Consider the following 144,179-nt stretch of genomic DNA (forward strand, 5'->3'; position numbering starts at 1 on the left):
TCCCTGCCAGGCGCGGGGGGCTGTGCGGCACCGCGCGGCCTTTCCGCGCAGCCTCTAGAGGACCCTCCCAACCGCCTCCTCCCGCTCCCTCCCGCGGGGTTGTCCCTCGCGGCCTGAGGCTAGACGCTCCCTGCCAGGCCCGCGGCGGCTGTGCGGCACCGCGTGGCCTTTGCGGGCAGCCTCTAGAGGACCCCTGGTATTGGTCAGGAGGGGAGCTGGGGTCCAGCCGCACCGCTCGCCGCGGGCCGCGGTGGGGGAGGGGCGGCCCGTAACGGTCCGGCCGGGTCGCGTTCCGAACCGGCCCCGCGCAGCCTAGGCAGAGGATGTACCTAGGGCGCGGGAGCCACGTTATTGCACACTCATCCTCCATCCGGCTCCGGTAGGGATCGGAACCCGGAGATCCAGGCCGGGCTCTTGGGCGCGGGGTTAGCTGGGGAAATCTGTACCCTAGCGACCTGACCACACGCACACACCCCTCGCTTTGCATCTGGGACCTTTTATGAGGAGAGCTGTCGGGGGAGTAGACAGATGTTCAAACGCAGGCTATTGCTTATCAATCCCTAAAAAACAAATACCAAATGTCTTCTTTGATATAATGAGAGCAATTATGACTAACTTTTTCATACTGAATATTTCATTGTATATACTACGTTTTGTTTATCTATTGAACTATTGGACATTTTGGTTGTTTCTACCTTTTGGCTATTATAAATAATGCTATTGTGAGCTTCAAAGTTTATGCTTCTTTTTCTTCTTTTAAGTACATATCTATAACAGGAATTGCTGGATATTATAGTGATTGTTTTAATTTTTTGAGGAACTACTATACTCTTTCCATAGTAGCCACACTTTTATATTCCATTGGCAATTCACACGAGTTCAAATTTCTCCACATCTTCATCAATACTTAGTTTTTGTTTTTTGCTCATGACCATCTTAATGGCTACGAAGTAGTAGGTATCTCATAGTGGTTTTGATTTTATTTCTAATGATTAGTGATATTGAGTGCCTTTTCATGTGCTTATTGACTATATTTATAAATGTTCTTTGGAGAAAGGTCTACTACAGTCCTTTGTTTTGTTTTGTTTTAGTTAGGTTGTTTGATTTTTGTTGTTGAATTGTAGGAGTTTTGTATGTATTGTGGATATTTATTAAATCCTCCTCCCTCAGCCTTCCTACCCTCTGGGATTACAGGCTTGGGCCCCCTCACCTGGCCACTGTTAACTTTCAGTGTTAATGTAGTAAACATATAGCTTCGAGTTTTGCAGTTGATTTGTAATCAGTGCATCTTAGTATAGTGTCTACTACAGATACTGATCCTTTTAATTTATCTTATTTATTTTATTGTTATACAAGATAGCAGAAATGGTCTATTTTTCTTATTTAATGGAAATGCTAATGATATAATGCAGTATTTGGTGTCAGGTAGATATCAAAAAATTTAATTGCAGTTTGGCACTTAATTGCAATTTGTTGTTGTTGTTGCCATTATCAGGAATAGAATTTTGATTTGAAGGTATCATGGAAGGACTGGTCAGGACAGGTTTGGGATTCATATATATGAGTGTGCCAGAGAACCTTAACTAATTGACCTTTTCTGGTTTTCTTTAGAATGGCCAAAGTTTTCTGGTCTTGGATGAACAAAGATTTGCAAAAGAAATTCTTCCAAAATACTTCAAGCACAATAACATGGCAAGCTTTGTAAGGCAACTAAATATGTGTAAGTATGGACAGCAGTTTATTTGTTCTGCTAACCAATTACTGATTAAACCATTTTTTTTCTCATTAAGATAGATGATAAAGGAAAATTCCACACAAGTATTGTGACTTTTTGACTGTTGTCTAATTCCAGTGTGATTAAATTTTCAATTTTTTTCAGATGGTTTCCGTAAAGTAGTACATATTGACTCTGGAATAGTAAAGCAGGAAAGAGATGGTCCTGTTGAATTTCAGCATCCTTACTTCAAACAAGGCCAGGATGACTTGTTGGAGAACATTAAAAGGAAGGTGAGTTGTTGTTAACATTATTTAGCTAAGATTTTGACATGTATGATTGACCAATGAGCAATTTTAGCTATTGTAATGCAGAATGTACAGAAATTACACAGGTGTTCTTTGTTAGAATGAATCAAACCAATAAAAATTTAATTAAATATTCTATCCTCCACCTTTCCCTGTGTTCATCTGTAGTGAGAGCTCATTCTTTATTTTCTTGATGAAAGGAAAATGCTTACAACATTCTGATTGAGGATGAAGAGTCATTATTATATTAGGAAGGTTCATTCCTGTGTTGACTGAAAAAAAGTCCTCACTGTAGGACTTTTTTTGTTGTTTACTGATATATATCCGTTGTACAGAATAAGTACTTTGTACATGGTAGGCATTAATTATTACATTTTTGAATGAATGTCTTTTGCTGAAATAAGATATTTTTACTAAATCCATAAAAGGGCTGTAAACCATGAAAGAAAATGACCTGCCATGTAGCCATTACTGTATAAATTTAATTAAAAGTGGAATTTGGTAATAAAAAGGCTTGAGAAAATTACAGGGGATTTGGCAGAAGGAAAAGAAAAAAAACCCTAAGATGTTACTGCTCATGGAAACTTAAAGAAATTTTTTTTTGTTTTGTTTTCTGATTATTTCTTGCTTTCTCTCTGGATGAGCTGTGAAGTGTATTCTTTTCCTAGAATTCCACCCTGGGCTTTTAGAACAAAATCTCCCTTTGAGTAGATCACAAAAAATTCTTATAATAGGGAAGCTTTGAATTATAATCATGGGTGTGCAGTGTATTTTTGATTTTCTAAATTTGCTTTTTGAAAGGTTTCATCTTCAAAACCAGAAGAAAATAAAATTCGCCAGGAAGATTTAACAAAAATTATAAGTAGTGCTCAGAAGGTTCAAATAAAACAGGAAACAATTGAGTCCAGACTTTCAGAATTAAAAAGGTAAACCATTCTTCCAAATATAGTACTAATGTGTTGGGTGTTGGAGTTGTCTGGTGCATTGGTTCTTACTACTTTTGATTGTAGTCATAGACTTAACTTTAATAACACATTTTAATTGTGATGGTCAGGATCACGTATGAACCTAAGAACATCAAAACAATTTGATAAACAAATATTACTGAAGAAACAATAAATCTTTAGTGTAGGAATCACGTATGAACCTAAGAACATCAAAACAATTTGATAAACAAATATTACTGAAGAAACAATAAATCTTTAGTGTAGGAAATACATTTCTACTTAGGTGTTCACAAACAAAGGAGGGCACACACAAAAAATCTTATGTACTACTCATCCTCCCCCCCCCCCCTTCCTTTAAAATTCTTCCTTGAGTTCTATTAGGAAAAAGTAGGACACAAAAAGTAGGGAATAAAAGAACCCAAGAGATTTGCCCTACTTGATATTTGTTCTGCATAGGTGTGGGAGAATGTTATTTAAACCTTTTCTTCAAAAAGATGCTTTGTTTTGTTTTATGACATTACTTGATAGGTTTTCCTAACTTACAAAAGTAATAAGTTTATATATATATATATAGAGAGAGAGGTATTTTACTACTCTTAGTAAGCAGCTGAGATTTTTCCCTTTAATAGTTTCCAAGGGCTTGAGAGTAGTTCCTTGAAGTATTCTTCACCCATTTCAGTTATATTCCTAACTGTATTTTAATAGTAACCTTGGGCTTTGGTTCTTTTTTTGAATAAATATAAATTTCTCCATTTTGCATATTTTATTTAATCATTGAGGATGTGTCTGTTCTCTATACTTTGACCTAATTCTTTGAATCTCAGTATAGCTCTTAAGGAAATAGATCCCCAGATCATCCTTTAAGTGTTAGAGGCAATGATCTCCTCCTTTAGTAGGCAGATAATAGCATCTTTAAAGGTGCGTCTGAAAAAATATAGCAGTTATTCAGTAAGTAAGTATTAAAGAAAATCTCCTTTTCATATACCTCTGTATTTAAATCCACATTTCTTTTTGTAATAATTCAGACTGAGAAAAATAGCTTTTGTGGAGATTAACAAAAGTTGAAAATTATTTAATTGGTAGATTATCTTTTATATCTTCTCACCATTTTCACAGTGCAATTTCAATTAAGAAACGGCAAAGGAAAAGAATCTTAGTATTGGGCAAGTTATTGGTTTGACATTGTTGAATATTCCATCTTTTAAAAAAATAAAACAGTGGTTTGTATATGCTTGTTTGAGACAGTTATCAAGGTAGTTTGAGAGTCTCACTTTAGTTTGGCTTTAACAGTTATAGAATTATCTTTGTGACACTGGGCAGGTTCCCACAAATTCTCTGTACCTCAGTGTCCTAATCTTTCAAGACAATTATTCCTTACTTGGCTGATTTTAGAGAAATTTAAATGCTTAATTGAAACGTTTAGCATAGTGCCTGAAGCACATCAAGTGTTCAGTAAATGTCACTTTTGTTTCCTAAGATGATTCACAAAGTCTAACCTCACTTAAGTGATGAACATTAAAAAAAGTAATGAACCACATTATCAAAAGGAGTAAATTGCTTGCTACCATATGGATATAGAAGTGTGTTTTAAGTGGGTTTTTTTTTTTTTTTTTTGTATATTTTGCCATGAATAGCAGATAATACATTTAAGAAGGAATGATTCTGGAGTTGTGTTGAGATAGTTGTCATTCCTGTATTATTGAACCAGCTTTCTGGTCTCATAAAAATACATGTCATAGTGAAAACAAACATAGTTAAGTTCTCTAGGTTTGTGTTTTTTAATTCTCTAGTATTCTTAATTAAGATACTGGGGTTTGGTTTTCTGACTAAATCTTTTTTTTTATTTACTTACTTTTTAATTATAATAGTGAGAATGAGTCCCTTTGGAAGGAGGTGTCTGAATTAAGAGCAAAGCATGCACAGCAGCAACAAGTTATTCGAAAGGTAAGAAGCTCTTTTTCTTGTGACTATCATTTGCATTTGTTTAATGAGTTATGTGTGTAACACAAAAAAAACTCTGTTGAGTAGTTAGTAATTGATCTTAGTTTTTTATGTATTAAATACACAAAAGTAAAATTTTGAAGACAAACAAATTAAGCCAAGTGTTATATATCCTTTTTAACAACAGCAGAAACATTTCTCATAGCTAATGATGATTGTTGTATACTCTCATATAATATTTTAGTAGCTTTTACCTGGCATAACAATTTTGAGATACTTTATTCTTGGGAGCTTAATTAATACATTAGCCAATTTCTTAGCACTTTTTATTATTATTATTATTATTATTATTATTATTATAAAACAGTCATACTGTGTTTTGTGGGAGATTTTCCCTTACTTTTTACTATAATAGGCATAGTTAATTTTTAAATAATTTGATCCAATTAGGAATTCAAAAGGATTTTTCAGTGGATGCCATTATTAGTTTCTGCATAAAGTCATAATATAATAATTACCATAATAAAATAAAATCGTTAATCCTGTAAAATGAATCTTGGATTTTATATTGAACCTAAAATGTGTTCTTCTGATTTAATGTTTGCATATCAACTTTCATTTGTTAATAAGAGATGAAATATAAAAATAATTAAGGCAGCTATTTTTTACTTATGAGTAAATGGACTCTAAGCTGCAGGTTTTTAAATGGGAAGATGGGGGAGAGCTTCAGCTTATTCCTACTTGGAAGGCCCTTGAACTAAAAATAGGTCTGTGACTGACAGGATCTGGGTCTAGTGGAGCAAACTTAGAGCAGAAATAAATAGTAATTGCAGCCTTTGGCCTGTAGTCAAAATAGATTCTTTTTTTTTTTTTTTTTTTTTAATCAGTGTGCAAATTAAGGTTGAGTATAGGAGAATTCAAATCTAAGTGTTTAGTTTAAATATGTGTTTTAAACATTTTTATCGGGGTCTCTGATTTAAAAGAAGACATGTATTTTAATATGTACTTAAATATTTTTCAGAAAACACAATTTTGATTAAATGTTAACTAAAAATACACCTTCATCTGTAGGGTTTTTTTTTAAACAAGAATTATTAGTATAATAGTTACATTGCATTTCAGTTTTTCATGAACACTAATATTTTTTCATCAAATTTATATTTAAATATATGTGTATTGGTGAGTGGATTTGCATAATTCATGATGGCAAACACTGATTTTTAATGTGCCCCTGGAATTGGCTCCTAAGTTTGCTATTTAATGTTGGCTTTTGATTAACTTAATATATATGAGTATATACTAAATATATAAGTATATTGAGGTACCAGTTATAGGAGTTGTCAAGTACAGAAGTTAAATGATAAAAATGTTAAATGTTGCTGGGCAAAGTGGTGGATGCCTGTAATTCAGCTACTCAGGAGGTTGAGGCAAAAAAGTTTGCAGCCAACCTGGGCAACTTAGGGAGACCTGTCTCAAAATTTAAAATAAAGGGCTGAGAACATAACTCAATCCATAGTACTGTTTTTTTTTTTTTTTTTTTTAAAGTCTGGTGCCTATCTGCTTCAGAGAAAAAGCACTATACAACATGATGCCAGTGTCAAGAGAACTGAGGAACTGAGATGTAGAAAGAATTTTGGGCAGTGATTTTTATTTATTTATTTATTTATTTATTTTTTGATACCAGAGATTGAACCCAAGAGGTGCTCAACCACTGAGCCATATCACCAGCCCTTCTTATTTTTAATTTTGAGAGAGGGTCGCTTTAAGTTGCTGAGACTAGCTTTGAACTTGGGATCCTTCTGCCTCAGCCTCCTGAGACACTAGGTTATAGGCATGCCACCACCATGCCTGGCTAGTGATTTGTTTTTTCTGAAATTCAGTCACTGATGTTTTTAGAAACCTGTGATAATATTTATTTTATGAATTCAAAAAATTGAAGTTGAATTGTTCCATAGATATCTTTAACCTTCAATGTTGCATTTTCACTGGCTGTTAGCATTTTCTTTTAAATAAACAATTTAGTGTCTTTGTCATAGACTCTAATGCTGTTTAACTCTTCAGTTAAAATGTTTTAATATTTGTTCATTGAAAAGTTGATATTGATTGTAAAGCATACTACTTTGTAGCCATTTTTTTGGAGGGTGATGTGCAGTTTTAAAGCTATAGCTTAGGTATTTTTAATTTATAATATTCTATTTTAATTATGTACTTATTTCATAAAGCTTGTAAGTGAGTCTTCTGCAGAATTAAATAGTTTTTCAAACATTTTTGGCCTTTATTCCTAGCCTCTCTTTGATACACTGCTTTTTACAGTTGAGTTTATGATCCTTAATTTTTTACCACCTTTAGGTAGAAAGTTGATAATGTAATTTCAAGGCATACCCTGAGTCACTCTTTCTCATGAAGCAGTATCACTTGGAAAGCTTACTAAACACAAGTATTACTGGGCTCCTTCCTCAGAATTTCAGATTCATCAGTTCTGTAATGGGGCTGATCATTTACATGTCTAACCTGTTCCCATGCCAATGCTGCTGGGCTGTGGATCACACTTTAAGAAACAGTGCTAAAAAATTTGAAAGCTTCTTCATGTTTTGATGTGTTTTACGTTTTTCCTATAAATTTAATCACATGTCAAAGATTAAATCAGCATATCTTGATTATGAGCAGGGAGGTTTCACAGATGGGTGTCAACAATAATCTTCATAGAACCAGCTTTTTCTGACTTCATAATTTTGTGATCTGTTCTGAGAACTGGCAATTCCTTTTGCCTCTAATTATATTACGTAGTATGAGGAAAATGTTTCCTGTCAAACACCAGTTTTCTATTTTGCATAATGTGATCTTGAAATCATTTTAAGTAAAAGATAGGAACTAAAAAAAAAAAAATCTGCCTGAAAGCTGGTGTGTTTTATTTTTTTCCCCTTTTCTATTAGTGTATTATACTTAACAGTGGATTTATTATAATGTATTCATGTGTGCACACAATAAAACAGTATAATTTAATCAATTTCATTTTCTACTGTCTCCCTCCCCCATCCCCTTCTTCTAGTCTACTGGTCTCCCTTTTATTTTTTAAAATTTGTTCTAATTAGTTATGCATGACAGTAGAATGCATTTTGACACATTGTACACAAAAGGAGCACAACTTCTCATTCCTCTGACTACACGGTGCAGTCACACCATTAGTGTGATTATACATGTACACAGGGTAATAATGTCTGTCTCATTCTACCCTCCATCCCATCCTCACTGCCCCACCTCTCCCCTCATTCCCCTCTGCCCCACCTCTCCCCTCATTCCCCTCTGCACAATCCAACATTCCTTAATTCTTTCTTACCTGTCTGTGCCCACTATGGATCAGCATCTGCTTATCGGAGAAAACATTTTCTTTTTTTTTTTTTTTTTGGGATTGGCTTATGTTGCTTAGCATGATGTTCTCTAGTTCCATCCATTTGCCTGGTTCCATAGTTGAGCTGTTGTGAATTGAGCTGCTGTAAAACATGATGTGGCTGTGTCAATATAGTATGCTGATTTTAAGTCCTTTGGGTATAGACTGAAGAGTGGGATAGCTGGGTCAAGTGGTGGTTCCATTCCAGGTTTTCTGAGGAATTTCTATAATCCTTTCCACACTGATTGCACCAGTTTACTTTGCCACCAGCACTTTTCCTTGCCAACGCTTTATTATTGCTTATATTCTTGATAATTACCATTCTGACTAGTATTAGAGTGGTTTTGATTTGTGTTTCCCTAATTGCCAGAGATGTGGAATAGTTTTTCCTATATTTGTTGATTGGGATTGTATTTCTTCTTTGAAGTGTCTGTTTAGTTCCTTGGCCCATTTATTGATTGGGTTGTTTTGTTGGTGTTAAGTTTTTTGAGTTTTTAATATATTCTGGATATTAATGCCGTATCTGAGGTGTACGTGGTAAAGATTTTCTTCTATTCTGTAGGCTGTCTCTTCACATTCTTGGTTGTTTCCTTTGTTGTGAAGAAGCTTTATAGTTTGAATCCATCCCATTTATCGATTCTTGATTTTATTTCTTGCCTTTTAGAAGTCTTGTTAAGGAAGTCAGTTCCTAAGCTAACATGGTGAAGATTTGGGCCTACTTTTCTTCTTTTAGGCACAAGGTCTCTTTTCTAATGCCTAAGTCTTTGACCCACTTTGAGTTTTATGCAGGGTGAGAGATAGGGGTTTAAATTCATTTTGTTACATGTGAATTTCCAGTTTTCCCAGCACCATTTGTTGAAGAGGCTCTCTTTTCTCCAATGAATATTTTTGACTCCTTTGTCTAGTATGAGATATCTATTTATGTGGGTTTGTCTCTGTGTCTTTTTTTCTCTACCATTGGTCTACGCATCTGTTTTGGTGCTAGTGCCCTGCCGTTTTTGTTACTATAGCTACTGGAAATATTTTCTTGATTTTTTTCTTATGTGCCAGGTGCTGTACACTGTGTGTGTGTGTGTGTGTGTGTGTATACCTATATACCTATCACTTAAATACTTAAATATATATTATATAATATATGTAACTATATATTTAACCTTAATACAACCACTATTCCTATTCTGTTTCTCACTCCTAGAGAAACAAAAAGTTAGAAAATTCCTTTGCTGAGCATTACACAAAGACATTTTCTTCAGCACGGCCTGCTAGACTATACTTTGTATATGGAACATACAGAACGTAAAACTTTTTCTTTTTCTCCTTCTCCCCCCCCCCCCACTTCCTTTTCCATTTATTTTTTACTTTTTGGAGATGAGGTCACATGGCATTACATGTTGCCCTGCTTGGGCTCTAACACCTGGACTCAAGTTATCCTCTACCTCAGCCTCCCGCGTAGGTGGAACTGCAAGTGCCAGGCTGGTATGTAGAACTTCCAGCATTCTTGATAAATTGTCCTTTTAATTGAGTTGCCCTAACCTGCTCCAACATTATTTCTAGCCTTTATTATTTAGTATCTAGGATGGAGATATATATATTTCTATATTACCAATTAGTAACTATATTTACACACATGGTATTTGTTACTCATCTGGGAAAGATGCCGATTCTTCTAACTCCACCAATGCAAATTTCCAGGATGATTTCACCCCATTGCACCATTCAACAAAAATTATAGGGTAAGAATGAAGCCCAAACATGCCACTTCAGAATGCACCCTCTATATTTTATATATATATACACACATATATATACATAATATATGATGTGTGTGTATAAAATATATAAAATTTTACCATTTATTGATGGGTTTATATGTTGGTCATGAAATGCGTATATTGACAGCATCTTTATCTATTGACAAATTAAATATTTTCCTTGCTATAATTCTTCTTGGAGTGCTTAACACTTATCGAGGGAGGTGGGATAGAGGGAAGTTAAATTTAAAACGTTCCTTTATTTTTTAATAATTTTATATTGCTGGTAATAGTATATGATAATTCATGCATTTTCTCTATTAGTTTTAAAATAATATTGTAACAAAAATTTTACTTATCTACCCAACTTTGTAAAGATATGGATAATATATACGGTTGCATATGGGATCCACTTTAAAAAACTAATAATTGGGATAGCTTATGTTTTTTATTACTTTTTAAAAAATAAATAACAGAATAAGTAGAGTTATTGCAAATTCTTGAATATTTTGGTAAATTTTTATCTTCTGCTTTCTCACTTCGATTGCTTTGTTTCATTTTAATTTTACATGATTACCAAATATAACAATGGACTAATAACTTTTTTAATGATAGCAATTTAACAAACTTCAGAATTACTTCCCTGTTTCTATGACTAACAAGTTCTCTGTCTAGGATAATTTTGTCTGGCTCATTCTTCAGTTTCCAAACTGAAATAATTTCGTTTTTTCAAGTTAATTGTGGGAATGAAGATAGGATTGATGTTGGTCTTTCTGAGAATCAATGATCCCCCAAAAAAAGCAGTTGGGGGAGATAAGTGTGTATATAGAGAAAGTGTTTACTATGTTAATTAACATTAAGGCAATCTCATTAGTTTGCATAAAGGGAAGTTTTTATGAGGTAGGTGCTTAGTCTTGTGATAGAGACTGGGTGTATTCAAGTGTGGTCTTGTCTCCACAATCTGGAAATTTCACCTCCTTGATTCTTTTCTTTCTTTTCTTTCTTTTTTTTTTTTTTTTTGGTACTGGGGATTGAAACCAGGGGCACTCAACCACTGAGCCACATCTCCAGCCCCATTTTGTATTTTATTTACAGACAGGGTCTCAATGAGTTTCTTAGGGCCTTGCTTTTGCTGAGACTGGCTTTGAACTCACGATCCTCCTGACTCAGCTTCCCGAGCCACTGGGATTACTGGCATGTACCACCTCGCCAGGCTCACTTCCCTGCTTTTTAAAACCCACCCTTTGATAATTTGAATCAACTAGACCACTGCTGGTAATAGTTCTTCAGTGACATTCTTTCACTTTGAAATTTGTCTACACAGTACTTCTGTCTCCTTCCTAGAGCTGCTGAAGTTTAGAGGATAAAAGCCAGCCTTTCTTTTCTTTTTTTAAATATCTTTTTAGTTGTAGGTGGACACATACTTTTATTTATTTATTTTTATGTGGTGCTGAGGGCCGAACCCAGTGCCTCACATATGCTAGGCAAGCACTTTAACACTGAGCCATGACTCCAGCCCCAAAGAAGCCTTTCTTTTTCTTTAGTTTACATCTTTAAGAACTCAGGTGGGATAGGTTTGCCTGTAATTTCAGGGACATAAGAGGCTGAGGCAGGAGGATCTTAAATTTGAGGCTAGCCCCAGCAATTTATCAAGCCTGGCTCAAAATTTAAAAATAAAAAGAACTGAGGATGTAGCTCAATGGTAAAGTGCCTATGGGTTCAATGTCCAGTACCAAAAAAATAAAAATACACGATGCAGCAGCAGCACACACCTGTAATCCCAGGGACTTGGGAGGTTGAGGCAGGAGAATTGCCAGTTGGAGGCCAGACTCAGCAGTTTAGCAAGGTTCTAAGATACTTATCAATACCCTGTCTCAAAATAAAAAATAGAAAGAGCTGGGGATGTAACCCAGTGGTAAAGCACCCTGGGTTTAATCCTAGTACCAAAATAAAATTAGAATAAAAAGTCCAATTGCTCTGAGTAAACAAAAGGGATGTTTTAGACCAGTAGTTGTGTAAACCTTTTTCTTCTTCTTTTTTTTTTTTCAGTAGATAGCAGTGGGAAAAAGTGAAGGCTTTTTGCTTGTAAAAACATTTACTGTCTCCTAGCAATCTGCAGTGATGCTATGCAAGTCTGACAATAGATAAATGTTTTCCAATGTCATAAAACTTTACAGTAATACAGGAAAGTTACTTAACTGTTTACCTCAGGAGTTGATGTTCTGATTCTCAAGTTTGAGAAGATCTTGATTATGAGCTAACTTCATAGTATCATCCATTGTTAACAGCAATAGAGACTGAGAGTCAAGCTGTTTTGTCCAAACTCTATTTTTCATACAGGAAAACTGAGATGCTGAGAGATTAAATGGCTTTCCAAAGTCATGCAGTTATCTTAGTTATAGAGCAGGGACTAAAATATTCATCCTTGTCAGTTAAAATCCACTATGCTTTTTCCACTATGGCATGTTCTCTAACCTGATAGGCTGGGGGCTGAAGCTAAATCAGATAGTGGGCTGGAAGAGTAACTCATTGGTAGAGTGCTTACCTGGTGAGCGTGGCCCTAGGTTGGATCCCTAGCACCGAAACATTAATTAATTAATCAGTTAAATAAAGTATGTGGGAAGCTGTGCAAATACTATGCCATTGAAAACAAAGCAAAATAAAAAGTCCCCAAGAATCATAGGATGTTTGAGAAGTAAGTTGTATTTTTAAGGCATATATAATGGGGTCTGATAACGTATAGTCAGTGCAAATGTATTATTCTAATGAAGTTACCTACTTTTCAACTGGAATGTGGGCATAGTTAAGGTGAGACTGCTACAGTTGGTGGGTGTATGTGATCACGCAGTGTGTAAATAGAGTTTGGATTAGGCCAGGGAGGAACACTCAGGCCTATAGGACCCAGGAATCAAGAGGACAGGTAGTAGATAAACTGAAGAACAAATGGTGGTTTTAAAAAGGGGCACGAGACAAGACAAAATGGCCTTGCTACAGGACAGTAGCTCCCACACAGTAGTTCTGTGGACGTTCCAGTGTTTGGTCCGAAATGAAAACGGCTGCGGCTTTGCCAACCTCAGTGTCTTTTGTAAAAATCATTTTCAGTTTTCCTGAATTAACTTTTTAATATTTAGTAGGTGTTCCTCTTCGTGTGTAAAAATGCTGTCTTAAACTGTATAAAGAAAAAAACCTTTTGGTTGGGAATTGGAATTAAGATTTAGGTCTTAAATTCAGGTTTCTTACACAGGGTTACAATTTGTTGTATCATAGGTGAGGTCTGGATACAAGACAGAAATAGCACAGTCTACACAGTGGCATTTAAAAAGGGCACTCCCCCCTCGGGATTGAACCCAGGGACACTTGACCACTGAGCCACATCCCACATCCCCAGCCCTTTTTTTGTATTTTATTTAGAGACAGGGTCTCACTGAGTTGCTCAGGACCTTGCTAAGTTGCTGACACTGGCTTTGAACTTTCAATCCTCCTGCCTCAGCCTCCTAAACTGCTGGGATTACAGGTGTGCGCCACTGAGCGCCACAGCATTTTTTTTCTTAAAACAAATCAGAACATGGGTATTACCCTCATAATGATGATCTGTTTTTCTCTGAAGTCTTATTTTTTTGTTCTATTTATTGCTATAAATACTCAAATTGAAATAAAAAGTCTTTGCCCTAAAATAAATAAAAAATAAAGAAGGGCCATACACACTAAGCTCCAGCTGATAGAATGCAAGAATGTGAGCTCAATGTTGTCAGACATTTTTATTTTTCAAAAATTTGATAGATGGATTCTTCTTTAGTTGTATGTGTTCTAAATTAAATCAGTCTGTAAGCAGGCCTAGAAAATAAAAATATAAGACAAATTTGTTTTCCTCTATTTTATTTGGCAAAGCTAACTACAAATCGACCACCTCTTTGCAAACTCTAAGGAAATAGTTGGTATGTTGACTGTTGTGGACTGTTCCCACCTCCAAGGCTTCACATAGGGTACCACATATTGTTTAAAGATTTTAGTCCAGAAATGGTTGCCTCTTTTCACAAAGCAGTAGATTATTTGAATGTTATATTTAGAGGTAGCAAATTCACATTAGTATGTAAGAACAAAATAACTGAGTTTCCTTTAATTCCCTAAAGAATATAGCAGGAATTGAATAGAGATAATTTTATGGTTAGCTTCTAGTGAAGATTAATGTTTTTAATGTAATAAACGTATATGAGAAGATTTTCTGGGAAGAAAAAATGCCTATGTATTGTTCCAGGCAAACATAATAATAGAGGCAGAATGCTCAGCCTCCTTGAAGCTTTGCTCTGTCTGTTCACAAAATCAGATAGGCTGAGAACAAGCTGCAAGGCATGCACCAGAGTTATAATTAACATGAACTGGAGAAAGAGTCAGTAGCTCTGCTTCATGTTGAATTCCATTTGATCTTAATTGAAAGGAGGCTCAGAGTTTCAGGAAACAGATCCTTGCATTGAAAAGGCCATGGTAATGTGTTTAGAATTTCCCAAGAAACAGAAAGGGATCTTGAGAGTACAGACATTTGAAGGGGAAGCTAAGCTCTTAACACCTCCCAGAAGCAAAATGCTCTGCCCTGCTTTGAAGGCCTTGGCTCTGAGGTTGATTTTCTCCTCCTCTAATTTTATTTTGAAGTGAGTTGTTCTCTACAACACTGTGTCAATTTGTTTTCCATTAATTTTCTTCTAGTGCTTAGTTACCTGTCACAGCCTACCCATTTCTTTGAACTTATTTTTTTTTAATAGTTAAACTGTTTCAAATAAAGTATTGAAGTAGGAACAGGTGGAATGAAGCAATGAAAAGTAAAAGTCGACTCATGGAATCTTTACTTTTAGCTTCCCAAGCACTGCTTTCAAAGAATACAAAATTTGAAGGGAGCAAGGGAAAAAACCAAAGCAAACCAAAACAAAACAAAAAAACAAAACAAAATAAATAATAAAAAAAAAAAACCAAAACAGAAACCATAGCACCATAAACACATAAGTGTGAGCACATTCTCTTGAGAGAGACAGGTAATACCTGTTGCTGAAAGCTCAGTAGTTGTCCCCATGCCAATCCAATGAGGAGGATAGGGTTTTGAGAAAAAGGAGAAAGAAGGTTTATTGCTTTGCTAGCAAGGGAGAAACACAGGGGAGTCCTGTCCCAAGGGCTGTGATTCTGCCCATCATTAGGAAAAGAGGGTTTTTAAAGAGGTGACTCAGAGAAAATGAGATTAGGATGGAAAGATCAGGAAGGAGAATATCAGGGAATAGAAGATCAGAAAGAAGTTTAGAGAAAAGAAGATTAGGGAGGAGAAGGTTGGGAAAAAGAAAAAAAAAACCATGTAAGTTCCAAAGTATCAAGTGAACCCTGTTACATACCCATGGAAGTGGATTTTTCTTGTGGCTTTGAATGCTGACTAATATTTTGCTAGATTAATAAGGGAAGGAAAGTCATCGTGTGCAGAAGGGACAACTTGTGCAGGGGAATATCATTATATGGTGTGTCTGGGGAACAGCAAGCAGTTTTGAGCCATGCATAGAGAATATTGTAGAAAGCAGAGGGGAAGAGAGGAGGCCTGCTGTCCAGAGACAGGCTGTGGAGGTCATTTGATTTACATGAAGAGGTCATTAGGTAGATTGTATTTTAGAAAAAGATGTGGCCACAAAGCATGGATGGGTAGAAAGAGGTAGGACACAGGGAGTGGAGGGTGGGGCATGTAGCTGGGTGTTATGATTATAGTGCAAGTCAGATCTGATCATGGTGTAACTGGGGTTGGGAAGCAGTGATTAGAAAGCTAGAAGCAGACAGCAAGAAACAGAGACGTTTCAGCATGAAGATAGACCCAGGAATTAAGCGAGAAGGTGGTATACACCAGACTTCTCCATTTCAGTGCCTTTTCCTTTTGTATTTCATGTGTAATCTGTGCAATGATACTCTGTTATGTCTGTATTGCTCCCTAATGACCTGTGGCTCAGTGATGTATTTAATATATATCGGTCATCTTTGGCCACCCAATGTTTTAAACGTTAAGAAATTGCTCACAAATATTAGTATACTCAGGCTCTTGTTAACAAAATTGGAAAATGAGATAACATTGCTTTCCGGGGTTACAATAACTGCTAGGAATTGATCAGAGACAGTCCCCTCAAAACAGTTGTGGGGAGGCTATGATTTTCAGTTTGCCTCTGTTTTCCTGTGGTTGAATGCTGCCCTGATTCACTTACTTGTTTCTTCACTTACTTGTTTCTTACTTGATTCTGTTTCTCCCTTTTGTTAAATAAAAATTCAAGAAGGTGTTTTGTTTTGCTTTTTCAGTGTTTATGATCAAACAAGGGCCTCACCTGTGCTAGTAAATGTTCTACCCCTCAGCTGCTCTCCCAGCTCTTTTTATTTTTTATTTTGACACAGGGTCTCACTAAGTTGCTTAGGGACTCACTAAGCTGCTGAGGCTGTCCTTGAACTTGGGATCCTCAGCCTTTGGAGTTACTGGGATTACAGGTGTAAGCCACCATGTTCAGCAAGGACATTGTTTTGGACTAAGTTTATGCACTAGTCTCCAACAGAATGAGCTAAAAATAAAAATGGAGTTACTTGTACTAAAGTTCCCTGTCATTAAACTGAATAAGCTGTTTATCTGACCTTCCAAGAAATCGGGATTAAAGAAATCGGGATTAAAGAGATAACAGCCCAATTTTCCAAACAGCTCAGTATTCAATTGGCATAATGAAGTTCCCTCAGCTGTAATCCTTATACAAAAAAGGTAGTCTGAAGTTAATAATCAACTATTTTTTTATTGTTCTGTCTCCTTGTCCTCATTTTACAAAGAAAGTAACTTTGCTAGGTGTGGTGGAGCACATTTATAATCCCAGTGGCTCCGGATGCTGAGTCGGGAGGATCCTGAGTTCAAAGCCAGCCTCAGCAATGTTGAGGCACTGAGCAACTCAGTGAGACCCTATCTCTAAATAAAATACAAAATGGGGCTGGGGATTTGACTCAGTAGTCAAGCGTCTCTGAGTTCTATCCCCTGTATCCTTCCCCCCCCCCTTGCAAAAAAAGAAAGTAAATGAAATGTCTGATCTGCTTTTAAAAAATGTATTTCACTTTTCTTCAGTATCCCCTCTTTTTTTTTTTTTTTTTTTTTTGGTGGGGGTACTGAGGATTGAACCTGGAATTCTTTATCACTGAACTACAGCCCAGTTCTTTTTTCTTTTCTTTTTGTTATAGTTAGTTATACATGACAGTAGAATGCACTTCCATTCATTGTACACAAATGGAGCACAACTTTTCATTTCTCTGGTTGTATATCATATATAGTCACAACACTTGTGCAATCATACATGTACCTGGGGTAATGATGACCTTTTCAGTCCCAGGTCTTTTTACTTTATTTATTTTTATTTTAAGACTGTGTCTCCCTAAATTATTTAAGCTGGCCTTGAACTTGAGATGTTCCTGCCTCAAGTATATCACCTCAGGTCTACCATCTCAGATTACAGGTATACACCACTGTGCCCAGCTTCTTTAGTCCTTCCTGTCAAGAAAATCAATCTCTTTCATTCATCAGAACATTTATTCTATTTTATGGAATAAACTATTTCCTGATTCTAGAATAAAAAATAAACCACATTAAAATTATTAAACTGAGGTGCACCGGGAGTACACACCTGTAGACAGACTCAGCTACTCAGAAAACTGAGATTGTATATTTAAGGCCAGTCCAGGCAAATTAGTGGGATCCCCCCATCCCAACTTCAAAACAAAGTAAAGAGTGTTTGCCTAACATGTTCAAGGACAGGAGTTCATTCCCTAGTACCAAAAAATTAAAAACAACAACAAAAAAGTGATCATTAAGTAAATTGTTGTGATTCTGTCCTTGGACATCTATAAAAATCTGAGTTTTCTATTCTTTTTTTTTTTTTTTTTTTTTTTTTTTAAAGAGAGTGAGAGAGGGGAGAGAGAGAGAGAGAATTTTTAATATTTATTTTTTAGTTCTCGGCGGACACAACATCTTTGTTGGTATGTGGTGCTGAGGATCGAACCCGGGTCGCAGGCACGCCAGGCGAGCGCGCTACCGCTTGAGCCACATCCCCAGCCCCAGAGTTTTCTATTCTTGTTCCATAATTTTCTGGGGACCTCATGGCTGATGATGATGAGGGATATGGAGGATGGGAGAAGCAGTATGGGGGAAACATTAACCTTTGGTTTTAGATGGTGGTTTTTGTTGTTGTTGTTGTTTGATACCAGGGGTTGAACCAGGGGTACTTAACCACTGCACCACATTTCCCAGCCCTTTTTATATTTTATTTTGAGACAAGTTGCTTAGGGCTTCACTAAGTTGCTGAGGCTGGCTTTGAACTTGCCATCCTCCTACCTCAGCCTCCTCAGTTTCTGGAATTACAAGTGTGCATCACCACGCTCAGTTTATGCTAATATTTATAGTACAACATGGTCATTTGCTTACAATTTGTCTCCCTTCCTAGTATATCATTTATCTGTTATTCCCTTCATGTAGCACATATTAATTATTCAAATTTTATTGAATGAATAAATAAATGCATAATTCATGTGAAAGAAGACATTCAGCTGAGTGTGGTGGCACATGCTTGTCATCCCAGCAATTTAAGAGGCTAAGGCAGGAGAATGGAAGTTCAAGGCCAGACTGGCCATTTAGGGAGACCCTGTCCCAAAATAAAAAATGAAAAGGCTAGGATTGTAGCTCAGTGGTCGATTGCCTGTGGATTCAATTCTTAGTACCTAACCCGTGACCCTATCCACCCCTCCAAAGAAGGCATTCACTTGTCAAGACGTATTTGAGGAGGAAAATATTAACAAGCCATAGTACTCCAAGGATTGAGAAAGGGAAGGTTGATATGATCTGTAGACTGCAGAATGTGGTGTAATAGGATGAGTTGCCTCCGCTCCAGCTTGTCTGTGGTGAAATAGGTTACTAAGGGAGAAACATGGCAGGGAAGGTGGGAAGGTGGCCGGAAGAATCTGTCAGTGAGGGATCAGTGGAATGGGCCATGCAGTGAGGTTAATGGGCAGGAATTGGTATCATGAGGTCAGTTTTTGATGATTCACAGTCACAGGCAGAAGCAGAGTGTTGGAGCCCAGCAACTTCAATTTGGGGCAGACAGGACTGAGAATCTTGGTAGTCTCAGGAGCCCAACAGGGTAGGATTTATTTCAGGTCCCAGAAACAGTGTTGGTGGATGGTGATCATAGGTGTTTCACTCAGTTGTCTGGGGTTGGGATTAACTTGTTCCCTGGATTCAAACATTCCAATGGTAATAACAGCAACCTACAGTAATTTGAAAGCCTCCACTTAGATTGTAATTTAAAACTACACTTTTAGGTTGTTAACATTGAGTCAGTCTGCAGCAAGTTGGAGAGGCAGACCCCAGAAAATATAGGAGCTAGTAGGAGAAGGGGATTTGGTCAGCCTGGACTACAATACGTTTGGAATTATCTTGCATATCAGAATGACTGAAGGAACTTGTCAGATATTTGAGCTCAATCCCCTGATTCACAGGGCTGTGGAGAAACCAAGCTGTCTATCTAACAAGCAAATCAACTAATTGAAGGACTACACTAAGAGAGTCCTTGCTTAAATTTGGGGACACAGTTCTCTGGCTGGAGAATTGCTTCTTGTGAAGGGGCTTCTTTCTGACTTCTACAATCAAAAGTGGCAAAATTGATCTCTGATTAATAGCCATTTTCCCTCAGGGTATTTATGTTTGGAAGCAACATCTTGTTAGACACGATGTACAACTTTATACTCTTGGCTATATAACTACATATCTATCAAAATATTATATTATGCCCCAAATAGCCTTAAATTGTACCTTTTAAGAAAAACAATGCTACGAAATTAGCAACCAACAAAGAACATTCCATTATTGTCCAAAGGAAAAGATTCCTTTCAGGGTGTGTGTGAGGGTGTGTATGTGTATACATTCTTCATCTGTCCTTTCTTCATTATTTTGTTGTTTTTGAAAAGCTAATCATTTGCTCAATGTTAAAATCTAAACTCTGGAAGCTCCATGAAATTATTTAGAAAAAACATTATCTGAGTTCACATTTATTTATTTATTTATTTATTTATACTGGGGATTTGACCCAGGGGTATTTTACCACTGGGCTAAATCCCTGGCCCTTTTTCTTTTTTATTTGGAGACAGGATCTCACTAAGTTGCAAGGGCTGGCCTGAACTTGCAATCCTCCTGCCTAAGCCTGCAGAGTCATTGAGATTACAGGTACAGGCATGTACCTATACATGTACAATGGTACAGGCATGTACCACTGTTCCTGGCTATTTAAAATAATAATAATTAATTATTTAATTTTGCTGTAGTGGAGATTGAGCCCAGTATGCTCTGAGCTACACCCTCAGTCCTTTTTCTTACTTTTTATTTTGAGACAGGGTTTTGTTAAATTGCTGAGGCCAGCCTTGAATTTGTGATACTCCTGTTGAGTAGTTGGGATCGCTGGCGTGCACCACCACACCCGGTTTGGGTTCACTTTTAAATTTAGCAATCCTTTTAGGACCTTAGGTCAGCAGATTCTTTCAGTTATCACAGAGTACTGCTTCAAAAGGATGAAGTCTGTAAATTGCATCGGGGCAGTGGCACACTACTCTAATCCCAGCCACTCTGGAGGCTGAGAAAGAAGGATGCCAAGTTCTAATTGTTCCACCCTGAACAACTTGGTTAGACATCCACTTCAAAAAAAAAAAAAGGTAAATAAATAAGACTACTCAAATTTTAGATGAGATTTAAAGGGACTACTTATGAAAACTAGTTCTAAAAGGTACAATAATCAAATTGTGTTTAAGGTCTATTGGTAGCCTAGTAATTAACCTCGTACCCCCTAGAAGATAAGAACATAGTGGTTTTAGACAGCAATAGGTTCAAATCTTATAGATCACATCTTACTGGCTTTGTGATTGAGTGCCTCAATCTCAGTTTCTTGATTTGTAAAGTGGGAATGGTTTCCGTGTAGCTGGTATCATGTATAATAAAATAATATTCATGGCTAGCTGAAGTGGCACAGGTCTGTAATCCCAGAGACTCAGGAGGCTGAGGCAGGAGGATCACAAGTTCAAGGCCAGTCTCAGCCACTTAGATCCTATCTCGATATAAAAAAATAAAAAGGCTTAGGAATACAGCTCAGTGGTAAAGCAGCCCTGATTCAATCCTTAGTACAGAAAACAATAATGACAACAATAACAACAATAATGTTGTCAGTAGCACATTGGTGCTTGACATTCATTGAGGATCAGATACTGTGTCTTCCTGTTCACATTCTACAGCAGAATTGTAGGAGCAGGCTGCACCATTGTTTGATACTTTCTATGTCTTATTTTACTTTTAAAATATTATGTAACTTTATGGTGCATTAGCACAAAGAAATAATTTCTTTGTTATTCTAAATTTTGAGTGCTTGTTCTTTTGTTAACTCAGCTATTTTAATGAGAAAATTGATAATTTATGTAAGAGAGTTTACCTTTTTGGATATAAAAAGCATTTTTTTTTTTTTTTTTTTACCTACCAGGAATAGAGTCTCCTGAGCGTTTGCTTGTTGTGGTATGAGGACATTAACCAGCAGTGTTTATTTAAAATACCTGGCAAATTTCCTTGAACTTCCCATTTTGATTAGACAGGAGACATAACACAAATGGTTTGTTTTGATACCCTGGATGTCTACATCTTTAAAATACAGGTTCTGAACGGAAAAATTCCCTGGTTCTCTTTTATGACTGCCATATGAGTGTTGTGTTTTAAAATTATTCCTCTCTAGTGTTCCATAACATCATTTTCTTAGACTTCCATCTAAAGACTGATTTATGTATGTAAAGATCGCATTGATTTCCATCTACCTTAATTATAAATATAATATTCATAAATTTCTAAGCATAATAAAGGCTCAGGAAAAATGCGATATTGACAATAGAAGTTTCATGAAATGTCCTTGAAGTTTCCTTTCTACAAACAATGTAACCTCAAATCATAGATATGAGATATTTCGTTAGTCCAAAATGACCAAGTCACTCCCTAGTTGGACATTCTGTGCTTCACAAAATGCATTCTCTCTTTCAGAACTTTAGAAATAATGCAACATTTTGGAAGGACAATCTTACCTTTTACAGTACCTGATGGAAGGACTAAGTAGGCAGAAGAGAACCCCATGAAAAGCTGATGGTGATTGATGAGTGACTCATGTATGTGAAAGTTTGAAAAATATAAAGCTACTATGAGCACTAGAGGAAAAAGCTAAAACCTAGAAGCTGATTCCATTATTTTTTCCATGCCTCATTAAATAAGTTACACATTTTTTTCAAATAAGCAAATAAGCACTTTGATGTCACTGATGTGTTAAATATTTGTTAAGTGCCCAGAAAACAGTTAGGTAATGTGAGAATTTAATAGCTATAATTAAAACAAATGTACCGTGAATACTGACTTAAATCCTTTTTAAACATATGGGGATGGAAATAAATTAAAGAAAAGGGCTGGGGATGTAGCTAAGTGGTAGAGTGTTTGTCAAGAAATGCAACGTCCTGGGTTGGGACTGTAGCTGAGTGGTAGAGTGCTTGCCTAGCATACATGAGGCACTAGGTTTGATCCCCAGCACCACATAAATATAAACAAATAAAATAAAAAAAAAAGAAAATGCAAGGTCTTGGGTTTGATCTTAAGTACTGCCACAAATGAGTGTGTATGTGTAAGTGTGTGTGTGTCTGTGTCTGTTTACCTATATAAAACAAAGGACTCCCACCCATAGAAACCTATATTGTCTTCCCAAAAGATATGGTCATGAAAGATTTCTATGTTGAGTTACTAGCACTAAACTAAAACTAAACATTCATCTACCCATTTCTTTTTATTGTCCCCAGTACTGTGGAACTCTACCAGGGTTGCTCTACCACTGAGCTACAACCTCAGGCCTATTTATTTATGGTACTGGGGATTGAACTCAGGGGCACTTGACCACTGAGCCACATCCCCAGCATTATTTTGTATTTTATTTAGAGACAAGGTCTCACTGAGTTGCTTAGCACCTTGTGGTTGCTGAGGCTGGCTTTGAACTTAGGAACCTCCTGTCTCAGCCTCCAGAGCCACTGGGATTACAGGTGTGAACCACTGTGCCTGACCCCCTTTTATTTTTTATTTTAAATATTTGTACATTCTTGATAAATTGCAACCTTCCTGCCTCAGGGTGTACTACTGTGCCTGGCCCATTCTTCAAAGTAGATTGTCAGTCAGTTATCAAAATTTTACGAAATTATTGATATTTTTTTATGATAACTTATGTTTTTTCCTCAAATGGAAGTTAGGTAAGAGAAAATAATTGTAAACCACAGCAGAGAAGAATTTTAAGTTAGAATTTAGGTTCTTCAATGAGATGATATTTCATTTCTGGATTTGTTCATTGAATATATACATATTCATATTTATATATACACATTCATATTTACATGTGTATTCATACACACAATTTTTTTTCCCTCAGTACTGAGGATTGAACCTAGAGGCACTCTACCACTGAGCTACATCCCCAACCCTGCTAAATTGATAAGGCTGACCTTGAATTTGCTATCTTCCTGCCTCAGACTCCTGAGTATCTGGAATTACAGGTGTGCACCACCTCAAACTAATATGTAAGGAATACTTACTTTATGTTCAGTGCTCTGAAAGGTATAGGGGGCTAAGATGATGGGCAAAGTAAACAAGAACTGTATTCTCATGGAGCATCCACTGTAGTATTAGAGAAGCAGAATAAATAAGTAGATGTATAGGCGAGCAACAATATTTCAGAAACTTAAACTGTACAGATTGAAGTAACATGGAGACTCTTTCTTCTTTGTTTATTGCTTTTTGCCCCTGGAATGCTTTCAATTTAAATTTATTGGCTAAATGCATCTATTCCTAAAACTGTAGGTAAGAGAAAAAAGAGAAAAAAGAGATAACGTAAAAATTAAAATGTCATCAATCTGGCTTTAAGAGCAAAAGGAAATAGATACTTGGCTGAAGATTAAGTAAGAAAACAGTGGAGAAATTTTCAACAGTTACAGATTTAGCCAGCAGTTATGCCTGGACTAAGACTGTAAACAATTTGTACTTTTAAGTTCTCCAAATTCTGTCATTAACTAATCATATTTTACAATTAAAGCATTGCCAAATCCATGCCCTTGAAGGTTTTTCTAAGCTTTCCCCCCTTTTTTTCTCGGTCCTTATCATTATTTAAATTTTATTTTTGTACTTTTTGAAGTTTTTATTTTATATTTATTTTTCCCTATTAGTCCAATTTGACCTCCTGTTCCCCCTGTTGGAGTTAATAGAAGCATGTTTTGGCAGATTATTTGGCCTATTTTCAGTCCAAAGCCCTCTCCACACCCCCACCCCATCTGGGGAATTGAGGATCATATCCATTGCCTTGAGCATGCTGGGCAAGTACTCTATCAGTGAACATAGGCTCTCAGCCCTATTTTTGCAATTTTACATTAAGATAGCATCTCAAGGGGCTGGGTGAGCTAGTGTATGCCTGTAATCCCAGTGGCTTGGGAGGGTGAGGCGGGAGGATTGGAAGTTCAAAGCCAGCTTCAGCAATTTAGGGAGGCCCTTTCTGAAAAAAAAAAAAAAAAAAAAAAAAATTTTTTTTTTTTTTTTTTTTTAATGGTTGGGGAAGTTGCTCAGTGTTTAAGAGATCCTCTATTCAATTCCTGGAAGATAACAACAACAACAAAAGAGAGAAAAAGATAGGTTCTCATTGAGTTTCTGTGGGGGGCTCAAACTTTGAATTCTCCTGCCTCAGCCTTCAGAATTGTTGGGATTAGAAATGTCCATCATCGGGCCTGGTTAGAATTCTTATCAACATTTTCAAGCACATTTTTCGTTATGTTCTTACAGATATATAATACAATAGAGGTCTAGAGAATATATCAGCTAGGACCAAATAAAACACAAAAGATGGTTAAATTTAGTAGATTATGATTTATAGGCTGTTTCCATTAGAGTGATTTATTTTGTTAACATCATGTCTAATAACTTACTGAACACACATGGAAATGTTTTGGAAATAAGTTCAGTAAGCATTAGGAGTAAATATGGAATGCTTTATTTTGTCCATTATTGACTCTAGGGTCCATTGTGTTTTTTGTTTGGTTTTGGTATTGGGTATTGAACCCAGAAGTGGTTATTCTTCTGAGCTGTATTCCAAGTTCTTTTTAAACTTTTATTTTGAGACAGGGTCTCACTAAGTTGTCTCGGCTGGCTTGATTTGCAGTTATTTCACCTTAGCCTCTGGAGTAGCTGGAATTTCAAGTGTGCATCCTTGCACTCAGCTTCTTTCAGTTTTCTTAAGAGAAAAAGCCAGAGACAGAACAGTTTTGATAAGGTATACCTTTGTTCCAATAGGAGGAAGGAAACAATATATGAATTGATTTGCGTTAAAGACCAGGAGACGGTAGGTAGGACTGTGACAGCACTGGTTGATGCTGAGAATTAGGTGGATGGGTATAAGTTGTGGGGAAGATCTCACTTTTATCTTCTTTGTTGAATTTTGAATCATGGGAATGTTTTAACTTTTGAAAAACAAGCATGCAAAACATTAGAAATAAAGTCACCTTTATTAGCCATAAATTAAACCATTAGTGTGTACTTAAAACTTAAGACTCAAATTATCTTCTAAAGTGCAGACCTTAAAACTTAATTTTATAGCATGAGATAGAACCGTTAATACATAAATCTTGACTGACATTTCCTAAGGCTCTTGAAGAGAACTTCTCATCCTGTATGTTTGACTTTAGAGTGTCTCACCTGATTTTCCTTTAGGAGTTAATAATTCAAAACGATGAAATTTGTGTAACTGTAAAGGTAGAAAACACCCCTTTATATTTCGAATCATTTCCAGATTTTGGGTCTTGCCAAGATTGTACCCATCTCAAGGGGATAACATGCGATTCTCAATCAGCAGGCTCCATCATTAGGAGCTCATGATGGTTCCCAAGTGCATTCATTTCTACCCAGGACACTGTTACCTGAGGACACACAGAAGGTGTCTGGATATGTGTAGCAGGAGTCAGACATTTTACTTGCTCCTATCATGACCCTATACTTACGTAGGAGACCAACGTTCCACATTCCCACAATACTACGTGCCCCACCTCCACATAGCAGGGCTACATGCAGGATTTGGAGAGAAACTGAGGAGATAATATCATGGAGCGATTCTGGTAGTGGGAGAGAAGCAGGCAGCAGAGAAAAGGAATGAATGGGTGGTGCACCGTTTTCCTTAAAGCTGGAGGATCTGAATGAATGAAAAGTATGTTCTTCCACTTACTCCACATTTTTTTGTGTGTCAGCTCTGTTTAAATCTGATGTCCCAGGGACAAGCAAAAGAGTCATAGTTTATCTAAGAGAGACAAAAATCTGACGACAGGATATCATTCTCACTTGATGCTGGATTTGTTGACATTTGAGACAAAGCCCTGGAACTTATATCTAAATAGAAGTGTCACCATATTTTAATTTAACTGATAAAGTTATGGTCAGGGTGGAAATGCCGTCTGTGTGGTTGAAACTACAGGCTGTTTCCCAGGAAGTTTGTCTTCTAAACTTTGATGATCTTGTTTGGAAGAAATAAAACAGGCCCTGAGAGGAGAGTGAAGATTCACACACCAAGTGAGGTGGGGAAGGAACGCAGGCTCTGGACACTCCAAAAACCACAATTTTTTTTTTTTTTTTTTTTTTTTTTTTTTTTTTTTTTTTTTTTTTTTGTGAAACAATGTGCTTTGAGGAAAAAACAATGATATTAGGCAAATCCAGTGACTCATATTGCCTCAACAATCTTATTATGTATAGATCTACTTATATAATGTTGCCTTTAAAAATGAGAGAGAAGCCACCAGGGGTGGTAGCACACACCTGTAATCCCAGCAACTCTGGAGGCTGAGGCAGGAGGATGGCACGTTCAAAGCCAGCCTCAACAACTCAGCTAGGCACTGAGCAACTTAGCAAAATTCTGTCTCAAAATGAAAAATAAAAAGGGCTGAGGCTGTGGTTGTGGCTCAGTGGTTAAGTGCCCCTGAGTTCAATACCTGATACAAAAGTTGGGAGGAGGGAAAAACAGCCCCCCCAAAAAAAAAAAATTAAAAAGAAAAAACTCTCAACATATCTTTAATTTTTGCTCAGAAGTATATAAGTGATATTTCATTTTATTTCCACTGAAATAACATGTGCTTCATTTACTTACATACTTCAGATTTTATGAAGGCTATTAGGACAAAAGTCTTCACCTTTTGGGATCTTCTCTCTGGTGAAAATTCTACCTCTGGAGACAATGGAGTAGTTACTTATCAAACACAGAGTTGGCTTAATCCCACACTAATCATGCTTCCCAGTGTGGTAACCAGATGAGGAAGTGATGTCAGTGTGGTGTGAGAGGACATGCAAATCTGTGGTTAGGTCTGCAGATAGCCTTGTGGAGTTCAGGTGCCCAATTTCCAGTATTTGTTTTCCGTACCCTTCTGACATCTTCTTGTCTAGAATATGAGGCATTTACTGATTCTACTTCTGGGAATACATTTGGAGATCCCACCCGGAAATGACAAAAGTTCACAAAGATAATTAGGGGACTGAAGTTGACTGCTAGACACTTTGTCAATGGATTCTGTTTGGAAGCAAATCTTGTACTAGAATTAAGGCTGCTATGTTCTGTATATAATAAGATAAAGACTCATTGAGCTGAAAGGAACTTTTAAACCTAGTTTAAAACATTTTGTAGATGAAGAAAAGAAAACTTGGTCTAAGTAATTATGTCACTGTGAAATTTAAGCCTTTAGTTTAAATCCTACATTTTGTATCTACTTACGCAATGGCTTGCCATGTTTGCTTTTTTGTTTGCTTTTTTGGTGGTATGGGGGATTAAACATGGGCACTGTGCCATTGATTTATAACCCCAGTTCCCTGCCCTGTTCTTGGTACGAGGGATAAAACCCAGGGGTGCTTAACCACTGAGCCACATCCCCAGCCCTTTTTATATTTTACTTTGAGAAAGGTTTCATTAAGTAGCTTAGGACCTTGCTAAATTGCTGAGGCTGACTTTGAACTTACCATCCTCCTGCCTCAGGCTCTGGAGCCCCTGCGATTACAGGCATGCACCAACGCACCGGGCTCCTTTTTATTTTTTATTTTGAGTTGCCATCACAATCATAATCAGTTAAGTTCCTCTAAAAAGGGAGGAAAAGAGAAGTTGAATAATGAGAACATCATCCTGTACATGGGGTACCGGTGCTGCTCCAGCACCCCAGGAGGCAAAGGGTTTTGAGATTTCCAGTGCTCCCTTCCTTGTTTATTCCTACAGCAAACATTCATAGCCTATGTCAAGTTGAGACTCTCTCTTTTTTCTTAACAACTTGAAAAGACTGAACATGCCATCACAAATCTGACTGCTTAAAGTGCTGAATGTAGATAGGCTTAGAATTTCCCCTGAGCTATGGCAGGATAAGGTATTTTTTGACTTCACATGACAAGGGCTAATGATAGTTTTCTTTCTTGACTCATCTTTTGAACATTACCAACATTTTAACCCCAGATTACAACTTTATTTTACCACAAGTTCAAGCACTATGAATAAGAACTGCAGAGGCAAGGGCAGAAAAAGCCACAGATATGGTTCTGGCTTGTGATGTCCTAGATTTCCCTTAAGCATATTAACTATTGCAAGATAAAGGTCAGCAAAATTGAAGAGAGGAACCACAAAATTGCTGGATTTCAACTCTCATCATGACTTTGAAGGAATGGGGGGAAAATAATATATGTCCATTATTATTTTAGTGGTAGATTTTATTTCACTTCGTTTCTGAACAGCACAAAAGTTCTGCTGAATGCTATCAATAGTTACTCCATACTTTCCTTATCATACTGTTTATAACATTTTATTGATTAATCATATGATTAATATTTTATTCTTTTTTCTCTCTATAAATCATCTGAGGGAGGGAACTATGATGCTATTGTTCAGTTGTATATTCCCAATAAAATTAAAATATGGTACCCTTCCTCAAAAATAACTAAGAATTTCAAGACAACAGGGTACATGCCTGTGACTCTGGTGCTGCTGGTGTGTAATAAGCACTCAATAAGAATCTATTCACTGAGTGACTTAGTATTCTGAATGAATGCATCTTTTGTTCTGAAGACTAAAAATTGTATACTACTGATGATATTAGAGCTATACTACCAGATGCTTTTTCAATAACCACTGTCAAATCTTCCTACCTTTAGTAATAATATTTAATAATAGAGCTGATGGTTTGCAACTGGCTTGGCTACTGTTTCCAGTTACTTTGGCTGCATTGAATTTAAACCTTGAAAGACCCAGATTAATATATATCCTCCTTCTCCTCCTCCTCCTCCTTCTTCCTCTAATTCAGGGGTAATTTACAACTGAGCTACATCCCCAGTCGTTTTAGTTTTTATTTTGAGACAGGGTCTTGCTAAATTGCTGAGGGTGGCCTTGCTCTTTCCTCAGCCTCTGGAGTATCTGAAATTACAGGAGTGCACTATTGCAAGTGGCGTGACTACTGTCTTCCAATTACTTTGGCTGCATTGAATTTAAACCCTGAAAGACCCAAATTAATATACAAAGAAATATAAATCTACATCTTTTAAAAATTATTGTTATAGATACAGTGCCTTAGTTATATTAAAATAATACAGAATAAGAAAGCACAGTTGCAAAACTACTCTGCTTTGTATCTGGGAAGTTTCAAACCACTGATGTAGACCAGACTACCTTAGAAAGAATAATAGCTTGAAGCTGAAATTTACTCAGTACTTCACAAATCAATGACAAATAAGTTTCTCCACTCAGTCCCCTACAAAGTATTTTTCCTTAATTGGAGGGATACACTTGAACTTTTCCAGAAATGACCTGATTCTGGAGCTGTCAGAGGAAACTTCTTTGGAAATTACCACATCCATCTGTAGTAATAGGCTAGCCTGGTTCATGTAGGAAAATGAATTTTTAAAAATAAGCTTCATCTTCATTCTTTTGCTGGAAACACCAAGTAATTTAATAACAGAGCCGATGGTTTGCCTGAGTTAAATCCTATAGGACTTTGTTTTCTCCAGTCAAGTTTCTCATCACATGTCAGTCCCAAGAACCTTTAGATGTGTTCCATGCTATTTTTTTCATCCTTCATATGACTAATTATTATTTTCCTTCCTCATTTTTCTTTAAAATGTGTCATGGGAGTGGAAACTATGTGGATATTCTAAAACTCAGCCTGCCCTCAGAAGCCTGATAGAAAGAGAACAATCTTTGGAGAAGGAAATTTGTATTTGAATCTCACTTTTACCACTTTTTTTTCCCTGTGTTCTTTTGAAAATTTATTTAATCTCTCAGGATCTCAGTTTATTTTCTATAAAGTGGAGAGGATGCTTCCCTGGCAATGTTTGTTTTAAGGTGCATGGTGGGGTTGGTGCAATAGCTTAGCGGTAGAACAACTGCCTAGCATGTGTGAGGCCCTGGATTCCACCCCCAGCACTGCAAACAAATAAATGGATATAAATAGAAAGATTCCTGATGATAGAGGCAAGTCGAATGATACCTGATAACTATTTAATACTTGGTAGATGTTATGATGGTGGTGAAGAAGTCTCATTTTTATGTATAAGTTTTATAAAGTATTTTTTTCTCATTTTCAAAGTAATACACACTCATCATAGAAGAATGCTTTTAAAAACACACACACAGCACACGCTATCTAGATGTCACATAGTCATTAGCATGTTAAAAAATAAAAAAGGCAAAGGAGATTTATAGAGAGATTCTTAAACATTCAGCCTTTGACTTTTTATTTTCCATATTTTTGTGGTATTGGAGATTGAACCCAGAACCTTGCATGCCAGGCTACTGCTTTACCACTGAGCTACCCCAAGCCCTTTTTCAAAAATTTTATGTTAAGACAGGATCTTGCACAATTGCTCAGGCTGACCTTGAACTTGCCATCCTCCTGCCTCAGCTTCCAGAGTAACTGGAATTATAAGAGTGTGCCACTGCACCTGGTGTCTTTTGACTTCTTGAGGCAAAAGAGTTTTGGAATTCAAAACAATTGCTAAAGAGAGAAAAGATGTGGCTATAGCAACTCTGGCTGCTTTATTGAAATGAGTAGAGAATAACTTCTATTTGTTCAGGTCCAGACAGAGGCTTTGGGTCATAGAAACACAGATGAGCTGTTGGACCAGGTAAGAAATGTAGTTACTCACCCTTTAATAGTTTGCAAATTGAGTACAATGAACATTGTTACACTCACATGTATTATTTTATATCATGAGTTAACTCCTTATAGTTTAATGTTTGACAGTGAAAAGCACAAGAATGAGAAGTTTGCTGGGCATACTGTTCATCCGAACTGCTCTTTAATGTAAACTTTCATTCCTAGCAAAATAACAGAAGTCATAAGAGAGAAGCATCGATGACTTGAAGAGGAAACAGACCTTACCAGTAAGTCTGAAAGGACAAGGAATAGCTGGGACCCCAGCTGTGCACCCTCATCCCCTGCAGTAGTGGATTCTAATTTGACTGTAAGAGCCTCTAAGCTACATGCTTTCCAGGAAGGAAAGCACTGCCACAGCTAACTGTGGAGAACAGAGGACACTTTCCTAAAGAGATCTGGAAAGCTCTGAGTCACAAGAATTAGTCAGAGCCTCAGCATTGATGCAAGCATTGATTTGGGCACATTGGTAACCTGTTCTGTAGGTCTTTATGGAAAGTGACTTAATGATATGTTGCCACCTGCTATTTGGGGGATCTATCCAGTGTTGAACAATTTATATGCAACATATTGACCAGGTTAATTTTATTCTTTCTCCATACTAGAGATTGAATCCAGCAGCACCTTGTCCTTGAACTACACTCCCAGCCCTTTTATTATTGTTATTATTATTTATGATGAGGCAGGGTCTTACGAAATGGCAGATACTTGTGATCCTCCTGGCTCAGCCTCCTGGGTTGCTGGCAGGTTAAACTTAAGTTTGTTTTTTTGTTTGTGTGATGATTAGTAGTGACAGTAATTTTATTTTAGTCACCATCACCCACATTATGTTGTATTAACAGTGACAGCAACTATTACTAGCCTTAATCTGAAGCAGGGCTTAACAATATGGAAACCGTATACATATTGGAAAGGAACTAATAACGTAATGATAATCTAACAGATAATTTAACAGTGTTAATTGATAAAACTCTGTCCTACTGACTGATTACCTAGCTGAAAGGAGAACAATACAACAATAAAGAACCAAACTGGACAGCTCAACTCAAGTTACTGAATAATTTTTTTGCTTTCTAAATCCAAAATTTGAGTGAAAATATTATGACTGCTTCCACACTGTATTTGAAAAATGAAATCTGATTTGGTAAAGCAGCAATTTTTTCCATATATCCAGCTTCAAATCAAAGAATTGCATGTGATCAAATCAGCATTATATCAAAAGAATGACCAGAACATGATCACATATTCCAACTCTCTGGTCTTTTTGTTTGTTTGTTTCATTTTGTTTTTATTTTTAAAACAATCTAGGGTTTGGGGTGAGAGGTAGAGACTAGATAGTTGGTGTGTTTCATGTGCTTCATTGAAGGGATTTATTAACCAGCCCAGAGGCCCTGAGAGCAGGAAATTACTGGTGGATATTAAAGTTGTAACACTGGATGGGACCACCAAAAGAGTAGAGGTTGGAGAGAAGAGCAACCAGTGAAGGAGACCAACAAGTGAAGAATGAGTGTGGGTGGTGGAAACCAGGTGAAAAAAATAAAACAAAAAACAGTGTTTGCCAGGAGGAAATTGCTCACTGGGTGAAATACTGTGGACAGGGCAAGAAAGATTAGGAGGGGGGATTGGCCGCTGATGCTTACTCCTCTTCTTTATGTGTGTGTGTGTGTGTGTATGTACACACACATATATATAAAGAAGAATACACACACATACACACACATTCTTCTTAGTTGTAAATATTTGCTACTTTGTTATGTGGTGCTGAACGTTGAACCCAGTGCCTCACACATGCTAGGCAAGCGCTCTACCACTGAGCTGCAATCCTAGCCCCCTGATTCTTATTCTTGAAATGCTCATTTAACCCATTTTCAGGTGAGGAAAGAAAATCCTAGAGAAGAGAAACAACTCCCCTGAGGCTCTCTGTTCTTATAGTTGTCAAAATTTAGAACTATTTCAAGCCAGATGCAGTGGTGCATGCCCGTAATCCCAGCAGCTTGGGAAGCTGAGGCAGGAGGACTGCAAATCCAAATCCAGCTTCAGCAAAAGCGAGGCCCTAAGCATCTCAATGACACCCGGTCTCTAAATAAAATACAAAACAGGGCTGAGGAGGTGGATCAGTGGTCATGTGCCCTGAGTTTAATCCCTGGTACATGCCCCCCACCCCCCAAAAAATTTAGAGTTATCTTATACCTTGAAAATGACTCAACCTACTGTCAAGTACTATATACTTTAACTTTTAAGAATATATTTCACATTTTTGCTTTGCCACATGTTGTACTGCACTTTTTTTCACTCTCCTTAGTATTCCCTTTTATTATATTCCAGAGGACTTTGAAACCTGATAAAGATGATGGGCAACAGCATAATTAAATGAACAATGTGGGAGCCCTCTGAGGGTTGAGCCATAAAAAGGAACTGTAGTGATTTATTGCTCCACAGAGTTTGTTCTCATAGATTCATTGTGTATCTTACCATGTAGTGTTCAGAAATCACTACCAGTAAAAGTTAGGATATAATCTGTGGTTGACCTTTCATAAAGATAATGACAGATAAAACAATGTGGTCTTGAATTCTTTGCTAGTTAAAATAGTCATAATTTGTAAACATAAACCAACTAAACTTGACTTTATTGTTTTAGGCAAAAAAAAAAAAGTCTTATTTATTTTATTTTGGAGTGTTCCCTGTATTTTTTTCTGAAATAGAACTGCTAGTTAAATGAGAGCTCAGGGAGAGTTGGCTTTCCAAGGGAGAATTAGAAAGCCTTTTAAAGAGTTCAAGAAAGCATTTGCTACTTTGGATCAAGCAGTGTTTGTTGTCTGTTAGAAGTACATTTATTCTCTCGTTTGTTGTTGAATGTTTTCCTTTTTTATTGAATTGTGAGGATGTGACCACAGAGGATTTTTGCTGGGCAGGGAGGAGAGCTTCCAAATATAATTCAACAGATTTTTTTTTCAGCCTTTATAAGAGAATATGAGTCTGTTTTATTTATTATTTATTTTATCACAGTAGTTGAAAATTCTTCAACAGATTAATTGTCTCCACCTCGAACTAGAATCAGTTGCCTACTGATTTGCCTGGATGATGTTCTCAATTCTGGTTTATTTTTCATTCCACTGGGCAAACATCTGCAGGGCATTCTTGATGGCATCATAGTGATTACTGAGCTCTACCCTCTTAGAAATACAACCAGTTTTCAACTCATGAAAGTCTATAAAAGCCACTTTTTTAGAAGTCTCTAAACTTTGGAACTATTCAATGATACTCTATTTTTGCCAGCAATAAACAATATATATTTTTTTAATGTAAAGGGCAAGGTATTGAACAGGCACTTCACAGAAGAAGAAATACAATCAATCAATAAATATATGAAAAAAATGTTCAACTTCACTAGTAATGAGAGAAATGCAAATCAAAACTACTCTAAGATTTCAACTCCCTTCAATCAGAATGGCAATCATCAAGAATATAAGCAACAATAAATGTTGGCGAGGATATGGGGGAAAAAGGTACACTTATACATTGCTGGTGGCACTGCAAATTGGTGCAGCCAGTCTGAAAAGCAGTATGAAAATTCCTTGGAAAACTGGGATTGGAAGCACCATTTGACACAGCTATCCCACTCATTGGTTTATATCTAAAGGACTTAAAATTTTTCAGTATACTAAAAATTCATTAAATTTCATTTAAATTAATACAGTTTAACAAAGTCAATTTAAATAACATTTAATATAGATTAAATCATTTAATATTAACGATATAATATAATAAAAATATTAATAAAATTAATTTTAATAAAAATCCTCTTAGTGGTTTTAGAAACTACAGGTGTCAGAAATATTAGCTATATATTCTACTTTTGTCTGCTCTCTCATTTTGCCTATCTTAAGCTAGAAACTTTTGTTTATCTTTTAATTTACCAAGATAAAAATGGGAAGACAAAACACCCAGTAGCTACACACATCAGCATTTCCTTTGTTTTTTCTAAATTTTGCCTTAACATTTACATTGTTTTATCCAGTATCCAGGTATTTTCTTATGTTTTTATGTTAAAAGCATATGCCATTTGATTTCAATCTCTTTTCAAATACATATATCTAAATCCCTGTTGCTTCTGCCATACTCACCAGATGACTATTATAGTATTTTAATTTAATTCCATCTTGATTTTTGCTTTAATCTAACAATTATTTGGAATTGTTTCTATGGCCCTAATTTCATTGTATATGGAATTTTTTTTTTTTTTTTTTGAGGAGTCAAAATTCTTCTAATTTTAGATGCACAAGGAATTGCAGCCTGTGTGATAACACCTTTACGGAATTGGCTGGCGTTTTCATTGTGGTGTAGGGCATGGTAAATTTTGGTGGCTGTAGCCTGTGTGTTTGAACATGATATGTAGTTTTGTGTGCATGGTACAACTTCTTGGTATAGCTACTCAGTCAAGCTTCTTAAGTGCATTACACAGCTCTTCTCTATCCATCCCTGCTTGTTGGTGGTTCCTTGTTTGGGTTCTGAGAGAGGGATGTTCAGTTTATGCCTTTTATTCTGCATGGTTTCCCGTGTTTTTGCTCTATATACCCCACTGTGTGGTACCCTAGATAACTATCTTATTGTTGTCCTGTGCTCTTTGATCCCTGGTATGTAATACTGAAAGCATGAAGCAGCCTGTTACCTCTCAGCTTCTGCAAGTGAACTGTTTTCTTGCACGTTCTATATTTGCTTTTGTCTTTTCAACTTGATCTACTCTTTCATAATCTATTTTTGTGTTCAGTCCTTGAAATTCTCATTCTTATTTTGGATCACTGAGCATTTCAAATGTTCTTTTCTAATTTCTATGAGGATTTGGTGGTAGAAGGAGAAAGAGAGGTGAAACATGCTCATTTTCAGCCTTTAAGATTGAACTTCAAATCTTAGTGTAGTTTTGATTTTCACTTCTCTAAGTGCTAGTGATAATGAGCATATTTGCATATATTTGTTGATTAATTTTATATCATCTTGGGAGAAGTGTCTGTTCATGTCCGTGGCCCGTTTATTGAATGGGTTATTTTATTTTATTTATTTATTTATTTGTTTGTGTGTGTGTGTGTGTGTGTGTGTGTGTGTGTGTGTTATTCAGATTTGTGAGTTCTTTCTATGCCCTAGAGATTAGTGCTCTATCTGATGTGTGATGGGGCAAAAATTTTCTCCCAAGATGTAGGATCTCTATTCACCTCCCAGATTGTTTGTTTTGTGGAGAAGAAACTTTTTTAGTTTGAATCTATCTCATTTATTGATACTTGATTTTAATTCTTGTGCTATAGGAGTCTTATTAAGGAATTTTGGGACTAATCCCATATGATTGGAATTAGGGCCTACTTTTTCTTCTGTTACATGAAGCTCTCTGGTTTTATTCCTAGGTCCTTGATTCATTTGAGTGGAGTTTTGTGCATGGTGAGAGAGAGGGGTTTAATTGCACCTCACTCCAGTTAGAATGTCAGCGATTGTTGAAAATGGCAGCTATGATGAAGACAACAACGATAAGTGTTGGTGAGGATTTCAGGAAAAATGTACACTCCTACACTGTCGGTGGGACTGTAGATTGGTGGAGCCAATATGGAGAGCAGTTTGGAGATTCCTTGGAAATTTGGGAATAGAACCACCATTTGACCTAGCTATCCCTCTTTTTGGTCTATACCCAAAGGACTTAAAAACTGCATAGTACAGGGACACAGCCACGTCAATGTTTATAGCAGCAAAATTCACATTAGCTAAATTGTGGAAACAACTTAGTAGATGAATGCATAAAAAATGTGGCATTTATACACAATTAATATTACTCAGATACTTACCCTCTCGCTCAGTCCAGGAGACAGACGCTAGTGCCCTTCACTACCTCTGTCAGAGCCTGGTTCCGACAGCTGGTGCCTCGGAGAGGACAGGCTGATCCTGCCTGCCTCCCATGTACCCTTTGTCACAGGGGGCGACATTAATGTGAGACCAAATAAAATCCAGTCATAGACATTAATAGAATATCTCAAAAAAGTATTCAATAAAAAGGCTAGCAAATACAGGGTCTTTAATGAAACTTTAATAAAATTTATGAGACAAGGAAACTGAAAGCACAATATTTTCTTGGGAACTTTTCTGTTTGGTGTTATTCTTTACAATATAGAAGCTTTTCCTAAGAATGCAGGGAGTATGAAATTTCTAAGGCTATCTTGCTGTTTTCTCCATTAAACCCCTTGTCTTAAAAAAAATCTTGAATCTATATTAATCTTTGTCATTTTCTGAGTACCCGTATAACATATTTTTCTCAAGAATGCAGTGAGGTTGCTGTTTCCAAGAGCTCTTCAATTCTGAAATATAAGAAGTGTGTTTCCAGGCATTGAAACCCAAAGGCTCACCTAGACACAATGGAGTGAGCCGAATATATAAAAATCTCTCATGACAAATCTGAACTCTGCTTTTCCCAACCATGTGAAGTCTACTGGAATAAGATTCCAAGTAATTTGGCAGGTCGAAGCAAAATATATACTTTGATATTCTTCTCAGGAGTAACAACCGATGGCATCTTAATTTTGGTAAAATAATGTAAATGTTAAGGTGAAATTTAGAAATAAGAAAGGAAAAGCTGATATGTGTGTAGCTACTAGGTGTTTTTCTTCCTTTTTTTAATTTTTGTAAAGTAAAACAAAAGATGAACCAAAAGGTTCTAGCTTAAGTTAGGTACAATCAAAGAGGAGGAAAAAGAAGATAATATAGCTAATACTTCACTGCCACCTGTAATTTCCAAAACAACTAAGAGCATTTTTATTAAAATTAACTTTATTGACATTTATATTAAATTATATAGTCAATATTAAATAATTCAATCTATATTATGTTAAATTTACTTTGTTAAATTGTATTAATTTAAATAAAATTTAATGAGTTTTTAAATATAAATCATACTATAATTTAATATAAGTTAATAAACAATATCAATTAATAAAATAAATTTAAATCAAACCATAGTATTAATAAAAGAAGTTTAAATAATACTACTAGTAAAATTAATTTAAATTAGGTTAATTTATATTAAATGATGATATAATTTATATTTAAAAATATATTAAATTTTGTTTAAATTAATTTTAACAAAAATGTTCTGAATGGTTTTAGAAACTGCAGGTGTCAGAGAAGTATGTGCTATGCAATCTGCTTTTTCTCTTCTCTGATTTCACCTACTTAAGCTGGAAACTTTTGATTCATCTTTTACCTTAATTTATCAAAAGGTTATAACTACTCCTATTTTAAAGCTTTTCATCTTTCAAAAACTGTTGTTAGCTTATTTCTCTCCCCAACTTGTTTTGATCAAATGTTTTATAAAATGTGTTTATAAGAATTATTGTAGGGCCCCCAATAGTATGTAGATAAGCAGTCCAGATATTTAATGATACATTCTTACTAATTAACTTTTCCATTGGCAATGGATCCTGTGATCCCACTTCGGGGTTGACTCATAAAAATACTCTTCCTTCTGGACATATTTATCATCTGGAAAACTGAATTAATGTGAAGTGACTTTCGTATAGAAATGGAAATAAGCAAAATGGATAGGGGTCATAGAATTTGGATTCAAAGCATCTTAGAATTTATCCACTAAGCTTCATGTTTAGGTCCTCCCCATTGGAATTTTCGCGTGGTCGTTGTACAATGTTATCTTGGATAAACTAAATATTCTCAACTTTTTGCAACATTATGTTTGGTTTTCATGTACTCTAAATCTGAGACATCCTTCTTATGGGTTGGATTTTTCTTGTTTCCTGTAATTACATGTATCGTTTTTATCTTAATGCCATTAAATTTAAGAAATATTATTATTGTTTTAAAAAAAAGAGGTTGGAACTAGTGGTTCAAGAAGGCTGCTCTGTACAGTTGCTCACAAAAGTACATCAGAATTGATAACGGGTGATGATTATCTGCTACATTGGAACAAAATTCTAGAAACAAAAAGTGCTACAAAAAACAAAACAAATTTTTTAAAAAGTACTATAGCAAAAAATCACAACAACAACAACAACAACTAAAAAAAATAAAATAAAATACCTAGTAGCTATACACTTACATATACCAGCTTTTTTGCTTTCTCTTTTTGTCTACAAACACATGAGTACTTTTTCAAAAGGCCATGCTGTAAAACGTAAAAAAGGGTTATGGCTTCTTTCAAATGCTAAATATTTAGAAGATCCTGGAGTACAACTCTGGCACTATTGTCCGGGGACACTGGCAGTGGTGTAAAGGTGGGCATGAAATCTGCAATGGGTTTAACAAGAGGATGCCCAGGTCCACCAAGTCCAACTCCAGCTAGGTTACCAAGAGGCACAGCTGCAGAACGTGGAACCAAAACAACTCATCCACTTACTGACACCACCATGATCGTTATTCAGCAACTGCTCCATTTCGTCCTTCGGAATGTCCAGGATGCTCCCCATCACCTGCAATACTTCAGGACGTTTGTCCTTTGGTGTCTGGAAATGACCGATAAAAAGGTTTCGCATGAGGACTTTGTCCACTTTTCCTTCTGCGCTGTTGACCAAAGTCGACAATTTCTGTTGTGCATGGTCCAACATTTCTTTTCGGAGCTCGTTTTGTTTTCTCAGTTCTTCCATCTGTTCTTCCTTGAGATCTAAGTCTTCTCTCAGTCTGGAAGCAGAATCCAACAGAGCATTTGCTTCATCCAAACGTTCCTGCAATGATGATACTTCTCCTTCTAGCTTTTCGGCCTTGTTCTTCCATTCAGCTATTGACTGTTTTTCTTTGTCTTCTGCAGCCAAAATTTCCTGGGTGTAAGACTCTTCTGATTCCAAGAGATGGCTGCGTAGCCTTTCTAGCTCCCGGTTTAGGCGTAATTCTTGGTCCCGTAAGTGTTGAACCTCTTTTTCTCTTAGGATTTTTACTTTGGTCTCTTGAAAAATATCAGAATTCAATGTTTGAGCATCTCCTTTCTCTCCAGGCAACTGGGCTTTTAGTTCTTCAATAGTTTTCTGCAAGTTCTTAATTTCCTCCTCTTTTTCTAAAATTAACTGGCTATGCGCAGCATTCATCTGCTCATATTTGTACTTAAATTCATCCATTTCCTCCTTCTGCTCCTGTAAAGACTGAAGTAGTTGCATTTTACGCTGGTTTTGGTTTTCAATGATATTCAGGTGGTCTTGAATTTCATCTTCCAGATGATTTTTGACTATATTCAGTTGAGATACCTCCAATTCTAGTTCTGTGACAGCATCAAGAGCTGTAGGCTCAGCCACTGGTACAGCTTGATTGTGCTGTTCCCTAAGTATTTCCAATTCTACTCGCAGATAGTTGTTTTCTGCTCTCATGTAGGTAAGACTTTTGTCCTTTCTTTCGATAGATTGCCTTAAAGTTTCATTTTCTCCTAAGGCCTGAGAACACTTATCTAAATCCTTTTGTAGTTGTGAACTTTTTTCTTCGAGTTTTTCAATAAAAACTTCTTTCTCATTTATGACTTGTATCAATCGCTCCTCTTCTTCTACATAAGATGCCAAAATTTCATCAGTTTCTTTTTCATCAGCAGTCATTTGCTCAATATTCTTTTTGAGTCCTGCTATTTCAAAGTCCTTCTCTTGGATGAGTCGAACTGCACATTCGTGTTTCAGCTTTAAGGCAGAGGTATTCAAATTATGTGCATTGGAGAGTTCCTGAATAGTCTGCCTGTGATTATTTGCTTCTTCCAACAGTCTTTTTTCTGCCTGGTGCAGTTTGGCTTCAATCTCTTCTTTGTCTCTTTTGAGAGTCTCCGTGATAGTGTCTTTTTCTTGAGAGATTTGATTGTAAGCAGCAATAGATTCTTCCAACTTACGCCTTACATCGTCACGTGCTAAAATCAACATTTCATTTTCCGTTTTGAGTTCAACAGCAACTTTCTTTAAATTTTCATTGCGCTGTTCCTCTTCAGAAAGATTTTGCCTTAAGTTGCTAACTTCAGCTTCTCGTTCTTTAAGCATGTCATCCTTACAATGACTGTTAGAGTCTTCATTCAGAGAAGTTCGATACTTGCTCTTAAATCCAGACAGCTCATCTTCAAGTTGTCTAATGTGATCCTTAAGCCCAAGGTTTTCCTGCTGGATGTTTAAACTATTTTTTTGTGACTGATTTAGCTGATCTACTAAATCTTCTACTTTACCTTCAAGCTTCTGCTTAGTTAAATGCAAATCACTGAGGCTCTGTGCGTTCTCAGTTAACTTCTCCTTCTGCACATGCAACTCTTGGGATATGTTCATTTGATCATCCTCAAGTTGATGGACTCTCTTTTTTTCATCATCTAGACCTTGTTCCAACAACTTGATGACAAGGTCTCCTTCATTTCGTTGTTTGGATAGCTCCTCTTGTATCAAAATCATGTGCTTTGTAGCTTCCTGATTCTGATGATCCAGTTCTTCTAACTCGGCTATCAGCATTTTCTTTTCATTGATAGTCTGATTCAGTTCTTCCTCCTTTGCCTTCAAGTGAAGTTTTAAGTCTAGTAATTGTACATTCAAATTCATGTCTGTTGAAGCTCTGTTTTTCATGACTTGGTAGTCACAGCTCCATTTTGACAGTGACATCTGAAGTTCCTCTTTTTCTTGACTCAATGATGCCTTCTCTTTTTCTAAAGCTTCAACATGCATTTTAAGTTTCAGATGGTCTTCAGCAAGACGGTTATCCTGGTTTAAACCATTTAGTCTCACGATTTCCTTCTCCGCATCAGCCAGGGCTTGTTGAAGCCTGAACACTTCTTCCACTGCTGAGCTCTGAGGAAGGATTTTTCCCTTTTCTGCCACAGTAGAACTCTGCTCCCAAACCGAAATTTCATGCTGATGATCATATATGTCTGGACTTTGGTTTGGTTGAAGAGTCTTGACAGTATTTTGTACTTTGCAGATTTCACTTGAGTCAGAATGGTGTGTTCCCTGAGCCTCAGCAATCTGCCTCGAGTGGCCAGCTTCAGATTCATGTTTTGCAGCTTCAGTTGATAATCTGTTTGTTTCTTGTTGTGATAAGATTATGTCACTAGAGTCCATGTCGTCATCACGAAAGGCTGAAAAATGACTACTGATCAGGGAACCGAACGGAGCCGGTGCAGTTGTTGTTGGCACACCACAAGCTCCCGAGTGTACTGATTGAGCGGCTGCCTGTAGTTGGAACATTTGATCTTGCAGTACAATCTGTCCTGCTTTAAGATGGCTGATCTCTACCTCTTTCTGTTGCAGTTGGTTTTGGTAACTTACAGACTGATGGTTTATTTGTAGCTCTGATGCTTCATGCTTTTCTTCCAGGTCAGTACAATACTCTTTCAGTCTTTCATTCTCACATCTTAGTGTGGAATCAGTAGTTTCCATTTCCTTTCTCCAAGAATGATGTAAAGCTGCTTCTGGGTCTCCTAAGTCATCCAGAAGCATTTCCCCGGCGAAGCTGGAGCTATGGCCGGTGAGGAAAGCCAAGCTGCTCCCCACCTGACCCAAGAAGTGGCCCAAGCCTGAGCCCAGGCCTCCAAACCAGGACCACATCGTGGCCACTTCAGTGATCCATCGGACCAGCTCTGAAAAGCGCGTCCATCACCATATCCACTTCTCTGCCCCGAACGTCCTCTGGCGTTGCCGGGGTCAATTATGACCCAAGCGCTCAGAATTCCTCAGAGCGCGGGGTTCCTGGGGCTCCACCAACACTAATCATCCCTTCCTGCCTGTAAACTCAGAAGCCTGTCCTGCGCTTTGACCAGGGACTGGCATCCAGTAGCACACACTCACCCCCTGCAGGGCCTCTGCTTCTTCCCTGCACTTGCCTGTCAGCTATTGGCTCACAGGATTGGGCAGGGTTGGCTGGGAGGAGCTAGAGATCCAGGAAAGTGTTCTAGTTTGAGTCCCAAGGCAGTGTGCTGTGGAGCCAGGAAGAATCAATGTTGTAGATGAAATCCAAAGGTAGTTCACTGGACAGTTCCCTCTTGTCTGGGAGAGGTGGGCTTTTTGTCCCATTCAGTTGCACTCGGTTGACGAGGTGAGGTCTCTCTCCATTACAGAATGGAATCGATTTAACTAAAAGTCCCCGATTCAAAAGTAAATCTCGCCCCATAACACCAGCACAGACACACCCAGAATAAAAGTTGGCCAAGTGTCTGGGCATCGTAGCCCAGACGAGTTAACATGTAAAATTAACCATCACAAAGTCTTAATCATTCTCAGAATTCAAATTATAATATGGATTAAATGTCACTAAAGAACCATCTTTACCCTTTCCAAAAATAAATTTTTGCTGTTAATCTATAAATTTTCGAGTTCACTTTAATATTATTTGGTCCTTGTTAATTGTGATTGAGTTTATTTAAGTGCTCAAAAATTCCACTTAAATTTCACTTAAGAAAATTTCTTTTAGAGCCGATAGGTTGATGTTCACTTAACCGATTGTTGTTTATCAATGCCAAATATAATCCAGGTTTAAACAGTACAGAGTGAAATAAAAAGTTGAGAAATTTTCTACGATGGAGTAACAATCCTAAATTTAATTCCCATACCTCTAAGGATCAGAAGGAGTTAAGATAAGGCCCTGGTTTCCAAGGTGTTTAAATTCCAACAAGTTAATGAGGAGGCAGTTTTGTAGAGTTGGGGACAAAGCAAAGAGATGAAGCACGTGGGCTGTAACAGACATACCAGTTGGGACCAAAGCAATTTTGGAGCTAAACTGACAGAATGCATTTAGAAAACCTCTCTCCCAAGCATGAGTTGAACAGTAAATGAGAACATAGTGTGTAGTTCTCACCTGATGGCTGGTGCAGAGAAAGTGGCCAACAAATAGAGCCTGCTGCCACTTTGTTCATATTTGCTTTTTGTTTTGTTTAGGATCGTTTTCCTCATTACCCTTTAGAAGGGGTTTGGGTTTGCTCCCATTACTCTCTTCCCAGAGCCCATATTCAGGAGACTCTTTTCCTTGAGCTGTTCTTTCTATATGTCTGTTCAGGGAACAAAACCTCAAGGTGGCAGAAATAAAATTTAAAAAAAGGCAGAATTTTTGGAAAATTAATGGTTAAATAGATTCTAAGGATCATATTAATCACCTCATAGTGTCTCTTGCCTTCAAGATAGAGCAAGTAGACATAATTACTCAGATTGGTATCAGAAACTAGTGACTGCATTTGTGTCCTGTGCTAGAAAAGGAAATCTTCTTGGTCCTTCTTATTCATCTCCAAATCTGAGAGAGAAATCAGGCCTGTGTTAGTCAATCTCTCCTCATAAAAGACTAATATAAAAATTGAAGCCCCTTTTAGCATCTGCTGAAGTGCGAATCCACGCTGTACCCCAGCTGTGTCTACTGTTGAAGAAGGCATCAACAATACCAAGTGTCCTTTTCTCCCTTTAGACCATTCCTCCTGTGTGTGTGTGTGTGTGTGTTTGTGTGTGTGTGTGTGTGTGTGTGTGTGTGTGTGTGTGTGTTAGAAGACTTTTTCATCACTTTGACAACATACCTGAGAAAATTAAATGAGTAAATATTTATTTTGGTTCAATTTCAGGCTCCATTGCTGTGGCCTGAAGTGAGGCAGATTACCATGGCAGAGAGCCTGGCTTCAAAACAGAGCTGCTCAACTCATGGAGATCAGGGGATCAACTCATGGAGATCATGGAGATCAGGTGAGGGGAAGAAAGGACTGAGGAATATGATGTACCCTTCCAGGGAATCAACTCCAATGACCTACCCTCCAACTAGGCCCTACCGCCCACAGTTTTTACCAACTCCCAATAGTCCTGTCCAATCGTGAACCCATCAGTGGATTGATCCACAGATGAGGTTAGAGCCCAGGATTCAATTCACCTTTCTGTAGAGTCCGTTCTGAATGCTGTTACATTGGGGTCCAAGCTTTCAACACATGACCTTTGGGCAACATTCCAGATCCAAATTATAGCAGGGTGCCTCCTTCTCTTTAGGTGTTCTGTGTTTGTTTATTGTTTTAAATCACAAATAATGATCCTTTTTCAGTGTAAGACCTATCACATTTGGCTTGAATCTGGTTCCAGTGGTTGTTGCTCCTACTGCTGAAAGGCATTTCTGATCACTCAGATTCAGTCTTCTAGCATGGTTCACTCTGACCACAGCTGTTTGTCATTTTATATTTCAATCTGAGAGAGATACCTACCTACTGTATTCAAAACTGACCATCCAAATAAAAGCATTTCTCTTCTTGTAAATATGTTTGGAATATTCCTGGAAACTATGGGGGATATGGAGGGAAAACCCTGGCTCATTCGCGAACACATGTGACAAAAAGCATCCAATAATCATAAGTATATCCTTATACATGTATTCAGTGCCCCCAAAGTACAAGGTATTGTGGTAGATATTGTGAACAACATAAAGCTGTGTTATATACATTTCCTGCTATGAAGTGCAATTGAATACAGTCAATCAATGGGGAAGATGTTACATAGAGTGATCCTTGAATTATAATGCAAGGTCAGCCATTGATGACTGCGGTGGTGAGGATCTCATATGGGGGAAAAGACTAAGTAAGAAAGAATAAGCCAGAAGTAGAGAGCCCTTAATAATGTGGCTTTGTTAAAACACAGTTGAAGGTTAAAATAATGAAAGCTTTTTGAGTCTATAAACATAGGGTGATAAATTCTATGCAGGATATTAAGTTTGTACTTTTTTTTTTTAATACCTCATAATTCATTCAAACATTTTCTTATAGATTTCAGTAGGATTTTTAAATCTCTTTAATATGGGCCTTGTCTCTTCTTGTTTCTTTTTTTAAATTTTTATTGGTTGCTCAAAACATTACAATGATCTTGACATATCATATTTCATACATTTGATTCAAGTGGGGTATGAATTCTTATTTTGACCACGTGTACAGTTTGCAGGATCACATTGGTTATACATCCGAGTTTATACATACTGCCATACTAGTGTCTGTTATATTCTGCTGCCTTTCCTACTCCCTCCCTTTCTCCCCTTCTGTCCCCTCCCCTCCCCTCCCATAATCTCTCTCTACCCCATCTACTGTAATTCATTTCTCTCCTTTTTCCCCCTTTCCCCTCACATCCTCTTATATGTAATTTTGTATAACAATGAGGGTATCCTTCCATTTCCATGAAATTCCCCTTCTCTCTCCCATTCCCTCCCACCTCTTGTCCCTTCTAAATGGTAATCTTCTTTTCACGCTCTTCCAGCCTGCTCTGTTTTGAGTCCCCCCTCCTTATATGAAAGAAGACATTCAGCATTTCTTTTCTAGGGATTGGCTAACTTCACTTAGCATAATCTGCTCTCATGCCATCCATTTCCCTGCAAATGCCATGATTTTGTTATTTTTTAGTGCTGAGTAATATTCCATTGGGTACAAATGCCACATTTTTTTATCCATTCATCTATTGACTGGCATCTAGGTTGGTTCCACGTTCTAGCTATTGTGAATTGTGCTGCTATGAACATTGATGTAGCCTTATCCCTATAGTGTGCTCTTTTTAGGTCTCTGGGAATAGTCCGAGAAGGGGAATAGCTGGGTCGGATGGTGGTTCCATTCCCAGCTTTCCAAGGAATCTCCATAATGCTTTCCAAATTGGCTGCACCAATTTGCAGTCCCACCGGCAATGTACAAGTGTACCTTTTCCCCCACATCCTTGCCAGCACTTGTTGTTGTTTGACTTCCTGATGGCTGCCATTCTTACTGGACTGATATGGTATCTTAGAGTGGTTTTAATTTGCATTTCTCTGATTGCTAGAGATGGTGAGCATTTTTTCCGTGTATTTTTTGATTAATTATATATCCTTCTCTGAGAAGTGTCTGTTCAGGTCCTTGGCCCATTTGTTGATTGGGTTATTTGTTTTCTTAATGTTTAATTTTTGAGTTCTTTGCATACTCTGGATATTAGGGCTGGGCACATTTGTATTTTTAAGAATTGGCATAATCAATGAAATGTCCCGCACACATTTGTAGGAAGATTAACATAACACTCCAGTGACAATACAATAGTAGAAGGATTGATTTGGACTGAGAAGTTGTTCAGTGAATGATATATTACCCATAAATTTGAATTCTCATTATCATAAAGAAGCAAGGTGAAAATAAGAATTTAAGAGAGTGTTGGGGATATGGCTCAAGTAGCAGCTCGTTCACCTAGCATGCGTGAGGCATGGGGTTTGATCCTCAGCACTACATAAAAAAAATAAATAAAATAAAGATGTTGTGTCCACTAAAGGCTAAATAATAAATATTTTTTAAAACGAATTTAAGATAGTCCATAAATGTTATATACAAACTGTGAAAGTAGATGCTTTCGCATCTAGTGACTTTTATAAGTAGGACAAAGAATTAAATGTAGTTCTGCTGTGTATAAAATGATCACAATAAATCACCAATGTCATTTTTTTGAAATGGGAAGATGTTTTTTTATTGGTTATTCAAAACATTACAAAGCTCTTGACATATCATCTTTCATACATTTGATTCAAGTGGGTTATAAACTCCCATTTTTACCCCAAATACAGATTGCAGAATCACATCGGTTACACATCCACGTTTCTACATAATGCCATATTAGTGACTGTTGTATTCTGGTACCTTTCCTATCGCCTACTATCTCCTCTCCCTCCCCTCCCATCTTCTCTCTCTACCCCATCTGCTGTAATTCAATTCTCTCCCTTGTTTTTTTTCCCCCCTTTTCCCTCACATCCTCTTATATTTAATTTTGTGTAACAATGAGGGTCTCCTTCCATTTCCATGCGATTTCCCTTCTCTCTCCCTTTCCCTCCCACCACTTGTCTCTGTTTAATGTTAATCTTTTCCTCATGCTCTTCCTCCCTGCTCTGTTCTTAGTTGCTCTCCTTATATCAAAGAAGACATTTAGCATTTGTTTTTTAGGGATTGGCTAGATTCACTTAGCATAATCTGCTCTAATGCCATCCATTTCCCTGCAAATTCCATGATTTTGTCATTTCTTGGTGCTGCCTAATACTCCATTGTGTGTAAATGCCACATTTTTTTTTTTTTTTATCCATTCGTCTACTGAAGGGCATCTAGGTGGGTTCCACAGTCTAGCTATTGTGAATTGTGCTGCTGTGCACGCTGATGTGGCAGTATCCCTATAGTATGCTCTTTTAGGGTCTTCAGGGAATATTCCGAGAAGGGCTATAGCTGGGTCAAATGGTGGTTCCATTCCCAGCTTTCCCAGGAATCTCCATATTGCTTTCCAAATTGACCGCACCAATTTGCAGTCCCACCAGCAATGTACAAGTGTACCCTTTTCCCCACATCCTCGCCAGTTCTTATTGTTTTTTGACTTCATAATGGATGCCAATCTTACTGGAGTGAGGTGATATCTTAGGGTGGTTTTGATTTGCATTTCTCTGACTGCTAGAGATGGTGAGCATTTATTCATGTACTTGTTGATTGATTGTATGTCCTCCTCTGAGAAGTGTCTGTTCAGGTCCTTGGCCCATTTGTTGATTGGGTTATTTGTTATCTTATGGTTTAATTTTTTGAGTTCTTTGTATACTCTGGATATTAGGGCTCTATCTGAAGTGTGAGGAGTAAAAATTTGTTCCCAGGATGTAGGCTCCCTATTTACCTCTCTTATTGTTTCTCTTGCTGAGAAGAAAAAAAAAAAAAAAAAAAAAAAAGAAAAAAAAACCTTTTTAGTTTAAGTCAGTCCCATTTGTTGATTCTTGTTATTAACTCTTGTGCTATGGATGTCCTATTAAGGAATTTGGAGCCCGGCACCACAATATGTGGATCGGAGCCAACTTTTTCTTCTATGAGATGCAGAGTCTCTGATTTGATATCAAGCTCTTTGATCCATTTTGTGTTAACTTTTGTGCATGGCGAGAGAAAGGGATTCAGTTTCATTTTGTTGTATATGGATTTCCCGTTTTCCCAGCACCATTTGTTGAAGACGCTATCCTTCCTCCATTGCATGCTTTTAGCCCCTTTATCAAATATAAGAAAGTTGTAATTTTGTGGATTGGTCTCTGTGTCCTCTATTCTGTACCATTGGTTCACCCGCCTGTTTTGGTACCAGTACCATGCTGTTTTGGTTACTCTTGCTCTGTAGTACAGTTTGAAATCTGGTATCGCTATACCGCCAGATTCACACTTCCTGCTTAGAATTGCTTTTGCTAATATTTCTCAGACACCTGTAGTTTCTAAAACCACTAAGAGGATTCTTATTAAAATTAATTTTATTAATTTTTTTATTATATTATATAGTTAATATTAAATGATTTAATCTATATTAAATGTTATTTAAATTGACTTTGTTAAATTGTATTAATTTAAATGAAATTTAATGAGCTTTTAAATATGAATCAATCTAAAATTTAGTCAAAATTAATTTAAAAAATCAATTAAGAAAATAAATGTAAATCAAACAATAGTATTAATAAAATAAATTTAAACAATATTAATTAATAAAATAAATTTAAATTAGATCAATTTATATTAAATGATAATATAATTTATATTTAAAAATTTATTAAATTTTATTTGAATTAATTTTAATAAAAATATTCTGAATGGTTTTAGAAACTACAGGTGTTAGAGAAGTATGTGCTATGCAATCTGCTTTTTCTCTTCTCTGATTTCACCTACTTAAGCTAGAAACTTTTGATTATCTTTTACCTTAATTTACGAAAAGGTTGAAACTACTCCTTTTTTAAAGCCTTTCCTCTTTCAAAAACCGATGTTAGCTTCTTTCTCTCCCCCAATTTTTTTGATCAAATGTTTTAAAAAATGTGTTGATAGCCATTATTGTAGAGCCCCCAAAGTATGTAGATAAACAGCCCAGATATTTAATGAAATATTCTTACTAAGTAACTTTTCCATTGGCAGTGGATCATGTGATTCCACTTTGGGGTTGACTCATAAAAATACTCTTACTTCTGGACATATTTAACATCTGGAAAACTGAATTAATGTGAGGTGACTTTTCTGTAGAAATGGAAATAAGTAAAATGGATAGGGGTCATAGTATTTGGATTAAAAGTATCTTAGAATTTATCCACTAAGCTTCATGATAAGGCCCTCTGCGCTGGAATTTTCTTTCAGTACTTGTACCAGGTTATTTGGGATAAACTAAATATTCTCAACATTTTGCAACATCATATTTGGTTTTCTTCTTCTCTAAATCTGAGATCTCCCTCAGGTGGTTTGGATTTTTCATCTTTCCTGTTATTTAAATGTATCATTTTTATCTTAATGCCATTAAATTTAACAAATATAATCATTTAAAAAAAAAAGAGTTTGGAGCTAATGGTTCACTAATGCTGCTCTGTACAGTTGCTTACAAAAGTACATCAGAATTGAAGACTGGTGATGATTACCTGCTACACTGGAGCAAAATTTTATAAACAAAAAGTGCTACAGCAAACAAAACAAAATTTTTAAAAAGAGCTATAGCAAAAAAAAAAAAAAAAAAACTACAACAAGATGCAAAAAAAAAAAAAAAACCTAGTATCTATATACATATATATATCAGCCTTTTTTCTTTCTCTTTTTGTCTACAAATACAGAGTTCTTTTGCAAAAGGCCATGCTGTAAAACATCAAAAAGGGTTATGGCTTCTTTAAAGTGCTAAATATTTAGAAGATCCTAGAGTACAAGTCTGGCACTGTTGTCCGGGGACACTGGCAGTGGTGTGAAGGTGGGCATGAAATCTGCGATGGGTTTAAAAAGAGGATGCCCAAGTTATTTTATTTTATTTATTTATTTATTTGTTTGTGTGTGTGTGTGTGTGTGTGTGTGTGTGTGTGTTATTCAGATTTGTGAGTTCTTTCTATGCCCTAGAGATTAGTGCTCTATCTGATGTGTGATGGGGCAAAAATTTTCTCCCAAGATGTAGGATCTCTATTCACCTCCCAGATTGTTTGTTTTGTGGAGAAGAAACTTTTTTAGTTTGAATCTATCTCATTTATTGATACTTGATTTTAATTCTTGTGCTATAGGAGTCTTATTAAGGAATTTTGGGACTAATCCCATATGATTGGAATTAGGGCCTACTTTTTCTTCTGTTACATGAAGCTCTCTGGTTTTATTCCTAGGTCCTTGATTCATTTGAGTGGAGTTTTGTGCATGGTGAGAGAGAGGGGTTTAATTGCACCTCACTCCAGTTAGAATGTCAGCGATTGTTGAAAATGGCAGCTATGATGAAGACAACAACGATAAGTGTTGGTGAGGATTTCAGGAAAAATGTACACTCCTACACTGTCGGTGGGACTGTAGATTGGTGGAGCCAATATGGAGAGCAGTTTGGAGATTCCTTGGAAATTTGGGAATAGAACCACCATTTGACCTAGCTATCCCTCTTTTTGGTCTATACCCAAAGGACTTAAAAACTGCATAGTACAGGGACACAGCCACGTCAATGTTTATAGCAGCAAAATTCACATTAGCTAAATTGTGGAAACAACTTAGTAGATGAATGCATAAAAAATGTGGCATTTATACACAATTAATATTACTCAGATACTTACCCTCTCGCTCAGTCCAGGAGACAGACGCTAGTGCCCTTCACTACCTCTGTCAGAGCCTGGTTCCGACAGCTGGTGCCTCGGAGAGGACAGGCTGATCCTGCCTGCCTCCCATGTACCCTTTGTCACAGGGGGCGACATTAATGTGAGACCAAATAAAATCCAGTCATAGACATTAATAGAATATCTCAAAAAAGTATTCAATAAAAAGGCTAGCAAATACAGGGTCTTTAATGAAACTTTAATAAAATTTATGAGACAAGGAAACTGAAAGCACAATATTTTCTTGGGAACTTTTCTGTTTGGTGTTATTCTTTACAATATAGAAGCTTTTCCTAAGAATGCAGGGAGTATGAAATTTCTAAGGCTATCTTGCTGTTTTCTCCATTAAACCCCTTGTCTTAAAAAAAATCTTGAATCTATATTAATCTTTGTCATTTTCTGAGTACCCGTATAACATATTTTTCTCAAGAATGCAGTGAGGTTGCTGTTTCCAAGAGCTCTTCAATTCTGAAATATAAGAAGTGTGTTTCCAGGCATTGAAACCCAAAGGCTCACCTAGACACAATGGAGTGAGCCGAATATATAAAAATCTCTCATGACAAATCTGAACTCTGCTTTTCCCAACCATGTGAAGTCTACTGGAATAAGATTCCAAGTAATTTGGCAGGTCGAAGCAAAATATATACTTTGATATTCTTCTCAGGAGTAACAACCGATGGCATCTTAATTTTGGTAAAATAATGTAAATGTTAAGGTGAAATTTAGAAATAAGAAAGGAAAAGCTGATATGTGTGTAGCTACTAGGTGTTTTTCTTCCTTTTTTTAATTTTTGTAAAGTAAAACAAAAGATGAACCAAAAGGTTCTAGCTTAAGTTAGGTACAATCAAAGAGGAGGAAAAAGAAGATAATATAGCTAATACTTCACTGCCACCTGTAATTTCCAAAACAACTAAGAGCATTTTTATTAAAATTAACTTTATTGACATTTATATTAAATTATATAGTCAATATTAAATAATTCAATCTATATTATGTTAAATTTACTTTGTTAAATTGTATTAATTTAAATAAAATTTAATGAGTTTTTAAATATAAATCATACTATAATTTAATATAAGTTAATAAACAATATCAATTAATAAAATAAATTTAAATCAAACCATAGTATTAATAAAAGAAGTTTAAATAATACTACTAGTAAAATTAATTTAAATTAGGTTAATTTATATTAAATGATGATATAATTTATATTTAAAAATATATTAAATTTTGTTTAAATTAATTTTAACAAAAATGTTCTGAATGGTTTTAGAAACTACAGGTGTCAGAGAAGTATGTGCTATGCAATCTGCTTTTTCTCTTCTCTGATTTCACCTACTTAAGCTGGAAACTTTTGATTCATCTTTTACCTTAATTTATCAAAAGGTTATAACTACTCCTATTTTAAAGCTTTTCATCTTTCAAAAACTGTTGTTAGCTTATTTCTCTCCCCAACTTGTTTTGATCAAATGTTTTATAAAATGTGTTTATAAGAATTATTGTAGGGCCCCCAATAGTATGTAGATAAGCAGTCCAGATATTTAATGATACATTCTTACTAATTAACTTTTCCATTGGCAATGGATCCTGTGATCCCACTTCGGGGTTGACTCATAAAAATACTCTTCCTTCTGGACATATTTATCATCTGGAAAACTGAATTAATGTGAAGTGACTTTCGTATAGAAATGGAAATAAGCAAAATGGATAGGGGTCATAGAATTTGGATTCAAAGCATCTTAGAATTTATCCACTAAGCTTCATGTTTAGGTCCTCCCCATTGGAATTTTCGCGTGGTCGTTGTACAATGTTATCTTGGATAAACTAAATATTCTCAACTTTTTGCAACATTATGTTTGGTTTTCATGTACTCTAAATCTGAGACATCCTTCTTATGGGTTGGATTTTTCTTGTTTCCTGTAATTACATGTATCGTTTTTATCTTAATGCCATTAAATTTAAGAAATATTATTATTGTTTTAAAAAAAAGAGGTTGGAACTAGTGGTTCAAGAAGGCTGCTCTGTACAGTTGCTCACAAAAGTACATCAGAATTGATAACGGGTGATGATTATCTGCTACATTGGAACAAAATTCTAGAAACAAAAAGTGCTACAAAAAACAAAACAAATTTTTTAAAAAGTACTATAGCAAAAAATCACAACAACAACAACAACAACTAAAAAAAATAAAATAAAATACCTAGTAGCTATACACTTACATATACCAGCTTTTTTGCTTTCTCTTTTTGTCTACAAACACATGAGTACTTTTTCAAAAGGCCATGCTGTAAAACGTAAAAAAGGGTTATGGCTTCTTTCAAATGCTAAATATTTAGAAGATCCTGGAGTACAACTCTGGCACTATTGTCCGGGGACACTGGCAGTGGTGTAAAGGTGGGCATGAAATCTGCAATGGGTTTAACAAGAGGATGCCCAGGTCCACCAAGTCCAACTCCAGCTAGGTTACCAAGAGGCACAGCTGCAGAACGTGGAACCAAAACAACTCATCCACTTACTGACACCACCATGATCGTTATTCAGCAACTGCTCCATTTCGTCCTTCGGAATGTCCAGGATGCTCCCCATCACCTGCAATACTTCAGGACGTTTGTCCTTTGGTGTCTGGAAATGACCGATAAAAAGGTTTCGCATGAGGACTTTGTCCACTTTTCCTTCTGCGCTGTTGACCAAAGTCGACAATTTCTGTTGTGCATGGTCCAACATTTCTTTTCGGAGCTCGTTTTGTTTTTTCAGTTCTTCCATCTGTTCTTCCTTGAGATCTAAGTCTTCTCTCAGTCTGGAAGCAGAATCCAACAGAGCATTTGCTTCATCCAAACGTTCCTGCAATGATGATACTTCTCCTTCTAGCTTTTCGGCCTTGTTCTTCCATTCAGCTATTGACTGTTTTTCTTTGTCTTCTGCAGCCAAAATTTCCTGGGTGTAAGACTCTTCTGATTCCAAGAGATGGCTGCGTAGCCTTTCTAGCTCCCGGTTTAGGCGTAATTCTTGGTCCCGTAAGTGTTGAACCTCTTTTTCTCTTAGGATTTTTACTTTGGTCTCTTGAAAAATATCAGAATTCAATGTTTGAGCATCTCCTTTCTCTCCAGGCAACTGGGCTTTTAGTTCTTCAATAGTTTTCTGCAAGTTCTTAATTTCCTCCTCTTTTTCTAAAATTAACTGGCTATGCGCAGCATTCATCTGCTCATATTTGTACTTAAATTCATCCATTTCCTCCTTCTGCTCCTGTAAAGACTGAAGTAGTTGCATTTTACGCTGGTTTTGGTTTTCAATGATATTCAGGTGGTCTTGAATTTCATCTTCCAGATGATTTTTGACTATATTCAGTTGAGATACCTCCAATTCTAGTTCTGTGACAGCATCAAGAGCTGTAGGCTCAGCCACTGGTACAGCTTGATTGTGCTGTTCCCTAAGTATTTCCAATTCTACTCGCAGATAGTTGTTTTCTGCTCTCATGTAGGTAAGACTTTTGTCCTTTCTTTCGATGGATTGCCTTAAAGTTTCATTTTCTCCTAAGGCCTGAGAACACTTATCTAAATCCTTTTGTAGTTGTGAACTTTTTTCTTCGAGTTTTTCAATAAAAACTTCTTTCTCATTTATGACTTGTATCAATCGCTCCTCTTCTTCTACATAAGATGCCAAAATTTCATCAGTTTCTTTTTCATCAGCAGTCATTTGCTCAATATTCTTTTTGAGTCCTGCTATTTCAAAGTCCTTCTCTTGGATGAGTCGAACTGCACATTCGTGTTTCAGCTTTAAGGCAGAGGTATTCAAATTATGTGCATTGGAGAGTTCCTGAATAGTCTGCCTGTGATTATTTGCTTCTTCCAACAGTCTTTTTTCTGCCTGGTGCAGTTTGGCTTCAATCTCTTCTTTGTCTCTTTTGAGAGTCTCCGTGATAGTGTCTTTTTCTTGAGAGATTTGATTGTAAGCAGCAATAGATTCTTCCAACTTACGCCTTACATCGTCACGTGCTAAAATCAACATTTCATTTTCCGTTTTGAGTTCAACAGCAACTTTCTTTAAATTTTCATTGCGCTGTTCCTCTTCAGAAAGATTTTGCCTTAAGTTGCTAACTTCAGCTTCTCGTTCTTTAAGCATGTCATCCTTACAATGACTGTTAGAGTCTTCATTCAGAGAAGTTCGATACTTGCTCTTAAATCCAGACAGCTCATCTTCAAGTTGTCTAATGTGATCCTTAAGCCCAAGGTTTTCCTGCTGGATGTTTAAACTATTTTTTTGTGACTGATTTAGCTGATCTACTAAATCTTCTACTTTACCTTCAAGCTTCTGCTTAGTTAAATGCAAATCACTGAGGCTCTGTGCGTTCTCAGTTAACTTCTCCTTCTGCACATGCAACTCTTGGGATATGTTCATTTGATCATCCTCAAGTTGATGGACTCTCTTTTTTTCATCATCTAGACCTTGTTCCAACAACTTGATGACAAGGTCTCCTTCATTTCGTTGTTTGGATAGCTCCTCTTGTATCAAAATCATGTGCTTTGTAGCTTCCTGATTCTGATGATCCAGTTCTTCTAACTCGGCTATCAGCATTTTCTTTTCATTGATAGTCTGATTCAGTTCTTCCTCCTTTGCCTTCAAGTGAAGTTTTAAGTCTAGTAATTGTACATTCAAATTCATGTCTGTTGAAGCTCTGTTTTTCATGACTTGGTAGTCACAGCTCCATTTTGACAGTGACATCTGAAGTTCCTCTTTTTCTTGACTCAATGATGCCTTCTCTTTTTCTAAAGCTTCAACATGCATTTTAAGTTTCAGATGGTCTTCAGCAAGACGGTTATCCTGGTTTAAACCATTTAGTCTCACGATTTCCTTCTCCGCATCAGCCAGGGCTTGTTGAAGCCTGAACACTTCTTCCACTGCTGAGCTCTGAGGAAGGATTTTTCCCTTTTCTGCCACAGTAGAACTCTGCTCCCAAACCGAAATTTCATGCTGATGATCATATATGTCTGGACTTTGGTTTGGTTGAAGAGTCTTGACAGTATTTTGTACTTTGCAGATTTCACTTGAGTCAGAATGGTGTGTTCCCTGAGCCTCAGCAATCTGCCTCGAGTGGCCAGCTTCAGATTCATGTTTTGCAGCTTCAGTTGATAATCTGTTTGTTTCTTGTTGTGATAAGATTATGTCACTAGAGTCCATGTCGTCATCACGAAAGGCTGAAAAATGACTACTGATCAGGGAACCGAACGGAGCCGGTGCAGTTGTTGTTGGCACACCACAAGCTCCCGAGTGTACTGATTGAGCGGCTGCCTGTAGTTGGAACATTTGATCTTGCAGTACAATCTGTCCTGCTTTAAGATGGCTGATCTCTACCTCTTTCTGTTGCAGTTGGTTTTGGTAACTTACAGACTGATGGTTTATTTGTAGCTCTGATGCTTCATGCTTTTCTTCCAGGTCAGTACAATACTCTTTCAGTCTTTCATTCTCACATCTTAGTGTGGAATCAGTAGTTTCCATTTCCTTTCTCCAAGAATGATGTAAAGCTGCTTCTGGGTCTCCTAAGTCATCCAGAAGCATTTCCCCGGCGAAGCTGGAGCTATGGCCGGTGAGGAAAGCCAAGCTGCTCCCCACCTGACCCAAGAAGTGGCCCAAGCCTGAGCCCAGGCCTCCAAACCAGGACCACATCGTGGCCACTTCAGTGATCCATCGGACCAGCTCTGAAAAGCGCGTCCATCACCATATCCACTTCTCTGCCCCGAACGTCCTCTGGCGTTGCCGGGGTCAATTATGACCCAAGCGCTCAGAATTCCTCAGAGCGCAGGGTTCCTGGGGCTCCACCAACACTAATCATCCCTTCCTGCCTGTAAACTCAGAAGCCTGTCCTGCGCTTTGACCAGGGACTGGCATCCAGTAGCACACACTCACCCCCTGCAGGGCCTCTGCTTCTTCCCTGCACTTGCCTGTCAGCTATTGGCTCACAGGATTGGGCAGGGTTGGCTGGGAGGAGCTAGAGATCCAGGAAAGTGTTCTAGTTTGAGTCCCAAGGCAGTGTGCTGTGGAGCCAGGAAGAATCAATGTTGTAGATGAAATCCAAAGGTAGTTCACTGGACAGTTCCCTCTTGTCTGGGAGAGGTGGGCTTTTTGTCCCATTCAGTTGCACTCGGTTGACGAGGTGAGGTCTCTCTCCATTACAGAATGGAATCGATTTAACTAAAAGTCCCCGATTCAAAAGTAAATCTCGCCCCATAACACCAGCACAGACACACCCAGAATAAAAGTTGGCCAAGTGTCTGGGCATCGTAGCCCAGACGAGTTAACATGTAAAATTAACCATCACAAAGTCTTAATCATTCTCAGAATTCAAATTATAATATGGATTAAATGTCACTAAAGAACCATCTTTACCCTTTCCAAAAATAAATTTTTGCTGTTAATCTATAAATTTTCGAGTTCACTTTAATATTATTTGGTCCTTGTTAATTGTGATTGAGTTTATTTAAGTGCTCAAAAATTCCACTTAAATTTCACTTAAGAAAATTTCTTTTAGAGCCGATAGGTTGATGTTCACTTAACCGATTGTTGTTTATCAATGCCAAATATAATCCAGGTTTAAACAGTACAGAGTGAAATAAAAAGTTGAGAAATTTTCTACGATGGAGTAACAATCCTAAATTTAATTCCCATACCTCTAAGGATCAGAAGGAGTTAAGATAAGGCCCTGGTTTCCAAGGTGTTTAAATTCCAACAAGTTAATGAGGAGGCAGTTTTGTAGAGTTGGGGACAAAGCAAAGAGATGAAGCACGTGGGCTGTAACAGACATACCAGTTGGGACCAAAGCAATTTTGGAGCTAAACTGACAGAATGCATTTAGAAAACCTCTCTCCCAAGCATGAGTTGAACAGTAAATGAGAACATAGTGTGTAGTTCTCACCTGATGGCTGGTGCAGAGAAAGTGGCCAACAAATAGAGCCTGCTGCCACTTTGTTCATATTTGCTTTTTGTTTTGTTTAGGATCGTTTTCCTCATTACCCTTTAGAAGGGGTTTGGGTTTGCTCCCATTACTCTCTTCCCAGAGCCCATATTCAGGAGACTCTTTTCCTTGAGCTGTTCTTTCTATATGTCTGTTCAGGGAACAAAACCTCAAGGTGGCAGAAATAAAATTTAAAAAAAGGCAGAATTTTTGGAAAATTAATGGTTAAATAGATTCTAAGGATCATATTAATCACCTCATAGTGTCTCTTGCCTTCAAGATAGAGCAAGTAGACATAATTACTCAGATTGGTATCAGAAACTAGTGACTGCATTTGTGTCCTGTGCTAGAAAAGGAAATCTTCTTGGTCCTTCTTATTCATCTCCAAATCTGAGAGAGAAATCAGGCCTGTGTTAGTCAATCTCTCCTCATAAAAGACTAATATAAAAATTGAAGCCCCTTTTAGCATCTGCTGAAGTGCGAATCCACGCTGTACCCCAGCTGTGTCTACTGTTGAAGAAGGCATCAACAATACCAAGTGTCCTTTTCTCCCTTTAGACCATTCCTCCTGTGTGTGTGTGTGTGTGTGTTTGTGTGTGTGTGTGTGTGTGTGTGTGTGTGTGTGTGTGTGTTAGAAGACTTTTTCATCACTTTGACAACATACCTGAGAAAATTAAATGAGTAAATATTTATTTTGGTTCAATTTCAGGCTCCATTGCTGTGGCCTGAAGTGAGGCAGATTACCATGGCAGAGAGCCTGGCTTCAAAACAGAGCTGCTCAACTCATGGAGATCAGGGGATCAACTCATGGAGATCATGGAGATCAGGTGAGGGGAAGAAAGGACTGAGGAATATGATGTACCCTTCCAGGGAATCAACTCCAATGACCTACCCTCCAACTAGGCCCTACCGCCCACAGTTTTTACCAACTCCCAATAGTCCTGTCCAATCGTGAACCCATCAGTGGATTGATCCACAGATGAGGTTAGAGCCCAGGATTCAATTCACCTTTCTGTAGAGTCCGTTCTGAATGCTGTTACATTGGGGTCCAAGCTTTCAACACATGACCTTTGGGCAACATTCCAGATCCAAATTATAGCAGGGTGCCTCCTTCTCTTTAGGTGTTCTGTGTTTGTTTATTGTTTTAAATCACAAATAATGATCCTTTTTCAGTGTAAGACCTATCACATTTGGCTTGAATCTGGTTCCAGTGGTTGTTGCTCCTACTGCTGAAAGGCATTTCTGATCACTCAGATTCAGTCTTCTAGCATGGTTCACTCTGACCACAGCTGTTTGTCATTTTATATTTCAATCTGAGAGAGATACCTACCTACTGTATTCAAAACTGACCATCCAAATAAAAGCATTTCTCTTCTTGTAAATATGTTTGGAATATTCCTGGAAACTATGGGGGATATGGAGGGAAAACCCTGGCTCATTCGCGAACACATGTGACAAAAAGCATCCAATAATCATAAGTATATCCTTATACATGTATTCAGTGCCCCCAAAGTACAAGGTATTGTGGTAGATATTGTGAACAACATAAAGCTGTGTTATATACATTTCCTGCTATGAAGTGCAATTGAATACAGTCAATCAATGGGGAAGATGTTACATAGAGTGATCCTTGAATTATAATGCAAGGTCAGCCATTGATGACTGCGGTGGTGAGGATCTCATATGGGGGAAAAGACTAAGTAAGAAAGAATAAGCCAGAAGTAGAGAGCCCTTAATAATGTGGCTTTGTTAAAACACAGTTGAAGGTTAAAATAATGAAAGCTTTTTGAGTCTATAAACATAGGGTGATAAATTCTATGCAGGATATTAAGTTTGTACTTTTTTTTTTTAATACCTCATAATTCATTCAAACATTTTCTTATAGATTTCAGTAGGATTTTTAAATCTCTTTAATATGGGCCTTGTCTCTTCTTGTTTCTTTTTTTAAATTTTTATTGGTTGCTCAAAACATTACAATGATCTTGACATATCATATTTCATACATTTGATTCAAGTGGGGTATGAATTCTTATTTTGACCACGTGTACAGTTTGCAGGATCACATTGGTTATACATCCGAGTTTATACATACTGCCATAGTAGTGTCTGTTATATTCTGCTGCCTTTCCTACTCCCTCCCTTTCTCCCCTTCTGTCCCCTCCCCTCCCCTCCCATAATCTCTCTCTACCCCATCTACTGTAATTCATTTCTCTCCTTTTTCCCCCTTTCCCCTCACATCCTCTTATATGTAATTTTGTATAACAATGAGGGTATCCTTCCATTTCCATGAAATTCCCCTTCTCTCTCCCATTCCCTCCCACCTCTTGTCCCTTCTAAATGGTAATCTTCTTTTCACGCTCTTCCAGCCTGCTCTGTTTTGAGTCCCCCCTCCTTATATGAAAGAAGACATTCAGCATTTCTTTTCTAGGGATTGGCTAACTTCACTTAGCATAATCTGCTCTCATGCCATCCATTTCCCTGCAAATGCCATGATTTTGTTATTTTTTAGTGCTGAGTAATATTCCATTGGGTACAAATGCCACATTTTTTTATCCATTCATCTATTGACTGGCATCTAGGTTGGTTCCACGTTCTAGCTATTGTGAATTGTGCTGCTATGAACATTGATGTAGCCTTATCCCTATAGTGTGCTCTTTTTAGGTCTCTGGGAATAGTCCGAGAAGGGGAATAGCTGGGTCGGATGGTGGTTCCATTCCCAGCTTTCCAAGGAATCTCCATAATGCTTTCCAAATTGGCTGCACCAATTTGCAGTCCCACCGGCAATGTACAAGTGTACCTTTTCCCCCACATCCTTGCCAGCACTTGTTGTTGTTTGACTTCCTGATGGCTGCCATTCTTACTGGACTGATATGGTATCTTAGAGTGGTTTTAATTTGCATTTCTCTGATTGCTAGAGATGGTGAGCATTTTTTCCGTGTATTTTTTGATTAATTATATATCCTTCTCTGAGAAGTGTCTGTTCAGGTCCTTGGCCCATTTGTTGATTGGGTTATTTGTTTTCTTAATGTTTAATTTTTGAGTTCTTTGCATACTCTGGATATTAGGGCTGGGCACATTTGTATTTTTAAGAATTGGCATAATCAATGAAATGTCCCGCACACATTTGTAGGAAGATTAACATAACACTCCAGTGACAATACAATAGTAGAAGGATTGATTTGGACTGAGAAGTTGTTCAGTGAATGATATATTACCCATAAATTTGAATTCTCATTATCATAAAGAAGCAAGGTGAAAATAAGAATTTAAGAGAGTGTTGGGGATATGGCTCAAGTAGCAGCTCGTTCACCTAGCATGCGTGAGGCATGGGGTTTGATCCTCAGCACTACATAAAAAAATAAATAAAATAAAGATGTTGTGTCCACTAAAGGCTAAATAATAAATATTTTTTAAAACGAATTTAAGATAGTCCATAAATGTTATATACAAACTGTGAAAGTAGATGCTTTCGCATCTAGTGACTTTTATAAGTAGGACAAAGAATTAAATGTAGTTCTGCTGTGTATAAAATGATCACAATAAATCACCAATGTCATTTTTTTGAAATGGGAAGATGTTTTTTTATTGGTTATTCAAAACATTACAAAGCTCTTGACATATCATCTTTCATACATTTGATTCAAGTGGGTTATAAACTCCCATTTTTACCCCAAATACAGATTGCAGAATCACATCGGTTACACATCCACGTTTCTACATAATGCCATATTAGTGACTGTTGTATTCTGGTACCTTTCCTATCGCCTACTATCTCCTCTCCCTCCCCTCCCATCTTCTCTCTCTACCCCATCTGCTGTAATTCAATTCTCTCCCTTGTTTTTTTTCCCCCCTTTTCCCTCACATCCTCTTATATTTAATTTTGTGTAACAATGAGGGTCTCCTTCCATTTCCATGCGATTTCCCTTCTCTCTCCCTTTCCCTCCCACCACTTGTCTCTGTTTAATGTTAATCTTTTCCTCATGCTCTTCCTCCCTGCTCTGTTCTTAGTTGCTCTCCTTATATCAAAGAAGACATTTAGCATTTGTTTTTTAGGGATTGGCTAGATTCACTTAGCATAATCTGCTCTAATGCCATCCATTTCCCTGCAAATTCCATGATTTTGTCATTTCTTGGTGCTGCCTAATACTCCATTGTGTGTAAATGCCACATTTTTTTTTTTTTTTATCCATTCGTCTACTGAAGGGCATCTAGGTGGGTTCCACAGTCTAGCTATTGTGAATTGTGCTGCTGTGCACGCTGATGTGGCAGTATCCCTATAGTATGCTCTTTTAGGGTCTTCAGGGAATATTCCGAGAAGGGCTATAGCTGGGTCAAATGGTGGTTCCATTCCCAGCTTTCCCAGGAATCTCCATATTGCTTTCCAAATTGACCGCACCAATTTGCAGTCCCACCAGCAATGTACAAGTGTACCCTTTTCCCCACATCCTCGCCAGTTCTTATTGTTTTTTGACTTCATAATGGATGCCAATCTTACTGGAGTGAGGTGATATCTTAGGGTGGTTTTGATTTGCATTTCTCTGACTGCTAGAGATGGTGAGCATTTATTCATGTACTTGTTGATTGATTGTATGTCCTCCTCTGAGAAGTGTCTGTTCAGGTCCTTGGCCCATTTGTTGATTGGGTTATTTGTTATCTTATGGTTTAATTTTTTGAGTTCTTTGTATACTCTGGATATTAGGGCTCTATCTGAAGTGTGAGGAGTAAAAATTTGTTCCCAGGATGTAGGCTCCCTATTTACCTCTCTTATTGTTTCTCTTGCTGAGAAGAAAAAAAAAAGAAAAAAAAACCTTTTTAGTTTAAGTCAGTCCCATTTGTTGATTCTTGTTATTAACTCTTGTGCTATGGATGTCCTATTAAGGAATTTGGAGCCCGGCACCACAATATGTGGATCGGAGCCAACTTTTTCTTCTATGAGATGCAGAGTCTCTGATTTGATATCAAGCTCTTTGATCCATTTTGTGTTAACTTTTGTGCATGGCGAGAGAAAGGGATTCAGTTTCATTTTGTTGTATATGGATTTCCCGTTTTCCCAGCACCATTTGTTGAAGACGCTATCCTTCCTCCATTGCATGCTTTTAGCCCCTTTATCAAATATAAGAAAGTTGTAATTTTGTGGATTGGTCTCTGTGTCCTCTATTCTGTACCATTGGTTCACCCGCCTGTTTTGGTACCAGTACCATGCTGTTTTGGTTACTCTTGCTCTGTAGTACAGTTTGAAATCTGGTATCGCTATACCGCCAGATTCACACTTCCTGCTTAGAATTGCTTTTGCTAATATTTCTCAGACACCTGTAGTTTCTAAAACCACTAAGAGGATTCTTATTAAAATTAATTTTATTAATTTTTTTATTATATTATATAGTTAATATTAAATGATTTAATCTATATTGAATGTTATTTAAATTGACTTTGTTAAATTGTATTAATTTAAATGAAATTTAATGAGCTTTTAAATATAAATCAATCTAAAATTTAGTCAAAATTAATTTAAAAAATCAATTAAGAAAATAAATGTAAATCAAACAATAGTATTAATAAAATAAATTTAAACAATATTAATTAATAAAATAAATTTAAATTAGATCAATTTATATTAAATGATAATATAATTTATATTTAAAAATTTATTAAATTTTATTTGAATTAATTTTAATAAAAATATTCTGAATGGTTTTAGAAACTACAGGTGTTAGAGAAGTATGTGCTATGCAATCTGCTTTTTCTCTTCTCTGATTTCACCTACTTAAGCTAGAAACTTTTGATTATCTTTTACCTTAATTTACGAAAAGGTTGAAACTACTCCTTTTTTAAAGCCTTTCCTCTTTCAAAAACCGATGTTAGCTTCTTTCTCTCCCCCAATTTTTTTGATCAAATGTTTTAAAAAATGTGTTGATAGCCATTATTGTAGAGCCCCCAAAGTATGTAGATAAACAGCCCAGATATTTAATGAAATATTCTTACTAAGTAACTTTTCCATTGGCAGTGGATCATGTGATTCCACTTTGGGGTTGACTCATAAAAATACTCTTACTTCTGGACATATTTAACATCTGGAAAACTGAATTAATGTGAGGTGACTTTTCTATAGAAATGGAAATAAGTAAAATGGATAGGTGTCGCGACCCCCTTGCCCGCAAGGAAGACGCAACACCGGGAATCTTCTTCCAGTCGTTTATTCAGGTTCTCGAGATCTCTTCCACTCTACTCTCTTCTTCATCTTCCTCCTCTCTTCATCTTCTTCCCCGAATGCTCCTACCAGCCTTAATAAAGCATCTCAAGCCCCAATGCGAAGCTGCCACGTGGAGCTTTCTCATAGGGTGTTAGAAAACCACGCACCAACTCTCCCAATTAAGGAGTTGTTTGTCACAAACCACAGTCGAGCCAGCGCCATCTTGTAATGGCGACCGCAGTCCGCAGAAACGGCTCACTACAGTTCCCCCTTTTGTTTTCTAAAAACAATACAGGCGAGAGTAGAGGTCCTATCCCACTGTGCAGAAGTGGCTGCATAGTATGGCTCAGCCCCAAGGAGGGCCCTTCCCCAGATCTGAGACCATATCAGCCGACGCTTTTCTCGTGGGACGGGGCGTGGACGCGTCTAACCCGCATGCAATAGGACATGCTCTCCTTGAGGTCCACTTCAAGGATCACTCAAGTGCAGTGCCTTGCCTCGCATCCTGTATCGTGACGATGGTGGACGAAGGGGGATAGCTGAGGCTGAACTGTGGCTGTATAGAAATATAACGACAAACAAGTTGGTAACACCCTAAAAGAAAGGCACGGGTAATCTGTGCAAGCCAGACTTGAGGTGAAATGCCATTACTCATACTAAGCCTTCAACCAGGAACCTTATCAGACCCAAGCAGGTCAGGACGTTCCCACATGACCGTTATTGGCTGAATATGAAAACAGACACCACAAATCTTTCAAGGCCTTGTGAGCTCCTTCAAGGTCTTGTGAGCTGGCCTCTTTGACATGCACAAAAATCAGGGCTGGATCCAAGCCCTGGGGGCCGGGGGGAATCCGTGCCAGCAGTTCCCCCCCTTTTGTTTGTTGCACGTCAAAGGGAATCAAGTAGCCCCTGTCTTAGGTCGTTCACTGCCCCTACACTGCTTACCCGTCTTTGGGGAGGCCCCATTCCCCTGTCTTAGGTTGCAGTGCAAGCGTGAAAGTTGCCCGTCTCTGGGTACTACAAGATCAGCTTGTTGTTGCCAAGGCGTTCAGTGGTATCTATTCAGCCAGTCATTATTGGGTCTTTAATTGGTTCCGGTTCAACAAGGCATAGAGTAAAAATAAAGAAGAAAAAGGGGGCAAAAGGAGGAAGGCATGAAGCAGGGATCATTGTAGAAAAATCATCTTCGAATTGGTCGGAGACAAACTTCAGCAAGATCATCCTTGGTCTGCAGGCGTTGATAATGGATCTGTATTGGCTTAGAAGTCAGAATGTTAATTTGGTCTTTAATAAATTGTGTCATTCTCTTACCTAGGCAGGGGCCTACAGCAGCTATAAGGAGGAGACCGAAAAGCGGTCCCATTACAGTGGATATCAAAGGAGTTAACCATGGGGTATTTTTAAACCACTGTTCAAACCATCCTTGTTGTGCTTCAAACTCCTTTTGTCTTTTAGCCAATCTTTCCGTGACCTTTTCCATAGTTTCACGGATTACCCCAGTATGATCTACATAAAAACAACACTGTTCCTTTAAGGCTACACATAGTCCTCCTTCCCTTAGGAATAATAAATCTAGTCCCCTCCTATTTTGTAACACAACTTCTGAGAGGGAGGTGAGGGACTTTTCCAAAGCAGTAATTGACTTGGCCATGGCTGTTAAATCTTATAGCTGGGTAGAGAATAACATTTAGGATCTGCAGTGGTATTAGAGGATAATTTAGACAGTATTACTACCCCTTCATAATAGGGCGGCCTGGAGGTCAAGCATAGCCAGCAATCTTGGGTCCTGTTAGGACTAGTGGCATTGAGAGCAAAAAAGGCTCCTTGGATCAAATCAAAAAGACGATCTCCAGTTCCAGGGTGTATGGGCCCAGGGGCACAATCAAAGGTTTGATAGCCCACAGTTATTGTTTGACCGCTGGGGGAAGATATTACTGCTGGGGCTATAGGCTGTTTGGGTCCAGATGGGGCCTTTTGATCTCCGAGCACCTGATTGGGTCCTATTAAACTTCCAGTAGGCTGTTCTGTGGTCAATTTAAGCCGAAAAAGCAGGCCAGGATTGTACTGTCCGGGGGTGCAAACACCCAGCCCCCAGAGATATCCTTAAGTCCAATCTGGCTGCTGTTTTCCATTGGAAGTAAACTGAATAGTAATATCTGATTCTCCCTCTATTGTTTACCAGAAATGGGTAACATCATTTTGCCAGACATCATTGGTGTGTAAGCCTCTAGGATTAACACTTAGACTAGGGGAATGAATGAATGGAGCACACACTGGGCATAAGAAAACAATTTGTAGAGTCTGATCACGTGAGCACCCCGCACAGAAGCGTAAGGATTGTGCATTTAGATGGAATTTAGCATGGAGCTAAGGAGTTGATCCGTTTGTAATTGTTCCATGATAGTAAATTGTCTGCCAATATAAGGGGTTGCTTCAATAACTGAGGCTAAATTAGCAACATAGAGACTATCAGTATACACATCAAGTGGGATGGAATTGTATAGTTTAAGGGCCATAATTAGAGCCTCAACTTCTGATATTTGGGCAGACAGTCTAGGAACAGGGTGTCGAATTACTTGAGATCCATCAAAAACAACAGCAAACCCCCCTCTTGCTCCGTCTGTATAAACAGTCTGAGCTCCCGGGATAGATTCCCCTTTAATAATTTTAGGAGAAATAATAGGACATTTTTTGAGGTCTTCTAGAAGTTTATGTCGGGGAAAGTGATTATTAATTTGACCTTTGAAATTACAAGGGAAGAGACACCAAAGATCATGTTCTTGTTGGAAATTTAAAATCATATCCTGGGTATAAGGTTGAATGAGAATGTCAAAAGTCTTTCCAAACAGTGCATCACCCAAATATTTGGCTTTCCAGATCAAATTTGTCACTAGTTCATAAAAGGGAGTTATTACCCGAGAGTTAGAAGCAGGTAAATGGACCCAATAGATGGGACCTATTTGTCAAAACACTGTAGTAGGAGTTAATTTTGATGGCAGGATTATAAATGATAGGGGTATAGAATAGTTTATCTGGGTAACCTGCATATCTTGTAGGGCCTTCTCTATCAGTCTTAATGATTGTAGAGCCTCAGGTGTGGGATTCTCTTGTAGGGCCTTCTCTATCAGTCTTAATGATTGTAGAGCCTCAGGTGTGGGATTCTCTTGTAGGGCCTTCTCTATCAGTCTTAATGATTGTAGAGCCTCAGGTGTGGGATTCCTGACTGAGCTGGGGGAAGGGTCTCCTTGGAGGAGATCATACAGAGGCTTAAATTCCTGGAAAGAGAGGAGTTGGCACTGTTGTCAAAGTTATAAACATACCTCTTAAGAGAGGGGGAAAAGGAGAAACCTTTAGCAACTTGACGTTTCTCCCAAGAATGATCCTGACAAGGCGTAAATGTTGGGGGGAAACCAAGATTAGGGGTACAGTAAGGAGAGGCCTTAAAATGAGTGGCATTATAAAGACTATTAGAAGAAGGAGGCACTGGGATTAGTACCTCGGAGATAATAGCCAAGGTAGTTATGTTTAAAGCAGAGCTATTTACGGGGGTTCCTGAGCCTGATTGTTCCCCTGAGGCTACTTAGCTCAATACAGCACTGAGAATGCTCCCTGAGACCTGACTGGACCGCAATGGGTCCTTCCAGTTAGTCAAATTCTTGGTCTTAAGGCTAATACAATGAGCGTTCCTGAAGCCAAAACAAGAAACTCCTGTGAGATTAACTTGAGATTGATTAAAAATGCTTTCCACCTGAGTTAGTGTGAAGGCGGCATCCACTCCATAAGTGCGCACAGACTCCGCCAGGGTCTTCAATTTATCATCTTATGAGTTTAACATAGAAACCTGTGGAATCAAATTTTGTCTGAAAAAGATATCTTCCGTTAGCATTTACAGGTAGGCATTTTTTAAAAATACAGTTTCTGAGTAGCTCCGGTAGAAATCTGAAACGCAACAGTACAGGTTAGTGGCTGGAAGGCGGGACTAGAAGTCCTGTCTGAGTGACTGTGGAAGAACCAATCGGTAGCCCCCAAGAGTGTGGGAGGTGGGACCAGGAAGCCGCTCTTCCGCCAGGCAGCCCATGGTTACCATGGTGATGCAAGCAACACGGAGTCCGTCGCTCACCCTCAGGGCAAAAGTTCCCCAAGATTTCCTAGCCGACCGCACCTTGCCTGATTTTGTTTGCATTTTTCCCCGCCTGGCCAAGCTCTTACTGCGGCAGCAGCCTGCTCTGTTTCTGGACCATCCCCGCACACTCCGGCTTCCGGGCCGGGGCGGGCTCCTGTTCCCTTTTCCCGGCTGCAGTGGGCGTCCCTGGGCATAGATCCCAGGGTCATAATTAATCTGCTGCTGCGGCACCCATGGCACAGCAACAGAAGGAACACAGAAAACGAAAGACACAGACGACAAAAAAAGAACACAGAAAACAAAAGTGAAAGTACACATAGCAGCTGCAATAAAATATGAGGCCTACGGGGTCCCGCTCTCGGGGACGAGGGGTCCACTCAGGGACGAGGGGTCCACTCACGGGACGAGGGGTCCACTCACGGGACGAGGGGTCCACTCACGGGACGAGGGGTCCACTCACGGGACGAGGGGTCCACTCACGGGACGAGGGGTCCACTCAGGGACGAGGGGTCCACTCACGGACGATTGGTGCACCACTCCTGACGACTGAAAGTTCTGATTTTCCCGGGTCTCGGCACCATTTGTCGCGACCCCCTTGCCCGCAAGGAAGACGCAACACCGGGAATCTTCTTCCAGTCGTTTATTCAGGTTCTCGAGATCTCTTCCACTCTACTCTCTTCTTCATCTTCCTCCTCTCTTCATCTTCTTCCCCGAATGCTCCTACCAGCCTTAATAAAGCATCTCAAGCCCCAATGCGAAGCTGCCACGTGGAGCTTTCTCATAGGGTGTTAGAAAACCACGCACCAACTCTCCCAATTAAGGAGTTGTTTGTCACAAACCACAGTCGAGCCAGCGCCATCTTGTAATGGCGACCGCAGTCCGCAGAAACGGCTCACTACAGATAGGGGTCATAGTATTTGGATTAAAAGTATCTTAGAATTTATCCACTAAGCTTCATGATAAGGCCCTCTGCGCTGGAATTTTCTTTCAGTACTTGTACCAGGTTATTTGGGATAAACTAAATATTCTCAACATTTTGCAACATCATATTTGGTTTTCTTCTTCTCTAAATCTGAGATCTCCCTCAGGTGGTTTGGATTTTTCATCTTTCCTGTTATTTAAATGTATCATTTTTATCTTAATGCCATTAAATTTAACAAATATAATCATTTTAAAAAAAAAAGAGTTTGGAGCTAATGGTTCACTAATGCTGCTCTGTACAGTTGCTTACAAAAGTACATCAGAATTGAAGACTGGTGATGATTACCTGCTACACTGGAGCAAAATTTTATAAACAAAAAGTGCTACAGCAAACAAAACAAAATTTTTAAAAAGAGCTATAGCAAAAAAAAAAAAAACTACAACAAGATGCAAAAAAAAAAAAAAAAACCTAGTATCTATATACATATATATATCAGCCTTTTTTCTTTCTCTTTTTGTCTACAAATACAGAGTTCTTTTGCAAAAGGCCATGCTGTAAAACATCAAAAAGGGTTATGGCTTCTTTAAAGTGCTAAATATTTAGAAGATCCTAGAGTACAAGTCTGGCACTGTTGTCCGGGGACACTGGCAGTGGTGTGAAGGTGGGCATGAAATCTGCGATGGGTTTAAAAAGAGGATGCCCAAGTTATTTTATTTTATTTATTTATTTATTTGTTTGTGTGTGTGTGTGTGTGTGTGTGTGTGTGTGTGTGTGTTATTCAGATTTGTGAGTTCTTTCTATGCCCTAGAGATTAGTGCTCTATCTGATGTGTGATGGGGCAAAAATTTTCTCCCAAGATGTAGGATCTCTATTCACCTCCCAGATTGTTTGTTTTGTGGAGAAGAAACTTTTTTAGTTTGAATCTATCTCATTTATTGATACTTGATTTTAATTCTTGTGCTATAGGAGTCTTATTAAGGAATTTTGGGACTAATCCCATATGATTGGAATTAGGGCCTACTTTTTCTTCTGTTACATGAAGCTCTCTGGTTTTATTCCTAGGTCCTTGATTCATTTGAGTGGAGTTTTGTGCATGGTGAGAGAGAGGGGTTTAATTGCACCTCACTCCAGTTAGAATGTCAGCGATTGTTGAAAATGGCAGCTATGATGAAGACAACAACGATAAGTGTTGGTGAGGATTTCAGGAAAAATGTACACTCCTACACTGTCGGTGGGACTGTAGATTGGTGGAGCCAATATGGAGAGCAGTTTGGAGATTCCTTGGAAATTTGGGAATAGAACCACCATTTGACCTAGCTATCCCTCTTTTTGGTCTATACCCAAAGGACTTAAAAACTGCATAGTACAGGGACACAGCCACGTCAATGTTTATAGCAGCAAAATTCACATTAGCTAAATTGTGGAAACAACTTAGTAGATGAATGCATAAAAAATGTGGCATTTATACACAATTAATATTACTCAGATACTTACCCTCTCGCTCAGTCCAGGAGACAGACGCTAGTGCCCTTCACTACCTCTGTCAGAGCCTGGTTCCGACAGCTGGTGCCTCGGAGAGGACAGGCTGATCCTGCCTGCCTCCCATGTACCCTTTGTCACAGGGGGCGACATTAATGTGAGACCAAATAAAATCCAGTCATAGACATTAATAGAATATCTCAAAAAAGTATTCAATAAAAAGGCTAGCAAATACAGGGTCTTTAATGAAACTTTAATAAAATTTATGAGACAAGGAAACTGAAAGCACAATATTTTCTTGGGAACTTTTCTGTTTGGTGTTATTCTTTACAATATAGAAGCTTTTCCTAAGAATGCAGGGAGTATGAAATTTCTAAGGCTATCTTGCTGTTTTCTCCATTAAACCCCTTGTCTTAAAAAAAATCTTGAATCTATATTAATCTTTGTCATTTTCTGAGTACCCGTATAACATATTTTTCTCAAGAATGCAGTGAGGTTGCTGTTTCCAAGAGCTCTTCAATTCTGAAATATAAGAAGTGTGTTTCCAGGCATTGAAACCCAAAGGCTCACCTAGACACAATGGAGTGAGCCGGATATATAAAAATCTCTCATGACAAATCTGAACTCTGCTTTTCCCAACCATGTGAAGTCTACTGGAATAAGATTCCAAGTAATTTGGCAGGTCGAAGCAAAATATATACTTTGATATTCTTCTCAGGAGTAACAACCGATGGCATCTTAATTTTGGTAAAATAATGTAAATGTTAAGGTGAAATTTAGAAATAAGAAAGGAAAAGCTGATATGTGTGTAGCTACTAGGTGTTTTTCTTCCTTTTTTTAATTTTTGTAAAGTAAAACAAAAGATGAACCAAAAGGTTCTAGCTTAAGTTAGGTACAATCAAAGAGGAGGAAAAAGAAGATAATATAGCTAATACTTCACTGCCACCTGTAATTTCCAAAACAACTAAGAGCATTTTTATTAAAATTAACTTTATTGACATTTATATTAAATTATATAGTCAATATTAAATAATTCAATCTATATTATGTTAAATTTACTTTGTTAAATTGTATTAATTTAAATAAAATTTAATGAGTTTTTAAATATAAATCATACTATAATTTAATATAAGTTAATAAACAATATCAATTAATAAAATAAATTTAAATCAAACCATAGTATTAATAAAAGAAGTTTAAATAATACTACTAGTAAAATTAATTTAAATTAGGTTAATTTATATTAAATGATGATATAATTTATATTTAAAAATATATTAAATTTTGTTTAAATTAATTTTAACAAAAATGTTCTGAATGGTTTTAGAAACTACAGGTGTCAGAGAAGTATGTGCTATGCAATCTGCTTTTTCTCTTCTCTGATTTCACCTACTTAAGCTGGAAACTTTTGATTCATCTTTTACCTTAATTTATCAAAAGGTTATAACTACTCCTATTTTAAAGCTTTTCATCTTTCAAAAACTGTTGTTAGCTTATTTCTCTCCCCAACTTGTTTTGATCAAATGTTTTATAAAATGTGTTTATAAGAATTATTGTAGGGCCCCCAATAGTATGTAGATAAGCAGTCCAGATATTTAATGATACATTCTTACTAATTAACTTTTCCATTGGCAATGGATCCTGTGATCCCACTTCGGGGTTGACTCATAAAAATACTCTTCCTTCTGGACATATTTATCATCTGGAAAACTGAATTAATGTGAAGTGACTTTCGTATAGAAATGGAAATAAGCAAAATGGATAGGGGTCATAGAATTTGGATTCAAAGCATCTTAGAATTTATCCACTAAGCTTCATGTTTAGGTCCTCCCCATTGGAATTTTCGCGTGGTCGTTGTACAATGTTATCTTGGATAAACTAAATATTCTCAACTTTTTGCAACATTATGTTTGGTTTTCATGTACTCTAAATCTGAGACATCCTTCTTATGGGTTGGATTTTTCTTGTTTCCTGTAATTACATGTATCGTTTTTATCTTAATGCCATTAAATTTAAGAAATATTATTATTGTTTTAAAAAAAAGAGGTTGGAACTAGTGGTTCAAGAAGGCTGCTCTGTACAGTTGCTCACAAAAGTACATCAGAATTGATAACGGGTGATGATTATCTGCTACATTGGAACAAAATTCTAGAAACAAAAAGTGCTACAAAAAACAAAACAAATTTTTTAAAAAGTACTATAGCAAAAAATCACAACAACAACAACAACAACTAAAAAAAATAAAATAAAATACCTAGTAGCTATACACTTACATATACCAGCTTTTTTGCTTTCTCTTTTTGTCTACAAACACATGAGTACTTTTTCAAAAGGCCATGCTGTAAAACGTAAAAAAGGGTTATGGCTTCTTTCAAATGCTAAATATTTAGAAGATCCTGGAGTACAACTCTGGCACTATTGTCCGGGGACACTGGCAGTGGTGTAAAGGTGGGCATGAAATCTGCAATGGGTTTAACAAGAGGATGCCCAGGTCCACCAAGTCCAACTCCAGCTAGGTTACCAAGAGGCACAGCTGCAGAACGTGGAACCAAAACAACTCATCCACTTACTGACACCACCATGATCGTTATTCAGCAACTGCTCCATTTCGTCCTTCGGAATGTCCAGGATGCTCCCCATCACCTGCAATACTTCAGGACGTTTGTCCTTTGGTGTCTGGAAATGACCGATAAAAAGGTTTCGCATGAGGACTTTGTCCACTTTTCCTTCTGCGCTGTTGACCAAAGTCGACAATTTCTGTTGTGCATGGTCCAACATTTCTTTTCGGAGCTCGTTTTGTTTTTTCAGTTCTTCCATCTGTTCTTCCTTGAGATCTAAGTCTTCTCTCAGTCTGGAAGCAGAATCCAACAGAGCATTTGCTTCATCCAAACGTTCCTGCAATGATGATACTTCTCCTTCTAGCTTTTCGGCCTTGTTCTTCCATTCAGCTATTGACTGTTTTTCTTTGTCTTCTGCAGCCAAAATTTCCTGGGTGTAAGACTCTTCTGATTCCAAGAGATGGCTGCGTAGCCTTTCTAGCTCCCGGTTTAGGCGTAATTCTTGGTCCCGTAAGTGTTGAACCTCTTTTTCTCTTAGGATTTTTACTTTGGTCTCTTGAAAAATATCAGAATTCAATGTTTGAGCATCTCCTTTCTCTCCAGGCAACTGGGCTTTTAGTTCTTCAATAGTTTTCTGCAAGTTCTTAATTTCCTCCTCTTTTTCTAAAATTAACTGGCTATGCGCAGCATTCATCTGCTCATATTTGTACTTAAATTCATCCATTTCCTCCTTCTGCTCCTGTAAAGACTGAAGTAGTTGCATTTTACGCTGGTTTTGGTTTTCAATGATATTCAGGTGGTCTTGAATTTCATCTTCCAGATGATTTTTGACTATATTCAGTTGAGATACCTCCAATTCTAGTTCTGTGACAGCATCAAGAGCTGTAGGCTCAGCCACTGGTACAGCTTGATTGTGCTGTTCCCTAAGTATTTCCAATTCTACTCGCAGATAGTTGTTTTCTGCTCTCATGTAGGTAAGACTTTTGTCCTTTCTTTCGATGGATTGCCTTAAAGTTTCATTTTCTCCTAAGGCCTGAGAACACTTATCTAAATCCTTTTGTAGTTGTGAACTTTTTTCTTCGAGTTTTTCAATAAAAACTTCTTTCTCATTTATGACTTGTATCAATCGCTCCTCTTCTTCTACATAAGATGCCAAAATTTCATCAGTTTCTTTTTCATCAGCAGTCATTTGCTCAATATTCTTTTTGAGTCCTGCTATTTCAAAGTCCTTCTCTTGGATGAGTCGAACTGCACATTCGTGTTTCAGCTTTAAGGCAGAGGTATTCAAATTATGTGCATTGGAGAGTTCCTGAATAGTCTGCCTGTGATTATTTGCTTCTTCCAACAGTCTTTTTTCTGCCTGGTGCAGTTTGGCTTCAATCTCTTCTTTGTCTCTTTTGAGAGTCTCCGTGATAGTGTCTTTTTCTTGAGAGATTTGATTGTAAGCAGCAATAGATTCTTCCAACTTACGCCTTACATCGTCACGTGCTAAAATCAACATTTCATTTTCCGTTTTGAGTTCAACAGCAACTTTCTTTAAATTTTCATTGCGCTGTTCCTCTTCAGAAAGATTTTGCCTTAAGTTGCTAACTTCAGCTTCTCGTTCTTTAAGCATGTCATCCTTACAATGACTGTTAGAGTCTTCATTCAGAGAAGTTCGATACTTGCTCTTAAATCCAGACAGCTCATCTTCAAGTTGTCTAATGTGATCCTTAAGCCCAAGGTTTTCCTGCTGGATGTTTAAACTATTTTTTTGTGACTGATTTAGCTGATCTACTAAATCTTCTACTTTACCTTCAAGCTTCTGCTTAGTTAAATGCAAATCACTGAGGCTCTGTGCGTTCTCAGTTAACTTCTCCTTCTGCACATGCAACTCTTGGGATATGTTCATTTGATCATCCTCAAGTTGATGGACTCTCTTTTTTTCATCATCTAGACCTTGTTCCAACAACTTGATGACAAGGTCTCCTTCATTTCGTTGTTTGGATAGCTCCTCTTGTATCAAAATCATGTGCTTTGTAGCTTCCTGATTCTGATGATCCAGTTCTTCTAACTCGGCTATCAGCATTTTCTTTTCATTGATAGTCTGATTCAGTTCTTCCTCCTTTGCCTTCAAGTGAAGTTTTAAGTCTAGTAATTGTACATTCAAATTCATGTCTGTTGAAGCTCTGTTTTTCATGACTTGGTAGTCACAGCTCCATTTTGACAGTGACATCTGAAGTTCCTCTTTTTCTTGACTCAATGATGCCTTCTCTTTTTCTAAAGCTTCAACATGCATTTTAAGTTTCAGATGGTCTTCAGCAAGACGGTTATCCTGGTTTAAACCATTTAGTCTCACGATTTCCTTCTCCGCATCAGCCAGGGCTTGTTGAAGCCTGAACACTTCTTCCACTGCTGAGCTCTGAGGAAGGATTTTTCCCTTTTCTGCCACAGTAGAACTCTGCTCCCAAACCGAAATTTCATGCTGATGATCATATATGTCTGGACTTTGGTTTGGTTGAAGAGTCTTGACAGTATTTTGTACTTTGCAGATTTCACTTGAGTCAGAATGGTGTGTTCCCTGAGCCTCAGCAATCTGCCTCGAGTGGCCAGCTTCAGATTCATGTTTTGCAGCTTCAGTTGATAATCTGTTTGTTTCTTGTTGTGATAAGATTATGTCACTAGAGTCCATGTCGTCATCACGAAAGGCTGAAAAATGACTACTGATCAGGGAACCGAACGGAGCCGGTGCAGTTGTTGTTGGCACACCACAAGCTCCCGAGTGTACTGATTGAGCGGCTGCCTGTAGTTGGAACATTTGATCTTGCAGTACAATCTGTCCTGCTTTAAGATGGCTGATCTCTACCTCTTTCTGTTGCAGTTGGTTTTGGTAACTTACAGACTGATGGTTTATTTGTAGCTCTGATGCTTCATGCTTTTCTTCCAGGTCAGTACAATACTCTTTCAGTCTTTCATTCTCACATCTTAGTGTGGAATCAGTAGTTTCCATTTCCTTTCTCCAAGAATGATGTAAAGCTGCTTCTGGGTCTCCTAAGTCATCCAGAAGCATTTCCCCGGCGAAGCTGGAGCTATGGCCGGTGAGGAAAGCCAAGCTGCTCCCCACCTGACCCAAGAAGTGGCCCAAGCCTGAGCCCAGGCCTCCAAACCAGGACCACATCGTGGCCACTTCAGTGATCCATCGGACCAGCTCTGAAAAGCGCGTCCATCACCATATCCACTTCTCTGCCCCGAACGTCCTCTGGCGTTGCCGGGGTCAATTATGACCCAAGCGCTCAGAATTCCTCAGAGCGCGGGGTTCCTGGGGCTCCACCAACACTAATCATCCCTTCCTGCCTGTAAACTCAGAAGCCTGTCCTGCGCTTTGACCAGGGACTGGCATCCAGTAGCACACACTCACCCCCTGCAGGGCCTCTGCTTCTTCCCTGCACTTGCCTGTCAGCTATTGGCTCACAGGATTGGGCAGGGTTGGCTGGGAGGAGCTAGAGATCCAGGAAAGTGTTCTAGTTTGAGTCCCAAGGCAGTGTGCTGTGGAGCCAGGAAGAATCAATGTTGTAGATGAAATCCAAAGGTAGTTCACTGGACAGTTCCCTCTTGTCTGGGAGAGGTGGGCTTTTTGTCCCATTCAGTTGCACTCGGTTGACGAGGTGAGGTCTCTCTCCATTACAGAATGGAATCGATTTAACTAAAAGTCCCCGATTCAAAAGTAAATCTCGCCCCATAACACCAGCACAGACACACCCAGAATAAAAGTTGGCCAAGTGTCTGGGCATCGTAGCCCAGACGAGTTAACATGTAAAATTAACCATCACAAAGTCTTAATCATTCTCAGAATTCAAATTATAATATGGATTAAATGTCACTAAAGAACCATCTTTACCCTTTCCAAAAATAAATTTTTGCTGTTAATCTATAAATTTTCGAGTTCACTTTAATATTATTTGGTCCTTGTTAATTGTGATTGAGTTTATTTAAGTGCTCAAAAATTCCACTTAAATTTCACTTAAGAAAATTTCTTTTAGAGCCGATAGGTTGATGTTCACTTAACCGATTGTTGTTTATCAATGCCAAATATAATCCAGGTTTAAACAGTACAGAGTGAAATAAAAAGTTGAGAAATTTTCTACGATGGAGTAACAATCCTAAATTTAATTCCCATACCTCTAAGGATCAGAAGGAGTTAAGATAAGGCCCTGGTTTCCAAGGTGTTTAAATTCCAACAAGTTAATGAGGAGGCAGTTTTGTAGAGTTGGGGACAAAGCAAAGAGATGAAGCACGTGGGCTGTAACAGACATACCAGTTGGGACCAAAGCAATTTTGGAGCTAAACTGACAGAATGCATTTAGAAAACCTCTCTCCCAAGCATGAGTTGAACAGTAAATGAGAACATAGTGTGTAGTTCTCACCTGATGGCTGGTGCAGAGAAAGTGGCCAACAAATAGAGCCTGCTGCCACTTTGTTCATATTTGCTTTTTGTTTTGTTTAGGATCGTTTTCCTCATTACCCTTTAGAAGGGGTTTGGGTTTGCTCCCATTACTCTCTTCCCAGAGCCCATATTCAGGAGACTCTTTTCCTTGAGCTGTTCTTTCTATATGTCTGTTCAGGGAACAAAACCTCAAGGTGGCAGAAATAAAATTTAAAAAAAGGCAGAATTTTTGGAAAATTAATGGTTAAATAGATTCTAAGGATCATATTAATCACCTCATAGTGTCTCTTGCCTTCAAGATAGAGCAAGTAGACATAATTACTCAGATTGGTATCAGAAACTAGTGACTGCATTTGTGTCCTGTGCTAGAAAAGGAAATCTTCTTGGTCCTTCTTATTCATCTCCAAATCTGAGAGAGAAATCAGGCCTGTGTTAGTCAATCTCTCCTCATAAAAGACTAATATAAAAATTGAAGCCCCTTTTAGCATCTGCTGAAGTGCGAATCCACGCTGTACCCCAGCTGTGTCTACTGTTGAAGAAGGCATCAACAATACCAAGTGTCCTTTTCTCCCTTTAGACCATTCCTCCTGTGTGTGTGTGTGTGTGTGTTTGTGTGTGTGTGTGTGTGTGTGTGTGTGTGTGTGTGTTAGAAGACTTTTTCATCACTTTGACAACATACCTGAGAAAATTAAATGAGTAAATATTTATTTTGGTTCAATTTCAGGCTCCATTGCTGTGGCCTGAAGTGAGGCAGATTACCATGGCAGAGAGCCTGGCTTCAAAACAGAGCTGCTCAACTCATGGAGATCAGGGGATCAACTCATGGAGATCATGGAGATCAGGTGAGGGGAAGAAAGGACTGAGGAATATGATGTACCCTTCCAGGGAATCAACTCCAATGACCTACCCTCCAACTAGGCCCTACCGCCCACAGTTTTTACCAACTCCCAATAGTCCTGTCCAATCGTGAACCCATCAGTGGATTGATCCACAGATGAGGTTAGAGCCCAGGATTCAATTCACCTTTCTGTAGAGTCCGTTCTGAATGCTGTTACATTGGGGTCCAAGCTTTCAACACATGACCTTTGGGCAACATTCCAGATCCAAATTATAGCAGGGTGCCTCCTTCTCTTTAGGTGTTCTGTGTTTGTTTATTGTTTTAAATCACAAATAATGATCCTTTTTCAGTGTAAGACCTATCACATTTGGCTTGAATCTGGTTCCAGTGGTTGTTGCTCCTACTGCTGAAAGGCATTTCTGATCACTCAGATTCAGTCTTCTAGCATGGTTCACTCTGACCACAGCTGTTTGTCATTTTATATTTCAATCTGAGAGAGATACCTACCTACTGTATTCAAAACTGACCATCCAAATAAAAGCATTTCTCTTCTTGTAAATATGTTTGGAATATTCCTGGAAACTATGGGGGATATGGAGGGAAAACCCTGGCTCATTCGCGAACACATGTGACAAAAAGCATCCAATAATCATAAGTATATCCTTATACATGTATTCAGTGCCCCCAAAGTACAAGGTATTGTGGTAGATATTGTGAACAACATAAAGCTGTGTTATATACATTTCCTGCTATGAAGTGCAATTGAATACAGTCAATCAATGGGGAAGATGTTACATAGAGTGATCCTTGAATTATAATGCAAGGTCAGCCATTGATGACTGCGGTGGTGAGGATCTCATATGGGGGAAAAGACTAAGTAAGAAAGAATAAGCCAGAAGTAGAGAGCCCTTAATAATGTGGCTTTGTTAAAACACAGTTGAAGGTTAAAATAATGAAAGCTTTTTGAGTCTATAAACATAGGGTGATAAATTCTATGCAGGATATTAAGTTTGTACTTTTTTTTTTTAATACCTCATAATTCATTCAAACATTTTCTTATAGATTTCAGTAGGATTTTTAAATCTCTTTAATATGGGCCTTGTCTCTTCTTGTTTCTTTTTTTAAATTTTTATTGGTTGCTCAAAACATTACAATGATCTTGACATATCATATTTCATACATTTGATTCAAGTGGGGTATGAATTCTTATTTTGACCACGTGTACAGTTTGCAGGATCACATTGGTTATACATCCGAGTTTATACATACTGCCATACTAGTGTCTGTTATATTCTGCTGCCTTTCCTACTCCCTCCCTTTCTCCCCTTCTGTCCCCTCCCCTCCCCTCCCATAATCTCTCTCTACCCCATCTACTGTAATTCATTTCTCTCCTTTTTCCCCCTTTCCCCTCACATCCTCTTATATGTAATTTTGTATAACAATGAGGGTATCCTTCCATTTCCATGAAATTCCCCTTCTCTCTCCCATTCCCTCCCACCTCTTGTCCCTTCTAAATGGTAATCTTCTTTTCACGCTCTTCCAGCCTGCTCTGTTTTGAGTCCCCCCTCCTTATATGAAAGAAGACATTCAGCATTTCTTTTCTAGGGATTGGCTAACTTCACTTAGCATAATCTGCTCTCATGCCATCCATTTCCCTGCAAATGCCATGATTTTGTTATTTTTTAGTGCTGAGTAATATTCCATTGGGTACAAATGCCACATTTTTTTATCCATTCATCTATTGACTGGCATCTAGGTTGGTTCCACGTTCTAGCTATTGTGAATTGTGCTGCTATGAACATTGATGTAGCCTTATCCCTATAGTGTGCTCTTTTTAGGTCTCTGGGAATAGTCCGAGAAGGGGAATAGCTGGGTCGGATGGTGGTTCCATTCCCAGCTTTCCAAGGAATCTCCATAATGCTTTCCAAATTGGCTGCACCAATTTGCAGTCCCACCGGCAATGTACAAGTGTACCTTTTCCCCCACATCCTTGCCAGCACTTGTTGTTGTTTGACTTCCTGATGGCTGCCATTCTTACTGGACTGATATGGTATCTTAGAGTGGTTTTAATTTGCATTTCTCTGATTGCTAGAGATGGTGAGCATTTTTTCCGTGTATTTTTTGATTAATTATATATCCTTCTCTGAGAAGTGTCTGTTCAGGTCCTTGGCCCATTTGTTGATTGGGTTATTTGTTTTCTTAATGTTTAATTTTTGAGTTCTTTGCATACTCTGGATATTAGGGCTGGGCACATTTGTATTTTTAAGAATTGGCATAATCAATGAAATGTCCCGCACACATTTGTAGGAAGATTAACATAACACTCCAGTGACAATACAATAGTAGAAGGATTGATTTGGACTGAGAAGTTGTTCAGTGAATGATATATTACCCATAAATTTGAATTCTCATTATCATAAAGAAGCAAGGTGAAAATAAGAATTTAAGAGAGTGTTGGGGATATGGCTCAAGTAGCAGCTCGTTCACCTAGCATGCGTGAGGCATGGGGTTTGATCCTCAGCACTACATAAAAAAAATAAATAAAATAAAGATGTTGTGTCCACTAAAGGCTAAATAATAAATATTTTTTAAAACGAATTTAAGATAGTCCATAAATGTTATATACAAACTGTGAAAGTAGATGCTTTCGCATCTAGTGACTTTTATAAGTAGGACAAAGAATTAAATGTAGTTCTGCTGTGTATAAAATGATCACAATAAATCACCAATGTCATTTTTTTGAAATGGGAAGATGTTTTTTTATTGGTTATTCAAAACATTACAAAGCTCTTGACATATCATCTTTCATACATTTGATTCAAGTGGGTTATAAACTCCCATTTTTACCCCAAATACAGATTGCAGAATCACATCGGTTACACATCCACGTTTCTACATAATGCCATATTAGTGACTGTTGTATTCTGGTACCTTTCCTATCGCCTACTATCTCCTCTCCCTCCCCTCCCATCTTCTCTCTCTACCCCATCTGCTGTAATTCAATTCTCTCCCTTGTTTTTTTTCCCCCCTTTTCCCTCACATCCTCTTATATTTAATTTTGTGTAACAATGAGGGTCTCCTTCCATTTCCATGCGATTTCCCTTCTCTCTCCCTTTCCCTCCCACCACTTGTCTCTGTTTAATGTTAATCTTTTCCTCATGCTCTTCCTCCCTGCTCTGTTCTTAGTTGCTCTCCTTATATCAAAGAAGACATTTAGCATTTGTTTTTTAGGGATTGGCTAGATTCACTTAGCATAATCTGCTCTAATGCCATCCATTTCCCTGCAAATTCCATGATTTTGTCATTTCTTGGTGCTGCCTAATACTCCATTGTGTGTAAATGCCACATTTTTTTTTTTTTTATCCATTCGTCTACTGAAGGGCATCTAGGTGGGTTCCACAGTCTAGCTATTGTGAATTGTGCTGCTGTGCACGCTGATGTGGCAGTATCCCTATAGTATGCTCTTTTAGGGTCTTCAGGGAATATTCCGAGAAGGGCTATAGCTGGGTCAAATGGTGGTTCCATTCCCAGCTTTCCCAGGAATCTCCATATTGCTTTCCAAATTGACCGCACCAATTTGCAGTCCCACCAGCAATGTACAAGTGTACCCTTTTCCCCACATCCTCGCCAGTTCTTATTGTTTTTTGACTTCATAATGGATGCCAATCTTACTGGAGTGAGGTGATATCTTAGGGTGGTTTTGATTTGCATTTCTCTGACTGCTAGAGATGGTGAGCATTTATTCATGTACTTGTTGATTGATTGTATGTCCTCCTCTGAGAAGTGTCTGTTCAGGTCCTTGGCCCATTTGTTGATTGGGTTATTTGTTATCTTATGGTTTAATTTTTTGAGTTCTTTGTATACTCTGGATATTAGGGCTCTATCTGAAGTGTGAGGAGTAAAAATTTGTTCCCAGGATGTAGGCTCCCTATTTACCTCTCTTATTGTTTCTCTTGCTGAGAAGAAAAAAAAAAGAAAAAAAAACCTTTTTAGTTTAAGTCAGTCCCATTTGTTGATTCTTGTTATTAACTCTTGTGCTATGGATGTCCTATTAAGGAATTTGGAGCCCGGCACCACAATATGTGGATCGGAGCCAACTTTTTCTTCTATGAGATGCAGAGTCTCTGATTTGATATCAAGCTCTTTGATCCATTTTGTGTTAACTTTTGTGCATGGCGAGAGAAAGGGATTCAGTTTCATTTTGTTGTATATGGATTTCCCGTTTTCCCAGCACCATTTGTTGAAGACGCTATCCTTCCTCCATTGCATGCTTTTAGCCCCTTTATCAAATATAAGAAAGTTGTAATTTTGTGGATTGGTCTCTGTGTCCTCTATTCTGTACCATTGGTTCACCCGCCTGTTTTGGTACCAGTACCATGCTGTTTTGGTTACTCTTGCTCTGTAGTACAGTTTGAAATCTGGTATCGCTATACCGCCAGATTCACACTTCCTGCTTAGAATTGCTTTTGCTAATATTTCTCAGACACCTGTAGTTTCTAAAACCACTAAGAGGATTCTTATTAAAATTAATTTTATTAATTTTTTTATTATATTATATAGTTAATATTAAATGATTTAATCTATATTGAATGTTATTTAAATTGACTTTGTTAAATTGTATTAATTTAAATGAAATTTAATGAGCTTTTAAATATAAATCAATCTAAAATTTAGTCAAAATTAATTTAAAAAATCAATTAAGAAAATAAATGTAAATCAAACAATAGTATTAATAAAATAAATTTAAACAATATTAATTAATAAAATAAATTTAAATTAGATCAATTTATATTAAATGATAATATAATTTATATTTAAAAATTTATTAAATTTTATTTGAATTAATTTTAATAAAAATATTCTGAATGGTTTTAGAAACTACAGGTGTTAGAGAAGTATGTGCTATGCAATCTGCTTTTTCTCTTCTCTGATTTCACCTACTTAAGCTAGAAACTTTTGATTATCTTTTACCTTAATTTACGAAAAGGTTGAAACTACTCCTTTTTTAAAGCCTTTCCTCTTTCAAAAACCGATGTTAGCTTCTTTCTCTCCCCCAATTTTTTTGATCAAATGTTTTAAAAAATGTGTTGATAGCCATTATTGTAGAGCCCCCAAAGTATGTAGATAAACAGCCCAGATATTTAATGAAATATTCTTACTAAGTAACTTTTCCATTGGCAGTGGATCATGTGATTCCACTTTGGGGTTGACTCATAAAAATACTCTTACTTCTGGACATATTTAACATCTGGAAAACTAAATTAATGTGAGGTGACTTTTCTATAGAAATGGAAATAAGTAAAATGGATAGGGGTCATAGTATTTGGATTAAAAGTATCTTAGAATTTATCCACTAAGCTTCATGATAAGGCCCTCTGCGCTGGAATTTTCTTTCAGTACTTGTACCAGGTTATTTGGGATAAACTAAATATTCTCAACATTTTGCAACATCATATTTGGTTTTCTTCTTCTCTAAATCTGAGATCTCCCTCAGGTGGTTTGGATTTTTCATCTTTCCTGTTATTTAAATGTATCATTTTTATCTTAATGCCATTAAATTTAACAAATATAATCATTTTAAAAAAAAAAGAGTTTGGAGCTAATGGTTCACTAATGCTGCTCTGTACAGTTGCTTACAAAAGTACATCAGAATTGAAGACTGGTGATGATTACCTGCTACACTGGAGCAAAATTTTATAAACAAAAAGTGCTACAGCAAACAAAACAAAATTTTTAAAAAGAGCTATAGCAAAAAAAAAAAAAAACTACAACAAGATGCAAAAAAAAAAAAAAAACCTAGTATCTATATACATATATATATCAGCCTTTTTTCTTTCTCTTTTTGTCTACAAATACAGAGTTCTTTTGCAAAAGGCCATGCTGTAAAACATCAAAAAGGGTTATGGCTTCTTTAAAGTGCTAAATATTTAGAAGATCCTAGAGTACAAGTCTGGCACTGTTGTCCGGGGACACTGGCAGTGGTGTGAAGGTGGGCATGAAATCTGCGATGGGTTTAAAAAGAGGATGCCCAAGTTATTTTATTTTATTTATTTATTTATTTGTTTGTGTGTGTGTGTGTGTGTGTGTGTGTGTGTGTGTGTGTTATTCAGATTTGTGAGTTCTTTCTATGCCCTAGAGATTAGTGCTCTATCTGATGTGTGATGGGGCAAAAATTTTCTCCCAAGATGTAGGATCTCTATTCACCTCCCAGATTGTTTGTTTTGTGGAGAAGAAACTTTTTTAGTTTGAATCTATCTCATTTATTGATACTTGATTTTAATTCTTGTGCTATAGGAGTCTTATTAAGGAATTTTGGGACTAATCCCATATGATTGGAATTAGGGCCTACTTTTTCTTCTGTTACATGAAGCTCTCTGGTTTTATTCCTAGGTCCTTGATTCATTTGAGTGGAGTTTTGTGCATGGTGAGAGAGAGGGGTTTAATTGCACCTCACTCCAGTTAGAATGTCAGCGATTGTTGAAAATGGCAGCTATGATGAAGACAACAACGATAAGTGTTGGTGAGGATTTCAGGAAAAATGTACACTCCTACACTGTCGGTGGGACTGTAGATTGGTGGAGCCAATATGGAGAGCAGTTTGGAGATTCCTTGGAAATTTGGGAATAGAACCACCATTTGACCTAGCTATCCCTCTTTTTGGTCTATACCCAAAGGACTTAAAAACTGCATAGTACAGGGACACAGCCACGTCAATGTTTATAGCAGCAAAATTCACATTAGCTAAATTGTGGAAACAACTTAGTAGATGAATGCATAAAAAATGTGGCATTTATACACAATTAATATTACTCAGATACTTACCCTCTCGCTCAGTCCAGGAGACAGACGCTAGTGCCCTTCACTACCTCTGTCAGAGCCTGGTTCCGACAGCTGGTGCCTCGGAGAGGACAGGCTGATCCTGCCTGCCTCCCATGTACCCTTTGTCACAGGGGGCGACATTAATGTGAGACCAAATAAAATCCAGTCATAGACATTAATAGAATATCTCAAAAAAGTATTCAATAAAAAGGCTAGCAAATACAGGGTCTTTAATGAAACTTTAATAAAATTTATGAGACAAGGAAACTGAAAGCACAATATTTTCTTGGGAACTTTTCTGTTTGGTGTTATTCTTTACAATATAGAAGCTTTTCCTAAGAATGCAGGGAGTATGAAATTTCTAAGGCTATCTTGCTGTTTTCTCCATTAAACCCCTTGTCTTAAAAAAAATCTTGAATCTATATTAATCTTTGTCATTTTCTGAGTACCCGTATAACATATTTTTCTCAAGAATGCAGTGAGGTTGCTGTTTCCAAGAGCTCTTCAATTCTGAAATATAAGAAGTGTGTTTCCAGGCATTGAAACCCAAAGGCTCACCTAGACACAATGGAGTGAGCCGAATATATAAAAATCTCTCATGACAAATCTGAACTCTGCTTTTCCCAACCATGTGAAGTCTACTGGAATAAGATTCCAAGTAATTTGGCAGGTCGAAGCAAAATATATACTTTGATATTCTTCTCAGGAGTAACAACCGATGGCATCTTAATTTTGGTAAAATAATGTAAATGTTAAGGTGAAATTTAGAAATAAGAAAGGAAAAGCTGATATGTGTGTAGCTACTAGGTGTTTTTCTTCCTTTTTTTAATTTTTGTAAAGTAAAACAAAAGATGAACCAAAAGGTTCTAGCTTAAGTTAGGTACAATCAAAGAGGAGGAAAAAGAAGATAATATAGCTAATACTTCACTGCCACCTGTAATTTCCAAAACAACTAAGAGCATTTTTATTAAAATTAACTTTATTGACATTTATATTAAATTATATAGTCAATATTAAATAATTCAATCTATATTATGTTAAATTTACTTTGTTAAATTGTATTAATTTAAATAAAATTTAATGAGTTTTTAAATATAAATCATACTATAATTTAATATAAGTTAATAAACAATATCAATTAATAAAATAAATTTAAATCAAACCATAGTATTAATAAAAGAAGTTTAAATAATACTACTAGTAAAATTAATTTAAATTAGGTTAATTTATATTAAATGATGATATAATTTATATTTAAAAATATATTAAATTTTGTTTAAATTAATTTTAACAAAAATGTTCTGAATGGTTTTAGAAACTGCAGGTGTCAGAGAAGTATGTGCTATGCAATCTGCTTTTTCTCTTCTCTGATTTCACCTACTTAAGCTGGAAACTTTTGATTCATCTTTTACCTTAATTTATCAAAAGGTTATAACTACTCCTATTTTAAAGCTTTTCATCTTTCAAAAACTGTTGTTAGCTTATTTCTCTCCCCAACTTGTTTTGATCAAATGTTTTATAAAATGTGTTTATAAGAATTATTGTAGGGCCCCCAATAGTATGTAGATAAGCAGTCCAGATATTTAATGATACATTCTTACTAATTAACTTTTCCATTGGCAATGGATCCTGTGATCCCACTTCGGGGTTGACTCATAAAAATACTCTTCCTTCTGGACATATTTATCATCTGGAAAACTGAATTAATGTGAAGTGACTTTCGTATAGAAATGGAAATAAGCAAAATGGATAGGGGTCATAGAATTTGGATTCAAAGCATCTTAGAATTTATCCACTAAGCTTCATGTTTAGGTCCTCCCCATTGGAATTTTCGCGTGGTCGTTGTACAATGTTATCTTGGATAAACTAAATATTCTCAACTTTTTGCAACATTATGTTTGGTTTTCATGTACTCTAAATCTGAGACATCCTTCTTATGGGTTGGATTTTTCTTGTTTCCTGTAATTACATGTATCGTTTTTATCTTAATGCCATTAAATTTAAGAAATATTATTATTGTTTTAAAAAAAAGAGGTTGGAACTAGTGGTTCAAGAAGGCTGCTCTGTACAGTTGCTCACAAAAGTACATCAGAATTGATAACGGGTGATGATTATCTGCTACATTGGAACAAAATTCTAGAAACAAAAAGTGCTACAAAAAACAAAACAAATTTTTTAAAAAGTACTATAGCAAAAAATCACAACAACAACAACAACAACTAAAAAAAATAAAATAAAATACCTAGTAGCTATACACTTACATATACCAGCTTTTTTGCTTTCTCTTTTTGTCTACAAACACATGAGTACTTTTTCAAAAGGCCATGCTGTAAAACGTAAAAAAGGGTTATGGCTTCTTTCAAATGCTAAATATTTAGAAGATCCTGGAGTACAACTCTGGCACTATTGTCCGGGGACACTGGCAGTGGTGTAAAGGTGGGCATGAAATCTGCAATGGGTTTAACAAGAGGATGCCCAGGTCCACCAAGTCCAACTCCAGCTAGGTTACCAAGAGGCACAGCTGCAGAACGTGGAACCAAAACAACTCATCCACTTACTGACACCACCATGATCGTTATTCAGCAACTGCTCCATTTCGTCCTTCGGAATGTCCAGGATGCTCCCCATCACCTGCAATACTTCAGGACGTTTGTCCTTTGGTGTCTGGAAATGACCGATAAAAAGGTTTCGCATGAGGACTTTGTCCACTTTTCCTTCTGCGCTGTTGACCAAAGTCGACAATTTCTGTTGTGCATGGTCCAACATTTCTTTTCGGAGCTCGTTTTGTTTTTTCAGTTCTTCCATCTGTTCTTCCTTGAGATCTAAGTCTTCTCTCAGTCTGGAAGCAGAATCCAACAGAGCATTTGCTTCATCCAAACGTTCCTGCAATGATGATACTTCTCCTTCTAGCTTTTCGGCCTTGTTCTTCCATTCAGCTATTGACTGTTTTTCTTTGTCTTCTGCAGCCAAAATTTCCTGGGTGTAAGACTCTTCTGATTCCAAGAGATGGCTGCGTAGCCTTTCTAGCTCCCGGTTTAGGCGTAATTCTTGGTCCCGTAAGTGTTGAACCTCTTTTTCTCTTAGGATTTTTACTTTGGTCTCTTGAAAAATATCAGAATTCAATGTTTGAGCATCTCCTTTCTCTCCAGGCAACTGGGCTTTTAGTTCTTCAATAGTTTTCTGCAAGTTCTTAATTTCCTCCTCTTTTTCTAAAATTAACTGGCTATGCGCAGCATTCATCTGCTCATATTTGTACTTAAATTCATCCATTTCCTCCTTCTGCTCCTGTAAAGACTGAAGTAGTTGCATTTTACGCTGGTTTTGGTTTTCAATGATATTCAGGTGGTCTTGAATTTCATCTTCCAGATGATTTTTGACTATATTCAGTTGAGATACCTCCAATTCTAGTTCTGTGACAGCATCAAGAGCTGTAGGCTCAGCCACTGGTACAGCTTGATTGTGCTGTTCCCTAAGTATTTCCAATTCTACTCGCAGATAGTTGTTTTCTGCTCTCATGTAGGTAAGACTTTTGTCCTTTCTTTCGATGGATTGCCTTAAAGTTTCATTTTCTCCTAAGGCCTGAGAACACTTATCTAAATCCTTTTGTAGTTGTGAACTTTTTTCTTCGAGTTTTTCAATAAAAACTTCTTTCTCATTTATGACTTGTATCAATCGCTCCTCTTCTTCTACATAAGATGCCAAAATTTCATCAGTTTCTTTTTCATCAGCAGTCATTTGCTCAATATTCTTTTTGAGTCCTGCTATTTCAAAGTCCTTCTCTTGGATGAGTCGAACTGCACATTCGTGTTTCAGCTTTAAGGCAGAGGTATTCAAATTATGTGCATTGGAGAGTTCCTGAATAGTCTGCCTGTGATTATTTGCTTCTTCCAACAGTCTTTTTTCTGCCTGGTGCAGTTTGGCTTCAATCTCTTCTTTGTCTCTTTTGAGAGTCTCCGTGATAGTGTCTTTTTCTTGAGAGATTTGATTGTAAGCAGCAATAGATTCTTCCAACTTACGCCTTACATCGTCACGTGCTAAAATCAACATTTCATTTTCCGTTTTGAGTTCAACAGCAACTTTCTTTAAATTTTCATTGCGCTGTTCCTCTTCAGAAAGATTTTGCCTTAAGTTGCTAACTTCAGCTTCTCGTTCTTTAAGCATGTCATCCTTACAATGACTGTTAGAGTCTTCATTCAGAGAAGTTCGATACTTGCTCTTAAATCCAGACAGCTCATCTTCAAGTTGTCTAATGTGATCCTTAAGCCCAAGGTTTTCCTGCTGGATGTTTAAACTATTTTTTTGTGACTGATTTAGCTGATCTACTAAATCTTCTACTTTACCTTCAAGCTTCTGCTTAGTTAAATGCAAATCACTGAGGCTCTGTGCGTTCTCAGTTAACTTCTCCTTCTGCACATGCAACTCTTGGGATATGTTCATTTGATCATCCTCAAGTTGATGGACTCTCTTTTTTTCATCATCTAGACCTTGTTCCAACAACTTGATGACAAGGTCTCCTTCATTTCGTTGTTTGGATAGCTCCTCTTGTATCAAAATCATGTGCTTTGTAGCTTCCTGATTCTGATGATCCAGTTCTTCTAACTCGGCTATCAGCATTTTCTTTTCATTGATAGTCTGATTCAGTTCTTCCTCCTTTGCCTTCAAGTGAAGTTTTAAGTCTAGTAATTGTACATTCAAATTCATGTCTGTTGAAGCTCTGTTTTTCATGACTTGGTAGTCACAGCTCCATTTTGACAGTGACATCTGAAGTTCCTCTTTTTCTTGACTCAATGATGCCTTCTCTTTTTCTAAAGCTTCAACATGCATTTTAAGTTTCAGATGGTCTTCAGCAAGACGGTTATCCTGGTTTAAACCATTTAGTCTCACGATTTCCTTCTCCGCATCAGCCAGGGCTTGTTGAAGCCTGAACACTTCTTCCACTGCTGAGCTCTGAGGAAGGATTTTTCCCTTTTCTGCCACAGTAGAACTCTGCTCCCAAACCGAAATTTCATGCTGATGATCATATATGTCTGGACTTTGGTTTGGTTGAAGAGTCTTGACAGTATTTTGTACTTTGCAGATTTCACTTGAGTCAGAATGGTGTGTTCCCTGAGCCTCAGCAATCTGCCTCGAGTGGCCAGCTTCAGATTCATGTTTTGCAGCTTCAGTTGATAATCTGTTTGTTTCTTGTTGTGATAAGATTATGTCACTAGAGTCCATGTCGTCATCACGAAAGGCTGAAAAATGACTACTGATCAGGGAACCGAACGGAGCCGGTGCAGTTGTTGTTGGCACACCACAAGCTCCCGAGTGTACTGATTGAGCGGCTGCCTGTAGTTGGAACATTTGATCTTGCAGTACAATCTGTCCTGCTTTAAGATGGCTGATCTCTACCTCTTTCTGTTGCAGTTGGTTTTGGTAACTTACAGACTGATGGTTTATTTGTAGCTCTGATGCTTCATGCTTTTCTTCCAGGTCAGTACAATACTCTTTCAGTCTTTCATTCTCACATCTTAGTGTGGAATCAGTAGTTTCCATTTCCTTTCTCCAAGAATGATGTAAAGCTGCTTCTGGGTCTCCTAAGTCATCCAGAAGCATTTCCCCGGCGAAGCTGGAGCTATGGCCGGTGAGGAAAGCCAAGCTGCTCCCCACCTGACCCAAGAAGTGGCCCAAGCCTGAGCCCAGGCCTCCAAACCAGGACCACATCGTGGCCACTTCAGTGATCCATCGGACCAGCTCTGAAAAGCGCGTCCATCACCATATCCACTTCTCTGCCCCGAACGTCCTCTGGCGTTGCCGGGGTCAATTATGACCCAAGCGCTCAGAATTCCTCAGAGCGCAGGGTTCCTGGGGCTCCACCAACACTAATCATCCCTTCCTGCCTGTAAACTCAGAAGCCTGTCCTGCGCTTTGACCAGGGACTGGCATCCAGTAGCACACACTCACCCCCTGCAGGGCCTCTGCTTCTTCCCTGCACTTGCCTGTCAGCTATTGGCTCACAGGATTGGGCAGGGTTGGCTGGGAGGAGCTAGAGATCCAGGAAAGTGTTCTAGTTTGAGTCCCAAGGCAGTGTGCTGTGGAGCCAGGAAGAATCAATGTTGTAGATGAAATCCAAAGGTAGTTCACTGGACAGTTCCCTCTTGTCTGGGAGAGGTGGGCTTTTTGTCCCATTCAGTTGCACTCGGTTGACGAGGTGAGGTCTCTCTCCATTACAGAATGGAATCGATTTAACTAAAAGTCCCCGATTCAAAAGTAAATCTCGCCCCATAACACCAGCACAGACACACCCAGAATAAAAGTTGGCCAAGTGTCTGGGCATCGTAGCCCAGACGAGTTAACATGTAAAATTAACCATCACAAAGTCTTAATCATTCTCAGAATTCAAATTATAATATGGATTAAATGTCACTAAAGAACCATCTTTACCCTTTCCAAAAATAAATTTTTGCTGTTAATCTATAAATTTTCGAGTTCACTTTAATATTATTTGGTCCTTGTTAATTGTGATTGAGTTTATTTAAGTGCTCAAAAATTCCACTTAAATTTCACTTAAGAAAATTTCTTTTAGAGCCGATAGGTTGATGTTCACTTAACCGATTGTTGTTTATCAATGCCAAATATAATCCAGGTTTAAACAGTACAGAGTGAAATAAAAAGTTGAGAAATTTTCTACGATGGAGTAACAATCCTAAATTTAATTCCCATACCTCTAAGGATCAGAAGGAGTTAAGATAAGGCCCTGGTTTCCAAGGTGTTTAAATTCCAACAAGTTAATGAGGAGGCAGTTTTGTAGAGTTGGGGACAAAGCAAAGAGATGAAGCACGTGGGCTGTAACAGACATACCAGTTGGGACCAAAGCAATTTTGGAGCTAAACTGACAGAATGCATTTAGAAAACCTCTCTCCCAAGCATGAGTTGAACAGTAAATGAGAACATAGTGTGTAGTTCTCACCTGATGGCTGGTGCAGAGAAAGTGGCCAACAAATAGAGCCTGCTGCCACTTTGTTCATATTTGCTTTTTGTTTTGTTTAGGATCGTTTTCCTCATTACCCTTTAGAAGGGGTTTGGGTTTGCTCCCATTACTCTCTTCCCAGAGCCCATATTCAGGAGACTCTTTTCCTTGAGCTGTTCTTTCTATATGTCTGTTCAGGGAACAAAACCTCAAGGTGGCAGAAATAAAATTTAAAAAAAGGCAGAATTTTTGGAAAATTAATGGTTAAATAGATTCTAAGGATCATATTAATCACCTCATAGTGTCTCTTGCCTTCAAGATAGAGCAAGTAGACATAATTACTCAGATTGGTATCAGAAACTAGTGACTGCATTTGTGTCCTGTGCTAGAAAAGGAAATCTTCTTGGTCCTTCTTATTCATCTCCAAATCTGAGAGAGAAATCAGGCCTGTGTTAGTCAATCTCTCCTCATAAAAGACTAATATAAAAATTGAAGCCCCTTTTAGCATCTGCTGAAGTGCGAATCCACGCTGTACCCCAGCTGTGTCTACTGTTGAAGAAGGCATCAACAATACCAAGTGTCCTTTTCTCCCTTTAGACCATTCCTCCTGTGTGTGTGTGTGTGTGTGTTTGTGTGTGTGTGTGTGTGTGTGTGTGTGTGTGTGTGTGTGTTAGAAGACTTTTTCATCACTTTGACAACATACCTGAGAAAATTAAATGAGTAAATATTTATTTTGGTTCAATTTCAGGCTCCATTGCTGTGGCCTGAAGTGAGGCAGATTACCATGGCAGAGAGCCTGGCTTCAAAACAGAGCTGCTCAACTCATGGAGATCAGGGGATCAACTCATGGAGATCATGGAGATCAGGTGAGGGGAAGAAAGGACTGAGGAATATGATGTACCCTTCCAGGGAATCAACTCCAATGACCTACCCTCCAACTAGGCCCTACCGCCCACAGTTTTTACCAACTCCCAATAGTCCTGTCCAATCGTGAACCCATCAGTGGATTGATCCACAGATGAGGTTAGAGCCCAGGATTCAATTCACCTTTCTGTAGAGTCCGTTCTGAATGCTGTTACATTGGGGTCCAAGCTTTCAACACATGACCTTTGGGCAACATTCCAGATCCAAATTATAGCAGGGTGCCTCCTTCTCTTTAGGTGTTCTGTGTTTGTTTATTGTTTTAAATCACAAATAATGATCCTTTTTCAGTGTAAGACCTATCACATTTGGCTTGAATCTGGTTCCAGTGGTTGTTGCTCCTACTGCTGAAAGGCATTTCTGATCACTCAGATTCAGTCTTCTAGCATGGTTCACTCTGACCACAGCTGTTTGTCATTTTATATTTCAATCTGAGAGAGATACCTACCTACTGTATTCAAAACTGACCATCCAAATAAAAGCATTTCTCTTCTTGTAAATATGTTTGGAATATTCCTGGAAACTATGGGGGATATGGAGGGAAAACCCTGGCTCATTCGCGAACACATGTGACAAAAAGCATCCAATAATCATAAGTATATCCTTATACATGTATTCAGTGCCCCCAAAGTACAAGGTATTGTGGTAGATATTGTGAACAACATAAAGCTGTGTTATATACATTTCCTGCTATGAAGTGCAATTGAATACAGTCAATCAATGGGGAAGATGTTACATAGAGTGATCCTTGAATTATAATGCAAGGTCAGCCATTGATGACTGCGGTGGTGAGGATCTCATATGGGGGAAAAGACTAAGTAAGAAAGAATAAGCCAGAAGTAGAGAGCCCTTAATAATGTGGCTTTGTTAAAACACAGTTGAAGGTTAAAATAATGAAAGCTTTTTGAGTCTATAAACATAGGGTGATAAATTCTATGCAGGATATTAAGTTTGTACTTTTTTTTTTTAATACCTCATAATTCATTCAAACATTTTCTTATAGATTTCAGTAGGATTTTTAAATCTCTTTAATATGGGCCTTGTCTCTTCTTGTTTCTTTTTTTAAATTTTTATTGGTTGCTCAAAACATTACAATGATCTTGACATATCATATTTCATACATTTGATTCAAGTGGGGTATGAATTCTTATTTTGACCACGTGTACAGTTTGCAGGATCACATTGGTTATACATCCGAGTTTATACATACTGCCATAGTAGTGTCTGTTATATTCTGCTGCCTTTCCTACTCCCTCCCTTTCTCCCCTTCTGTCCCCTCCCCTCCCCTCCCATAATCTCTCTCTACCCCATCTACTGTAATTCATTTCTCTCCTTTTTCCCCCTTTCCCCTCACATCCTCTTATATGTAATTTTGTATAACAATGAGGGTATCCTTCCATTTCCATGAAATTCCCCTTCTCTCTCCCATTCCCTCCCACCTCTTGTCCCTTCTAAATGGTAATCTTCTTTTCACGCTCTTCCAGCCTGCTCTGTTTTGAGTCCCCCCTCCTTATATGAAAGAAGACATTCAGCATTTCTTTTCTAGGGATTGGCTAACTTCACTTAGCATAATCTGCTCTCATGCCATCCATTTCCCTGCAAATGCCATGATTTTGTTATTTTTTAGTGCTGAGTAATATTCCATTGGGTACAAATGCCACATTTTTTTATCCATTCATCTATTGACTGGCATCTAGGTTGGTTCCACGTTCTAGCTATTGTGAATTGTGCTGCTATGAACATTGATGTAGCCTTATCCCTATAGTGTGCTCTTTTTAGGTCTCTGGGAATAGTCCGAGAAGGGGAATAGCTGGGTCGGATGGTGGTTCCATTCCCAGCTTTCCAAGGAATCTCCATAATGCTTTCCAAATTGGCTGCACCAATTTGCAGTCCCACCGGCAATGTACAAGTGTACCTTTTCCCCCACATCCTTGCCAGCACTTGTTGTTGTTTGACTTCCTGATGGCTGCCATTCTTACTGGACTGATATGGTATCTTAGAGTGGTTTTAATTTGCATTTCTCTGATTGCTAGAGATGGTGAGCATTTTTTCCGTGTATTTTTTGATTAATTATATATCCTTCTCTGAGAAGTGTCTGTTCAGGTCCTTGGCCCATTTGTTGATTGGGTTATTTGTTTTCTTAATGTTTAATTTTTGAGTTCTTTGCATACTCTGGATATTAGGGCTGGGCACATTTGTATTTTTAAGAATTGGCATAATCAATGAAATGTCCCGCACACATTTGTAGGAAGATTAACATAACACTCCAGTGACAATACAATAGTAGAAGGATTGATTTGGACTGAGAAGTTGTTCAGTGAATGATATATTACCCATAAATTTGAATTCTCATTATCATAAAGAAGCAAGGTGAAAATAAGAATTTAAGAGAGTGTTGGGGATATGGCTCAAGTAGCAGCTCGTTCACCTAGCATGCGTGAGGCATGGGGTTTGATCCTCAGCACTACATAAAAAAATAAATAAAATAAAGATGTTGTGTCCACTAAAGGCTAAATAATAAATATTTTTTAAAACGAATTTAAGATAGTCCATAAATGTTATATACAAACTGTGAAAGTAGATGCTTTCGCATCTAGTGACTTTTATAAGTAGGACAAAGAATTAAATGTAGTTCTGCTGTGTATAAAATGATCACAATAAATCACCAATGTCATTTTTTTGAAATGGGAAGATGTTTTTTTATTGGTTATTCAAAACATTACAAAGCTCTTGACATATCATCTTTCATACATTTGATTCAAGTGGGTTATAAACTCCCATTTTTACCCCAAATACAGATTGCAGAATCACATCGGTTACACATCCACGTTTCTACATAATGCCATATTAGTGACTGTTGTATTCTGGTACCTTTCCTATCGCCTACTATCTCCTCTCCCTCCCCTCCCATCTTCTCTCTCTACCCCATCTGCTGTAATTCAATTCTCTCCCTTGTTTTTTTTCCCCCCTTTTCCCTCACATCCTCTTATATTTAATTTTGTGTAACAATGAGGGTCTCCTTCCATTTCCATGCGATTTCCCTTCTCTCTCCCTTTCCCTCCCACCACTTGTCTCTGTTTAATGTTAATCTTTTCCTCATGCTCTTCCTCCCTGCTCTGTTCTTAGTTGCTCTCCTTATATCAAAGAAGACATTTAGCATTTGTTTTTTAGGGATTGGCTAGATTCACTTAGCATAATCTGCTCTAATGCCATCCATTTCCCTGCAAATTCCATGATTTTGTCATTTCTTGGTGCTGCCTAATACTCCATTGTGTGTAAATGCCACATTTTTTTTTTTTTTTATCCATTCGTCTACTGAAGGGCATCTAGGTGGGTTCCACAGTCTAGCTATTGTGAATTGTGCTGCTGTGCACGCTGATGTGGCAGTATCCCTATAGTATGCTCTTTTAGGGTCTTCAGGGAATATTCCGAGAAGGGCTATAGCTGGGTCAAATGGTGGTTCCATTCCCAGCTTTCCCAGGAATCTCCATATTGCTTTCCAAATTGACCGCACCAATTTGCAGTCCCACCAGCAATGTACAAGTGTACCCTTTTCCCCACATCCTCGCCAGTTCTTATTGTTTTTTGACTTCATAATGGATGCCAATCTTACTGGAGTGAGGTGATATCTTAGGGTGGTTTTGATTTGCATTTCTCTGACTGCTAGAGATGGTGAGCATTTATTCATGTACTTGTTGATTGATTGTATGTCCTCCTCTGAGAAGTGTCTGTTCAGGTCCTTGGCCCATTTGTTGATTGGGTTATTTGTTATCTTATGGTTTAATTTTTTGAGTTCTTTGTATACTCTGGATATTAGGGCTCTATCTGAAGTGTGAGGAGTAAAAATTTGTTCCCAGGATGTAGGCTCCCTATTTACCTCTCTTATTGTTTCTCTTGCTGAGAAGAAAAAAAAAAGAAAAAAAAACCTTTTTAGTTTAAGTCAGTCCCATTTGTTGATTCTTGTTATTAACTCTTGTGCTATGGATGTCCTATTAAGGAATTTGGAGCCCGGCACCACAATATGTGGATCGGAGCCAACTTTTTCTTCTATGAGATGCAGAGTCTCTGATTTGATATCAAGCTCTTTGATCCATTTTGTGTTAACTTTTGTGCATGGCGAGAGAAAGGGATTCAGTTTCATTTTGTTGTATATGGATTTCCCGTTTTCCCAGCACCATTTGTTGAAGACGCTATCCTTCCTCCATTGCATGCTTTTAGCCCCTTTATCAAATATAAGAAAGTTGTAATTTTGTGGATTGGTCTCTGTGTCCTCTATTCTGTACCATTGGTTCACCCGCCTGTTTTGGTACCAGTACCATGCTGTTTTGGTTACTCTTGCTCTGTAGTACAGTTTGAAATCTGGTATCGCTATACCGCCAGATTCACACTTCCTGCTTAGAATTGCTTTTGCTAATATTTCTCAGACACCTGTAGTTTCTAAAACCACTAAGAGGATTCTTATTAAAATTAATTTTATTAATTTTTTTATTATATTATATAGTTAATATTAAATGATTTAATCTATATTGAATGTTATTTAAATTGACTTTGTTAAATTGTATTAATTTAAATGAAATTTAATGAGCTTTTAAATATGAATCAATCTAAAATTTAGTCAAAATTAATTTAAAAAATCAATTAAGAAAATAAATGTAAATCAAACAATAGTATTAATAAAATAAATTTAAACAATATTAATTAATAAAATAAATTTAAATTAGATCAATTTATATTAAATGATAATATAATTTATATTTAAAAATTTATTAAATTTTATTTGAATTAATTTTAATAAAAATATTCTGAATGGTTTTAGAAACTACAGGTGTTAGAGAAGTATGTGCTATGCAATCTGCTTTTTCTCTTCTCTGATTTCACCTACTTAAGCTAGAAACTTTTGATTATCTTTTACCTTAATTTACGAAAAGGTTGAAACTACTCCTTTTTTAAAGCCTTTCCTCTTTCAAAAACCGATGTTAGCTTCTTTCTCTCCCCCAATTTTTTTGATCAAATGTTTTAAAAAATGTGTTGATAGCCATTATTGTAGAGCCCCCAAAGTATGTAGATAAACAGCCCAGATATTTAATGAAATATTCTTACTAAGTAACTTTTCCATTGGCAGTGGATCATGTGATTCCACTTTGGGGTTGACTCATAAAAATACTCTTACTTCTGGACATATTTAACATCTGGAAAACTGAATTAATGTGAGGTGACTTTTCTATAGAAATGGAAATAAGTAAAATGGATAGGGGTCATAGTATTTGGATTAAAAGTATCTTAGAATTTATCCACTAAGCTTCATGATAAGGCCCTCTGCGCTGGAATTTTCTTTCAGTACTTGTACCAGGTTATTTGGGATAAACTAAATATTCTCAACATTTTGCAACATCATATTTGGTTTTCTTCTTCTCTAAATCTGAGATCTCCCTCAGGTGGTTTGGATTTTTCATCTTTCCTGTTATTTAAATGTATCATTTTTATCTTAATGCCATTAAATTTAACAAATATAATCATTAAAAAAAAAAGAGTTTGGAGCTAATGGTTCACTAATGCTGCTCTGTACAGTTGCTTACAAAAGTACATCAGAATTGAAGACTGGTGATGATTACCTGCTACACTGGAGCAAAATTTTATAAACAAAAAGTGCTACAGCAAACGAAACAAAATTTTTAAAAAGAGCTATAGCAAAAAAATAAATAAATAAATAAAACCTAGTATCTATATACATATATATATCAGCTTTTTTTCTTTCTCTTTTTGTCTACAAATACAGAGTTCTTTTGCAAAAGGCCATGCTGTAAAACATCAAAAAGAGTTATGGCTTCTTTAAAGTGCTAAATATTTAGAAGATCCTAGAGTAGAGAAGATCCTAGAGCTTCATTGGTCTCGGATTAGTCTAGTAGTTTGAATCATCATCCTGTTACATTGGAGCATAGGACTGCATTCACAAATGCAGGGACAATGAGTATAAACCCAATATCTAATTAAATTAAGGTATCTAAATCTTCTGGAATAGGTTATCTGTAGGGAGATATTTTAAAGAGTCTTATTTAATTGTCATTCTAATTATTTATTAATCTAATGACTTATTGTCAGAACTTATAAATAAATTTGCTTTAGAGACACAGAATAAATAAAAAACCTAGTGATTACATGATAAACTTAAATATGTTAAATAGAAAAGATCCATTAATCAAAACTATAATCATGTTAAAATATTTTAGAAAAAAATACCATTCACAGTACTACCTCAAAGAGAGGTATTGTATCTTCCCCTGGGCAATGTGATAGTTTTTTTTTTTTTCCTTTCTAATATAGTGCTTTAAAAATCAATATTGCCCAATCCATTAAAAATGACCCTTTTCTTTAAAATATTATAATCAAGTACTTTAACCAATATATATTCATGATTATAGATTTTTAACTGAGGCACAACAAAGTTATCTATATGATTCCCAGAGGGATTCTGTACAATATTTTTTTCAATGTGCTAAAATGTTGTCACCTTTCTGGATTTGTAAATTTCTTCTCAATGACCTGGGGCTTACTTAAAAATATGCTCTTCAACATTTATTACTGCTTATGGTAATAATAAATCTTTTGTTCTTACAGATTTAAATTATTTTCTTAGTGTAATACCTTTCCTTCCTGCGGTTGATTCTGGCGTTCTGGGGATATCATCAGACCAAATCAGGTTTTTGCCACCACCCAAGGATCAGACGAGGTTTTGTTATGATGTTTCTGGCTGCCACTCATCTTTCTCTGAGATAATGAAAAAGTGGATTGACTTTTACCAGGTTTCTTCTTCAAGTTTTATAATTTATACTTTTAGCAGATTAAAATAATTTATTCTGTTGTATAACTTTTTTGTCTAGGATTTTTTGTGCATTGTACAATATTTTTCTTAATATAAAAATATACGTTGTTATGCTAGATATGTTAATAATATATATTTTACTAGGGCATTACATGTCATTGACATTACCACCCCAATGCAGCATTAACACAAATTCTATGCATTCTTCTTTCCTCAAACAAACTACGATACAAATTGTCAATATACAGGCTATTCTACTGCAGGTGAATAGGTTAGTATGCTTAATTGGAATTTCAGGTCAACTGTAATTTTAGAAGAAATGTGGTAATAGAATTGTGTTTGGATCAATAATCTCATTTCAGCTAAATTAATAATTAATCACCTGTGGTAAAAGCAAACAATTATCTGTTGTTCTGAATTAAATATTCAATGACCAAAACAAAATACATTGGTCAAATATAGATATGGAATAAAATCCATAATGAAAAGATATATTTATTAGTTGTTCAGATTAATTCATTAATTTAGGTATAATTAAACTTAACATTACAACAGTTTTTTTCTTATTGCTATTCATATTTTATGATAATTTAATAATAGTTGTGGGAAAAAAAAGTGACAAAAAAGATTTCTGGCCAGTATAAAATATGGACTCTTTGAAGATATTTGAAGTTTACTTCTTCTAGATGCATGTGCTTTACTCAATATAAAAATTTTTCTTTTGCCCTTTACAAAGGGTTATAGACAAAGGCTTTATACCTATTAATGCTTAAAAACAAAATCTTCCTTTCATGTAGAATATTGTGATATTATAAATCTGAACAAAATTAAATTTCAGGGAGAGGAATTGTTAGAGTCTCTCAAATCCTAATAAGTTTCTCCTTCTCAGTATATGAAGTTACATACCAGTAACTTTAATGACCTTTTGAATTACCTATGGGATGCACATACCATATCCTTGAAAACCTCTGTCAAATCTTTTGAAGATAGGTAAGTCGTTTCTCTTTAATACGATAAATGATCTTTGTCTTATTCATATCATTTTCTTCTTCTTCTTCTAGAGTGATAGTATTTCTTCAATCCTAGTGTTGAATAGCAGGTCTAATCAATGAGAATTACAGTCATGAGGAGTAAATAAGTTATCATGATCTAGTTTAGAAGGTATTTTATGATGAGGGGAGGAAATATGAGCCAAAAGAATTGCATTATAAAACAAATGACATGCAATGAACTTTTCTAATTTTACAAATCAAAATATAAATATGTGGATGATTTATATATACATATATATGACAGTGGTATACACTGGAGAAAATATCAACTAGAATCATGGTTAGCCACACAGCATCTAGATTATCAATCTCTCCTTATACTGTGTGACACAGAAAGCAGGTATAATAATGATTTGGGTTTGGCAGTGAATGGCACTCTCTAGGCGATGGAAACCTAAGTGTGGCAAAAAGCAGAAACAAAGTAAGGATGATTCACTGGTATTAAACAAGTAGATAAGTAGATCCAGCAGCCATATCTGAGTCTTTTTTATATCTCTCACTCATCTTTTTCCTACCCACTCAATCTTCTTCAAGGGAAATGCTTGGTTGGCTGATCATAGGGCATTTTCTCCTCTTCCTGTTGATATGGCTTCAACAACTGGGTATTAAATTAGTCTAGGAAGAGTTGAACCCCTTGCAGTGTCTGTGATTTAATTTGGGGCTGTATCCATCACAGAAGCTGGGACTCAGTTGCTCCTTCTATAGTGATTGTGGGAAACAGATAAAATTATCCCACTAGGATCTTGAGTAGGGATAATCTACCTTGCTTGATATTTTTGACTGATGATAAATTAATGCCACAGACTATGTTTTTCATTTTCAGGGTTATCTGGTTTCACAAAGTAAACCCATAGAAAAAATATAACTTTGAACACAGGAAACATGGATATTTTAAACTCAGAGAGAGCCAGAGCTTTAGCTCAGTGGTAAAACACTTGCTTAGTATTAGTGAGGTCCTGAGATTTATCCCCAGCTCTGAAAACACACACATAAAAAAGAAAATTTAAAGATACTATGGATTTTTCACTTTTTAGTTTTGTTTACTTTCCCTTATGAATTTAGATATTCAAGTACCTTGTCTTTATTTCTATTGTACAATGGAATTATATTTGAAAACAACTGTATCTCTAACAGGCCAAATTTATTTAAAAATTGGTCAAAAAATCATCATTTCTTTTCTTGATAATGAAACTGTGCCTGAGTTGTTCGTGAAGGTGCTTAAAATCTTATAGCAGGACAGAATGTCAGGACAGGTATGCAAACTCCCTGACTCATCTTCTCATCTTGCACACTGCAGTCTATAATGCACAGGGATTGAAAACTGGATTTCAAAGATCAATTCTACAAAGATTTTCCCTTATTCTTTAAGCTGAATTGAGAATAAAAATATGCCTGAACATTTGTAATGTATAATTAATAGTAACAAATGGAACAGAAATAGAAGATAAAAATTACTTCGTTTTGAGAGGAATTTTGAATACTGAGAAGAGCTAGTTCACAGCTGCCCTCACTTAACTGAGCAAAATGCCCTGTGCACCTCTTGTCCCTCCCATTCAGGTAGGTCATAGGACAGCTGAATGTGAGTAGAGCATCCTGCCCCAGGAGGGAGGAGGGAGACAGGCCTCAGAGTTGGCCTGCTGGTCCTGCTGCTGCTACTTACAGAACTCTGCAGAGATCGTTCCTTGTCTTCTGTTTATTTTCAATTGAATTCAGATGTGATTTAAAAAAATTATTTACTCTAATTTGTATTTATTTATATACTTTTTACATGTTAATGGTTTAAAAAGTCAAATAATTCAAATAGTATTTTCTTCTCCCCCACTCCCCCCGCAAAAATACCCCACCATGGCTATACCTCGAGAGACCACCGCTATCACCACTTACTTAATTATTTGTGTATTTACTATAATACTTTCTGAAACACATAAGACTTTTAATTTTCAGCTTTAGGAGTATCCTGTGACATACTTCAAGTATTCTACCTATAACCTCTAATTAACAAGGTCTGTTTCCGAGCCACTTCCTGGCCCTTCGTGTACATTGTTTTGGTAGGGCACAGCCCCTAGGTGATTCTGAACAGGTATATAATAGGTAAAATTGTTTGAGACATGGCATATATGAATAAGTTTAATTCTATGTTAGTAGTGCCTGAAACTTTGTATCAGTAAAGGAATCTAGGATGGTAATATTTTAGCATCTAGTTCATTTCTCTATTAAATTTTAATTTCATTTTTCTGTTGAAAAGTCTACATGCTGTCTGTTGGTACATCCTTTCTATGTAACCTCTTCCTCCTCATTTTGTTTTCTCTCCTCTTTCCCATGGTGGAGGCTCTTGAGGTATCTGGTTAACTAAGTCATCCATTCATATTTAAAAGCAGCTCTTAGAAGCTTTGAGCTGGTGTCAATGACAATATCCTTAGTTCCTTCAGTTCTCCAGAAGTGGGACTTTCAGACCCTTGCAGGGAAAGGTGTCTGGTCATCAGACACTTGCATCCCCTAGACACAGTCCCTCCCTTCCACTGTGACAAGTCTACCCTCTGCTCTACTACCCTAGTGTGAGCAGCAGGTCCTCAGGTGACATCTGTGTGCACGCTTGCCTGTGTACTTTCTATCTGCCTGATTCTAGCCTCTCCCTTCTCCCAGAGGGCATGACCTTGCCTTAAACTGGGGGAAATTCTACAAATTGTATGTGCATTAATTCTGAGGTTTCCTCTCTGCTTGGGGGATTTAGATTGTTCTTTTCAATATTCAGCTTTCATATTTTATGGTTTCTTTCTTGTTTTCTGAGTCTATTTCTTCTTATTGTCATTTTAATGGGGGCTTTGGTGGGTGGCAAATGTGTAACTCTTTGTTACAAATTGGCATTTTTACTCACAAAAAAACCCTTTAACTTAGAATAGTCTTCTCTGTTGTTAACTGGGATCATTTCAGGATAGTTGTACTATATACTATTTATTTTGGTTACAATCCACATGGTCTACTAATCTACCTCACTTGAAAGTTTGATAATAGCTCCTCAGGCAGTTTGAATCTGTCCGAAGGCCTATTGGTGAAAAGCAAATCTCTTAGTGATGACTATCATGGAAGATTCCAAATGTCTGTTCAGGTGTCCTCTCATTTGTCAATCCAGTTGATGAGAACTCTGCTTGTCAAGTTCTGTGAGCTATTTTGAGGTTCTAAGCTGTTGAGTGTTTCCTGAAATAAAGTAATATTGTGTAGAATAATATTTTTATTTGGATTTCTACAGATCTGATTTTCAAATCTTGGCTCCATTTGACCTGGGAATCCCAAGAGTAAAAAAATGTCATTTTCTCATTTTTAAAGTGGCAGTGTACAGTACCTGCCAGGATAATTGGGGAACTAATTGAGAAATGCAGGCACCAAGTTAACAAATCACTGGTTCCTGGGATGAATTCAGTACACAGTAACCACAGTCACCAGGACAAGAGATAGGGAGGACAGTAAAACAAGGGTTCTAAAGGCAGATTGTCAAGGTTTATAACCTGGCTGTGAAGTATATAAGCTGTGTGACCCAGTATTTTATTAGCTTTGTTCAAAAGAAAGCAGCGTTATCTACACCATTAAACCTCAGTGTCATACCACCATGTTTCCTGCTCACATGTGCGGGTTCGGCAGGGTGACTCTGCTGGTGCTTCCTGGCCTCACTCTCAGGTGGGTTGATTCTGACCAGCACCAGTAGAGGTGGTTGGGTAAGCTCCCCTCTGATGCACTTATCTCCTTTATCAGCTGGGTCTGGGCATTGTCCCTGGTAGTGGCAGAGTTGCAAGAGAGAAATCAAGTGTGAAAATTCACTTCAAGCACAAGCTTATGTTTCATCAAGTCAGTTAATACTGACTTGATGAAGTGTCCAAATCAAGTCAAATGACCAAGCAGCAGTGGAGGTGGGAGGGTGTCAGGGGGTGGGGTTCTGCCTCTCACCTACTGCAGGCTGGAAAATAACCTTAGAACCTAATCAGTTACCTTCTTCAGGCAAAAACATGATGAAGTGTTTATTTAAGTGAGAGATAGAATACTGTGTGGCCTACACAAATTCCAATCAAGTTCTGTGGTCCCGGATTCTATGATGAGTTGATTCATAGATATCTATGTTTTCTCTTTATGAGAACCATTTAAAGTTTATTTTTTATGGACACATTCTATTTCACTCATGGTCTTAACTAACCAAAAAATCATTCATATGAAGCATTTTCAAGGCTTCTTCTGTTCTGTTGTTCATGTGTCCTGTGTGTTTTAAACCAGTTCCCTCATCCCTTTTCACCTCTCCTATGTCTCTGTCTCCCTTGCAATTTGTTCATTACACTGTTACTAGGGCTTAGTGGCTCTTACTCAAAATCCATATGAACTGACATTTCCTTTCATTTTTGCTTGATAGAAAGCTGATATATTAAGGGTACTGAAACCAATCCCAACCCTTGTCTTTAAGAATTCATTTCTGGCTACTCTACTAGTTCCAGGCTGGGGGTAGAGAGGATCCTACTAGCATGGGGGTCAAGGGGACAAGAAGTGTCCTCTGGGTTATTTTATGATTTACTTAACACTGTCAAGCTTCTTTTGTCTGGTGAATCCTACATGTGTAATGTCAAAATAAAATTAGATTGTCTAACTTTTAGAAATTAGAATATAATCTGATGTCATAACAAACCTTCAAATATGTGAATAGTGCCATGGGAACACAGAAGAGTGGGAAGTGCTTGATTTTATTTTAGGTGGAGTGGAAAACTTTTTGAAGAAAGAAAATGTTCCTGGTAAGTCAAATGGGGAGTGTAAAGTGTTTTATGGAGAACAAGAATGTTTGCTAAACTGCAAATTGTTTAGCATGCTTACACTGTTCATAGACACAGGAGCCCTGAAATATACAGTTATAAAACCATTTACTACTTTCTAATGTAGTTATTTGTCCCCCAAATAAATGAGATAGTTCAGTTTTTAAGGGAATTCCTCCAGTAGATTCTTTTTTTTAAGCTGAAGCCATTTAGCAAACTAGACAAGAAAATTAGACCTCTATTTTACTAGAATGCACACTGTTTGGGCGACTCCCTAACAACAGGAACCAAATTTTACCAAAAATGTCTAAATCCAGCAATAATTTTTACTTTAATCTTGATATTTTTTCAGTATGTTGCCAAGGAATATTATTTAAATGTATTCTTACATTCAGTTATTTTATGTATTTTAAGTATAATATGCTTAATTCAAAGCATAAAATGCAAACCAAAATATTAACAATAAAATATTTAAAATATTAAAACATTAGAAGATGGATTGATCCTTCCCAGACTGAATTTTAAAATTACGATTCTTCGCATTTCCTGAAAGATGGACAAAATTCATCACATTAAAAACCTAATTTCTAAGTAGATACAGTATGAATTTTATTTATCAGCAAGAGACCATATTTTCTGAAAGAGGGAGGTTGAAATCTGAGATGATTTACCAAAATTAAATCCTTTTTTTCATTCTTTAGATATGCCTTTTACTCTGAAAAGGAATCAGAATTTGAGAAAAATTGGATTATTGCCGTGGAATATATAGGTGCATCCCGCATCCCTACAACTTTAATCAGAGTGCATAAATCCCAGAAGGGCCTTCCACCACGAATCCTTGTTAATACTGACATAGCCCCTGTAATCAGTGACTTCACTGTTTTTCAGAACACCGTTTTGTTGGGTCTAAGCACTGTTGGCAAAGTGCATAAATTTTCAGGTAAGAATTTTAAAAGGACACTTCACAAATATCAAGATTATATCAAACAGCTAGCCAACGAATCAATTAAATCAAAGTATAGATGTCATAACATACTTCAAAAAGAAATTTATGATGTTCTATAGGCACCTTTTGCATTTTCTAGGTGTAGTCATTCTTGATATATGGCAGGACCATTGAATGACCATGGTTCTCACCCTCATTGCCTATTCTTTTATCTGGAGTCCATATTAAAGCTTGGGGTATAAAAAGATTGGATGATTTAACTATAATGATTTTGTTATTTTTTCCCAGGTGCATTTTCTTTGATTTCATGGAAAATTGCAATGAAGACACAAACTTCAAGAAAGCTACTTCTAAAGACTTTTGATATACTTAAAGAAATATCTGAGTAAAAACTTCTCAAAATGGTTCAAGACTCAAAAATGGACCACTCTAAATTTTTGACAACCAATGACTTTTAAAAAATGAATATGATCACCATCATGTATCTTTGTCATTTCTGGTGTTTGAAAATTATGCTAATTTGATAAGATATGTCCATGCATTCCTACTATGAAATCCAATTTATTACTATGATTATTCTGTTCAAGCAATATTTCTTGATTTTTAAATTAATCAATATTTAAATTTTAAGATATAAGGAGACTGTGTGAAGCTACCAAAAGAATCACTATGAAATTAGCAAATAACTATTAAACTTGTATGTCTCTTTTTGGTGTTATTCTATGTAATATAATTTCATGAAAATCAAAGGGATAAACTCTGCTGATTCATAACTAAAATCTGGAACAGTGTGAAATAAAATAGAAGCAGTCAATTTAAATGTCTATAATTCATAACACTGAACTGGCAAAGTATATACTGATTCATCAATTTTTTTCTGAATGTTTCTGCGGAACCCAAGTTTATAGCAATTACTTGATATATATCAAGTTTCCTTCTTTGACCCTTAGTTGATAATGAAAAATCCAGGGTCAATTTTTTTAGGGATGTTTCCTTTTAGGAGAAAGAATGTCCAGGATATGGTGATTTCCAGGTTGTCTAATGTAGGTTTTCTCAGGATTTAGTTCACAGATTAAATCTACCCACCACCTATTGGTAAGTGAAGTTGAATAATTTGGTTTGAATAGCATGAACTTTGAAGTAGAAAAGTTGTAACTGTAATATCAGCTCTGTGACTAGCCAGTACTGGGTCATTGTTCCAGTGTCCTCTGTATTTCAGCTTGCTTATTGTTATAATAATTAAAATGAAACCTAGTTTGCAAGATTATTTTGAGGATCAATGAAAACATGGATGAAAGGTGACTAACACTCTTCCCAGCATGAGGTAGAGATGCACAAAAAGCAGCAGTGTCACAATAATTGAACTGAGAGATGAAGAGATGAATGTATGCTCTTATGCTCTGTTGATGGGACAAGCAACAATATATTAAACTGAAAAGGGAGGCCTTAAGTGAAAATATGCACATTGTGTAGTAAAACTCCAAATCTTCTTCCTTATCTAGAATTTCATCATGTGATAAACCAGGGCTTCCCTCTTAAAGCAGTAAATGGGAAATTTCTTATATTCAGTCAACTCAGTAAGAAAGGCATAAACTTACTGGAAAAATTTAGTGACTTAAATTTCCCAGCCCATACTCTGCGTACAGCAGTGACCAATCATTAGTTCAGCTCAAAGAGTTTTGAATCAGCTCTTTACTGCTCCTATTTTAAATATCTAAGATATACCATGAATGAATATGACATATTACACAAAGCAATATATAGAGCTACAGAAAATACTGGAAATTAAATAATTATAATTAATATTCTAATATTTACAGAATATTATCAATGTTTTGTTGCAAAAGAAAAGCAATACAATACTATAAAATCCTCATAGACGTCAATGCTGTTCCTCATTAGGCCTCTTTTTAGAAAGCAATACTTTTAGCTTCAGCTTTGACTTTTAATTTCAAATGCAAAGTGCTGATCTCTCTTTGAGAGTTGTTATCACAAATGTTATATTTATTGTAGTGTAGTTTTTCAGTTGATTGGGAAATCTGAAAATGAAAAACATAGTATTTTATAAACAATATATTGCAACTCTAGTGACTTTATCTAATATCCAATTGTACTGTTGATAGTCCCTTTTCTCTTGTCTAATAGCCTCATCCCTTCTTTGTAGTCCTTGGAAGTAGGTTCAGTAGTTGAGTCATAGCAGTAAGCTATAAGGATGGCTACAATCCTAATTCATTTCTAGGACATGCTAAGGGAGCAAACTCGTTGCATCATGCAATATAAATATCAGCCACTTAAGCAACACTAAGAGACAAAATACACAAAGCAATGTGAGCCTCCTGACTCTGTTTTATTTATCTAAAATGGATATAGGATCAGTGGGAAAGATAATAGTAGGTAGTTAATAAGAAATCCTCAGCTATGTATGTTTGAATTTATACACATTTTTAAAAACACTCACCCATTCTTTCTTTATTTCTACCTGGTACTTCACTCTTGATAGAAGATACCATTCCTAATACAGCATTTTTGCTTCCGCACCACATCATGCTCTCTTTCAACTTCATTTTCTGTGCAGTGGGGAAATTTTCGACATCATTTTAGTTATCTGGCATAATAAAAGAGATTATTCTTTGAATTTCCTTCCAAATATGTGTTAACCAAGCTATAGTCTTTGATCAAAATGATGTGGAAATCCTATTATCATTTGTCATTGTGTCGTTTTGGTTTATAGATCCTACTTTGTGCTAAACTTTTAAAAAAGAATCTTCTTGTGCTTATGGTTACATTGTTTTTATTGCTTTTATTTTGGTACATTATCTTTCATTATACTTTTCTTCACATTTTTACTCCTATTATAAAATATTTTTTGAAATTTATAGATTAAACATTTCTTGTCAGTTTTTTATCACAATATTTTTCCATTGATATATTGTTAAATAAGCTAATTGTAAAAACTTCAATGGAAATGATGGCAGAAAATGGAAAGATTGTCACTATATTACAATAAAATCACCCTGGGGTCATTATTACTTAAGGTGAAACAACTTACAATATCAAGAGATGAGGTCCGTAGCCTTTCACAGGCCATCAAATCTAATCTACATATGCTATCCAAGAAAGAAAAAATTAATATTTAGGCAGTTGTAACAGTCTTTCTTCCTAAAAAATAATTGTATTTACAAATAAAATTTTTCTACAAGTTAGATAAAAGGATAATTGTGTTCCTAAGAAATAAGGTATAAAAGTTTAATAGTAGCTTTTTGAAGAGCTTAAATTGGTAATATTTATTACTAGTAATTCTGAATCTATTGAAAAGGAATAAATTGCAAAATCATTTGGTTGTTTTTGAACTTGTCAAAATTTTGAAGTATTCAGGACCAGACTTTCAGTACTCTATTTGTTTTCCTCTTGCCATGCAATTAACTTTTCATAAATTTTACAAGTCAGAAATGAGAACATTTGATCTAATCAGATGCAATATATGACCAAGTTGTCTGAAGGGAAACTTAATCTTTGGCCAAGCACTTTTTCACCCATGACATATTACTTTGGACATCATTTGCAAATGAATGATTGCCAAATTCACCACTTTTTCCATAATTTCATTATATAAGCAATTGCTCACTGATCTAAAACTATGAAGAACCAAGCACTTATGTACTCTTAAGCCATAACTTTGCTGTGCTCTGTGTATAATTTATGGTGTTAGAAGAATGCATTACGATTGCTTCAATAATGTGTTGGGAATAAGGATGCTGATGAGACATGATGTCATGCATCACTAAATTCATAGCAATATTATCAGCATAAAATAAACATTTTATATTGGGAACCATTTCTTAGGAATATATCTTTCAATCTACATAGTATATAAAGAATTAGTCAAATCTCAAGATTATTGATTAGAATGTTTAAATAACTTACAAAATTTATTTGCTTTTTTTTGTTTCTGGAAAAGTGAATGAAAGCTGAAAATATGATAACAAAATGTGATTCTTGAATGGTGGCAGAAGATGGTGTTATATGATGATATCTCAATTATGCCAGAATCAACCTCAGTAAGTTTAGAGAGATAATATGGTTTATAAAATCAAAAGTGTATTATTATTATTGTTAATATTGAAAATAATCTGGCTTTGAGGTAAAGAAAAATCTATCATGATGGTTGTTATAGTTTAGATATGAAGTGTCCCCCAAAAGCTTATGTTAGACAATGTAAGAAAGTTTAGAGGTGAAATGAATGGGTGATGAGATCTTTAACCTGATCCGTGCATTAATCCACTGATAGGGCTTAACTGGGTGGTAACTGTGGGCAGGCAGGGTGTGATTGGAGGAGCTGGGTCACTACGGCTTTGCTTCTGGGTTAATATTTTGTCCTTGGTGAGTGGAGTGTTTTCTTTGTGCCAAGTCATGAGCTATTTTCTTCCAACACATTCTTCCCTCATGATAATTTGCTCACTTCAGGCCCCAAGGAATGGAGTCATCCTTCTATGGGTTGATTCCTCTGAAACTACAAGCCCTAAAATGAACTTTTCCTCCTTTAATTGTTTTTGTCAGTCTTTTTGGTCATAGCAGTGAAAAAGCTGATTATAAAAATAGTAAATACCACAGATTTTGAAATATATGTTAAAATTTTAGTAGGAATTTTGAGCGCTTTGGAAATTTTATCAGAATTTTTCTAAGGCTAATATGCAACGATATTATGGTACTAAAAATCTATTTTCATAAAAATGGATTTATTCTGTAGATAAATTATTTTAAATTGCAAATGATGCTAATTGGTGATATTTAAACACTAGTTAAATTCCAAAGCACAAGGTAAAAAGGGGAAAAATACTAACTTTATAAGTAGCTATACTTTGCTTTTCTCCAAAATATTTTATTCTAAATTTGAGAGTGTGATATATGTTTTAAATATGCTAATACTCTAGATTTTTTTGTTATCAAAGTTTTATTACATGACATGTATTTCTCCTGCTGTCCTATGCATTTAGAGCAAGTTTTAAGGTTACTAGTCTCTTCCACATGACATTTTCATAATTGAACACACTGATTAGCAAATTTAAAAACTATCTATCTAAAAATTCATTTAAAACTTAAGACAGGTCAAGCAATTATCTTTGAAAAGTAGAAATTTTGTTTGGGGTTTTGTTTCTACAATTGAGATTCTGGGTTGAATTGATCCTTTGTGTAAAGTCATCAGTTTGAGGTTTATTATATTAAACTTACCATCCCACCAACTATTTACAGATACGCACAGAGGATCTCCAGAGTCATGGCCACAGTCAGTCCTATGGGTGGGATCAACTAGTCTACTTAAAAGAGAGGACATAGCATTGGATTTATTAGGCTCATTTCTAGCCTACATACACAAAAATTTTTGTCTATCGAGAAAATATGTATTTGTGTATATATATATTCCAAGTGTTTATTTTCTGGAAAAAAAAATTGTCCCTATTCTCATTACTTTCCTTCTTCTACTTCAAAGCATTTTGCTTTTCATCTCACATTTATTTGCTCACCTTTTCTTTAACATCGTCCTCTATTGTGTCTCCTGGGCATCATTCATTTCCTTAAGTCTCTGTAGTTAGTTGTTACTTTTTGCTTAATAACTTTTCTCCTCTCCACTAACTCAAAGTTAGGGAATCAATATTTATATATGTTAAAAAAAATCTAAATTCCCTTTTCATTAAATAAATTCTTTCCCACACCTTACCCACTGTTTGACCCTAGACCATTAAGTTAAAATGTACAGTTTAGTGTATATTTTTGTACATTCTGAAATTGATTTCAGTCAAAGACAAGGTGAATTCTCTGCTGAATTCTACCAGGACTTTTAAAGAACCAGGCCCAAAGCTCCTCAGATTACTCATATTATTACATGATATATAAATGAGGGTACACTGCCAAATTCATTCTATGAAGTCAGTATCACCCCAATACATAAACCAGATAAGGACTCATGAGGAAAGAAGACCACAGACCACTATCCTTGATGAAAATAGATGTAAAATTCTTTCATAAAACATTAGCAAATCATATTCATTAACATATTAAAACAAGATTGTAAGTCTTGATCAAGGTAGCTTAATTCCAGGGATGTAAGTTTGTTTCAATGTACACAAGTCAGAAGATGTGATTTTGCCACATAATTAGAATTAAGGGGGGGAAATCATGTAAATAATCTTTATAAATGCAGAAAGAGTTTTGACATGGGGCTGGGACGGGAGCTCAGTGGCAGAGAGATTGCCTAGCATGTGTTTTAATTCCAATTCATGATAAAAACATTGAACCAACCAGAAATAGAAGGAACTAAGCTCAATATTATAAAGGATATAATGACAACCTCATAATGAATGGCAACAAACATAAAGCATTTTTTTCTAAAACCAGGAACAAGACAAGTATATGCACCTCACTCTCCTATTCAAGTACCTGAGATTCTAGCCAAAGAAATTGTACAAAAGAAAGAAATAAAAGGGATGCAAGTAGGCAAGAAAGAAGGTAAATTATTACTGTTTGCAGATGATATGATCCTATACTTAGAAAATACAAAAATCTTCCCCTAGAAGACCTCTAGAGCTAATAAATTCAGCAAAGAAGCAACATACAAACATCAGTACAGTAACATACAGTATCAATAGCTTTTCTACACTAGTAATGAATCCTCTAAAAGGAAATTGGGAAAACAATTCAATTCACAATACCCCTAGCATGTACCACCTCCTAAATAAATAAATAAAACCAAATAGGTAAAAGATCTCTATAATGAAAATTTCAGAACACTTAAAAAAATTGAAGAATACACTAGAAGATGTAGAAGATGGAATGACTTCCCTTGTTCTTGGATAGGCAGAAATAATATAGTTAAAATTATCATGTTACCAAAAGCAATTTACAGATTCAGTGCAAATCTTATCAAAATTCCTATAAAAATGTGAATACATTTTTCACAAAACTATAGAAATCATTCCTAAAATTCATATATAAAAACAAGACCCAGAATAGCCCAAACTATCCCAAGCTAAAAGAGCAATGCTGGAGGCATCATATACACCCAATTTTAAATTATTCCACAGAGGTATATTTACAAAAAGAGCATGATACTGGTACAAAAACAGCACATAAAACAATGAAATAGGATAGAGATGTAGAAACAAACTCACAAAGATTCAATCTTTGGGTCTCTGACAAAGGAACCAAAAACACACACTAGAAAAAAGACAGTTTTGTTACATAGTAGTGCTGGAGAAAATGAATGTGCATTTTGAGAAGAATAAAACTATCTTTATCTCTCATACTTCAGAGAAATCCACTAAATGTGGATCAGAGACATGGAAATCGGACCAGAGATACTGAAACTGCTAGAACAAAACATAAGGTCAACACTGGTAACATTCACATGCAGGCAACAGTTTTGTAATAGGATTCCTAAAGCTTGGGATATCATACAAAGAATTTTGACATCAAATAAAAAAGGTTCTGCACAGTAAAGGAAACAATTAACAGTGTGAAGAAAGACCTTACAGGATGGGATAAAATCTTTGCCAGCTACTCTTCTGACAGAGGATTAAGAATCAAAATCTAGGGCTGGGGATGTGGCTCAAGCCGTGGCGCGCTTGCCTGGCATGCGTGTGGCCTGGGTTCGATCCTCAGCACCACATACCAACAAAGATGTTGTGTCCGCCGAGAACTAAAATAAATAAATAAATTCTCTCTCTCTCTCTCTCTCTCTCTCTCTCTCTCTCTCTCTCTCTCCCTTTCCTCTCTCTTTAAAAAAAAAAAAGAATCAAAATCTATAAAAAACAACCAAAATATTAATCCAGTCAATGAATGGGCAAATTAATCAATCAAACACTTCTCAAAGAAGAAATAAAATGGTCAACAAATGCATGAAAAATTTTCAACATCTTTCTGATCAGGAAAATGCAAGTCAAACTACTAGATTTGATCTAACTCCAGTTTGAATGGCATCATCAAAAATACAAATAATATAAACTATGCGTATAATGTTCAAATTCACAATAGCCAAGATATAGAACCAGCCAAGGTGTCCATTAGTAGACAAATGGATAAATAAATGTAGTATATATACACAATGGAGTATTATTCATCCATAAAGAAGAAAGTTATGTCATCTGAAGAAAAAACGGATGAAACGGGTGAGCATTATATTAAGTGAAATAAACCAACTCAGAAACTCAAGGAGCATATGCTTTCTCTCACATGTGAAAGCTAGAAAGACAAAACATGAAAAAAGGGAGTCTCATGAAGCTATGTTATAGTTTAGATATAAGATGTCCATCAAAAGCTCATGTATGAAACAAAGCAAGACTATCCAGAGGCGGAATGATTCGATTATGAAAGTTATACAATAATTAGTGGGTTAATTCACTGATGTGGATTAATTGGGTGGTAATTGTAGGCAGAAGGATGTGGCTGGAGGAAGTAGGTCACCGGGGCTATGACTTTGAGGTTTATATTTCGTCCCTGGTGAGTGGAAATCACTCTTCTTCCTGGTTGTCATGTCTTGAACTGCTTTCCTCTGCAATGCTCTTTCACCATGATATCCTATGTGATTGAGATGGGAGCCCGTGGAGTTGGCTGACCATAGACGAAACCTTGGAAATTGTGAGCCCATACAACAGTTTTCTCCTTTAGTTGTTGTGATCAGGTCTTTTAATCACTGCTAAAGGAAACTGACTAAAAAAAGATAGAAGGGAAATCAACAGAATAGAGGAAGAGGACCAGGTAAGGAAAGAGAGGAGGAACAGGGAGATACTAAGGAAAAAATGTGCATGTATGTCACAATGTCACAATGAATCCCACTATTATGCATAATTATAATGTGCCAACAAAATTAGTTTTTTTAAAAATTGCACAATTTGTTTTAAGTCTGAGAAAATATGTAAAGGATATGAAATATGAAAAGTACAAAATATTGATGAAAGAACCAAACAAAACCTATATATTCATAGCAACATACCATCTCATGGTTTAAAAAATCTTAGTAATGTTACCAAATTTCTCTGAATTTAACTACAAGTTAAGCACGATTTCTATTGAGATTTAAGCAAGTTTTTTTCTGGACATAAACAATCTTGTAAAATTTATGTGAAAGGGGAAATACTTTATTATGGCTAAAAACTATTTGGGGCTGGAAGAATAAGTTGGGAGGAATTATTCTTCCTGTCTTACTATATAGCCATATTAGTTAAAACAGTGTGGTGCTACGAGAGGAGCAGACAGATAAATAAAACAGAATAAAGAATCTTGAAATATATCTACAAAAATATGCCCAGTAAATTCTTGAAGAAAAGTTGCAAAAGCAACTTAAGAAAGAAGTGATGACTTTTTAAGTAAATTATGCTGAAATAATTAGGCTCCATAATCAAGCAAATGAACCTCATTAATATACCTTACAAAAAACTCACTTCAAAGTAGATCAGGGAAGGGGGATCCAACATGGCCGCCGGCGAGGAAGCAGCGATTCCAATGTCTCGACATTAACGGGATCAGAAAGACCCATTGGAACAGTGGCAGTCTACCTACTGAGGAACTTCTAGCAAAATTCCGTGAAGAGGGGACCTGCCGGGAATTGGTAGGTTTATTAGAAGAGTCAGTTTGTCCCAGACAAGTGGATCTTGGCCGGCCACGCGGGCGCGGAGGTCCAGTCCCGCAGCCACCAGCCGCTTCAGAAAGCGGCCGGAGGCCCCGAGCGGCGCGGCCCGCCCGAACCCGCAGACGGCACCCGCCACCTCGCCGTCCGGAGAGGCCCCGCTCTTGCTCAGCGAACGGCCACTCCACCCGCCCGGATCTTAGCCACGCGGCCGCAGCTGCCCGGCTTTACCGGCAGCCTGGCGCAGCAAGAAGTGTCCCCGCCTGGCCCAGCAGATAGCCTGTGCCCTCCCGGCTCTACTAACAGCCCCACCCACCCGGCGAACGGCTCCCCCCCCCCGAGACAGCGTGAAGGGAATATAACCAACCCTTTATGAAATAGTGAACTGGGAACTAAAACCAGAGATTGTGTCAGACCAGAGACAAGCCAGTTCCACCCCTCCCTTCGGACACTCTGGCAAGGAGCCAGGGGCCCGCCATAGCAGAGAGGGGAAGTCACCAAAGTTCGGCCAAAGAGATTCCTTCCCAGCGGAATCTACTTTAGCAGGTGTGTGACTCCCACCCACATCAGATACAAACAACCGGGAAACTTCAAAATCTCTCCGTGGGCGTGACCCTAGGGGCCAAAGGACTCTCGACCCCCAACTCCCCCTACTGCCAGTGACGAGGGCATGACTATAGGGGCAGAGGGAAGCAGAGAAGACTCCCCACCCCCAAATCCCCCAACCGCGAACTGAGAGGGAGTGACGGTAGGGGCGGAGGGAAACAGAGGACACTCCAGACCCCCATCTCCTTCTACCGCCAGCAGTGTGGTTGTGACTGTAGGGGCTGAGGGAAGTAGAGGGGATCCTAGACCCTCAACTCCTATTACCACCAGCAGCGACACCAATGGTCTTAGCTGCCAGATTCCGAAGGTGTGCCCACCAAAGGGGTCCGGAAAAATTAAACAATTGACTCCCAGACTACAGCTCCACAGCACTGGGGCTTAGATGAATGACAGCGAGAGTGCTCAGTAGTTAGGGAAATAGAGCACTCAGTGGGGCTGAAAGTGTAACCAAATCCTTGGTGAACTGCCTCCGGTGAGCAGGACCTGGCTGGCTGGCAGGAGGAAGGGGAGGAGGGGCCGTAGAAGTGAAACGGCTCTGGACCAACAGGATTGAGAGACTCCCAGGAACCGCCTTACAGGGATTGCTGTTGACACATTGAGGGCAAAACTCAGCCCGGAGGGCACAGCTTTGCCTATGGGAAGAAAAGAAAATTGATCTCTAAGACCTAATTTTATTTCCTATTTCATTTTAACTTTTTCTCTCCCTTTTCCCTCTCTCTCTCCCCTTCCAAGTTTTATGGCTCTTTCCATTCTCCTCTATGCTATCTATCTCCCTCTCCTTCTTTCTTTTCAAGAGCACCTACCTTCGCCTTCCCCCCAACTTTCATCCCAAGCATTACGTCCTCCATTTCGCGTAACTGTCTAAATACAAATAGGTGTGCGCACTTCCCCCACGCCTGCAAGGTAGCCGGACCTGCAACCCACCAGCAGGTCAGGCCCAGCAACCTGGGAGTGGCAGAGCCGCCCCACGTGCCTGCAAGGTAGGCGCACCTGCTACCAACCAGCAGAACAGGCCCAGCGGCCTGCCGATGTGGTAGGCACAGCGCCCCAATTGGAGGAGGAGCAGAGCCCTTGCCTGCGCCTGCGCGGGAGACTTTGCAACTATACAAGAGTAATACAAATATATAGGGGGAAAATTCAACAACACAACAGTCTCAATAAGCAGAAAGAAATGCGAACAGTATGAAGAGACAAGGAAAGAAAGGACCACAAGCAATGCAGGTCAACTCAACGTTAGAAGAGGTAATTTCTGCAGCAGATGGAATGTCAGATAAAGAATTCAGGAGATACATGCTTCAGATGATCTGGAGTCTCAAGGAAGATATTAGACAGCAAAATCAGACAATGAAAGATCTCTTCAACAATGAAATACACAAACAAATCCAGGAAGCAAAAGATCAACTATACAGGGAGATAGAAGTTATAAAAAACAAACAAACAGAAATCCTAGAAAGGCAGGAAGCAATGAACCAACTTAAAAACTCAATTGAGAATACTACCAACAGAGTAGAACACTTAGAAGATAGAACATCAGACAATGAAGACAAAGTATTTCAACTTGAAAAGAACATAGACAGCTCAGCAAGACAGTTAAGAAACCATGAGCAGAACATCCAATAGATATGGGATAACATAAAGAGACCAAACTTAAGAGTCATTGGGATACAGGAAGGCACAGAGCTCCAAACCAAAGGAATAAACAATCTATTCAATGAAATAATTCGAGAAAACTTCCCAGACTTGAAGAACGAGACAGAATCCCAAATCCTAGAAGCCTACAGGACGCCGAATGTGCATAATCATAAGAGATCCACACCTAGACACATTATAATGAAGATGCCCAACATACAGAATAAGGAGAGAATTTTAAAAGCTACAAGAGAAAGGAAACAGATTACATTTAGGGGTAAACCAATCAGGATAACAGCTGATCTCTCAACACAGACTTTGAAAGCTAGAAGATCCTGGAATAACATATTTTAAACACTGAAAGAAAATGGGTTCCAACCAAGAATTGTGTATCCAGCAAAATTGAGCTTCAAGATGGAAGATGAAATTAAAACCTTCCACGATAAACAAAAGTTAAAAGAATTTGCAGCTAGAAAACCATCTCTCCAAAAAATCCTCAGCAAAACATTATAAGAAGAGGAAATGGAAAATAACAATGAAAACCAACAGTGGGAGGTAGGACAGTAAAGGGGGGAAAATAATCAAAGAGGAAAACAAACCATATTCAGTAACATAAATAAACAAATATGGCTGGAAGGATAACCCATATCTCAATAATAACCCTAAATGCTAATGGCTTAAACTCACCAATTAAGAGACACAGGCTAGTAGAATGGATCACAAAACATGACCCAACAATATGCTGCCTACAGGAGACGCATTTGATAGAAAAAGACATACATAGACTGAAGGTGAAAGGTTGGGAAAAATCATATCACTCATATGGACTTCGGAAACAAGCAGGAGTGTCCATACTCATATCAAATAAAATAGATTTCAAGCCAAAGTTAATCAAAAGGGGATAAAGAGGGACACTACATACTGCTCAAGGGAACCATACACCAACAAGACATAACAATCATAAATATATATGCCCCAAACAATGGTGCAACTATGTTCATCAAACAAACTCTTCTCAAGTTCAAGAGTCTAATAGACCACCATACAATAATCATGGGAGACTTCAACACACCTCTCTCACCACTGGACAGATCTTCCAAACAAAAGTTGAATAAGGAAACTATAGAACTCAATAACACAATTAACAACCTAGACTTAATTGACATATAGAGAATATACCACCCAACATCAAGCAGTTACACTTTTTTCTCAGCAGCACATGGATCCTTCTCAAAAATAGATCATATATTATGTCACAGGGCAACTCTTAGACAATATAAAGGAGTAGAGATAATTCCATGCATCTTATCTGATCATAATGGAATGAAACTGAAAATCAACGATAAAAGAAGGAAGGAAAAATCATGCATCACTTGGAGAATGAACAACAGGTTACTGAATGATCAATGGGTTATAGAAGACATTAAGGAGGAAATTAAAAAATTCTTAGAGATAAATGAAAACAGAGACACAACATATCGGAATCTATGGGACACATTGAAAGCAGTTCTAAGAGGAAAATTCATTGCATGGAGTTCATTCCTTAAAAAAAGAAAAAACCAACAAATAAATGATCTCATACTTCATCTCAAAATCCTAGAAAAAGAAGAGCAAAATAACAGCAAAAGAAGTAGAAGGCAAGAAATAATTAAAATCAGAGCTGAAATTAATGAAATCGAAACAAAAGAAACAATTGAAAAAATTGATAAAACTAAAAGTTGGTTCTTTGAAAAAATAAATAAAATCGACAGACCCTTAGCCATGCTAACGAAGAGAAGAAGAGAGAGAACTCAAATTACTAGCATACGGGATGAAAAAGGCAATATCACAACAGACACTTCAGAAATACAGAAGATAATCAGAAATTATTTTGAATCCTTATACTCCAATAAAACAGAAGATAGTGAAGGCATCGATAAATTTCTTAAGTCATATGATCTGCCCAGATTGAGACAGGAGGATATAGAGAACCTAAACAGACCAATATCAATTGAGGAAATAGAAGAAACCATCAAAAGATTACCAACTAAGAAAAGCCCAGGACCGGATGGGTATACAGCAGAGTTTTACAAAACCTTTAAAGAGGAACTAATACCAATACTTTTCAAGCTATTTCAGGAAATAGAAAAAGAGGGAGAACTTCCAAATTCATTCTACGAGGCCAACATCACCCTGATTCCTAAACCAGACAAAGATACTTCAAAGAAAGAAAACTACAGACCTATATCTCTAATGAACCTAGATGCAAAAATCCTCAATAAAATTCTGGCGAATCGGATACAAAATCATATCAAAAAAATTGTACACCATGATCAAGTAGGATTCATCCCTGGGATGCAAGGCTGGTTCAATATACGGAAATCAATAAATGTTATCCACCACATCAATAGACTTAAAAATAAGAACCATATGATCATCTCGATAGATGCGGAAAAAGCATTCGACAAAGTACAGCATCCCTTTTTGTTCAAAACTCTCGAAAAAATAGGGATAACAGAAACATACCTCAACATTGTAAAAGTAATCTACGCTAAGCCCCAGGCTAGCATCATTCTGAATGGAGAAAAATTGAAGGCATTCCCTCTAAAATCTGGAACAAGACAGGGATGCCCTCTCTCACCACTTCTGTTCAACATAGTCCTCGAAACACTGGCCAGAGCAATTAGACGAAAGAAATTAAAGGCATAAAAATAGGAAAAGAAGAACTTAAATTATCACTATTTGCAGATGACATGATTCTATACCTAGTAGACCCAAAAGGGTCTACAAAGAAACTATTAGAGCTAATAAATGAATTCAGCAAAGTGGCAGGATATAAAATCAACATGCATAAATCAAAGGCATTCCTGTATATCAGTGACAAACCCTCTGAAATGGAAATGAGGACAACCACTCCATTCACAATATCCTCAAAAACAATAAAATACTTGGGAATCAACCTAACAAAAGAGGTTAAAGACTTATACAATGAAAACTACAGAACCCTAAAGAGAGAAATAGAAGAAGATCTTAGAAGATCGAAAAATATACCCTGTTCATGGATAGGCAGAACTAACATCATCAAAATGGCGATATTACCAAAAGTTCTCTATAGGTTTAATGCAATGCCAATCAAAATCCCAATGGCATTTCTTGTAGAAATAGAGAAAGTAATCATGAAATTCATATGGAAAAATAAAAGACCGAGAATAGCAAAAACAATGCTAAGCAGGAAGTGTGAATCAGGTGGTATAGCGATACCAGATTTCAAACTATACTACAGAGCAATAGTAACAAAAACAGCATGGTATTAGTACCAAAACAGGCGGGTGGACCAATGGTACAGAATAGAGGACACAGAAACCAACCCACAAAACTACAACTTTCTTATATTTGATAAAGGGGCTAAAAGCATGCAATGGAGGAATGATAGCATCTTCAACAAATGGTGCTGGGAAAACTGGAAATCCATATGCATCAAAATGAAACTGAATCCCTTTCTCTCGCCATGCACAAAAGTTAACTCAAAATGGATCAAGGAGCTTGATATCAAACCAGAGACAAGGCATCTGATAGAAGAAAAAGTTGGCTACAACCTAAACACTGTGGGGTCGGGCTCCAAATTCCTCAATAGGACACCCATAGCACAAGAATTAATATCTAGAATCAACAAATGGGACTTGTTCAAACTAAAAAGTTTTTTCTCAGCAAAAGAAACAATAAGAGAGGTAAATAGGGAGCCAACATCATGGGAACAAATTTTTACTCCTCACACTTCAGATAGAGCCCTAATATCCAGAGTTTACAAAGAACTCAAAAAATTAGAGAATAAGATAACAAATAACCCAATCAACAAATGGGCCAAGGACCTAAACAGACACTTCTCAGAGGAGGACATACAATCAATCAACAAGTACATGAAAAAATGCTCACCATCGCTAGCAGTCAGAGAAATGCAAATCAAAACCACCCTAAGATATCATCTTACTCCAGTAAGATTGGCAGCCATTAAGAAGTCAAACAACAACAAGTGCTGGCGAGGATGTGGGGAAAAGGGTACATTTGTACATTGTTGGTGGGACTGCAAATTGGTGCAACCAATTTGGAAAGCAGTATGGAGATTTCTTGGAAAGCTGGGAATGGAACCACCATTTGATCCAGCTATTCCCCTTCTGGGTCTATTCCCTAAAGACCTAAAAACAGCATGCTACAGGGACACTGCTACATCGATGTTCATAGCAGTACAATTCACAATAGCAAGACTGTGGAAGCAACCTAGATGCCCTTCAATAGATGAATGGATAAAAAAAAATGTGGCATTTATACACAATGGAGTATTACTCTGCATTAAAAAATGACAAATTATAGAATTTGGAGGGAAATGGATGGCATTAGAGCAGATTATGCTAAGTGAAGCTAACCAATCCCTAAAAAACAAATGCCAAATGTCCTCTTTGATATAAGGAGAGCAACTAAGAACAGAGCAGGGAGGAAGAGCATGAGAAGAGGACTAACATTAAACAGGGATGAGAGGTGGGAGAGAGAAGGGAAATTGCTTGGAAATGGAAGGAGACCCTCAGGGTTATACAAAATTATATACAAGAGGAAGTGAGGGGAAAGGGAAAAATAATACAAGGGGGAGATATGAATTACAGTAGAGGGGGTAGAGAGAGAAGAGGGGAGGGGAGGGGAGGGGAGGGGGGATAGTAGAGGATAGGAAAGGCAGCAGAATACAACAGACACTAGTATGGCAATATGTAAATCAGTGGCAGTGTAACTGATGTGACTCTGCAATCTGTATACGGGGTAAAAATGGGAGTTCATAACCCACTTGAATCAAAGTGTGAAATATGATATATCAAGAACTATGTAATGTTTTGAACAGCCAATAAAAAAATTTAAAAAAAAGTAGATCAGGGATATAAATATGACTCATAAAACCACAATATCTCTAGAAAAAAATTAGGGTTGGCCTGGAACCTAGAATTAGGCAAAGAGGTTTTGGATTAGACTCTAAAGGCATTATATATTAACAGAAAAATAGATAACTGGACCTCAGCAAATTTTTTAAAATTTGATCTTTGAAAAATCTTGATACATATGTGGAAAGATAAGCTAAAGACCAAGAGCAAATGTTTGCAAACCACATACCCAGTTAGTTGTACAGCTGAGATATCATGTGTTTCCCAAAATCTCCCATGTTAATGCAGGAATGTTCAGATGTGAAGATACTGGATTATGGAGAGCTTTAACCTAGTCAATGGATTAATCTACTTGATTAATGATGTAAAGACTACTGTACTGGATGGTAACCATAGGCAGGTGGGGCATGGCTAGAGGAGGTGGATCAAGCAGGAATGCCCTAGAGGGATTACATCTTTTCCCTCTGGCTCATCCTTATTTCTCTGTTTTCTAGATGCCATGAACTGAGCAGCTTTTCTCTGCCATGCCCCTTGGCCATGATGTTCTGCCTTACCTCAGGTCTAGAACAATGGGTTTGGCCAACTGTTGACTGAACCTCTGAAACCATAGGCCCCAAATAAACTTTTCCTTCTCTATGTTTTTCTTTTTAGGTATTTTGGTCACAGTTAAGAAAAGCTGACTAAAGAATTAAAAACAACAACAACAAACAAACAAAAACCCAACAACTTGTATTTAGAACACAAAAAGAATTCTTAAAATTCAACAATAAATAATCCAATTAGAAAATGTTCAAATGGCAGTAAGAGTTTATTAAAGAAAAAAATAAAGTTGACAAAGAAACACACACAAAGATGCTTAAAATCATTAGCCACTGAAGAAATAAGAATTAAAACCACAATAAGCTATCACTGCATGCCTATCACAGATGCTAGTGAGGATGTGGAGAAAGTGGGTCACTCATAGTTTGCCAGAGGGAGTGTAAAATGATGCAACCACTGTGGAGAATAGTTTGGCAGGTACTTTTAAAATTAAAAATGCATTTACCCAAATCACCTGTCATTTATACTCATAGACATAATGACTTATCTGCCACAAGGAATTCTGCACAAATATTCACAATACCTTTATTTGTAATATCCTATAACCCATATTTACCTCAGTGAGTGAATGAATGAATGAACAGTGTGAATATGTGACACAGATTATTATTAAGCCATAAAAATAAATGGAGTGTTGATATATGCAACAACTTGAATGACCATCAAGGAAATTATTCTGAGTGGAAAACAATCAATAAGGAAACTTACTTCATGATTTCATTTGCATAACATTTATGAAAATGTCTAAGTATCACCTTGAAAAACAGATTAATCATTGCCAGGGGTAAAGAGTGAGAAGGAATAGGACAGATGTGGCTATAAAGAGTTAGGATGAGAGAGTCTTGTAGTGATGGTACAGTTAAATATCATGATTTTGGTAGTGACACAATGTCAACAGCCTCAATTCAGTAATGCAAAATGTTGACATTGGGAGGATAAAAGGAAACATAGAATATGCCTGAAGATTTCTTTGCAACATTTCATGTATATTTAATTATTGAAAAATAAAAAATTAAAGAAATTTATAGGCTGTTATTATCGACGAAATTCTCCTATAAATGTTATGATATTTTGCAATGATGCCACTAATAAAGGTTTTAAGTTGTCCAGCTTCTTCCTAATTTCTGAGTAGAGACTGGTATCCCAGTATTTATTTGCATTTCTCTTATAATGGATATGTTAACACATGTATAGAACTGTCAAAGAATATTCACATGAATCATAAATTTTCCCACTCCAATCTTAACAAAGGTTTCAAGTATATAAGCAAAAGCTAGACATAATTTACTTTTAGAAGGCAAGAAACTTTGAGACACTGAATCTTAATTGTCTTATTCTGTAGTAAAGTACAATTTGAATTTGGATTAGCGCATATGTTTTGAACAAATGCAGTTTTATGCTTTGCCATGCACAGACATAAAATGCCTACATGATTAACTCCCATCACCAGCTATGCCCAATAAATTTGTAAATTCTATGTTTATTTTCAATAAGTGTTCATAAAGATGTCTGGTACACAATGTCTGATAAGATTTACTTTTAAAGAGTGGGTCTCTGCTAACATTCCACCTTTATCTTGTTTACTGGGAGATCTGTCATGGGTTATTGGCAGATGCATAAAGAGATCTATTTAACTAAATCATTACCTAGGCTATTCTGCTTAGGGAGTGATGAAACACATCAATGTTCCACTAACAAGGTTGAACAGTTTTTTATGATTAGGTGACAGTTGAATAGTTCCTTTGTAAACTTCTTTTTCATGTTTTTTGCATATTACTCTATTGTTTTCTTTAAATTAAATTTATTTTTAAGTGATGCATTTTGTATATGTACCCAATTTCCTTTAGCTATCCAGTAGTTGATGAACTCATAGGTTGTTTCTATTTCTTGGCTTTTGTGAATAGTGATACTATAAACACAGGGTGTAAACAGTATTACTTTGACATACTGATTTCATTTATTTGGATATATATCCTGGAAAGGAATTGTTGGATCATATGGTAGTTCTATTTTTATTTTTTTAAGGAACCTCTGTAGTGCTTTCCATAATATTTCACCAACAGTATGTAAGTATTCACTTTTCTACCCATTCTTGTCAGCACTTATTATGTTTTTGGTAAGTCATTCTTACTTAAGTGAGATGATAGCTCATCATGGTTTTTATTTGTATTTCCTTGATAACTAGCATATACCTGTTTTCCTTTATTCATAGATGTTCTTTTGAGACATCCCTATTTATGTTAATTACTCATGTTTTATTTCAGTTGCTTTGCTATTGAGTTTTGGATTTCGGTTATATATTTTGGGTATTAACTCCTTGTCAGATCCATAGTTTGCAAATATTTTCTCCCATTCAGTACATTGGCTTTGCTCTCTGCTTCCTTTGCTCTGCAAACATTTTCAAAGTTGATGCAATCAGATTTTTCTAGTTTTGCTTTTGTTTCTTGTCCTTTTTAGATCTTGTTCCCAAACTCCTTGCCCATTAAATGTCCTAAAACACGTGCTTATTTTGTTTTTCTCATAGTTTTATAACCTCAGGTCTTATGTTTAAGTTTAATCCATGCATTGATTTTTGTGACTGACAGAAATAGAGGTCTCTAATTAGGCTTCATTTTTCTGTATGTAGACATCCAATTTTTCCCAGAAAAACTTATTGAAAATACTGTCTTTTCTGCAATCTCATTTGTAGCAACTAGGCTCTCTATTCTGTTCCACTGATCTGTATGTTTGTTTTTATACCACTATCTTGCTGTGTTGGTTATTATATCTTTGCAGTATATTTTAAAGTCAGGTAGTGTAATATCTACTGATTCTCTTTTTCTCAAGATGCTTTGACTTTTCAGGGATTTTTGTGGTCGATATGAATTTTAGGATAATTTTTTCTAGTTATGTGAAGAATGTCATTAGTAATTTAATAGAGATTACACTGAATCTATATATCAATTAGGATAATATGAACATTTTAATAATATTGACAGTTACAATTCATTGAAATGAGATACCTTCCCATTTTTTTAGTGTCATCTTCAATTTCATTCATCAATATTTTATAATTTTCACTGTAGAGACATTTCACTTCTTTGACTAAATTTGTTCCTCAGTATTTTATACTTTTGTAGCTGTTATAAGTGGTATTGTTTTCCTGATTTCTCTCTCAGATTGTTTGCTATTGACATTTAGCAACAGTAACAATTTTTTAATGCTTGTAACTGAAAAGTTTAATGACTTTATTGGTTCTAGCAGTTATTTGATGGAGTTTTGGGGGGATTTCTCTATATAAGATCCTGTCATCTATAAACAGTGATAATTTGATTTTTCTTTCCAATTTGGTACTGGAGATTGAATTCAAGGGTGCTTTAGAGCTAAGCTACATCCTCAATTATTTTTTTAAATTTTTGAGGCAGGATTTCACTGAGTTTTCAAAGCTGGTCTTAAATATTTATCCTCCTGCCTCAGCCTCCAGAGTCACTGGGATTACAGTAACATACCACTTCACCAAATATTTTCTCTTTCATAATTTGGATAACTTTTATTTATTTTTATTGCCTAGGTGTTCTTCACAGGACTTCTACCACTCTGTTGAATAAAAGTGAGCATGCTTGTCTTTTTCCAGATCTTAGAGACCAAGATTTCAGCCTTTCTCCATTCTGTGTTAGCTGTTTGCCTTTTATAAATGGCCTATATTGTGTTGAGAAATATTCCCATTACACCTGATTTGTTCAGTATTTTTATCAAGAAAGAATATTGAGCTTCATAAAATGCTTTTCTCTCTCTCTATATATATATATATATTGAGATGAATATATGTTTTGTCCTTCATCTGTTGATGTCATGCATCTAATTTATTGATTGCCATATGTTGAACCCTCCTTGCATCCCTGTGACAAATCCCTCTTGATAGGGATTTGGTGCTATTGGATTCAACTTGTTAATATTTTGTTGAGGTTTTTTATATTTATGCGCATCAGATATTGGTTCATAATTTCTTTTCTTCTTCACCCTTTTTCTTTCGTCTTTCTTGGTGTTCTTCTTTGGTTTTGCTCTATTGAATAGGTTTGAGTATTTCCATCCTTCTTCCTCTTCTCCCCTGACTTCTTCTGGAATAATTTGAGGAGAATTCATATCAGTTCCTCTTTAAATGCTTTAAAGAACTCATCAGTGAAGAAATTTGGTCCTTGGCTTTTCTTTGATGGTAGACATTTTTATTAGTGATTAAATCTCTTTACTTGTAGTTAGTCTTTTCAGGTTTTCTACCTCTTTATGATTCGGTCTTGTGAAGATGCATGTGCCCAGGAGTTTGTCCAGTTCTAGGTTATAATTTTTTTTCATGTAGTTCATAACAATCTAATGTGTCTTTGTGGTGTCTTGTAATATCTCCTCTTTTCTTCTGATTTTATTTGAGTCCTCTCTCTCTGACTTTCTTTAGTGCAGTTAAGGATTTGTCTGTTTTATCTTTTTGAAGACCCATTTCTACTCTGATCTCTATTACTTATTTCTACCAATTTTGAGTTGATTTATTCTTATTTTTCTAGTTCCTTTGAATGCAGTCATTTGAGAACCTGATGCAGTCATTGATTGCCGTACACTTTTCTCTCCACACTGCCTATGCTGTAGCCCTGTGTTAATCAGATATACACACTGTGATCAAAATACACAACTAGAACAACTTAGACAAGGAAAAGTTTATTTGGAGCTCATGGTTGCAGAGGTTTTAGTCCATGGTCCGTTGACACCATGGCTCTGGTCCCAAGGATGAAGCAATGCCCTGTGATCATGGCAGAGGAGTGCTATAACCTCATGGCAACTGGGAAGCAGAGAGAGGAGAGAGAAAAACAGAGGTGGGGGTAGGGAGAAAAAGGGAGGGAGAGAGAGAGAGAGAGAGAGAAAGAGAGAAGAAAAGGACCTCCAGTGTCACTGAGCTTGCAGCCATGATTCGCCTGCCTACAGTCACCACTAATTTAATTCATTTAAATGAGGATGGACTGATTAGGTTATAGTTTTAAAAATCTAATCATTTCACTTCCATGCATTAAGACAGAAGCTTCTTCGAGACAACACTTTGTATCCAAGTCATAACAATCCCATTAGTTTTGGTATGTTATATATCTCCATTTTCTTTTATTTCAAGATAATTAAAATTTTCCCTTTCCTTCCTGATTTCTTTATTCATCCATTGGTTTATTAAAATTGTTTAGTTTCTATGTATTTTTTACAGTTTCCAATTTTTTTCTTGCTGTTGACTTCTAGTTTTATTGAACTGTGGTCCTAAAAGATAGTTGATAACTACTTTAAGTTTTATAAATTTGTTAAACCCTGTTTTTTTTTTTAGCCTATCATATAATCTATCCTGGAGCATACCCCAGGGGCTAATAAAAAGAGTAGGTACTTAGTAGTTGATTTATGGGATCTTTACTTATCTGTTGGGTTCATTTGGCTTAGCATGCAATTAAACTTTGCTGGGATTTTTTCTGTTGTTGTTGATTTCCTGTCTGCTTTATGTGTCCAGTGTTGAAATTGAACTGTTATTCTATTGGAGTCTATCTTTTCCTTTAGGTCTATTGATTTTTCCTTTCTACTATTTGTGTGACATGACTTTTGGATGCACATGTATTTAAATTTGTTGTTTCCTCATTGTTACTTTTTTTACTGATTTTGATTTAAAGTCCAATTTCATCTATATAATATGACTACTTCTGCTTTCTTTTTTATTCCATATCAATGGAATACCTTATCCTATCCCTTCACTTTCAATCTATGTGTTGTAAACAAACATATAATTGTGTATCCATTTTAAAAAGTCCATTCAGCCACTCTATATCTTTTAATTGGAGAATATTTTTTCCAGTACTGGAGATTGAACTCAGGAGTGTTTTACTATTGAGTTACTGTCCTAGGCATTTTTTTCTTTATTTTGAAACAGGGTCCCATTAAATTGTTTAGAGCCTCATTAAGTTGCTGAGGCTGGCCTCAAACTTGTGATTCTTCTACATCAGCCTCTTGTGTGGCTGGGATTAAAGACATACACCATCATGCCCAGCTTGGTTACCAATATGTAGCGTCTTACTTCAAACACTTTGTAACTTGCTTCCTAATTTTATTGTAGGGTTTTTTTTTTCCCTCATTTTTCTTATAGATTTTCTTTGTTGCTAAATAATTTGCTTAGGTAATGCATTTTTATTTACTTTCTTATGATTGTTTTTAGTTGGAAGCCATGTATGAACTATGGATTTTGTTTGAGCCACGAAGGCAAGTAAACTGCTTTTTTGGGAACTTCTGGGTGAGATTCCCTTGTTTGAGAAAGCCCAGATCACACTGGAGCCCTGCCTTAACTCACAGCCCTAGGATCAAACACAGCTGCCTGGAGATGGACATATTCTTCCAAGCACTAAACAACCTGTTTTTCTGAATAAGCTCCTTACTGATTCCCTGTCGTGTGTACCACTATAAATAAGGCATTGGAGGGCTTTTCTCTTTGTTAGGATCAAACCCATCAGGTCTATCCACCTACCAATGCTCCTGCTTTTGAATACACAATTCTCATCTTTTGTCTTTATTTCTTAATATTACTTTCTTATCTTTTATTTTGCAGCCGGCCCACACATCCAATGGTTATCTACTCCCTCCCCACACAGGATGTGGGCAATGTTTGTTGAATTTATTATAGATTTTCAACTTGTTGTTACCATGAGACTTACAAAACAAATATCTTAATTATTACAAGCTATTTTGAAATCATAGCAACCTAACATTATTTTAATGATAAGAAACCAAAAAAAGTTAAAATACTACAAATAAAGTTTTTATACTTTTGCTCCATTCACACATTTTACAACTTTCTATATTCTTATCACTCACATATTGATGTAGTTGCAATCGTTTTGATTGTTTAGTGTTCATATTGAAGATATGAATGACTATGCGCCATGTTTTCTTCTTCTTAATCATTAATGTCTCTTTCTTTCACTTTGAAGAACTCTCTTTCTCATTTCCTATAGGAAATTATGGTGGAGATAAATTCTCTCAACCTTTTTTTTTTGGCTTGGGAATATCTTTATCCCTTCTTCATTTCTAAAGGATACATTTGCTAGATAAAGTATTCTTGGTTTGCAGTCCCTCTGCCACCACTTTGGTACTGTGAAAATCTCATACTACATTCTCCTGCCTGTTATGTCTACTGAACAGTAGGCTATCAGGAGAGTTGGGACATACTTATGTTTTAACCGTTTCTTTTCTCTTGCTGCCTTGAGTAACTTCTCTTTATCTTTCACATTTGAAAATTTGATTATAATATATTTTGGGGTAGACTTGGTTGAGTTAAATCTGACAAGTGATCTTTGACCTTTCTGTATGTGGATATTTGTATACTCCTCTAGGTTTGGAAAATTTCCTGTTGTTATTTCTTTAAATAACTTTCTTAACACTTTGGCATGTCAAGTTCCTCTTTGAACCCCAATAATACAAATATTTTTTATTTAATATTTCTTCAAAATTCCTTTAAGTTTTATTCATTCATCTTTTTTCCTCATCCTCTATGTATTTTCAAAAATTAAGTATTGGAACTCCCTAATTCTTCTCCTGGATTCATCCTGCTATTGATGCCTTTTATGATATTTTTAATTTAGCTTAATGTGTTTTTCAGCTCATGACTCTTTGTTTAATCTTTAAAAGATTGCTTCATTTCTTTGTTACATTTTCCTGTAAAAGTATTGAGTTATTTCTATTTCCTTGAGGTTCGTTGAGTTTCCTTAAAACAGGTATTTTAAATTCTTTGAAAGTTATCCTGTCCTGACTACTGTCTGGTCAGTTTCTGGTGCTTTATTTTAACTTTTAGTTTAGGACATCATTTCCCAAAAACTGTTGATGCTTGTTGGTATCTAATATTATATGGGCATTGAAGAATTAGAATCTTATACCAGTGTTCTTAATCTATCTTTGTGCCTGTCTTTCCAGAACTTCTAATAAGGCTGTTTATTTTCTCTGAGCCTGTGGTCCCTTCCATTATTTCAGCAATGTATGATGCTCAAGTCCAGTTTTGCCACAACACTGCTTTGGAGTATTGTCAATGTTTTGGGAGTAGAGGACAATCCAAGTCCGGATTTTCCTCAAGTTCACAGTTGGTGTATTGTTCAGAATCAACCAGCAGAGTATCTAGAAAGGGTAGTCCACTCTGGTAAGACTGTCCCTGTGGCTGGTATAGGTCCAGATGTTTCATTCACAGTCACTAGCCTGTGGTCAGTTATTGCAGGATTCTTTCCAGCTTTACCCAGAATCACCTTAGATGGACGAGCTCCAGGTTTTTATATTATGCCAGTGGCCACCAATGCATAAACTCTGTCACATCCTAGCCCATAGCCTTCCAATGCCAACATAGCAAAATACCATGGCCCTCGCTGCTATGGGCTTTCTATTGCTGAGATAGAGTCATGGCCCTAAACAATCACAGTTAATCACAGTTGATCCTGGCTGGAACAGAAATGTCCCTAAATGGGGCTATGTGTCTTTTCCTAGAACCAGGGACATTCTGGAGGTTTTTCCTGTAGGAAGTCCTAGGGATGGGGGACATTAGGATCCGTCTGGTATTAGGTTTAATCAGCCTATTACTAAGTTCCAATGCAAAGTCCTGTGATTACCACACTGTTATGCCTCCAGCAAAAATGGATATAACTCCCCACTATGTTTCTTGAAGGTGAGGTAGTGTTGGTGAATCTCTTTGCCACCTAGGCTGATGCTAAGCTGGATTGTACTTGAATTATATAATTGCACACCAACCTGCACAGTCTCAGAGAAACACCTAAGTTCCGCACTACAGATGGTGGTGACATAGGCTGAAACATATCTCCATTCCACCAGGGTGCAGTGTCTGCCTGGTACTGAGGCAGGTATAGAATTCCCTCTGTGAACTCTGGCCTGGTGACAGCTGTGCTACACAATGTTGAGGAACAGACATTCTCTTGGATACCAAGGCAGATGCCAAACTAATCACACCTGAGTCTCACAGGCACAGGGACCTGCAAAATTTTGAGGGAAAAGAAGAGTGATCCAGGCCCACTTTAAAGCTGGCAATGATGCAGGCCCAAATCAACTCTGTTCCATAAGAACATAGTGCTCCATCTGATGCTGGGGCAGGTCTACAGGCTATTTCTCTGAATTCTGATGGAGATTTGGACATTTGGTTCACTTCTGGTGCTCACCACAGCAGGTCAAGCACTGAGTTCCAAGAGGAAGTCCTCTTCTAGCTTGTATAGCTTATTTCCCAACAGGTAGGGTCTTGCTCCTTGCTCTGCCATTTAAGGTAGAGGAGGCATGGTGAAGTATTCTCTTTCTTGTCTGGCTAACATAGTTACAGTAGCTCAGTCTATGGGTATTAGCCATGTGGTATTGGTCTTGGAGCTCTGCCCAGTGCTGGGCCTGTATTGGGTCTCAAGTCCAAGGCCTGGAATTAATTATTCTTCAGAGGCATCTTCCAGCTGTAACTTGTTTGCATGGGGGAGAAGGGCAAAGTAGACAACTGCTTTCATCAGGGCATCTATTCTTTTTGAAAGAATAATTAGGCACTATGGTCTATCACCTGGTGTGTTTAGGTCTTGTGAGGGTACTTAGTATATGAACAGCTGTTCAACTTGGTGTGTCTATGGGGAAATGAGAGTTCAAGGATCTTACTCAGGTACCATGTTTCTATACTCTTTTTTTTGTTGAGAGCCACAGCCAAAGGGGCCCCAGCAAACTTCCAGCTGCCAGCAAACTTCCAGCTGCCGGCTGATGATTGGCTCACAGCAGCCCCAGCAACATCTAGCTGATTGGCTCCTCTGCGGTGATGTTCATTGGGCTGTTTCCCCCTCCTTCAGACTGCCAGCTGATGATTGGCTCACAGCGGCCCCAGCAACATCTAGCTGATTGGCTCCTCTGCGGTGATGCTCATTGGGCTGTTTCCCTGCCCTTTCAGACCACGGAGCTGCTCACTGGGGGACTTCTTTGGCTCCGCCCACGTGACCCAGCCAATCGGCCTCAAGAGCAGGAGGATTGGGGGAGGTGGAGAGGCTTGTGGGTGAGAGGCTTGTGGGAAGCTGGTGGTGGCAGTTGGGCTCTGAGGGTTTTTCTTGAGGAGCTGTTTTGTTTGGCATGTGTGGTTCTAAAAATAAAGTTAGTTTCTTTTGACAAGTGGCTCCTGAATTGTGCCCAGCCAGACTGGGGCATTTTTTCCCATTTTTTTTTTTTGAATGGGCCTTTTTTTTTTTTCTTTCTCAGTTGATTTTTAAGATTCTCTCTATAATTCTTGAGCTGTGCTTACAAATCTCCCACTTTGTGTCATTCAGCTTTGTACTTTGAATATGTGTATATGCTGAACCACATATCCACATTTATTTCTCTATCTATCAATCTGTACCTGTATTAAACAGGATTTATATTGACAGATCTGACTCTAAGATCCCACCACAGGGTTCATTCCGGCCTTCTCAGGTCTCTACAACACCCTTGTACTTATTTGTTTCTTCATTTTCTTTTTTTTTTTTTTTTTTTACATTTTTTTTATTGGTTGTTCACAACATTACAAAGCTCTTGACATATTATATTTCATACATTAGATTGACATGGGTTATGAACTCCCAATTTTACCCCAAATGCAGATTGCAGAATCACGTCAGTTACACATCCACAATTTTACATAATGCCATATTAGTGACTGTTGTATTCTGCTACCTTTCCTATCCCCTACTATCCCCCCTCCCCTCCCCTCCCATCTTCTCTCTCTACCCCATCTACTGTAATTCATTTCTCTCTTTGTTTATTTTCCCATTCCCCTCACAACCTCTTATATGTAAATTTGTTTAGCAATGAGTGTCTCCCTTCATTTCCATGCAATTTCCCTTTTCTCTCCCTTTCCCTCCCATCTCAAGTCTCTGTTTAATGTTACTCTTTTCTTCCTACTCTTCCTCCCTGCTCTGTTCATACTTGCTCTCATTATATCAAAGAAGACATTTGGTATCTGTTTTTTAGGGTTTGGCTAGCTTCACTAAGCATAATCTGCTCTAATGCCATCCATTTCCCTGAAAATTCTATGATTTTGTCATTTTTTATTGCTGCATAGTACTCCATTGTGTATAGATGCCACATTTTTTTTATCCATTCGTCTATTGAAGGGCATCTGGGTTGGTTCCACAGTCTAGCTATTGTGAATTGTGCTGCTATGAACATCGATGTGGCAGTGTCCCTGTAGCATGCTCTTTTAAGGTCTTCAGGGAATAGTCCGAGAAGGGCAATAGCAGGGTCAAATGGTGGTTCCATTCCCAGCTTTCCCAGGAATCTCCAAACTGCTTTCCAAATTGGCCGCACCAATTTGCAGTCCCACCAGCAATGTACAAGTGTACCCTTTTCTCCACATCCTCGCCAGCACTTGTTGTTGTTTGAATTCATAGTGGCTGCCAATCTTACTGGAGTGAGATGGTATCTTAGGGTGGTTTTGATTTGCATTTCTCTGACTGCTAGAGATGGAGAGCATTTTTTCATGTACTTGTTGATTGATTGTATATCCTCCTCTGAGAAGTGTCTGTTCAGGTCCTTGGCCCATTTGTTGATTGGGTTATTCGTTATCTTATTGTCTAGTTTTTTGAGTTCTTTGTATACTCTGGATATTAGGGCTCTATCTGAAGTGTGAGGCATAAAAATTAGTTCCCAGGATGTAGGCTCCCTATTTACCTCTCTTATTGTTTCTTTTGCTGAAAAAAAACTTTTAAGTTTAATTAAGTCCCATTTGTTGATTCTAGTTGTTAACTCTTGTGCTATGGGTGTCCTATTAAGGAATTTGGAGCCCGACCCCACAATCTGTAGATCGGAGCCAACTTTATCTTCTATCAGACGCAGAGTTTCTGATTTGATATCAAGCTCCTTGATCCATTTTGAGTTAACTTTTGTGCATGGCGAGAGAAAGGGATTCAGTTTCATTTTGTTGCATATGGATTTCCAGTTTTCCCAACACCATTTGTTGAAGATGCTATCCTTCCTCCATTGCATGCTTATAGCCCCTTTATCAAATATAAGATAGTTGTAACTTTGTGGGTTAGTCTCTGTGTCCTCTATTTTATACCATTGGTCCACCCGCCTGTTTTGGTACCAGTACCATGCTCTTTTTGTCACTATTGCTCTGTAATATAGTTTGAAATCTGGTATCGCTATACCGCCTGATTCACTCTTTCTGCTTAGAATTGCTTTTGCTATTCTGGGTCTTTTATTTTTCCATATGAATTTCATGATTGCTTTATCTATTTCTACAAGAAATGCCGTTGGGATTTTGATTGGCATTGCATTAAATCTATAAAGAACTTTTGGTAATATCGCCATTTTGATGATGTTTGTTCTGCCTATCCATGAACAGGGTATATTTTTCCATCTTCTAAGATCTTCTTCTACTTCTCTCTTTAGGGTTCTGTAGTTTTCATTGTATAAATCTTTCACCTCTTTTGTTAGGTTGATTCCCAAGTATCTTATTTTTTTTGAGGATATTGTGAATGGAGTGTTTTTCCTCATTTCCATTTCAGAAGTTTTGTTGCTGATATACAGAAATGCCTTTGATTTATGCGTGTTGATTTTATATCCTGCCACTTTGCTGAATTCATTTATTAGTTCTAGTAGTTTCTTTGTAGACCCTTTTGGGTCTTCTAGGTATAGAATCATGTCATCTGCAAATAGTGATAACTTAAGTTCTTCTTTTCCAATTTTTATGCCTTTAATTTCTTTCGTCTGTCTAATTGCTCTGGCCAGTGTTTCGAGAACTATATTGAATAGAAGTGGAGATAGAGGGCATCCCTGTCTTGTTCCGGATTTTAGAGGGAATGCCTTCAACTTTTGTCCATTCAGAATGATGCTAGCCTGAGGCTTAGCATAGATAGCTTTTACAATGTCAAGGTAAGTTCCTGTTATCCCTAGTTTTTCTAATGTTTTGAACATAAAGGCATGCTGTACTTTGTCGAATGCTTTCTCTGCATCTATCGAGATGATCATATGGTTCTTATCTTTAAGTCTATTGATGTGGTGAATAACATTTATTGATTTTCGTATGTTGAACCATCCTTGCATCCCAGGGATGAATCCTACTTGATCATGGTGCACTATTTTTTTGATGTGTTTTTGTATTTGATTCGCCAGAATTTTATTGAGGATTTTTGCATCTAGGTTCATTAGAGATATTGGTCTGTAGTTTTCTTTCTTTGAGGTGTCTTTGTCTGGTTTCGGGATCAGGGTGATGTTGGCCTCATAGAATGAATTTGGAAGAGCTCCCTCTTTTTCTATTTCCTGAAATAACTTGAAAAGTATTGGTATTAATTCTTCTTTAAAGGTTTTGTAAAACTCCGCTGTATACCCATCCGGTCCTGGGCTTTTCTTGGTTGGTAGTCTTTTGATGGCTTCTTCAATTTCATCTATTGATATTGGTCTGTTCAGATTGTCTATATCCTCCTGACTCAGTCTGGGCAAATCATATGACTTAAGAAATTTATCGATGTCTTCACTATCCTCTATTTTATTGGAATATAGATTTTCAAAATAATTTCTAATTGTCTTCTGTATTTCTGTAGCATCTGTTGTGATATTGCCTTTTTCATCCCGTATGTTAGTAATTTGAGTTCTCTCTCTTCTTCTCTTCGTTAGCATGGCTAAAGGTCTGTCGATCTTATTTATTTTTTCGAAAAACCAACTTTTAGTTTTGTTAATTTTTTCAATAGTTTCTTTTGTTTCAATTTCATTAATTTCCGCTCTGATTTTAATTATTTCTTGCCTTCTGCTACATTTGCTGTTGTTTTGCTCTTCCTTTTCTAGGGCTTTGAGTTGGAGTGTGAGCTCATTTATTTGTTGGTTTCTTCTTTTTTTGAGGAATGACCACCAGGCGATGAACTTTCCTCTTAAAACTGCTTTCATTGTGTCCCATAGATTCCGATATGTTGTGTCTGTATTTTCGTTTATCTCTAAGAATTTTTTGATTTCCTCCTTTATGTCTTCTGTAACCCATTGATCATTCAGTAACATATTGTTCATTTTCCATGTGATGTAGGATTTTTCCTTCCTTCTTTTATCATTGATTTCCAGTTTCATTCCATTATGATCAGATAAAATGCATGGTATTATCCCCACCCCTTTATATTTACTGAGGTTTGCCCTATGGCATAATATATGGTCTATTTTTGAGAAGGATCCATGTGCTGCTGAGAAGAAAGTATATCCATTTGATGATGGTTGATATATTCTATATAAGTCAGTTAAGTCTAGGTTATTGATTGTGGTATTGAGTTCTATAGTTTCTTTATTTAACTTTTGTTTGGAGGATCTGTCCAATGGTGAGAGAGGTGTATATACAGAACAAAGAGAAAATATTAAAAGCTACAAGAGAAAGGAGACAGATTACATTTAGGGGTAAACCAATACGGTTAACCACGGATTTTTCATCACAGACACTGAAAGCAAGAAGGTCATGGAACAATGTATTTCAAACACTGAAAGACAATGGATGCCAACCAAGAATTCTGTATCCAGCAAAATTAAGCTTCAGGTATGACAATGAAATAAAAATCTTTCATGATAAACAAAAGTTAAAAGAATTTGCAGCCAGAAAACCAGCATTGCAAAGCATTTTGAGCAAAACACTACACGAGGAAGAAATGAAAAACAATAACCAAAACCATCAGTGGGAAGTGCCGCAGTAAAGACAGAGGGCAAGGGGAAAGACAATCATGGAGAGACAAACTAAATTTTTTTTTTTTTTAAAAAAGGATAAACAATCAAACATGGATGGAAGTTCAAACCACATATCAATAGTAACTCTGAATGTTAATGGCTTAAACTCTCCAATAAAGCGACATAGGCTGGTATCATGGATTAAAAAAACAAATCCAACAATATGCTGCCTCCAGGAGACACATCTGATGGGAAAAGACATACACAGGCTGAAGGTGAAAGGATGGGAAAAAATATACCACGCACATGGTCCTCGTAAGCAAGCAGGGGTGGCCATCCTCATATCGAATAAAATCGACTTCAAGACTAAGTTAATCAAAAGGGATAAAGAAGGTCATTATATACTGTTAAAAGGAACCATTCACCAACAAGACATAACAATTATCAATATTTACGCACCAAACAATGGTGCTGCGACATTCACAAAACAAATTCTCCTCAAATTCAAGAATCAAATAGACCACAACACAATAATTATGGGAGACTTCAACACACCTCTCTCACCATTGTTTCTTCATTTTCTGATGTAGATAATCCTGTCTGGCTCAGATTACCTAAACAGAATTTAATTTTTTTCGGTGTTCAACTTAATAGTTTCAGAATTGCTACCCTAAACTTTGAAATAAACATTTAGAGTATGTGTGTACAATTGTTTTTAGTGTCATGGTATCCAGATCATTTTATGAAATTACTTAGGTCAAAACCCCTCCTCCATTTCTGCAGAGGTGTGCATTTGTCATGTATTTTCAATACCTTTAATGTCATTTGCTGCAGTCTTCATTTCATCCTGGCTTTTCCTAGTATGATTAAGAATGATCTGGGCACAGTGGCAAATGTCTATAATTCCAGCAGCATGGAAGGCTGAGACAGGAGGATCACAAGTTCAAGGCCAGTCTCAGCAATTTAGTGAGGCTCTAAGCAACTAAGCTCTAAGCAACTGTCTCAAAATTTTTAAATAAAAGGCCAGGGGTAGCTTAGTGGTAAAGTGCCCCTGGGTTCAATCCTCAGTACAACAACAACAACAACAACAACAAAAAACAAAACCCAAAAAACAAAAAACAACAACAGCAGAATGAAGTCCTTTGCCCAGATGGCCTCTGGACTTTAGAGACAACAAATATCTCATCTGGGCATGCTGCCCTAATCCATTTGTAAAGTGATCAGAAAAGCTGAAAATTTTAGTGGTGCCTAGAACAACAGAACACTCTGTCATGAGTCAGAGCTGTTATGCAACAGACTCAATGTGCATCAACAGGCTCATTGGTACTTGAAGACAGAGTGGAAGACAGGTTTGTCAGCTCCAGCTTTTGTTAGGCCCTTGGGTTTGAATCAAAGTCCAGAGCCTTAGGGTTCCTGGAGTAAAAGCAGGTCATTCTCTTCAGGTAATGACTCTCCTTTTGAAAAGCAATTTCTCTCTGGTTTCTGTCACTGGTCTAGCAAGTCACCATACAGCTGGGGCCACTCAGCATGAAAAGATACTGTCGGAACACACCAGGCCTGTCGCCAAATTGCAGTGATATGGAATAGACTGACCTTGAACAGATAAATTGCCTCAGGAACTTGCTCACTTTCCCACAACTCATGCTGTTTACTGGTTTCTCTATCATACCTCTCAAGAACTGATAAATCGGGTAGTACATTAGTAGTCAGTTCAATTTTATTTGTCTTAGAAATATGAATTTTTTTAAAAGTCTTATTCTGCCTTTTGACAATGAACTATGAAAAGTGATTCCTGTTAACTTTGTAAAATTATACTGCAAAGGATCAAAACCAAAATCTAGTAGTTTTCTGACCTTTCAATTAATTTATCAGCACTTTTAGTAATTCACTTAAACCTATGCTAGATATAAGCATTATAATTATTATTGATTACTAATTCAAAATTATTAATTAGTCTGATTAATAGCAACATAAATATAAATTTATAAAATTTTGTTAGATTTGTATAAAACCAAGGATTATTTTTAATAGTGTTATTCCTTATTTTGTTAATTGTGAATTTTTATTTCACTAGACCTTTTCAGGAACATTGGATTAGATACTAAACTTGCATCTTGTTTCTTTCCAGTAAGCAACAATCCTAAGTAAGTGCATGCCTTCAGCAGATTTGATTTTCCTTTCGTTGGCTTTCTAAACCCCCACCCCAAATAAAATAGTCACAAAAGAAGGCACAGAAAATGAAAAATATATTCTAACTTCAAATTTACAAAAATGTTAATTAACTAATTTAAGACTCAAATGCGACAAAATTTAGTTCACTTTTCTGAGAAATATAAAATTATAACCATTCTGATGTCAACAAAAGTAGCAGAATGCTATGTTTAAAGGATTGCTCAATATGTTAATTTACTTACCATAATCAAACACACCCAGGTTTAAAAGCATTTTAATTAATGTCTTTCTGTCTATCATTTTAACCTTATATTGACTGAATTCAAAACATCTGTCTAAGAAGTTGGCTCTGTGCCTGAAAACCGAGCATCAGTGGGAAAATGAAGCCACTAGATGATGTTAGATAGCTAGTGATATTTTTTTTCCTTTTAATTACATTTCATTTTCTCATTTTTACCTACAGAAGAAACAAAAAAATTCATATCAAAATGCAATGCCAAGTTTCAGTGAAAGGAAACTGTGTACAATCCTACCCAGCTTCAAGTGGAATAATTCTAACTTTTTATTCAAAGAAACAAAGTAAGAGTCTACGTTATCCAGGAATAAAAAGTAACTGTTAAATCTGAACATGACTGAGATTGAACCTGTTAAATCTGACAAAGTGAAAAAGAAGCTGTTAGATCACTAACTTTTATGCTTTGCCTGTCAGTGGTATAGACAAGAAAAACCTTTTCCAGATTTCCCACCAGCCTACTAGACCTACCACCCAACTCTGGGTGGTCTCCTATGACTGGTTCTTATAAACCCAATATGAGATAGAGTGATGTGTATCACTTCTGGCCCTAAGCATTTAAAGGAAGTGGTGTCTCATTTAAGCTCACTAGTTCTTTTATTCAGCAGATTCAGACAATGGAGAGACATAGGGACAGGTGAGCCACAGATGGAAGGATCCAAGGCCCCTGAATAACTATGGAGGAAAGCATTCTGACACATGAGTAAACATTCTGAATCATTATGAGAGTGATAAATATTGAAATTCTATTGGGTTAAGCCCTTAAACTTTGGAGAATTTATTAGTTAATGCAACTAGAGTTAGTCAAAAGATGCTGACTTTTATAAAAAATTAACATGCAATGTATTTATTTTAGTTTTGATGTAGCTCTAATTTTTAATTTGAATTTTTCTTTAGGAGATTAAATGTTTAGTATTGCATAATAATAATAATTAGAAATTTATATATACTTTTATCCAGAGTATGAGCAAATGATGTAGGTATTTTCATAGTAACCAGGCAGAGTGCTTAGCACAGTGAGCACATGCTCCATATATACTAGCCCTTGTTTTATAAATTTTCTTTTCATGTTTTCCCTTATCTTCTATTTTTAAAACTTCAAAAGGTTTTTGGAAAAATCTGTTCGTCTTCTCCAAGTGCTCCCTGCATACCCCTCTATCTCTCCTGACTCCAAGCCCATCTCTCTCCTGCTTGTTCTCTGTGCTCTTGTTAGACTACCTCAGCTGGGTTTGACTTTTCCCTGGTGCCTGCAACCTCTTCTCCTGTGAGGTACATCCCTTATTTTCTCTCAGTCCTCTTTCTCTGCAACCCTCACTGTTTCTTGAAGTCACCCATAATTATTGTGTTGTGGTCTATTTGATTCTTGAACTTGTGCCCCTATGTCGCTTTATTGGAGAGTTTAAGCCATTAATGTTTAGAGTTACTATTGATATATGGTTTGTACTTCCAGCCATGTTTGATTATTTATCTTTTTTTAAAATTTTTTTTAATTTAGTTTGTTTCTCCATGATTAGCTCCCCCCCCCCCGCCACTCCTCAGTTTATACTCAAAGGACTTAAAAACAGCATACTACAGGGACACAGCCACATCAATGTTTATTGCAGCACAATTCACAACAGCTAAACTGTGGAAACAACCTAGATGCCCTTCAGTAGATGAATGGATAAAGAAAATGTGGTATATACACATAATGGAATATTATTCAGCATTAAAAGAGAATAAAATCATGGCATTTGCAGGTAAATGGATGGAGTTGCAAAATATAATTCTAAGTGAAGTAAGCCAGTCCCCCAAATCCCCAAATATTTTCTCTGATATAAGGAGTCTGATTCATAATGAGGTTGGGTGGGGAGGAGTGTGGAAGGATTAAACAAACTCTAGATACAAAAAGGAGGGAAGAAAAAGGAGGGGGCATGGGGATAGGATAGACAGTGGAATGAGTTGGACATCATTACCTTAAGTACATGTATAAAGACGCAAACATGTGACTCTGTGAACAACCAGAAATATGAAAAATTGTGTTCTATATGTGTAATATAAATTGTAATGCATTCTGCTGTCATATATAACAAATTAAAATTTTTAAAAAAAGAATGAGG

The 144,179-nt window shown here is 37.0% G+C and overlaps 3 protein-coding genes across 4 annotated transcripts; 1 reads left to right on the top strand and 2 right to left on the bottom strand.

Annotated features, from left to right (window-relative positions):
- Positions 1 to 1,589: 1,589 nt before the first annotated feature.
- On the top strand, positions 1,590 to 59,572 carry LOC308649233 (heat shock factor protein 2-like). 2 transcript variants are annotated; one of them, XM_081294769.1, is made up of 8 exons: positions 1,590 to 1,720; positions 1,880 to 2,007; positions 2,824 to 2,948; positions 4,829 to 4,913; positions 40,111 to 40,200; positions 44,842 to 44,959; positions 54,755 to 54,844; positions 59,486 to 59,572. In XM_081294769.1, exons 1-7 carry the CDS (start codon positions 1,690 to 1,692, stop codon positions 54,772 to 54,774), a joined length of 597 nt encoding a protein of 198 aa, XP_081150895.1. In that variant the 5' UTR covers positions 1,590 to 1,689; the 3' UTR covers positions 54,775 to 54,844; positions 59,486 to 59,572. The 2 variants fall into 2 exon arrangements, with proteins under 2 accessions (XP_081150895.1, XP_081150896.1); XM_081294770.1 differs by lacking the exons at positions 40,111 to 40,200; positions 44,842 to 44,959; positions 54,755 to 54,844; positions 59,486 to 59,572 and adding exons at positions 9,667 to 9,774; positions 22,141 to 22,497.
- On the bottom strand, positions 55,144 to 77,242 carry LOC308649486 (thyroid receptor-interacting protein 11-like; the record flags this gene model as incomplete). Its single annotated transcript, XM_081295019.1, has 4 exons — positions 76,615 to 77,242; positions 74,061 to 74,166; positions 55,282 to 56,758; positions 55,144 to 55,198 (listed from the first exon to the last, which is right to left on the bottom strand). Exons 1-4 carry the CDS (start codon positions 77,203 to 77,205, stop codon positions 55,144 to 55,146), a joined length of 2,229 nt encoding a protein of 742 aa, XP_081151145.1. The 5' UTR covers positions 77,206 to 77,242.
- Positions 77,243 to 88,633: 11,391 nt separating this feature from the next.
- On the bottom strand, positions 88,634 to 91,831 carry LOC308649487 (thyroid receptor-interacting protein 11-like; the record flags this gene model as incomplete). The annotated part of the gene is made up of 3 exons (XM_081295020.1): positions 88,634 to 88,850; positions 89,118 to 91,105; positions 91,187 to 91,831. 3 exons carry the CDS (start codon positions 91,829 to 91,831, stop codon positions 88,634 to 88,636), a joined length of 2,850 nt encoding a protein of 949 aa, XP_081151146.1.
- Positions 91,832 to 144,179: the final 52,348 nt, after the last annotated feature.

The sequence above is a fragment of the Spermophilus citellus genome (genome assembly GCF_964194105.1).
Source record: "Spermophilus citellus genome assembly, chromosome: 5".
Lineage (NCBI taxonomy): Eukaryota > Metazoa > Chordata > Mammalia > Rodentia > Sciuridae > Spermophilus > Spermophilus citellus.

Bases quoted from the DNA above. Each gene is read 5' to 3' on its own strand.
- LOC308649233 (XM_081294769.1), top strand. From the start codon at position 1,690: ATGGCAAGCTTTGTAAGGCAACTAAATATGT. The intron at 2,949-4,828 runs GTAAACCATTCT...CTTACTTTTTAA, and splicing joins AGACTTTCAGAATTAAAAAG to TTATAATAGTGAGAATGAGT. The intron at 44,960-54,754 runs GTGAGGGGAAGA...TGTCTTCTGCAG, and splicing joins ATGGAGATCATGGAGATCAG to CCAAAATTTCCTGGGTGTAA.